The 102,602-nt window shown below is 43.1% G+C and overlaps 1 protein-coding gene across 4 annotated transcripts; it reads left to right on the top strand.

The window, feature by feature from the left end:
* The first annotated feature begins 1,716 nt into the window (after positions 1–1,716).
* Positions 1,717–49,136, top strand: LOC115660392 (OX-2 membrane glycoprotein-like). 4 transcript variants are annotated; one of them, XM_030581784.1, is made up of 9 exons: positions 1,717–1,976; positions 2,547–2,627; positions 7,662–7,810; positions 19,285–19,399; positions 20,559–20,635; positions 21,624–21,950; positions 22,600–22,876; positions 24,915–25,025; positions 25,387–25,749. In XM_030581784.1, the coding sequence occupies exons 5-9, from the start codon at positions 20,578–20,580 to the stop codon at positions 25,466–25,468; spliced, it is 855 nt and encodes a 284-aa protein (XP_030437644.1). In that variant the 5' UTR covers positions 1,717–1,976; positions 2,547–2,627; positions 7,662–7,810; positions 19,285–19,399; positions 20,559–20,577; the 3' UTR covers positions 25,469–25,749. The 4 variants fall into 4 exon arrangements, with proteins under 4 accessions (XP_030437644.1, XP_030437639.1, XP_030437664.1 ...); XM_030581779.1 differs by having other exon boundaries at positions 1,720–1,976; positions 22,600–22,872; XM_030581804.1 differs by lacking the exon at positions 25,387–25,749 and adding an exon at positions 48,095–49,136 and having other exon boundaries at positions 1,727–1,976.
* The last annotated feature ends 53,466 nt before the right edge of the window (positions 49,137–102,602 follow it).

Below are 102,602 nucleotides of genomic sequence, written 5' to 3'. Positions count from 1 at the left end.
TTTCCACTCCATGCAATGGATGAAGTAGGTTTTTGCTCACAAAAGCTTATGCCCAAATAAATTTGTTAGTCTCAAATATTAAGGAAGTTAGTAAAGAGACCTGTTCTAAGGCTGTAACAACCTGGTAGGATGAAGAGTACTCCAGGAATTATGCACTTTTTTTTTTAAAAAGGCCCAGGCCAGGGGTACGTAGACTAGATCAAGAAAGAAAACATGTTTATTTTCTGATTGAGAAGCAAAGATATGTACAGTAACTTCCTCTGATTTCCATCAGGAGCAACTGAAATGTATAAGGGAAGCACTGACCATTACACTGAAAATAAAACTGATCAGCCTTGCGAGAGAAACTTAAGGAGATCAGCAGTCTTCAGGTTTCTTCTCTCCATGACAGCTAGCCAGAAACTGCTCTCATCCTGTCAGCAGGGTAAGGAGGAGTTATTTACTCACATGGAGTGCTTTGAGTGCACCTCTGTTCTCTGCGGAGGTGAATTTACAGTAAAACACAGGGTTCCCTGGCATGGGGGCCCCCCCAACGACAGGGGGGCCCAGGGCTGGGCAGCTGCGGGGGAAGAAGCTTGGTCCTGCTGACTCCTGAGGCTTCTGCTGCAGGCTCCACCCCCACCGATATCCAAGCTCCCCTCTCCCTTGCCTTTTCCCCCAAGCGTGCCGCATTCCTGCCCCTCCCGCTCCTCGCACCGCTGCCCCTGCTGCTGAACAGCTATTTGCTGGCACTTAAGTTGCTCCAGGACGGGGGGAGGAGTGGGGCCACAGCACGCTCAGGGGAGGAGGTGGAGAAGAGGTGAGGGCAGGGCCTTGAGAAAGGGGGTGGATTCGAGGTAGGGTGGAGCAAAGGTGGGGCCCCCACACTCCTCCTACACGTAGCCCCCTGCTGTGAGCCTCTTAGGGCAGGGGGCTGGGGTGGGGCAGGGAGCACCCTCACGATCCCAGCCCATACCCCCTGCCCTGACTCCTGTACCCCCCACACATACTATCTCCCCATCCCCCACGCCCTGACTCCTGCGCACACACTCCACATCCCTACCCTGAGCACCAAAAAAGAGCTCCTGCAATCCCCCTTCCACATTCCCACCCGCACCCTTCGCATGAAATGGGAGCTGCTCCAGGTAAGTGCTCCACATCCCAACCTTCTGCCCCAATCCCGAGCCCCTCCTGCACGCTAAGTCCTGGCCAGACCCCACACCCCAAAGTTTTTTTTTTATAAAGTGCTCTTTTCCAATAATTAGCTAATGGTACAAACAATAATTGGAAAGATCATTAAGTGGTCCGCCAAGACTCTCAGTGATTTTCAAGTAGTCTGTGGAAAAATAAGTTAGACTACAAAAACAATCAAGGTACCTCACTTTATTTTCATTTACTTCCTATTATTTATAGGAGGAGAATGAAAGAAAAAAGAAAGAAAAATGGGGGTAGTGGTAGATGAGAGAACATTCTTTTTCTTGGCTGAGTCTCAAGGAGGGGCCCCCAAAATGAAGCTGAGCACAGGGCCCCACTAACTCTAAATCCGCCACTGGTTCCCCAGGTTGCTAGCACTGCTACTGGCTGGGAAGGCTGGCAGTGGGGTTTCTAATGGGGCACAGGCTCTCAGCTGCCCAGCTGGTGGGGGCATCTGGGACCCTCACTAGACTCGCTCTGTAGACAGCTCTCCCAGCCACGGAGCAGCAGCCCACACTGCTGGAAAACTTACATTTCCCACAGCCTGGAGCCTAGAAGAAGAGGGCGGAGTCTCGGGGAGATCTGTTGATCCAGCTCAGTAGGGACAGCCCTGTCAGCCTCCGGGTTTCTCCTGTGAGACCGCAGAGCAGCAGTTCGTTTTCCTGCGTTCACTCTCGGCTGGCAGAGACTCACGCTGTGGACTTGGTTACGCGACGCCTGGAAGTTCTGTTTCCAAAGCCCTGTTCTTCCCAAGGAGAAGTCGAGGAGGAAAACCGAGGAGCAGTAATCCGATCTCACTGAGGGTAGGGAGGCTGAAATAACAGGCATAGATTCTCCTCGGAGAAGGGCTAATCTGCACCTGGAATCTCCTCAAAGAGCACTAATAATACTATAGTCTGCACATGTCCTTTTGAATCTGTGGCTTGGGTGGAGAGGGGAGGGGAAGCCAGTGACTGATGTGTATGAAAAACATAAGGTTAAAAAGGTGTTTGACAACTGTTTAAAAACAACCTAAGGTAGTCTTAACATCCTGGGTGAAAACCAGTCTAGCTAACAGGATATAGATATGAAATAGAGCAACTCATATGGTTTTAGAGATATAAAGTATCTGTGTAACTTTATTTGTATCAGAGATTAAATGGAAGTATCTGATTCTTGCAGGGTAAGGTCTGGTGAGTTGTTAGCATCCTTCAAATTATTCATTTGAGCAATCTACCTGGCACTCTTAGAACAGCAACCTAGATAGTCCTTTAAAACAGCTCTCTTCGCTCCTGATTTGTTGTAAATGTAACACAGTGTATAAAACAATTATGCACATACAATTATGAGAACAGCATGGTAATACTAGTATATATTTTTTTCTTAATTAACAGAAGGTCAGCTCCTCATCGGATATATTTTGACATTTACTCTACTGAAGTCAAGCGTGTTACATCCACTTATACCAGCTGCAGGTCTGTCCCATTTTTTTTCCCTCGAGGGTTGGTTAGAGATGGTCCATTTGATTGCATCTTATTTAGTTCACAAAGAGAAAATACCAGGGGTACTTAGCCCAAAGGAGAAAGCAATAACAAGAACCAAAGGCTGGATGCTGAAGCCAGACACATTCAAATAAAGCACAGGTTTTAAACCAGGTTTTTAACCACTGGAACAAACTACCAAGGGAAGTGGTGGATATCTTCAAATCAAGACCGGATGGTTTACTAAAAATAAGTTTGAGCCAAACGTAAGTTATTGGTTTCAATAAAGGGGTAACTTGAAGAAATGTTATAGCCTGTGATATACAGGTGGTCATACTAGAACAGGGGTAAGCAACCTATGGCATGCATGCTGAAGACAGCACGCAAGCTAATTTTTTCAGTGGCACTCACACTGCCGGGTCCTGGCCACTGGTCTGGGGGGTGCTGCATTTTAATTTAATTTTAAATGAAGCTTCTTAAACATTTTAAAAACCTTATTTACTTTACATACAACAATAGTTTAGTTATATATTATAGACTTCTAGAAAGAGACCATCTAAAAACATTAAAATGTATTACTGGCATTCAAAACCTTAAATTAGAGTGTATAAATGAAGACTCGGCATACCACTTCTGAAAGGTTGCTTCCCCCTGGACTAGAATGATGTGATGGTCCCTTCTGCCTTAAATGCTTTAAATCTATAATTAATTATTCAAAAAAAGAAAAACAAATAAAAAACCTCACAAAGAACACAACTAGCTGTGTGGTTTTTTAATAGTGATCTTTCAAAGAATAGATTTTATTTTAATTTCAGTTAATGACACACCAATTTCCACGCTTCTGAAAATCGGTGGGATTGAAATCAGTTACAACTGTAATTTGTACATGTTGTGATAATTCTATCTGTCCATCAGAATTTGTTAATAGAAGAGGTAGAGGGATGGGAATAAGCTGTTGTAAGCCAATATATGTATCTGCATCTAGCAAGTATATATTTGTATAATGATCTTTTATTTAATGGTGACCTAAAGGGGGAAGGGAAAAGCATTTGCTACTTTTTGGTGTAAAGAAGACATGGAGAAAGAGAGCGCGAATGAGAGAGTGGATGTGGGATAGGGGAAGCTGAGCTTCTGTTTGCTTTACTTTTTAACTTTGGAAGTATAAGGAATATAGTCTGGCTTTGCTGCAAGACTTGTCAGAGGTCTCAGAATCATTTCAGTGGGAGGTAATCAGTCTAGAACAAATAAGTCTTTTCAGAGAAGTGTTTCTCAGTTCTTCAAGTTAAATGGATGTTTTCAAGAAAAAACAAACAGGAATTTTAAACCTACTGAATGATTTAATAGAAATGTTTATGATCAGATTTCTCCCTCTCTGTACATGTGAAGTCATAATTATGCCAATTTCTCAGTTGCCATAGCATCTTCTAGGAAACAAGACCTGAAGTTTCTAATATAGAAAGCCATACAGCAGGGAAAAAGCCACCCAAACTTGTTTTTGAGAAGAATAGGAAACCACCACCGTCAATTTTATATATCAAACAAGGATAAATCAAATTTTTACACTTTTCAAGTCCTCTATTAAACAAGGACCCAAACTATGTAGAACAGTGGTTTGCTACCTTTTTTCATTTGCAGATCCCCAAAAACTTTTGAATGGATGTGCAGACTCTTTTGGAAATCTTAGACATAGTCTGTAAAGCTCCAGGGGTCCACGGACCACCAGGTTGAAAACCACTGTTCTATGGTAAGGACATTCTTTCACAGACCCATTAGAAACAGTCTGTGGACCTGCCAGGGTCCCTGGACCGACCACAGGTTGAAAACCACTGAAGTAGAGAGATCATAAACTATTAGCAGGAGTCCCAAGGTGGGTCAAAGACAGGACCTGGGACATGGAAGATTTAGAGATTGGAGTACTAGGACCACAGCACCATCCCCCAGCTGCATGGAGCAAGAGCTCTAGGGATGACTTCTTCCCAGGTTGTCCTCTAAAAGCACCCCCACTACCAATTGTTTGGGAGAAACAGAAATTGTGCTTCACTCATCTCAGCTGCCTGCTGACATCAACAAAACCTTTGATTCCTGAGTGAACTGTAGTCATCATCACTAACCCTGTGAATTTCCTCTCTGTATCAAATGGCACATAGTGACTAGTTCCTGTGAAAATACACAAGCTGGAGAAAATGCTAGAAATTTCTTTACCCCTCACTTCCCTACTCCTCTTGCAGAGAAGCAGAGGCCTGTCACAACTGCAACCCCTGCAATCACCATGATTAACATCATTAGTAACATTGCCAGCCACAGAAAAGACAGGGCATGACATTAAAACACAATCTCTAGTACTTTATTCTGTTCACAACTTTATTGGCGTGCCTATGTGACATCATATATCTAAGGCACTTATCTCTGTGGTACAGAAATACTCAGACAATGTGCAGTTCTTCCTCTAGCCTTTACCCTCAACATGGTTGAATGTGCACTCTTTCAAATATCCATCCGTTGATTATGGCTGGATTATGATCCACCAGCTGAATGTGGCTGGTATTTGCTGTTTGGCAAATTCCTTATTCAGTTGTGTCATTGGTGGTAGATTCTAGTTTTACGGTTTTATTCCAAGTGATGGAAAACCTTGGTCTAAGTTCAACCCTGGTATAATTGTTCTTCTCTATAGAGTTACATCAGGGATGAATTTAGCCCATTTGAAGCATAAAGACAGATTGTTCAAATCTGTATCCATCTGACAGCTGTATTTATTTTAAAACTTGTGTTTATTTTATATTGTGAGTTATGGCTAAAAGGCTATATTAATAAACTAGTTACTGATAGATTGTTCATTACTGTGTGTGGCTGTGTGCTACCATTTCCTCTAACCATTCATTTGGGAAATGGAAAGAAGTTCTGTTTTTAAATTGCAGGTTCCTCCCTAAGAACAGAAGTGATAACAGGACACAGGAAATAACTTGCAATTAACTGTTTTCCAGTGCTTTCCTTGAATCTTGCTGAAAGCTCATAACTCTGAGTATTTACTTTCTTCACAGAAATTGTTCTCAGAAACAGTCAGTTTGGCTGATGTTGGTAATCCTTGTTGCACATTAGGAATGTTGAAAAGGCAGGTTGGTTACTCTTGATTTCAGTTTAAATAACTAAAAGACACCTAACCAGGGCTCTAGGCACCATAACATACCATTTCATACAATTAAGTCTCAGCAGCACTAAAATAATTAGTTGCACAAGAAGCCAGCCAGCCTACTAGCCACACACACACAAAACTTCTTTTCTGCCCCTTCATCATTCTAGGAAGCCCTCTTCAAGTCTGGGGAAACAAATATCTTTTGTAGCATGCTTGGAAGGTTACCAAATTTCAATCTATTTTAGACAGAGGGATGAAGCAAGTGCCAGAGTCCTAGCACCCTTACAGAGAATGTCCTGCTAGCTGGCACCTCCATTTTTTAGTGAAGAGAATCCAGTTTGAGTGCCGCTGTGGCATAGGAGCTGACTTCTTTTTTTTTCTCCACTGCCCTGAGGCCCCATCCCCACTCTGCCCCCACCCTCACTCCATCTTTTCCTGTCCCGCTTCTACCCCTCACTTGCTGCTCTCTGCACTCCCTCAAGGTCCTCCCCCAGGCACCAAACAGCTGATTGGCAGCCCCACCAAACAGCTGGTCTGTGGTGCTGGTGCAGTGCTGCTGAACATCTGTGGTTGGTGGGTGCTGAGCACCCACTATTTTTTTTTCCGTAGGTGCTTCAGCCCCAGAGCACCCATGGTGTTGGCACCTATGCCCTGCGAGACAATGGATGTGGCAGTATGATTCAGGGAGCAAGAGGTGATCCTTCAGCTAGTCCAGGTCCAGGCCATTTAGGTCTTTAGTGGTCATAACCAACACCTTAAATTCCACCCAGAAACCAAAAGGCAGCCAGTGCAGATCCCAGAGACCTGGTGACATGTTCACAGTTAAATACCTGCCTTGATAAAAAAGCAGCTACATTCTGCACCAACTTCAACATCTGAATGGTTTTAAGGCGTAGCCCCACAAAGTGCTCAGCACCAGTCTAATCTTGAGGTAACAAAAGCATGGGAAACAGTGGTACAGCCCACATCCATTGGGAAAGGTTGCAACTGCCTAGCCAGATGCAGATGATAAAAATGTGACTAAATTATTACTGTAATATAATCATAACACAGAAGTGGGAAGGGTCTAAAATCACCCCCAAGTTGTGAATCCGACTAGCTAGGGCTGCTTAAAACTGTTATAGCAACAGTGATTTTCACTGGAAAATTTGGATTTTGACTAAATAAAATTGTTTCACAAAAAGTGTTTTCTGTGAAAAACTTCACTTTTTCATCAAAAAAATCTGAACACATAGAAATGTTCCAATTTAAAGTGGCACCACCATGCTTTATGGAAGTGCTTATTTGAGTGCTTTATGCTTCTCTCTTTTCTATTGCCAGGGCTATCATGATGCACCTTGATCAACTATGTTGTACCCTCTCCCTTCACCAAGAGGTAGCAAATAGTGCATCATGGAAAATGTTGTCCAACCACAGAGGCCAGCCCCTAGAAGAGAACAGGAGCATAAGTAACCCAAACTACAATTCCTATAAGGAACTGCAATGCCATTTTTTCAATAGAAATGTTTTCGTTTCAGCTGAAATACTTCTTTTAGTATTTTGCCAGAATGTTGACATTTTTCCCAAGGAGTGATGGGGGGGAAAGCTATTTTCTCACCAGGTCTTCTGGTAACTAATACTAGTTATTCCTAGCAGCTAACTGGGCTGCTATTACCTCCACCATCTCCTCTGATTCCCCTAACCAACCATCCTCACTTCAGTCTTATCTGGGTTGAGCTTCAGCCAGTTCACTCTCATATATACCCCAGTCTCATTTAGATACTGGCTGAAGTGCCGAGTTGCATCATCTGAGTCTGACAAGGTGGAGTCACAGAGCTGGGTGATTTCAGTGTACTGAAAACACTGCACCCCATGCCTTCTTGCCGACCTCCTAAATACCCCCTATACATTTTGAACAGGGAGGATGACGGAATGGCACCATGCGACACCTCGTGCTTGAGGACTCTGAGAAGAGGAATGATTGCCCATGACTATCCATTGTGAACTCTGAGAGAAAGGAACAAAGACACTGAAGAGCAACCCCTTCCACTCCTGCTGGGGTCGCTAGGTAAGTTGTCAACACTTGTGATCAATCAGGCAGCTGATATATCTAATAATACTAGTGTGGACACCTGATCTTCATCCATTGCTAGGAAGAGATCATCCACCAGCACAGTCTCTGTACCAAAGCCAGGTCCACACCAGACTGACAAGACTCAGAGAGATCTAGGACATCTAGATACTGTATGTTGTTTTTCCACAACCTTCTCCACAATCTACCCAAAAAGAGGTAATATGATACCGATAGATGATTAGCAAGATAGTCAATATCAAATTATGACTTCTTGAGCAAAGGTTGCACTTATGTTTCCTTCAAAGCAATCAACACCCTGTCCCCTCTCTCTGAGAGGCATTGACAATCTCCACAAGCAACATATTCAGTGTTTCTCCATTGGTCTTCACCAGCCAGGAAGCACATGGATCTAAAACACAGGTTGTGGGATAAAGCTCTTTCAACATTTCAGTAAATACCTCAGTGTTACTTTCCCCGGTGTTATTTGGACCGGTGATCTGGTAGGTCACTCCAATCCTCGACTCTGGGAGCCAGCTTTACCCTACTCTGCTGTGAGAACCCTCACTCCTGGGCTGTTCACGCAGAGTGTCTGGCATGTAAGCAGCTTGGTTTGTGCAACTGAATGACACTAGCCAATATCTCTGGTGCCAGACACAACCCTAGGAACCTCCATCTTGCAGTGTCCAGTTATGCCCGCTGGATGTTGCAAGCTTATATGAGTTTATCAGTTTAACAAAGAAATTAATATGTACCAGGCTTGTTATCCCAAGGGGAGTCTCTGACACGCTTCAAACCAAACGCACTGCTTCAAGAAGGACAAACAAATTTATTAATTACAAAAGATAGATTTTAAGTGATTATAAGTCAAAGCACTACAAGTCAGATTTGCTTAAACGAAATAAAAGCAAAACGCATTCTAAACTAATCTTAACACTTCCAGTGCCCTTACAAACTTGGATGCTTCTCACCACAGACTGGCTAGTTGCCCTTCAGCCAGGCTCTCCCCTTTGATCAGTGTTTAAGTTTCTTGGTGGTAGTGTCTGTAGATGGAGGTGGAAGAGAGAGGAAGAGCATCGCAAATGTCTCTCCCTTTTATCATGTCCTTTCCTCCCCCTTGGCTTTGCCCCCATCCTTCCAGGTCAGGTGAACATTACCTCATCGTAGTACCTGACTGACCCAGGGAAGGGGAGTGACTCACTCGAGAGTCCAACAGATCCTTTGTTGCTGCCTAGGCCAGTGTTCTTTGTTCCTGTGAGACGGAGCTGGGTTTGTCCCATACATGCCCTGATGAAGTGTGAACTGCCCCTTTGTTCCTGGAGAGTTTTGCCTGGGCTTGTTTTAAGCCACGAGGACACATTTTCAGCCTCATAACTATATGCATGAAATTACAACCTCTAACATTACTATAACAATAATACTCAGTGCATCATGAGACTTCCAAAGACACCTGACATGACAAACTTTGCATTGGATACCACACAATCATATTATAAACATGAATGTGGCGGTGAAGGGTGTTCCCCCGAGATACAGAGTGTCACACTCAGTGAGTATTACCAGCTGAAGATTTGGCAAACAAGACTAGGACCTTGTTCCCTCAAGACCTTGCTTGGTCACCATGGAAACAGAGAGCCCATGTCTAAGTTGATCAATTTTGTCCATACAATAACAAATAGTTTTCTCACAGTAAGAGGAACCGAGTAGCTCCTAGGATGAGACCATTAGGATTTATCAGACACTCAGTCATCCAAGACAAATGTGCTGTCTGAGATTTTGAAGATGCTATGGTGGAGGAAAATACAGAGGATTTTGTTTTCTTTCTCTTCTGAATGTGGCAGATCATCTGTCAACCAAAGATGATCTGTGAGAAACAAGACAGTGAAGAGTGTGCCTAGGAATGGAGAATAAAAATTATTATAGGGTATGTCAATACTCTAATAAGGAGTCCTACAGCCTGAACTCCAGCCCAAGCCCAGACCTCTACACTGCAATTTTATAGCCCCACAACCCTAGCCCTGTGAGTCTGAGTCAGCTGACACAAGCCAGCCACGGGTGTTTTATTGCAGTGTAGACAAACCCTTAATGTTCTACTAAACCATCCAAGCAGTGGTCTGCCTGTGGAATAAAATTCTCATTCAGAGCGTTCTGGAATATTTCTGGCTATATTAATTTCTGAGGGCAGACCATCAAAACAGGTCCTTTGCCCCAAAAGGAAAGATGATCCCCAACCTCAAAGTGCAGGGGGTAATGGTTGATCTGTGAAATGGGTTTACGTGATGTTATCTAGCCTCCAATCCCCAATTTTGGTTTGAACCAAAAACCAGGTTCAAAGTGTGATCAGCTGTCTCAGTTGAACCAATAAATGCCTGATATAGGGCCATGGTCCTCTTTGCACCCAGGAAATCCTAAACTGCCTTAGAAGATTTAAAATCTACATGCAGACTGAAGTTACTGAGAACTAGATCAAATGCCACCATAGTGAGGAATGTTATTACTAAGTGACTTGGCAGTGCAGCAGGAACTAGATGTTAATCAGGAACTATATGTTTTACATAATCTCCTTACAAATGCAACATTGACTATATGCATTAAATGATTTATTAAATAGAATGCATGTGTATGGAGAGTACCCTGATGGGCAGGTATTATTATTAATTATTAACAATAATAAATAGTGGCTTATGAGTTTTTTTGTTAAGCCTTAAGGGCTGATTGGGTTCAAGGAGAGATTTTTTCCAGTGATCAGGTGTCCTGGGAAATAGCTACTTTCTGAGGTACCTTTCTTCTCATTCTCTGTCTATCTGTCGGTCTTTATCTTTTTCCTACTATCTCACTGGAGAGTGTCAAAGTTAGAATCAGGACTCACAATTTGTCAGACCACTCTGTTTTGTTAGCGCAGTGCTCCGCCAATAACACCCAGATAATGTGAGCACCATGCAAGGCACAAACTATCTTATTTATACAGATAAAAGGGCGAGCACTTAACAAGATAACAAAGGAAGCAGAATCTGATAAGTTTACCAGGGCTAGGCATGCATATCTTATTTCCTTACTAACTATTACCGATCCTCTGTTAATGTTTCGCCATTAGCACCCTTGTTTATGCCTAATGTTTCTTTTCCTGGCACCTGTATTTCAACATTTCTTATTTCTGCTTAAAGGTACATACAATATTTCTTTAATCCATTCTTATTTTTACAATTTAATTCATTCTACTTTCACAATTCCTCCTTTTGTTCAAGCTCACGCCATTACCAAAATTTTACTGGTTCCACAAATCAATCATTCTTTATTTCTTCATCAGTGATATTTAAAATCATCATATTAGCATTCTGGTTTGGGGCAGCTATCTGTGTGGCATGTCTTACACCATTTTGGATGCAACAGGAGATTAACTGAAGACATACAAAAATCACTAAGATTCCAAACAGGATAGTTAGGGCTCCGTGAAACAACCAGTTTCCTATGCTAGAGAAATTGAACAGGTTACTTAGCCACTTCCATAAAGAACTTGACTGTACATGGGGAGATATGCGATTTGTTCTAAGTGACTATAGCGATCTATTACCTCATTGGTATTGTCAGGTATAAACACACAACATTGTTTTCCAGTGGGAGCTCAGGTTCCTCCTTTGGCCGCCAGCACTATGTCCAATGCCTGACGGTTTTGGAGGGCCACCTGTCGGATCGCCCTTGTTTCTTTGGCCAGGGCTCTTAAACTTTCTCTGGTTTTATTTGCCATCATTTTAACTACTGATTGTAACCTTAGGAGCCTTTTTGCCTGGTGTATTGCTCCCCCAAGTGGGATAAAGGAACTGCCAATAGCCTCTGCCTAGGTGTCATTACTTTCCATATTGTGTTAAACGGACAAGGTCCTCCAGTGAGGTCAGGGGAATTGAATGGGTAGCCAGGACAGGAACACCAGTTTGAAAGTGGGCTGGGATGTGGCTGCAGACCTAGCATTTAGAAATAATAAGGGTCTGAGCTATTTGCACTTGCTGCTGGATAAAAGAATTGTCATTGTGGACTCCCCAGACCTTAAGACACCAACAGCCGAGGAACAGGCACCACCAGAGGCGCATGTTGGAGGCAGGGCCCTTCTGGTTCTGACAACCTCAACTGAGGGAACTGCAGTCACAGTTTTATGTCCACCAGGCAGCAGGCGCTATGCTCACTACTGCTTCTTCTTGGGCCTTGCTTTATGTAGTCACCTGCTTCCGGCAACCCTTACGAGAGCGTAGATTGTAAGGTATTCCAGGCTGTTCCTCTACGTCTTCTTCTGGAGTCAGAATTGACTCTGCGTGGTCCTGAAGTGATGATTGGTTCACTGGGGGTGGTGCATTCTTACACTGCGAAGCATGTATCCACTCTGAGATGCCAGACAGTTCAACAGCCGTCGGGGTAGTAAGCACTGCCTGGTGATTCTTTGATGTTCTTTAAGTCTCTTTACTACTTCTTCCTTGACTCTGGCTATAACAATGGCCTTCACACCTTATCTTTTCCTGATGCATACATTCCTCATTCACACAAATAGATTGAGAATACAAACAGTAGTATTTTATATCGAGCAAAAAAAAAAGCATTGCAAATTAAACCTTGCTAAGTTTTACAATTGATAACCAAGAAATTTACATTGAGACCCAGACCTTCAATGTTTCTCTAATTTACTTAACATAGACACAATAGAGAATCCTGTCTCTTACTAACTAAATCTTAAAAAGTTAAGAGAGGGCCCAATTTGTAATGCATATGGGAAAACAGAATCTTATAGTCCCAGGGGGTCATTTCTTTCTGCTATTTAAAAAAAGTGGCTAGCAGAATGAAATCAAATTATACTTTAATTCTTATCGGACATTATAAAATCCTGCTCCTACATATCCCCCTTTTGACACTAAGATTATTAATCACCAGTGTCACTTCTTATTTAGTCCACGTAATAGAAAATACTGGGAGGTGATTTGGGCCTGTGTCTTTAGCTTTACATACATTCGTTTTATCCACCAGCACATTTTAAACATTTCAATTAAACATATACAATTTAAAACCAAAAACAATTAGGGGTAGTAACATTAGTATGCCAGTAGTTGTGGGAGACCATCCAGAAAATGTTATACCAATGGTAAGCTGTTATGTTTTTCTGTAGTGGCAATTCTTAACATGTCCCTATTTGCATGTATAATATGAATAGTACAGTTTTCCACATTTTTTTTTTTAGGAACTATGTTACCTTTTTACCTTTTAACAGATGATTGGTAACTGTTTGCCATTCAATGTCAAGATTGATAGAGAACTCAGCTAAATCAGTGCTTACAGTAAGCTGAGACTCTGTTGTTGTTGTTGTTTGTTGTTGTTGTGGCAAATAGTAAATGTGATTATTGGTAAACACAGTACTTACATTACATTTACATTTGTCTTCTGGTGGGTTGCTAACACTTTTTAAACACTTTTCCCCAAGAATTAACACATACACATAGCCTATTATACAGTACTTTGGATTATCTGAAAGACAAAAAGAACATTTTTCTACCCCTTTTGGGGTGGCATTGATGATTGCTTAAAGATTCCATTCTTTTACAAATGGTTTTAATGGGTTCTACTTTGTAAGGGTTATGCAGAAATTATTCCACTGTTTAGTTATTAAATTCATGAGGTGGTGTACCTCAAGTTTTTCCTCTTATATAGCAGACTAAGTTTGTAATGTTTTTCCTGCTGTGTTAAGCTGTAAGTTTATTCACAGGTAATAGCTGAGAAGCATCATTACCATATTACTTTAAAGGATTTTTCCAAAAATCATACACACTACAAGTTGTTACAGGGGTACTTACAAACATTAAAGTTATTTTAATGTTTAATATTAACAGTAACATTAGCATCAAATCTATTAAAGGTATCTTGGTATACCATGCCTTTTATGTAGGCAGTTTGTTTGCTGACCAGGTATGTTCTTTATTTGCAGCTTCTTTTGTGCTGGCAGTTCTCACCTTTCTTTATCAGTTAGGTAATATGCATCAACACAGGCTTGGCTTTTGGATTCAAAGCCATCAGCAGAGCTCAGAGACTCTGTCTTAACACACAGGGATCTGAAAAAGAAAACACAGCCTATTGCGGCTCTTTTTGGAGCCCTAATAGGATTTTAATTCAGCAGCACGTTTCATTTGCATTTTTTTTACCCCTTTCTACAATATACACTGCACATGTCCTAGGGAAAATGCACATTCTTTCTATACTATAACTTTTTAAAAACATTAGCCATATTAATTTTTACATAAGGTGTAACTGTTTCTTTTGTTCTTACAGAGTTTTCATGTACTCCTATCAAAGTGACCGTCTGTTTACACAGAGCCATTTTAAGGCTCAGTGTTTTTAACATTGCTTCTTTTTGTTTTGTGCACCTCACCTCTGCTGTTGCTTCAGAGGGTCACTGTTAATTTCTTATTCTTTCATTACAGCTCTTATCTGCTATTGCTACAAAAAAAACAAACCAACCAAACAAATAGACTCCAGAATCTCTACCTGTTCTCCTGATTTTGACTGCCCTATTGCAGCCATGACTTGGTCTTTATTTAAAAACATTTTATTTTTTGTAAAGAATCAAGTTACCACTTAGGGGTTAAATGCTAAATCCCAAAGCCAAACAGCACTAATTACCTGTGTCTTGCAAAAAGGTCTGTCAGTTTTGCAACTTTGAATTAAAGAGTCAAATAAATTTTTAATGGCATTAAAAACAAAAACAAAATCAATTTATCTTACACCTACAAAACAGGAGTTTTACAAACCAGATGTGCTGGTTTAGAGTCTTAGAACTTTACATATTTTCACAGACAAATAGATACATACACATTTTCTTTTCCTTAACATTTTTTTTACACTGCTTTGTTTTTGCATAGCTGTATATATATATGGATTATTTACAGGCACTCTTCTGGAAATGGGCCCATTTTCCCTTCAGAATGGCTGCAAAGAAAACAAGAATTCTTTGTCTTTAACATGGTCCTTTTTAACATTTTCCACAAAGTTTAACAGCTTAATTCTCTTCAGCCTCTGTAGTGTTAACTTTTCACTCTCTTTTCTTAAATGACTTGTTTATGTCCCAAAATGACACCTTTATCACCTCAGATTTCACCATTTTAAGTATTGTTCCAGGGGTTCATGCCTGCACTTACTGCTTTTCCTATTCCTGACATTATTCCTTTAGGGCTTTCAACCTGTTTTTCAGTTTGTTTATCTGTTGCTTGCCTGCTTGTCTGGGCCCGATCCTGCTTTTTTTTCCAATGAACCGTTTGTGAGTGATATTGTGGTCATTTCACAGTTTTGAAAGAAATGTTCAAGGAAAGGACCAGGAAGGGCGGGGGCTAGTTGAGGAGCCCACCGTCCTTGCCGAATTGGTAGTGGAACACTAAAGAATCAGTTTTTGAGGCAGACAACAAAGGGGAACAGAACAAGGGGCTTTTTGTCCTTTTTACAATGAGATGGGAGTATGAAGGGGGTTGGATCGATCTAGGGTTTGGAGAACGGGGTAAAGGGGAGCGCTCAGTCTGATGGTGGGAGAGGAGGTTTTTAATAAAGCTTTTAACTTATTATTTGAATATTTGAGAGAGGTGAGTTTTGATTTTGTCCACCTATGATTTGCCTCTTGCCACCACTGCATGAAACAGTTAACCTCTCCTTTAGCCAATTTAGTTTTGGGTTGGCTGAGTCCGTCCTTTAAGACGTCCACTCACTCTTTGTTTCAAGATTTTAACAGTGACCACTGAGTTTTGGGATCCCCCTGAGTTAGCCTAGACCATCTTTCCAGAAATTTACGGGAGTCTGGACCCTTTTTACAGGAGTCCGGACCCATCCTAAATACATAAAATGAGCCTGCGTTCATTTAGGGAACGGTCCCGACTTAGACGTCTGGTTACCAATACAGGAGGACTTCACACACCAATCACACAAGAAGGAAATTCGGGTTCGTCAGAGCGATGCCCAGTGCAACACACAAAAGGAGTCCACAGCCTCAATCGCCCTTGCTTTTACACCAGGGGTTTTACCCAAAGTGCGGTGCGGCTGCGATTGTGCAGATTCCACTCACTCAGACCGCGGGGACAGGAACCCCTTGGTCGGCCTATCCCCGGACGGAGACGGCACCCAGACTCAAACACTCCACAAGAGGATGGATAGACCCAGAGACAGGACAGTCCTCAGTCCGGACAAAACACAGAAATAATTACCTGACCAGATTCCTGATGTCAGATCCCGGGATCCCTACCAGAACAGAGTGGGAACCAACAGGTTCGATGGTGTAGACCTCACTGTGGCTGTGCACCTTTCTGCTGTAGTGGAGGACTGCTTGGGCCAAATGCCCAGGTGCCGGCTGCCACGGTCATCCTACAAAAACAGTCAGGAATCACACAGCCCTAGTGAAGACGGTTGCCATCTTGGTGGGACCTCCAAATTGTCAAAGTTAGAATCAGGACTCACAATTTGTCAGACCACTCTGTTTTGTTAGCGCAGCGCTCCACCAATAACACCCAGATAATGTGAGCACCATGCAAGGCACAAACTATCTTATTTATACAGATAAAAGGGCGAGCACTTAACAAGATAACAAAGGAAGCAGAATCTGATAAGTTTACCTGGGCTAGGCATGCATATCTTATTTCCTTACTAACTATTACCGATCCTCTGTTAATGTTTCGCCATTAGCACCCTTGTTTATGCCTAATGTTTCTTTTCCTGGCACCTGTATTTCAACATTTCTTATTTCTGCTTAAAGATACATACAATATTTCTTTAATCCATTCTTATTTTTACAATTTAATTCATTCTACTTTCACAAGGGCACTTCTTATTTTTACTGTTTCTTGTGTTTCCAATGCAAGAATTTTTTTTTTGGAGTAAGGCTCCACTTCTTATCATTCTTGTCACATCTGTTTCCTTCTCTGCTCCTGAAACGCAGACCCTTGCCTTGGGCGAGGAGGTCACTCTCCAGATAAGTGTATTTCTTTATTGTTTCCATGTGTTCCACACCCTATGTTAATTTAATGTCCCTTTGTGAGACAAGGAGGCTGAGAGGGGATAGCTGTCACAGTGACGGTAAATGAATTAGAAGCTGTGCGCACAAGATGAAAGGCCCAGGACACAGCAGTATTTTGTTGGGATTCAGAGATGGAATGTCATATTAAAAAGTCTCCTTTTTATGTTGAATTCCTTTTCTTGGGAGCTTGGTTGTGGCATAGCAGGTCCACATATCAAGAAGAAGGTGAAAAACTTTCACAGTACGTTTGCCGTCTGGAGAAACTACTACATAAGGTACTGGTAAAGAAGGGAATGGTCAGGTGACGACGGAGAAAGTACTGAAGGGTGCTTGTCCTGGCAATCTAATAATCCTGAAGCTGCAGCTTTCGGATTCACTTTGGAATTCCCCCTCCTTCTCCAGACTGGTACAGGATATCAGGGAAGAGGAGGATCGATTGGATGCTCGGGAAGCCGGTCGCATATCTGCAGCTTCTGCAGGGGTGAGCTGGAGCCAGTTTGCACCAGTTGGCATGAACTGGTTGTTAAATTTAGAAGCGGTTTTAGAACCGCTTGTTAACTGGCTTCCCTGCGAGGGAAGCTTTGATGGGCTCCGGCAGGGAAATGTGTAATCCCCCCCCTCGGCCGCCGGGGGGGCGCTGCGCTGCAGAAGCCATGCGTCCTGGCCCTGTTGCTGCTGCTGCTGCTCCTTGGACCTCTGGCCGTGGGGCTCCCACTGCTGCCTGGCATGTTCCCAGCTGCATCCTGTTGCTCAGGCTGCTCCCAGCTGCTCTCCCCATGTGAGTACCTGCCCCCCTGCCCACAGCTGCCCCCTGCCACAGCTCCTGTCTGCAGCCAGCCCCTGTCTGCACCACCTGCCCATAGCCAGCCCCTGTTGCAGCCAGCCTGTAACACACTCCCTGCCTCCAGCTAGCCCTGCCCCAGGCCCCTGTCTGCAGCCAGCCCCATGTCCACTGGTGCCCTGCAGTTTTCAGGGCAGTAACCCTGCACACCTGCTTCAATGAGGGGGGGCAGGGAGCATCTGGGACCCACACATGTGCACACCCTAGGGTGACCAGACAGCAAGTGTGAAAAATCGGGATGAGGGTGAGGGGTAATAGGAGCCTATATAAGAAAAAGACCCAAAAATTGAGACTGTCCCTATAAAATTGGGACATCTGGTCACCCCAGCACACCCCAAGGGAGTGACTGGGACCCACACATGTGAAACAGAGCTCATTTCTAATTCAGGCCCATCTTTTTTAAAAAAAACTTTAGGTAGGGTTAACATACATCTGTATTTTCCCAGAGATGTCAGGCTTTTAGGTTCTTAAATCGCTTAAGTTTAAAATTTAAAAATTCCTCCCGGGAAAATACGGACGTATAGAAACCCTATTGGTACAAAAAATACATATTATGGCACATCCCTTAAATCAGAACTTTTTATAGGGAATCGATTGTTAAGATTTTAGCAGCTCATCACTAAGCTTCTGTATGCACTCTTACCTCTGTGATTCCTAATGATGAAACAGCTGACCTAAAGAAGGGCCTGCCCTGACTAACTGAGCAAGTTACTCCAGCTGAATACTCTAGTGGAAAAACCTGACATGAAAGACTCAACATGCGAGAGTTCCTCCTCCAACTCCATAGGTGGTGCTAATCCTGTGCCAATCCTTTCTACCATGATGGATATAATTGGTCCCCCATCAGAGACTGATTCTGAGGAGTTTACCCTGACTATATATCTAAGTATCATGAATCCTCATATATGTCTGCTGGACCTGTTGTACTGCTACTTGAGCCAGATCAACCTGAAAGTGCAATTAGCACTCCCACTTTAAATCCTGAAGCTCTTCCATTCTTTCCTGTGGGAGAAGTCCTTAGGGAGGGCGTAGATGTATGCAACAATCCCCCTGGGTCTTCAAGTGTAGGGAAAGAGGTTGCTGCAGATGTTGCTCCTTCTACAATGGGTAATTCTCTGGTAGATGCCAAATCTGTTGGACCTTTATTAACACGTCCTATAAAGGGCAAAGAAGGGATGGTACAGTCCTTAAAGAGGTCCCAGCAACAAGTCAGGCCCCCTCAGTGGTTAACATATGATGTGGTTGGAGTCAGCAGTGAGGTGTCCATCCCCACGGTACATCGTGGGGTGGTTGTGCTGAAAGATTTTAAAACATCTTTGGAATCCAAACCCAAATATGTGTCCTCTAAGGATGAGTTCAAGTGTTTTTCATGGAGAGAGAAAGAGAGCTCCAGAGGTCCTAGTTCAATCCCAACAACCAGGGTCTGTCAGCATTACATTAGCTCTAATTTAACTATATTGGATGTATATTATTTATAATTGGTATCTGAGTTAGACCCATGCCACAGGTGGTTATTGTTATTATTACTACTATTTGAAGGGGTTTACTCCTGGAGATGTGTTCAGTGGCCAACCAAGTGGAGGCACTGCCAATTTTAACTTCCTTTAGGAGCAAAGGGACTGCAGCAGAGGGGCGGATAGAGGATTCCCATTTATCCAACATCACCACTGGGATACTCAGGATCTCCTTTAATGTCAACAACATCAGGCACCCAGGCACACAGGTGAGTGTTGCCTGCTCCCGAGTAACCCAGGGAAGAAAGGGGGATTACAATACTATATATGGATGCTTTGCTATAAATGCTGTTGAAAATGTGCATGTGTTTGTATGCCTCTTACTTTCTCCCTGTCTTTGAAGGGGGAAAGCATAAGGAAGACTCATCCATCATGTCTGGTATCTTGTCTCCAGTGTGGCCAATGTCAGGCATAGGGTATAAACCAGAGCTGAATGAACTTTTTTGTGAAAATTTAATGAAAAAATGTGTCCTGGTCATCAACCAGCTCTAGTATAAATACCCCTATAGCTCTTAGATTTTATACATTAAGGTACAAATGTCTTAGAAATATTTGTGACAGAGGCCACTCATCTAATTGTGCTGGACATAGAGGAGACATTTCTTTCTGTACCCAGCATCCACAGCTGGTGGTCAGTTTAGGCTCTGAGCAGCAGAGTGAGTAACTCATGGACAATAATTGTATCCTAGTAGATAAAATTATCATAAGAAAACAACTAAACATGCCAGCAACGTCCTAAATCTCCTGAATCTATTTGTCTCCATCCTTGGTATTTCTATTCATGTTTCTAAGCCTCCAAATGCCAATATTAAAACTGGGCACACCGATTTTCCATGCATACAGGTGCTAGGTGCACAAACATGATTTACATGAGAAAATGCCTATTTTACATGTACAAAAGCTTTTGGGGTGCAACTGGCAGGTAGAATTGAACCAGGGATCTCTGGAGCTTGGTGCATGAGCCTCTCCCGCATGAGCTGTTAGCTAAGGCTGTAGAGCAGACTTATTAATTGCTCTCTCTTTAAGTGGTCTCAGTGTCATTAGATGGAACGGAACATCACACCCAGAAGGTGTGTGGGTTACACATCCTTAGAGGCTGTTTGAAATTCTAGCTCTAAATGTGGAACTTGGAGGGTGGATGGGAGGAAAGAGATTTAACTTGAGGTAACTTTCCCGCTCCTACACCTCAATCACATTTGGTAGTGTAATGGAGCTTTTAGAATGGACTTTCTCTGCAGTTTGCAAATGTGTTCCTGTCACACCCAAAAGCAGTCTTGTGATGGCTCCATAAATGGGAGCATTATCACTGGAAATAGATCTACTGTTAAGCCCATAACTTCATGTATCAAATCTCTCTTGCATCTCCAGGTAAAGGAACAGATCTCCGATGACTTACCAAGGTCTGATTTTGAGTGTGGTCTTTATCATGCTCTGCAGGACAGAAGGTGAGACCAATGAAATTTCCTCTCAGATTTCTACAAGGAGTGTGGGGGCTGGTCTCTGATTCCTGAGTCTCCATCAGTGAAGTGAAGTGACAGCTCACTAGGTCCTCTAAGTCAGAGATTCTTAAACTGGGGGACACGGAATGTATTCTGAGAGCTGGCTGCCTTCAGAGCTGGGCTGCTGTAGGACAGTGGCTGCTGGCTAGGCACCCAGCTCTGAAGGCAGCAACGCCACTGCTAGCAGCACAGCACAGAAGTAAGCATACCATGGTATTACCAACCCAAGATGGAATTGCTCTTCTCCAAAAAAAACAATAGGTGCATCCATCACACCAGTAACAACAGTGTGATGCCAGTAAGCAATATCTCACTTAAAATTTACATTACTATATACTTAAATGGCTCTGTTTGAATCAATGCCTTAATGTTTTTACTATTTAGTGAGAGTTGCATGTTGATTTTTTTTATTGATATGCGTACTTGTGTGGCAGGGGTTGGGCGTAAACTACTACAAACACAAAGAAGGGGGACATGAGCAAATAACTTTGTGAACCACGGCTCTCAGAAACCAGTTAATCTCGGTCTCCCTCTTTCCCTGTGTGCATAGATAATTAAATGGATTCTTTCTCCATCTGACTCTGTGGGAATGACTTTGGGTCTCTCTTGCTCTCCAGTCTTCCTCTAACCTCTTATTAGAAAAAAAAAATCTGTTAGGAGGACCGGAAGCCGTATGTAGATTTAATCAAGTGGAAGTAGATGTATAGAGGGGTCGGTAAGGAGGTGCAGTAAGTGGCTTTCCCTTTTTGATGGTCTAATAAAGATGGAGGCCAAGGACCTCAGCTGGTGTAAATCAACAATGCTCCAGTGAGGTCAATGGAACAGCCTCATTTGACACCTTCTAGTTATCTGGCCCAGAAAGTCAGCAAGAAATTTCTATGCATGAGCAAAGGTGATATTTGTCTACTTCATGTATTGTTTTATATCACTACAGCGGAGCTAGTGACACAGAAAAAAGTGGTGGAGGTGGGTGGCAACGTGACCTTGAGCTGCCTCCTGATGGGATCATATGAAATTCTGCAAGTTACATGGCAGAAGAAAAATACTGGAGTGAATGAAAATTTGGCCACATACAGTTTATCTAAAGGAGTAAATATTGCTGAAACATATCGAGGTCGATTAAATTTCACGCGCCTGTCACTAAATGATACGGCCATTACCCTCTGGAGAGCTAGAATCCAGGATGACGGATGTTACACATGCCTCTTTAATACTTTTCCCGACGGAGCCATCCCACAACACACCTGCTTGACTGTCTATGGTGAGGTTCTCTGTGGGGAAAATCTCTAAAGGGAAGGGGAGGTGTTTTCTATCGGCAGCATTTGCTCGCAACATTCACTGGTCAGTTGCATCAAGGACTCCAGCACTGGGAGCTTCCCCACAGCAGTACCATATCTGTATTAGCTGGAACTGCATTAGAAGAATACCCTGTCTGTCACTGCTAGAGGGACTCAGCAATGTGAGCTGCCTCACTGCAGGCCCATGTTACTGTATGTGGAGACTCTCACTGTGAGCGTCCTTACTTTAATGTCCTCTGAGTGCGGGCTAAAACCCATGAAGGGGGAACTTCCTCCCTGCAGGGTCTTCCCAGTCATGGCTAGGACTCGGGCCGTGTGAGCCTCCTCACTTCACAGCACTATTGGTAGCAGCTAGAACATTGTCAAGTGGCCACATGATTTATCTCTTGGTAGAAACCCTCAGATCTGGGGTCTCAAAATAAGTTAACGCCTCCATGATCCTTTCCTTCAGTATAGGGGAACAAGGGAATAGGGAATGAATCATAGCAAGGGTCTGGGGTGGGGGACTTGTTTGTATTCCTTCCCTATGGGGCTGCCTCAGAATGCAGTGCGGTACATTGGTTTTGATGCTATTCCATTTGGTCAAAAGCACCTTGTGTTTGTGTGTTTCAGAGCAGCTGAGAGGATCTCTCCATTATGTCGTCTCTGAAGGTAACTTGACAGCCACTTGTTCTGCTACTGCCTGGCCTCGTCCTGTGATCTCCTGGATTGTGCCAAAAGTTGAGAGTGAAAAGACTGAAGAGGTGATCACGCACCCCAATGGAACAGTGTCTGTCATCAGCAAACTCTATGTCAACAGTTCTACAAGCCTGGCTGGACAATTGCTGATCTGCAGAGTACAGCACATGGAGAGAGACAGAGATTACAGTGTGAAAGTGAAAGATGGTCAGTGAGTGATATACATGACCAGTGGTAATTTTTTCTTGGCTGCAAGATTTTGTACTACATATCTTCAGCCCCATTTTTGGATGGGGGAAATAACGGGAAACAGACTTCCAAGAAAGAGTTGAGGCAAACGTTTGTGTGGTGGGAAGGGAGAAAGAGAGAGGATCCTACTCTGAGTTCAGCACTGCATTGGGGTTTGGTGCAGGGGACGGTAGTCTTTCACTATGTGCTCTAGAGGCAGGGGGTGGGGAATTAGAGAGCTCTGTATGCTTTCTGGAACAAGGCCCCATGGTTTCTGTGACAAACCCATGCCTCAGGCTGAAAATTCTATATAGAGTTTTTATTGACTTAAATATGAGAATGAATAATTCATTCAGTACAGTATCACTTGTTGTTTATTTTAGTAATGAATTCAGTGAAGTGCTCTCTGCGCCTAAACTTTCAGTGTGACACCAACTTTTTTTTACTGCCAATACAACGATGTAAAAGTTGTCAGTGGAGACTTGTGTTTTGGGTAGCTGGGAGGGAGACATTTGAGGATCAATTTTTATAGGTATTTTTAGATTCATCACTATAGTATTCGAGCACATCACCGTGTTAATTAATTTGTCCTGCCAGCATCCTGGTGAGGTAGAGAAGTATTATTAGCCCAGTTGTTATAGAGCGAAAAAGGAAACATTAAAAAATTAAGGGCTGAATACTCAAAAGGAGTTAGGTTCCTTCCATTGATTAATTTCCGCTGATTTAAATAGAAATTAGGAGCCTGATTCCTTTTGAGCATTCAGTCTTCAGTTACTTGTCCACGGTCACACAAGAAGCCTGTGACAGAAATGGTAATGAAACCCACGTGGCCTGAATTACAGTAGATTTGGTGCCTTGACTGTAAGACAATCCTTCCAATTTTATAGCACCTGGGAAGGTGTGCAAAGCAGTTTGGGACTGTGGATTGAATCCATTAGGCTGTATGATTTTTTTAATGATCTTTTTAGCACAAATGGTTGACAACCAGGACTGGTCAAAATTTTCCACTGAAAATTGGATTTTTAATATTTTTATTGAAAAAATTCAAAATGAAAATTTTAATTTCATCTGGAATTGAACCCTTGGTTTAGGTTTTTGAAAAGAGGTGAAAATTTCAGTTTTGAAAAGAAAACAATGTTAGTTTGATTTTTAATTGTTTTTGTTGAAAAATAAAAAAGGTACTTGAAATCAAACTGTTTTCGCAAAATGTGTCAATTTGGACAAACCTGCAATTTTTCAAAGAAAAACAATTTCAGGTGAAAAAATTCAACCAGCTCTTATTGACGCTATGGACATTTTCGGCTTGATCCAATTCTCATTGAAGTCAGTGAGAGTCTTTCCATTAACTTAGATGAGAATTGGATCAAGCCCTTAAATTGTCGTCATTGGGGATCCGGTGCTAATTCCACCTTGAGATGAAGGAAAGCAGTTTATATGTGTTTGAACTATTGTTTAAGCCTGCTTGCAGGGATCATTACATGCACTCAATTCATATTTTGAAGGTTAATTTAACCTTTGCAACTACAATAGAAATGTTAAATCAGAAGAAATGCATGTTTCTTTTATGAATGAAAACTTGGACTCTGGAATACAGTTTGCGGTATGGGGGACTTGTTGGGTAGGATTCTTCAAAAAATATTGTGGCTTCTGAATACTCAAGGCCCTGCTTATTTATCTACCAATCATCATGACAGACATGGAGAGACAGAGATGGAAACCAGTAGGTTTTCTTTGCTGGGAATGATTCTGGTTACACCTTGTTAGCTTGACAAAATGTTTTCTGATTTCCCAAAGGATCTGGAAACAGAATAGGGGGGAAATAAATGGTGAAGATGGGCACCACAGGTATTTTGACATGTGTGTTGTCAAAGATAAATTTACTCAGCCAATTTCTGCTCTGAACAACTCTAGTGATGACCTAAATAGAACTTGGAAAGAGCCCACCTTCGCCCAGTTCCCCATTTGCCCTCTACACTCTCCCATGTATCTGAAGTTCCTTTGTTTTATTTTATTTCCCACAGGGCGGTGGTTTTCAGTTCCGTGGTTCCTGGCCACAGTGGTCCTACTCATAGTGTTCGTTGTGTTGGTTCTGACTGTGGTGTGCTGGAGAAGGCGCAGGAAAAAGCAAAGCGGTGAGTCACTCTTTCAAGTGGAAGCCAGTAGCTGATTGTGGATTCCATACAGGTGGTATTAAGCACTTGTAAAATGGCAGTTGCATAGGAGAAATTCTGCCTGCTGAGGTGTACGTGGTGGTACCATACGAGACAAGTGCATTTCCAAGTTTATTAGAGATTGCTTCAATTCCTTATAATTTTGGATGCTATTTGTCTGATATTCTTTTGGAAAGGATAATACACTACTGCATATCATTTCAGTTAACTCCAGATTAGCGGAGTTAGGTTAAAGTCACAGCAAAGCATAATGTCTGAATCTCACTTTCAGAGTTATGACTGTGCAGATCAGGTACCCTTCCCGTCTCTATTGGCTTTACAGGGTTTCACACAGGAGTCCAATCGAAGTCTCCTCAGAGAGGATTTTCAGGAAGGAAACAGCTGACTTCTTCACCCATTTATAAACAATGACTCCACTCCCAGACCCCATCAGAAGAAGGGATCTTACCTGATCACAGTGCTCTTTTGCATTTTAAAGAGAAAGCAGTAGGATAGGATGGAAGAGTTACTGAGTGTCTTTGTAGTTGGATTAAGGAGGAACTGGCCTACAAGGCTGCTCCCTAAAGATAATACAGAGAGAAATGGACCATCCCAGTCACCTCATGCATGTGATAACCTGACAAAGGATCGGTAGCAGGTCAACAGACCTTAATTAACTCTAGTCTAGATAAGCAAATAGCACAGAAGAGGCAGGGAGGATGGGGAGGGGAGAGGTAGAACCTGTTAAGGGAGAGAGCTGTGCATGGAGAGAGCATCACACTGAGCTCTAGGAATCATGGGGAGAAATTCTTAGGAGTGTGTTGTAGAAGATGTCAGACTAGTGGATGATAATTATGTTTCTGACTTTAATCTGTTAATGCACTTCCAAACTTCCGCATGCCTTCAAACCAAACACACATGCTGAATATTCAGAGGCTTGTTTTGCACTGATATTTTGACTTACCATCATGAAGAACTTTCTTGGAACTTTTCTATTCTCTGTCCAGAGCCAAGACTCTATAATATTTACTTTTGAGTGATTCTATAATTGCTGCCGGTACATTGGCTGCATAAATCACAACCATCTGGGTGAGTACTTCACTGAGGAGAAAGTTTCCAAAAATGAAACCAGTTGCATTTTAACTACTATCAGATTCCCTAACATAGTCCTTGGCTTCTTTTAACTGATGTAGAGCACTCACAATCTTGTTATGGTCCCATAAAGAATGAAAAATAAACAACCTCCTCTACCCAATTTAAATTGTATCATTCTCTAACTCTCAGCACTTTGCAACAAGATGGACAAGTGGAAGTCTTGGTGAGAGCTGATTCTGGCTCCATTGTTCTGTGCAGGTTTTGTACATTAGCTCTTGTGCAAAGAATTCACAAGCAAAATCTATTTCTGTTTGATAAGTGCAGGCAAGTGCTATGTTGTGGTGGTTATGGGCATTCCCTCCTAAGGTTAAATTTCCTCTACTTCACACTCTAATAAATGAACTTAATCTCTCAAATAAACACAATAATTCTTCAAAGGAAAATTCAATTTTCCTTCTCCCCCTCCGCCAGTAAAACATGGACAGACTTTGCCAGGGGAAACATTTTAAAACACTTCTTTGTAAAACTTTTGTTGAAATTCTCACTTTCTTGGAATCTCGCTGGCTAAAGACCCGTAGTCAACACAACTTCTCATGCCCAGACATTATCACAATATGTCGGAAATAAGACATTTTTCAGATTATACACAGGAATTATTCCACTGTTAGTCATAACCTAATTTAAATCTGCAAAGAAAAGCCAGGAGAACTGACAAGTTTCTGGCTGCTCTGCTCACGTTACTCTCCCACTCCAGACCAGGGCGAGACAGACCATTTCCATCTTCCTTGGGTAACACAGAAGCTTTACCACTTCTAGGTGTTACAGGGAATGGAGGGGGGATGTGATGCTGTGTGTGGCAGACAAGAGGTTAGGGAGATTGTGATGTGGAGAAGGAGGGCCAGAGAGGACCTGTGCTCCGATGAATCCCATGCTCATCAGAGAAGACTTAAACTACTTTTGACATCTCCGACTCAAAGAATATTTCCAACACATCTCTGAACAAAATACTAACCAAGGCCGCCCAGAGGACTCAGGGGGCCTGGGGACTTTGGTGGGGGGCTCCTGCTTCGGCAGTAATTCGGCGGCGGGGGGTCCTTCTGCCCCGGGACCTGCCGCCGAAGTGATGGGTCTTCGGCAGCAATTCGGCGGCAGGGGCCCCCGCCGCAGGTCTTCGGGGCACTTCAGCGGCGGGTCCTGGAGCAGAAGGACCTCCCGTCGCTGAATTACTGCCGAAGCAGGAGCCCCCCACCAAAGTCCCCAGGCCCCCTGAGTCCTCTGGGCGGCCTTGGTTAGTATTTTGTTCAGAGATGTGTTGGAAATATTCTTTGAGTCGGAGATGTCAAAAGTAGTTTAAGTCTTCTCTGATGAGCATGGGATTCATCGGAGCACAGGTCCTCTCTGGCCCTCCTTCTCCACATCACAAGACCCGGAGCGGAAGAAGCTCTGGTGGCCCAGGCCCCGCGAGAGTTTTCCGGGGCCCCCAGAGAAAATGAAGGCCCTCGCTCCAGGACCTCTGAAAAACTCTTGTGGGAGCCCTGCAGGGCTCAAGGTCTGGGGCAAATTGCCCCACTTGCCCTCCCCTCTGGGTGACCCTGATACTAACCCACAGAATCCTTCCTATCAGCACTACAAAAAGAAGGATTCAGTGTGGACTCCTCCTGAAGGTCAAAACGACAGACTGGACTTCTACATAGATTGCTTCCATCAATGTGCATGGGCTGAAATTGTGGAAAACCAGCATCACTTGCCCCATAATCTCAGCCGTGCTGAACACAATGCCATCAACAGCTTCAGGAACAACTCTGACATCATAATCAGAAAGGTCGACAAAGGAGGTGCTGTCATCATCATGAATAAGTTGGAAAATGAACAGGAGGCTGCTAGGCAGCTCTCTTAACTCCACATTCTACAGGCCATTATCCTCTGATCCCACTGAGAATTACCAAAAGAAACTACACCATCTGCTCGAGAAACTCCCTGAAAAAGCACAGGAACAGATCTGTACAGTCACATGCCTAGAACCCCGACCAAGGGTATTCTATTTGCTACCCAAGATCCATAAACCTGGATATCCTGGATGCCCCATCATCCCAGGCATTGGCACCCTAACAGCAGAATTGTCTGGCTATGTGGACTCTCTCCTCAGGCCCTATGCTACGAGCACTCTCAGCTATCTTTGAGACACCACTGACTTCCTGAGGAAACTACAGTCCATCAGTAATCTTCCAGAAAACACCATCCTGGCCACTATGGATGTAAAAGCCCTCTACACCAACATTCCACACAAAGATGGACTACAAGCCATCAGGAACCATATCCCCAATAATGTCATGACAAACCTGGTGGCTGAACTTTGTAACTTTGTCCTCATCCACAACTATTTCACATTTGGGGACAATATATACCTTCAAGTCAGCATCACTGCTATGGGTACCCGCATGTCTCCACAGTATGCCAACATTTTTATGGCTGACTTTAGAACAACACTTCCTTAGCTCTCGTCCCCTAACACTCCTACTCTACTTGCGCTACATTGATGACATCATCATCATCATCTGGACCCATAAAAAAGAAGCCCTTGAAGCATTCCACCATGATTTCAACACTTTCCATCTTACTATCAACCTCAGCCTGGACAAATCCACACAAGCTCTCCATTTCCTGGATACTACTGTGCTAATAAGTGATGGGTCACATAAACACCATCCTATACTGGAAACCTACTGACCACTATACTTACCTACATGTCTCCAGCTTCCATCCAGGACACACCACATGATCCATTGTCTACAGCCAAGGTCTAAGATACAACCACATTTGCTCCAATCCCTCAGACAGAGACAAACATCTACAAGATCTCTATCAAGCATTCTTAAAACTACAGTACCCACCTGCTGAAGTGAAAAAAACAGATTGACAGAGCCAGAAGAGTACCCAAAAGTAACCTGCTACAGGACAGGCCCAACAAAGAAAATAACAGAACACCACTAGCTGTCACCTTCAGCTCCCAACTAAAACCTTTCCAATGATCGTCAAAGATCTACAACCTATCCTGAAAGACGATCCCCCACTCTCGACGAAGTGGGTATTCACCCACGAAAGCTCATGCTCCAAAACGTCTGTTAGTCTGTAAGGTGCCACAGGATTCTTTACTGCTTTTGCAGATCCAGACTAACACGGCTACCCCTCTGATACTAGACTCCAATGAGAAACTGCTGAACTGGAATTAATTTGCAAACTAGATACCATTAACTTGGGCTTGCGTAGAGACTGGGAGTGGCTGGGTCATTACACAAATTGAACCTATTTCCCTGTGTTTAGTATCCTCACACCTTCTTGTCAACTGTCCGAAATGGGCCATCTTGATTATCACTACAAACTTTTTTTCTCCTGCTGATAATAGCTCATCTTAATTAATCAGCCTCTTAGAGTTGGTATGGCAACTTCCACCTTTTCATGTTCTCTGTATGTATATATATCTTCTTACTACATGTTCCATTTTATGCATCTGATGAAGTGGGCTGTAGCCCACAAAAGCTTATGCTCAAATAAATTTGTTAAGTCTCTAAGGTGCCACAAGTACTCCTGTTCTTTTTGTGGATACAGACTAACATGGCTGCTACTCTGAAACCTTACACTAAGGCAGAGCACACAGTTTGTCAGAGCACAGATCCTATTTAGTCCTGCTTTTCTCCCCTTTTCAAGTGTGCAGGAGGGGCAGTGGTTGGCAGGAGAAGAGGTAGGCTCCAGCACTGGGAGACCAGGCCTCCCCACTGAACAGCTGTTTGCAACCCCACTGCCTCACCTAATTTCCCAGGCCTAATACTTAGTAAAGCTGCCTGATTTCATGGTTTCTTTGTTTCCATCCCTTCCTACATACACTTGCTCCTATCAACCCATACCTTATATTTGTGCATTTTTATTAGCTCCTGAATATTTAAAATTACAAAAAGGTATGCATTCCTTATGTTGCCTTAAAATGTAAGAGCCCAGCCCTAGCTTCTAATGTAGCTAATTCTAACAACATCTGAATCAGAGCAAAAGTGTATAATTAATATAAATTAATTTATAAACAAATAGAAGAGAAGATGTAGTTTCTGAAAAGATTTGATGGGCACAAGCTGTAGAATTTGGAAGTTGACTTTTGCCCAGGGAAAAAAAAAGAATCTGCCTGGCAAGGAGAGAGAAATCTCTTCCTCCACACAAACAACACTAAGCAGCCAAAATATTTTTCCTTCTTGAGAAAAGATTTGATGAAACAAACAAGATTATATTTTTTCCAATAAAAATATATCAGAATGAATCTTTACGTCAAAATATCCCAGTTGATAAATTAGTGCAACTCCACTGAAACTAGCCGAGTTGTGTCCTCTTACAACAGTGGTGAAATGGATGGTGAAAAACGCACCCAGAGAGAGGCTGAGAGCAGAATGCAATTGCCTTTGAATAGTCTGAGATTTGGGTATATGGACAACTTGCACTTGTCTCTTGTAGGGGTGCGGGACTCACCCCTGCGGTGCCTCCTGCTGGTTGTCCTCAGGAATTAGCTCACCACCCCCTACTGGCCCATGATCTGCCTGTCTTCTAGCCCCTGTGTCCCTCCCTGGACCCCAGTGCCCCTTTAACTGGGGTGCTGCCCCCTGCTAGTACCCCACCAATCTGGGTATCCCCTCCCTGGGAAACCCCTAACCCACTATCTCCACTTTGCCTCAGTTTTGACTACTGCCCAGTCTCCACCTAGTCCCCGCTCCCTGGGGCAGACTGCAGGGTACACGCCACTCATCACTGGGAAAGAGGGGTTTGGACCTGCTGCCTTTGCCTACCCTTGGCTACCCCTCTATAGACCTAGTACCTGTCCTGGCCTTTATCAAGGCTGCAGCCTGGAGCTCCCCAGCTCCTCTGCCTTTCCCCAGCCCTGCTCCACTCTAGGTACCTTGTCTCTAGCATTTAAGCAGCCAGGCCTTTCTCCCTCTACAGGCAGAGGGAGAGTGTTTGCTCCTGGCTTCCCTGGCCTTCTTATAAAGCCCTGTTCCTCAGTTTGGGGCATAGCCCCAGCTGCAGCCGCTTCCCTCAGTCAGCCAGGGTTTTACCTTGCCCTCTGCAGGGCTTTTCCAACCCCTTCCAGGTTGGAGCGGGTGATCACCCTGCTACACTCTGGAGACACTGCTTGAAATGCAAAGGCCTGCAAGTGAGCTTTGCACATATGGCTTCTGAAATTGTTAGCAGCAGCTGGAGCTTAGTGCTCCTGAGGTGAATATCACTCTCTTCACCTAAATGTTTGCTCAACTCAGTGCAAATTTGGTTTGACAGACCTCCCTTTACACACTCACCATGTTTGCACTGCTGTGTTTGGATCTTGTGTCCTGACAGAAATAACACAGAATATTTTTATGCTACTAGCCCAGAAGAGGCTTGTGTGTGCCAGAAGTTCATTGTTGGAGTTTGAGGTGAAAGAGTGGAAGACAGAGAAGCATAGAGTCCCATACTCCAGCGTTTGTCAGTAACTTAGTCCCAGTAACATTAACCAAAGTACATTTTGATGGTTTCAGATGTACATATTTCCTCCCATTTCTAAAATCTGTCAGCTCATTGTTATGCCAGTATGAGACCCTCCCAGAAGTCTGGAAGGGCCCTTTACCTCAGTTCTTTTAACTTACTCAGTCCAGTCTGGACCAGTCTATTAATTTCCCACTTTTCCTTACATACAAATAATTTTATAGAACACGTTCAGTTGTACTTTTGTTAGTCCGGAAAACTTAGAGTAAAGTCCTCTGCACCGCAGTACTTTGTCTAAAAGTCACTGTAATCATCCTGTACTATTCCTTGCTGTGAGGGAAAAACTGAGGAAACGTGTTTCCCATCCTTTTAATACACATCAGATTCGTTGAAGGCCTCACTGTTTATGTTATGCTGTAAAATACTCTCCAAAACTTGCTCACTCTAATCTCTCTTTTTCACTTTCCAGCATCTGGTTTTCTAATTGTTTTTATCTATTTACTGATAACTGCTGAGAGACTCTGTCTTGTGTATGATTCCCCCCCGCTCCCCCGAGAGTTATTTGGTAGACAATTTTCTTAAATTAATTCCCATTTGAGTTGGAGGGTCAGTCATTTAAGATGGTGTATAAAAAGTCTGCACTGTATTGGTTGCTTTTTGCTTACCCCAAATTGATTAAAATGCAGACATAATCAGAAAAATAGTTAATAACAGCACATTGTCACTCACCAGGCCAGCTGACACTCAGGGGAGTGTCATGAAGTCACATCTACTAACTCAATTGGCGCAAAGCAGTTTGCACTGCCATGAGTCCTGCGGAGCCAATACTGCAGAGACAGCATGAGCAGGATTCTCTTTAGCCTCTTCTATCATCAAGAGACGTGTTAGCTAAGTCCTGATTGCAGAATCTGTATTGCTGCTGACGGTGGGACAGGCAGAAATGACACTGGTAGATTTTTTTGAAATCTCAGGCTGTTTGCAGCATAGGCCATTTGGGAGGGTGGGTGGTGGGGGAATCATTGCTCTGTTTAGTTAATAGAGAAAGTTTGAGCTCGGGTAATGTCAGGAAGAACTATGGAACTACCCACAGTAATCTTTTATGTTCAGACTATACCGGGCCAGTGCAAGGATATTTCACGCCCAAGGCAAAACTTCCACCTTACACCCCCCACTCCAGCCCGGGGAGCCAGGGCTGTCCCTAGCTATTTTGGTGCCCTATGCAGCCCCCGCCCACGGGATGGGGGTGGTGTATGGAGCCCCAGGCCTCCATGGGAGGGCTGTGTGGGGCCCCACCCAAGGCCTCCACAGGAGGGGGGGGCTGGCCCCAGGCCTCCGTGGGGGATGGGAGCTGGCTACTGCCTGTGGGAGTGGAGTGACCCGGCCCCAGCCTGCTCCGCTCCCCTGGCTCCCAGCTGTGCTGCTGGTGAGTGTGTGGGGGTGGTTTCTCCCTCCCCCCCAAGCCTGGGAGCCAGGGGAGGGGAGCAGGCTGGGGCCGGGTCACTCCACTTCCCACAGGAAGTAGCCAGCCCCCGCTTCCCCTGTCCCCCATGGAGGCCTGGGGCCCCAGCCTGCTCTGCTTCCCTGGCTCCCAGGCTTGGAGGGAGGGGGAACCCACCCCTCAGCACTTGCTGACGGCGCGGCTGGGAGCCAGGGGAGTGGAGCAGGCTGGGGTTAAGTTGCTCGTTTACTATGCGGTGAGTGCAGGGTCAGGCCTGGCTGCAGTCTTCAGGGGAGTGGGGCAGGGCTGGAGCAGAGCGAGGGCAGGAAGAGGCGGGGTTGGGGTGGAGCCAGGGTGCCCTCCCTGCAGCAGCTCCCTGCCCCACCTTCCACAGCTCCCAGTCCTGCAGTATCCCCCCCACAGCAGCTCCCCGCCCACGCTCCGTCTGGGCAGCCCCCCCGGCGGCAGCTCCCCACCCCAGCTCACCTCTGCTCCGCCTTCTCCCCTGAGCATGCTGACACCGCTCCACTTCTCCCACCTCCCAGGCTTGCCGTGCCAATCAGCTGTTTGGTGCGGCAAGGCTGGGAGGGGAGGAGAATTATAGCGGGGGTGGCATGTTCAGGGGAGAAGGCAGAGGAGAGGTGAGCTGGGGCGGAGAGTGGTTCCCCTGCACACACACTCTTACTTGCTGCGGGAGGCCCTCCCGGCACCCTACTATCCCCGTTTTTGTTTCACATGGACAAATCATTTCAAATGTTTTTGTGAAAACTGAATTTTCTCTCTACCTACCTATTTACCTTTCTAGGATTGAAACCTGAGCTCCCTAAGTGTCTTTCCATTTGTCCTGGAGGACAAGGTACTGGCTTGGGATGCAGGAGAACCATGTTCAAGTTACTTTGTCTCATTCAGATGAGAATTTTTCATTGTAGTTCACTCTGAACCAGGCAGAGCCGGGACTTAAAGCGAGGTCTACCACATCCCAGGCCAGTGCCCTAGTTCCCAGGCTGCAGAGTGTCAAAGAGGTTGTGTGCATCTCTCTCAAAATGTCTTCCCAGCAAAACTTCATTGAACCAGATGTGTCTCTGCAAAATGTTTCAGCTTCATTGAAACAGCATTGTCGTGAGGCATGCTCTCCACCAGAGCTCCCCCTTGGGTCAGGATGCAGGCATCATTGTAGGGACTCTTCCCACTTTAGTGCTCTGTTTGTCAGGCAACCTGGTTCTGCAGACCGTCTGCACAGGCCACCCTTAAAGTTCAGTCCCCTTTCAGGATATCTAAGTCATGCTGTAAGCTGGCTGATCTCTGCAAAGTCCCTTTACCTAGCTTTGCTTGGGTCCTCAGCGAAGTCCTTCTAAAATCAAACAGAACTTAACATAATCACACTTGTCTTCTGCAGAACAGCAGATCTCAGAACTTATCCTTGGGCCTTTCAGTAGAGCTCAGAACTACAAACAAAAGGAAACACTACAGTAGTATCTTTCATATCTCTCCAGGCTTTCCATCCCTCTTGGGCTCCTCTTCAGCTCCCAGGACTGCCTCCCTCATTCCAGAGGCTCCACACAGGAGTTAGTGCCACTCCTGGGGATCAGCTCTCCAGCCACAACCCAGCTCAACTGCTCCCCTCCCCCTAACTTTGTCTTGTGTTTTGGCGCAGCAGCCTCATCATGTGAGGTTATGGAACAATAAACACAAAAGCAGCCTTGCTGTGTTTCCTTAAGGATATTGGACTGAGTGAAAGGATGTTTTAAAAAAATGGCTAAAAATGAACTTTTAGCCATTTTTTTTAAACATCCTTTCACTCAGTCCAATATCCTTAAGGAAACACAGCAAGGCTGCTTTTGTGTTTATTGTTCCATTTACCTGACATTCTCCCTAGTCTCTTTAGAGAAAAAGATTTGATTCCAAGCCTGTTCTATTATTATAAAGAACCTTTCTTTCCATATGTCATGGTACAATTCCCCACTCTGAACCTTAGCATCCAAAAGATGGGGTACCAGCATGAATTCCTCTAAGCTCAATTACCAGCTTAGAACCTGTAGCGCTGCCACCAACCAGGAATTCCAGTGCCTGGTACACTCTGGTCCCCCCAAAACCTTGCCCGGGGACCCCCAAGACCCAGTCCCTCTGGATCTTAACACAAGGAAAGCAAACCTTTTCCCCCACCGTTACCTCTCCCAGACTTCCCCTCCCTGGGTTACCCTGAAAGATCACTGTGATTCAAACTCCTTGAATCACAAAACAGAGAGGACAATTCACCTTCCTCCCTCCTTCTCTTTCCCCCTCCCAGACTCTTCCTGAGAAAGAAAGTAATCCTGACACAGAGAAAAATTAGCCTCTCTCCCCCTTCCCCCCCACCAATTCCCTGGTGAATCCAGACCCAGTCCCCTGGGGTCTCACCAGAATAAAAAAAAACAATCAGGTTCTTAAACAAGAAAAGCTTTTAATTAAAGAAAGAAAAAACAGTAAAAATTATCTTGGTAAATTTAAAAAAATGGAATAGGTACAGGGTCTTTCAGCTATAGACACTGGGAATACCCTCCCAGCCTAAGTATACAAGTACAAATTAAAATCCTTTCAGCAAAATACCAATTTGAACTCCTTTCAGCCAAATACACATTTGCAAATAAAGAAAACAAACATAAGCCTAACTTGCTTTATCTACCTCGTACTCACTATTCTGGATCTATAAGAAACTGTATCAGGGAGAATGGAGAGAAATCTGGTTGCACATCTGCTCCCTCTGAGCCCCCAGAGTGAACAACAACCAAAACTAATAGCACAGCACAAAAACTTCCCTCCCTCAAGATTTGAAAGTATCCTGTCCTCTGATTGGTCCTCTGGCCAGGTGACAGCCAGGCTTACTGAACTTGTTAACTCTTTACAGTCAAAAACATATAAAATACTTCTGTGCTATTAACTTTTCTTATCTGTTTATGACACTATAGAATATTGTCCACAATGCCATAGAAGATGATCAACAGTTTCACTGGTTTTGCATGCTTTACCTAACCCATCTTTGTCTTTTTAATAAGTTTAATGTATCATTTAAGGCACAAAGACCTGCTAACACTCTAAAAATGACTACTTTGCTGTTTCTATGATTAATGTGGAGTATAGTATTGTCTTTGATTTTTGAGCATACATCATTCTTCATCCTTTTGTTTCCTTAGTCCATAGTTCTTGCCATTCCTTTGCAAGCTCCTTCATGACTGTTCTTGTACATTCTTGTCTACTTAATGGTATCTTAATATCCACCTCCTCATTTTTCGAGCTTGTTTTGCTGCTCTGTCAGCCCTCTCAAATCCAGATATTCCAATATGTGCCAGAATCCATGCAACTGTTACACCAGTACTTCATTGTATTATTTCTGATGTTAGGAACATTATTTCACTTATTATGTCACGTCTGCTTTCCGAAGTCCCTGTTCTGATTGCCATAATGCCTGACAAGGAATAAGATAAAATTAAACCTGCAGCTGGTTGCACATCTCTTATGCAGATTAGTGCCAACATTATTCCCATCAGTTCACCGTCAGAACGGTAACATAATTTGATAACATTTTAGATTTCTGGATTTCAAGACTGGGAACATAGAAGGCTGCTCCCACTCTCTGTTCTGTCATCTTTTGATCCATCTGTATGGATTTGGCAAAGCTGGCCGCATGTTTCATAAATAAATTCAGAAATTTCATTGTCCATAATGTGTGAGGGTTTTTCTTCCCTCAAATTTTTCATACAATTCCAAAACCACTAATGGGGGGAAGGGAGAGATAACTTTCCAGCTGTAATTTGATTTCCCATGACTAAAAATTTTTCTTTTCTACGTATCTCCTGATAGTCTGAGGAAATCAGTGGCGATCCATATAATTTTGTCTACTAAGCTCCCAGCAATTCTCATAAACCTGTTGTGCACTTGTGTTTTCATGGTTCCCTTTTACCTTTGCCCAAAAGCTTAGAGCTAACAGTTCCATCCTTAGATTTACAGGTGCGTCTCCAGTGGGTATCTACAGTGGTGGTGGTCTCATTGCACAACAAGACAATTGCAGAGCTTGGGCCCGGAGCAGTTCCAAGTTTCTAAGAGTTGTTTTTGAGGCTGAACCAAAAGGTTGGCTTTTGTAGTGTAAAACTGATCTTGCTCTATACATCATCATCAGTACCATCTTATCTGCACCCCATTTGTTTCCAGCTACATTTTTAAGTAAGTTCATCCTACTTTTACACTTTTATATATTATCTATGTGACCTTTACAACTTAATTTATTATTAAACTCTCTTCCTAGAAACAAACTTTTGAACTATCTGAATTTTTTCACCATAAAGAAATAAGTTCCAGTCTTCATTAATTTTCTTCCTGGTTAAAGGCATGTCCTTAGTTTTTGCCAGTGAATTTACATCCCCAATCATTTCCCTGAAGTTCCTCTTTTCCTTGGTTACTTTGTCTTATAGGAACTAAGCATAAAACATAGACATCTGCAAAAAGGGAAATACCTATTTCCATCTGCACACTTTCTGGGAGGTCATTTATCATAATGGAAAACACAGTAGAGTTAATAAAATAGTCTCCTGTAGAGTGCCATTTGGAAGCTTGTAGATTTTTTATAAAGCTGTCTCCACTTTGACTTGTATAGTTCTCTCACTTAAAAAGGCCCGTATTCACCCACATTTTTCTCTTTTTATTTCAATGTTGGCTAGTTTATAGGAGGCCTTTTATCCATAGCATGTTATATGCTTTTTCAGTGTCCAAGAAGACTGTTATCCTAAAGTTCTTAGTCCTTATGCTTATTTTTGTCCTTCATTTCTAATCTTACTGTATGGTCAACTGCACATTTTCCTTGACTGAAACCTCTTTGTACCTCAGTTATAATATCATTTTTCTCCAAGTATACCACTCGTCTTACATGTATAATTCCCCCCCCCCCGTGATTTTCCCCACACACGATGTGAGGGCAATAGGCCTTATAAGCCTCAGGTCTCCTATATATCTTGCCTGGTTTCCTAATTGGTATTACCAATGCTTGTTTCCATTCTATTGGCAGCAATTCTTTTTCCATATATTATTATAGAATGCAATAGAATCTTTAGACTCCCTTCTGACAAGTGTTGGAGCATTTCATTACTTCATATTATCTCTACGGGGAGCTTTATTTTCTCCTTTTTCTAATTGCTGCAATACTGCATACTAACATTTTTGTTTAACACATCATCGGTATATTCTCTACAGCCATTTAATTGTTCACAGTTTTCCTCCTTTTTTTTCTTATTGCTTTGATTCATGTCACTGCTGACCTTTTGGAATTCTTTTGCTAAAATGTCTGCCTTTCCTAGGCTGGAGACCTCATTTTCATTGTTTACGATAAGACCAAGTATACATTTACTTTTACTTCAAACCCCATTCATTCACAGAGTTTCTGAAAGCTTTGAATCTTTATTCCATTTCCCACAGAAATTTCTCCAACTTTCTTTTTTTGTCTTTTTGATAATCCTTTCTGCCACCACCATATATCTTCAGTATTCATTATGTCTTCACTATTCATTGTGTGTTTTGCTTGCTTGCATGCCTTATGTCTTTCCTTGATTGATAATTTGCAATCCTCATTCCATCAGGGAACCAGATTTCTAAGTCTAGTCAGGGCCAGCTCCAGGCACCAGCTTAGGAAGCAGGTGTTTGGGGCGGCCACTCCAGAGAGGAGCGGCACAGCCAGCTATTCAGTGGCAATTCAGCGAAGGATCCCTCACTCTCAGTCAGAGCAAAGGACCTCCCACTGAATTGCCGCAGATTGCGATCACAGCTTTTTTTTTTTTTTTGGCTGCTTGGGGCGGCAAAAACCCTGGAGCCAGCCCTGAGTCTAGGGCAGGGGTAATCAATTAATTTTTTTTATCAACATCCAAATTTCTTGGTCCAGAGTCCGGAGAAAATAATATAGAAATAACAACAATGATAAAAAGGAAATTAAAAGATTTCATGATCCATTCAAAAGTGTCTGGTGGTCCGGATTTGGCCTCTAGTCTGCCTATTGACTACCCCAGGTCTAGGGCAATTTGATGTTTTGTAGATGGCCAGATCAGCTGCTGCTGTAATTCCTTTTATTACATTGTTATAGAATTATCCTAGGTTGTCACTTTTAGTGTTGCTACATAAATATTTATCACATTTAATCTAGGAAAGGTCCTGGTCAGCTTTTAGAAAATTCCAGCTAGTACTCTTTGGTGATTTCAACATTTTCTCAGCCTTGGCACTCAATAAGCATAGGGAAGTGATCACTTACCATTATCTTGTCTCTAAATTTCTGAGCTGCATTTACTAGCTATATGATTTGACCTTTTCCATCAGAAAACTGTTCCACTGACAAGTTTTCAGCCAACTTTTGTACTATCCTATCTCTGAGAGTGGTCAATGCTGGATTCTCCAGAGACAAGTGTTAAAAATCCATACTGTAACATGGTGGGGGGAGGGGAGATATCCTCTTGATCCCAGCTGCTGATCAGTTTATGGCCTGAAATGACATGAGACTTTCTAGCCCTTGTAATTTTTATCCTATCTGTGCTACTCACAGAGAGAGAAAAATTGAGCAAGATGTTTCAAATTGTCATAAGTAACATAGCCCGAGGTTTTCCAGCTCTCTCATGCCCCAGATCATTCCTCTTCTAATACCACAAGTGTGTATTTATCAAAAAGTTGAATTCTGTGGTCCCACAGCCAAGGCACTACAATTTGAGAACTGCAGCTTTTGAACGGTATTCAGTGCTCATACATATTCTCTCTCATGTACAGACAAAAATCAAGAGCAAGTTACTGAGACATACAGATGGTCAGAAAACGGAGGGTTTTTTTCAACGGAAAATTTAGAGTTTTCAGTAAAAATTCAAAACTGAAATGTTCTGGCCAAAAAACAAAGTATTTATTTTGCCAACCTCAATCTCAAAGAAATTGTAGTTCAGGTGTTTCATTCTCCCGTTCTCTCCACAGGCTTGGTTCCTGATTGGACTACATTTCCCATTAGGCACCACAGTCTCTCCACTTAGTAACGGGAGGCAGAGCTTCATGCAGTTGCATGGCTCCAATGCATCATGGGAGATGAAGGCCAGTTGGGAAGCCTGGCTCATCCAAGAGAACAGAAGCAGGAGGGAACCAAACTGCAACTCATATAATGCATCACACTGGCATTTCAGAGCTGATTTTTTTTTTCAGATTTTGGACATTCAATTTTTCTACTAAAAAATCCCCAAAATGTTCAGGAGAAAAAAGACACTTTTTTGCAAAAAAATCCATTTAGTTGAAAACACAATTTTCCACCAGCCCTACTGAGATTATTGTATAGCTAGGCTTGGTTCTAAAGTAGCAGGTAGTGATGTGATTACTTTTATTTTGTGTGTCTAGTTAATCATTTAAACCTCACTGAATGGAACACACTGTCTTGATTAACTTCTTACTCATGTAAATGTCTAGTATTTATTTTCAGAATTACTCCTCTGTTGTCTCAATGCTATTTTGCAGCACTGTGATTAAAAGTGGTGAGGATTTAGTGTTGTAGGCAGAAATGGATTGTGAAATCTATGCAGAACTGTCTGATGTGACACTACTGCTGGTACGTAGTAATTGCCCCAACTGGAAGGTTTAGCCTGGGTTTCTGGTTTGAGAATGACCCAGCATGTCTGATCTGACACTGAAAATTCACCTGAAAGGAGAACCCACTGTATTAAGTCAATGTTCAGTTGTAAACTTTTGAAATACAGTGATAATGTTTTATTCGGAGTTATGAATATTTCAGAGTTAGAAACAACATCCATTCCCGAGGTGTTCACAACTCTGAAGTTCTACTGTATTTTCCAAGAATATCCCAGTCAGAATGTCTCATTGCCACTAGAGCCTTACCCTGGAGTCTTGTTTTAGAATTTCTGTTGTTTAGTCTGGTGTGGCTTTCTTGTAAAGGGGAGAGTATTTTGGTTGTGGACAGATGAATATTCTGCAATTCCAGAAATATATTTTGCCACAGTCAGTTGTTTTGGCTCCATGTGGAAAATAATCTTACAAACAACAAAGAAAGCCATGACAACAATCCTCACAGTGACGTATGGTATAATTAAGGGGTAATTTTGAGGTATTTCAGTTAGTTAAATCCCCACCTGCCCTATCCAAGGATAAACATTGCACAGCACAAAAGCAAGAGTATTTATGAACTGTTCTTGGTTTAATAATATACCATGCTGCTCTCTACTTGTACTTAGAGTTATTTTTAAAAAAAGAGTTGTGAATGCAGGATTACGCATGCATCTGCCAGTATCAGCTAGTAGCCCTCTGTTTGTCTGTCTGCATCATAGAAGGAAAGGTTTGCAGCCATTCTTTCAGTGCATTCATTCATAATCTTATCTGGCTTCTCTCCCATGGAATTGTTCCCTCTGTTCCCTCAGTTTTTCATGGTATAACACCTCTGTCCTGCATAGCACTAGCTCTTCATTCCTGTTTTCGTTTTCCTTTCAGCACTGATAGGTACTCCAGAGAACTAGTAGCTGCTGAGGTTATACCTTCAAGGGGAGAGCATTTGAGTAGTGTGAGCTGTGCTGTGGGGCTTCTGGAAAGTGGGAGTGGGAAGGAAAGTAGCAGAAGCAGTGTGGGAGGCAGGAGACAGGGCTGTGTGAAGAATTGAATATTCAGTTTGGGTGCAGGTCCAAAAGCTTCAAAAAATAATTAGCTTCCGGTCAATCTGAAACAAAATGTTTCAATTTTTCAAGGATTTAAAAAAAAAATCTTTTAAATGCTTTGAAAATAAGAGAAATTCTGAAACAGATAAATTGCCAAAATCAACCCAAATTAATGAATTGTTTCAGTCGGTCTAAAAAAAGGTTTTGCATGGAAAAAAAATTCATCCAGCTCTAGCCAGGAGAGCAACAGTAATGTGGAAAATCCAGGTTTGTTGGGGTATCCCAGAGGGTCAGGTGACCAAGGCACATTTTCGCTAGGTGAAGCAACTGGCCTAGGAAAGAAGCGATCTGGCTCTATCTCTTTTCCATAACATGCTGAAGCCCAGGAAGGCCTGCTCTAGATATGGAAATGAGCTAATAAACTGTTAATTAAAGCAAACTGGGTTTTCAGCATATATTATAAGCAGGCATTTAGGGACATAAGGGTCCAATTCTTCTGGGAGTTACACCTCTCTAAGTTTCCTGAGGAAACTACAAGGCATTGGTGACCTTCCAGAAAACACCATCCTAGCCACCATGGATGTAGAGGCTCTCTACACAAACATCCCACACACAGATGGAATACAAGCTGTCAGGAACACTATCCCTGATGATGCCACAGCACAACTGGTTGCTGAGCTCTCTGCCTTTATCCTCACACACAACTATTTCAAATTTGATGACAATATATATCTCCAGATCAGTGGCACCGCTATGGGCACCCGCATGGCCCCACAATTTGCCAACATTTTTATGGCTGACCTGGAACAACGCTTCCTCAGCTCTCATCCACCCACACCCCTTCTCTACCTACGCTACATTGATGACATCTTTATCATCTGGACCCATGGGAAGGAGACGCTGGAAAAATTCCACCACGATTTCAACAGCTTCCACCATCAACCTCAGCCTGGACCAATCTACACGTGAGGTCCACTTCCTAGACACCACGGTGCAAATAAGTGATGGTCACATTAACACCACCCTATACTGAAAACCTACCGACCGCTATGCCTACCTTCATGCCTCCAGCTTCCATCTCGGGCACACCATATGGTCCATTGTCTACAGCCAAGCACTGAGGTACAACCACATCTGCTCTAACCCCTCAGACGGAGACCAACACCTACAAAATCTCCACCAAGCATTCTCAAAACTACAATACCCGCACGAAGAAATAAGGAAATGGATCAACAGAGCCAGACGTGTACCCAGAAGCCTTCTACTGAAAGAGAAACCCAAGAAAGAAACCAACAGGACTCCACTGGCCATCACATACAGCCCCCAGCTAAAACCCCTCCAACGCATAATCAGAGATCTACATCCCATCCTGGACAATGATCCCACACTTTCACAGGCTTTGGGTGGCAGGCCAGTCCTCTCCCACAGGCAACCTGCCAACCTGAAGCATATTCTCAGCAGTAATTGCACACCGCACCATAGTAACTCTAACTCAGGAACCAATTCATGCAACAAACCTCGATGCCAACTCTCCCCACATATCTACACCAGCGACACCATCACAGGACCTAACCAGATCAGCCACACCATCACTGGTTCATTCACCTGCACGTCCACCAATGTAATATACGCCATCATATGCCAGCAATGCCCCTCTGCTATGTACATTGGCCAAACTGGACAGTCTCTATGGAAAAGGGTAAATTGACACAAATCAGATATTAGGAATAGCAATATACAAAAACCTGTAGGAGAACACTTCAACCTCCCTGGCCACACCATAGTAGATCTTAAGGTGGCCATACTGCAGCAAAAAAAAACAAACTTCAGGATCAGACTTCAGAGAGAAACTGCTGAGCTTCAGTTCATCTGCAAATTTGACACCATCAGCTCAGGATTAAACAAAGACTGTGAATGGCTTGCCAACTACAAAACCAGTTTCTCCTCCCTTGGTTTTCACACCTCAACTGCTAGAACAGGGCCTCATCCTCCCTGATTGAACTAAGCTCATTATCTCTAGACTGCTAGTTGCTTGCATATATATACCTGCCCCTGGAAATTTCCACTACATGCATCTGACGAAGTGGGTATTCACCCACGAAAGCTCATGCTCCAAAATGTCTGTTAGTCTATAAGGTGCCACAGAACTCTTTATTTCTTTTACCTCTCTAAATGTAGAGCTCCTCAGTTTCAGTCCGTCGTGGTTCTCCAGATTTATACTTGTGTGACCAAAAACACGTGCAAATGCATTTGTTTCAAGGAGTACCAAGTACAACTAAAACTATTTCTGTTGACTGCATGTGAAGTTGTGTGTATCTAAGTGTTGACACATGAAACATTTCAGATTTTATTTGTTACAGAAAAGAGTCTTTGTTGCACTTCCAGCTACATGGTACTCAATAACCAAGGGAGAAATTCTCCTGTGTGCAAAGGGCCAGTATACAGCCTTCAAAATGAGCCTTGTGTTGGCCCTCTTCACAGGGGGAATTTCACTGTAAGCTATTTAACATAATTGCCCCCACACACCTCATTTGTGTCATTTCACAGTGTAAAATGATTTCTGATAGCTCCTTTCTGCTGTTCATTCAAATCATTTACCATGTTCAAAATCGCTGGCCATTGAAAGCTTTATTTTACTGATATGGAGGCAAAAATTAACATGACCTTAACATATGAACAGTTTCACTGTTACAAATCCCCATTTAATTCCTCACAGAAATTATTTGCACGTGATCTTTGAAATGCTAATGCTGGTTCTGTCGTGTAAGGAGGGTAACCGTGCCATTTCAGTCTCTTTTATCTACATAAATTGTGAAAACTCATTATACAATAGGGTTTGTAGATCAGCTTATTTGAGCTGTCAGATTTTATGTAGTTTCTTATTGAAAGGTAGGTCTCCCTCTGAATAAATTGTGGATGACACACCAGATGTAGTTGTAAGCTGTTCCCACTATAGTTACTTTTGTCAAGTGTCTTTTTGTTGTGTGTATTTCACTGTCGAGATCAAAACCCATGAATTAGACCTCCCCAAACTAATGAGATTTTAAAACATTACATTATTTTTTCCGTCTTTTGATTTTGAACTCCTGCTGCCCATCTCCAGTGTGACAATTACCATTGCTCACTCTCCCGAATGTATTGGGTAAGGTGATTTTGGCCCCTGCTGCAGGATCTCTCACCTCCACATTGGCCTGTCCTCTGCTGATGGAACATAAATCTACACTATGTAGACGTCAAGCATAGTAGTTTATTATATACAGCACTGATGGAGTGTCACCTTGCTTTTTAGGCTCAGAGACACACTGTCAATCAATTGATTACAGTGGATTCTGTGGATTTTCCATGAGCAGGGGAAAGTGATGGCGTAGGTAGTCCCAAACCCCCGGAGAGGTCTAGCAGCAAGACAAGATAGCACAGTAGCCAATAGTCAAAGGTTACAGAATGTCTCCACCCATGGTTTTAGGTTAACAAGTTAACATTTAATTAATACTTTATTAAAATGTATTATTATAAAATATGTATACATGTTGAATTCTGATTTGGGATTCATTGGAATGAAGTGGGCTCCTCTGATTGTCCAACAGGTACATACCTAGGGGTTAAAGCAAAGAAACAGTGAAAGTATATGGCAATAAGGATTGTTTTCAAGTTATTCATTTTAAGGCAGGCATTGGTCCCTGGGAAAGGGAGGTGGGAGGAGGCCATATATTATACTGACATGCTTGAACCTTTCATAAACTTAAGGTTGGCGTGTGGGAAGAACATCTCCCCACGGAAGAAATGAGCACAACAGAAACAGGGCTTCTTTGTTCTGTTTGCAGCTTTGAATAAGACACAGTTATTCCTCCAACATCTGGCAATTTTGCTGATCAGGCTTATTTTAGCAAAAGTAAGATTATCTTTTGTTTGTTCTGCTTTCTCTTAGCTAATCGCTATTTGCTAGGCCTCTGGTCTCGTGACCAAACTCTGGACTTTTGGGGCCTGTAAAAGAGCTGACACAATCCATATACCAGATTGTTATATAAACAGCACATGAATTTTAACCCTTCACCTGCCCAGCAATTAATCCTGTCCCCCAGCCCCTCCAAAAGTTCAGTCTGCACCCAGCCCACATTACCCATCTGTTCAGCCGAGCCTCACTTCTGTCCCACCTGGGTTTCTTGACCCTACTTCTTCCAGATGTAGGCCAACAGCAGAGGGGTTCTCTCTCCCCTTTCCAGAGTGAGGGCTGCAGCTCCAGTGGCTCTTCACCCACCTCTACCTCTTCCCAGGCTGGAGGCGGCAGGGGGAGAGCAAGGAGCAGAGGCACAGTTCTGTCTGTGTTGCTTACAGGAGAGAGGAGGGAGTGGAGCCTTGCTGAGCTGATGGGCTCTTTGCATCCTCTCCCCTCCTGTGAGAATGGTGAGCAGAGGGGAGAGACTCTGCTGGATTATGGCAGGGCAAAATTTTGTAAGGTGCCTGCACGTTGATTTAACCATCTATGTAGCCATCCTTCAGAAATTAAGAATCTGAATATTCTGTCTATATTTTATTTTACTCCATTTTTTTTCATTGTTAGAAAATGTGTTTCTTGTTTATCAGGTAACTTTTTACCCATCATTTCTATCAAGCTGCTTTTGGATGGAAATTGAAGTTGAATTAAAAAATGCACAAATCAGTCAGCATTTAAAAATTGTTTTAATTAGTTAAATAAAACTACTTTAAATGTGTAGATTACATAAGAAAAAAAGTGAAACTAAAAGTGTTTCTGCAGATCTTTTGTGCACAACAGCTTGAAACTACTAACAACTGGAAGTAAGTAAATTACCAGAGTTCACTCTGTTCTAAAGACTGAAAGAATATAAAAACTTAATGCACTACATGGCATGTTGTGCCATATTTATACAGCTGGAATTCAAAAGTTTGTTAAAGATGTCTTGCCCCCTAAATTGATCCTGTCTATAAAACAAAATCTTGGACTTGGTCCCCACAGTATATCAGGAGGACTCATTGGTTCAGCACATAATTAAAAAAAAATTATTTTAGTAGATTCTAGTATGTTTCAGCCTTTTAAGGTGTGGCTTGCCTGTTATGGGCTGGAGGGCCTGGAGTGAGCACACTCTGATTACTGACTGAGCTACAGCTGAGAAATCATGTGATTTCCCCATGAAAAGCTATTGTGGGTGGGGGGATCAGAAAACTGCAGGAAGTGAAAGGGTCTGCAGGAAATGCCTGACATCAGGGGAGTCTGAAGCCTTCTGTGGGAAACCCTGATTGGGTCTTGGCTTGGACTGGGACAGAAGAAGAGCTCTGGTGATAGAACATGCCACAGCTAAGTATAAATTTTTCTGTTGTAGTGATGAATGTCATTTGGGGACTCTGAGGATTGTTGTGAACTGTTTCAATTAAAGCAGACACGATTGGTGGTAACTCAGATAAGTCCATGTGCTGTTCTTAAGGGGCCTCAAAGAGAGGAGAAACAGTGGTGGGGTGCTGTAGAATGACCTCCAGCCAGGAGGGGGCACTCAGGAGGCAGCTGGCCTTGTTACAGGCCTTAACATAGCCTGTCATAAATTCAAATTTAATTTTAAACATATTTGTTTTTCAAAAAGAAAACTCTGATTTAAATTTTAAAAATCTGTTTTTTGTTTTGTTTTGTTTTATTTTTATTCTAATTTTTATTTATGCTCCTGGAGAGCCATCAGTTGGTAACTCCCACTGGTAACTACTCACTACTGACCTGAGGTGGCTTTGATTCACTAATCTATTGTACAAGTGAAATGCTCCATCAAGTTAAACCAGCAACCCCACCATCACCACCGTTATGAATCTCCAGGAAAGGACCGTGTTCCATCGGGACAGCTTGTGCCAAAAGAGAAATAACTGGCACAAAGTATGCTCTAGTCATTAACTTTTGAATAATCTCTTTTGAGCTTCATTCAGAAACAGATTCTCAAGCCACATTCTCTAGTTGGAAAACAAAAAACAAAACAAAGCCTCCAAAACGCTTTCATTTTAAGAATCCTCTTCCTTGGGGGAAATAGTAAACCTAGTATTGAGGGGACTGATGTCAGAAGTATACTGAAGCTCAAACAGAGGAACCTGATAACAAATAAGCAACTGCTGCATAGGGACCTAGCTGCCCAGCATGAGTTGATGTAGTTGTAACTCCTTAAGGTGCTCTGTCTTCCTTTAGTGGCTGAACCTCATAGAGGTTTAAGTATGTACAGCCTTTGAGCTAACAGACCATAGCTCCTGTTGTTAGATCAATAGATCCTGGATTAAAACCCTAAAGATCCTTTAGTTACAGGTGCTGCTGTATTTTAAGCAGTCGGTCAGTCCCCATTTCTTGCTTTCAACAATCAACAAGATTTTCTTCCATTTTCTTTTTTTTTGTTTACTAGAATTTAGAGCATCTTAACTCATCTACTGGATCATTCCTTGGCAAACCTGATTCAGCATTAGGAGCAGTGACCTGGCATGGCCTGAAAGTAACATCAACAAAAGGGAAGTGTGATTCAATTTAGACTCTGTAGCTGAAATACAGGAATTAAAACACTGACACCAGATTCAGACATATCAGGGACAGACCTAATGTCGTCTGTCTCAGTCCCACTGGACAGCAACTATCCACTTGCTTCTTTCCTCCTATCTAGCTGATCAGGTTCTTCTTCAGCAGTGAATGACTGATGGATCTGGATCATCAGTCCATGGAATTCATTCACGAGACTTGTTGTTTCCCTTCCTTACATTCCTCCTCTTGCTGTTCATGGCTCCAGCCACACTTCATTTACCCTGCACTACTGGTGAAAGAGCTATAGAATTTCAAGACAGGCTGTTAACCAGACAAAGCAGTAGTAGCAAAGCTAATGAATGAAAGCTAATCATTTAAGGATTAAAAAAGCCAGAATAAGTTATTTTCAAAGGTTGAAAATGAGGAGTAGAAAGAAGGAGTTAAAATAAAATCCAAAAATAGGACTACTGACATTCCTCATTGCTCCTTTTTCATTCCATTTTCACCCATCATACCTCTTGTGTTTTCTGAAGTAGCAAATTCCAGCTAGTGCCTCAGCTTACTCCCTGCTGAGTTGCCAGAATGTTTGGACTAGCCTCACAATGTCCTCCCTGGGTGTTTACTTGCTATTGGACTAGCTCGCTCTACTTTGCATTTGGTAACTTATTTATACAGAATAACCAAACACTTTTGCACAGGGCAGCAATTATCCTCCACCTAGAGATAACATCCTACTTCTCAATGTTACATCAGATGGCACACTCTGACTTGCCTAATGGCTGTGCTTTCTGTGACTTCAGGAGCATTTATATAAACGTTTGCATAAAATAGATTTACCCATGTGTGATAAATACAGAGGAGAGCTCCCTTTTATGGACACCCAGCCAGCCAGTAGCTATAAAATCCCTCTTAGTAGCTGTCCTCTAATTGCTTTATCTGTAAAGGGTTAAAAAGTCTCACTGCTATGCATAAGTAAAAAGAAGTGAGTGGGCACCTGGCCAAAAGAGCCAATGGAGAGGCTAGAACTTTTTAAAATTGAAAAACGACTCCCCTTTTGTCTGTCTGTTGTTGTTCTCCTGGGGAGAGGCAAACAGAGCAGAGCTATGATGTAAAAAGCTTGGGCCAGGTGTGAAAAAATCATCAGTATCATACTTAGGAACTACTCATTTAAAACCCCAGATATGAAAGTAGATCAGGAAATGTCTGGGAAGATGCAGTTAGGTTTATCCATTTTCTTTCTTTATGGCTTGTGGATTCCTCTGTGCTAACCCCAAGTGCTTTTGTTTTTCCTGTAACCCTTAAACTGGACCTCAAGAAAACTGTTCTTGGTGCTTAATCCTTGTAGTTTCTCTTTTAAATTCTAGCAATAGCCTGAGTTCCCAGATGTATTTTCTTCCCCCCCCCTTTTTTTTTTAAATCTACCTTTTATAAGAACAGAATCGAATTTGTCCTAAGAGATTAGTGCACAGATTGTTTAATTAGCTGGTGGCAACAGCTGATTTCCTTTTTTTTTCTTTCCTCAGCTCTTCCCTGGAGTGGGGGTGTGTGTGTGTGTGTGTGAAAGGGCTTGCCATGGAGGTAACATGGAAGGAATTCCCACAGGAAGGAATTCCCAAGTGCACCTGGGCTCTCAAAGGACTTCTGCACTTGGGTGGTAGCAGCATCTATCAATCCAAGGTCAGAGAAAAGCTGTAACCTTGGGAGTTTAACTCAAGCGTGGAATGGCCAGTATTAATTTTTAGAATCCTTGCGGGCCCCCACCTTCTGCACTGGAAGTGCCAGAGTGGGGAATCAGCCTTGACACCATGTCATGTTCTTATAAAAGGGCAGCACACACACCATCACTACAAGCTGAGATCAAGCATTCATTCCAATACCCTTTTTTTTTCAATTGTCAATTTTTCACACATTCCATATGATCTTAAAGTTTCTAGTGGTGGTCTCAGCCCAATCTTTGTTTCTTCTTAGTTCAAACAGTCACTTTTGTCATTTTTGAGTTGTACAAATGAGAAAAATATACTTCTGCTCATAATTTCTTATCAGAAATTTTGTGCTGGGGCTAACTCACACAGCTGAAGCTAGAAACCATGAATGTGGCTTGTTTTGTAAACCTAGCTGAGTATTAAAAATTTAAGCCACGCTGGAAGAAAAATTGAGTTCATCTAAAGTTATGGCTGTTTAAAATTGACCACCTCATGCAGCATCAACCTTAGGATTTTTCTGACTTCAGTGCATTTTGGGATTTTTTTTTAAGGTTATCCTGGTTCAGCATGTTCCAGACTGGTCACTTTAATTTGGTTAAGGATGGCTGGGTTTAGCAGGGTCTTGGTTAAAGAAAACCAGCACATCCTAAGCTTTTCTCTCTAAAGAGGTCAAGTTAAAGAATAGGCCAAGATCTGGAGAAAGTGAACAGCTCAAAATGTTTGATCTGAAAATTAATTGTGGTGCTTTTTTGTAGTTCTTGCTTTGGGTTTTGTGCATGTGTGTGCATCAAAATTCTTAAGCATGTGCTTAATTTTAAGCATGCAAATAATCCCACTGGACTCACTGGGACTACTTATGTGCTTAAAGGTAAATACATTGCTGCATCCAGACCTATTTTTTGAGACTGATGATTTTCCCATTTTCCATGCTCTGGCCCCAGTCTACCTCTGTTTTTCTTTCTTATCTATTTTTTACAGTTGTTCCCTGACCTATAGCAATAATCACAGGCCAGCGACAGCTCTCACCCATGACAGACATGGCTTCCTGTTCCTATAGAAACAGTAGCTCTTTGTAGTCTATTGAGAGGATGTTAGACAGACAAGGTGGGTGGTAATATCTTTTATTGAACCATCTTCTGTTGGTGAAAGAGACAAACTTTTGAGCTGTTCTTTAAATCCTGAAGATCTTTGTCTATGTGTGAAAGCTTCTCTCTCACCCGACCCACAGAAGTCGGTCCAATAAAAGGTATTACCTCACCCACCTTGTGTCTCTAATATCCTGTCCCAACATGATTATAACAACATAATAGGTATCACTAATGCATCTGCTAGCACTGTGTACACTTTCTAATCTGTTACCCTGCAGCTGGGCTCCTCTGACTCCGTGGCCAGTTCTCATGCATTAGTAGGGGAATTAAGTGGCTGAGCCGACCCTCTGTTTACTGTCACTCCTATGCATGTTTCTCTATGAATGAATATTGCAGCTGCTACTTCTGTTCTGTCATTTCTAAGGCCTGGTCTACACTACGAGTTTATCTCTAATTTAGCAGCATTAAATCGAATTGACCCTGCACCCATCCACACAACGAAGCCCTTTACTTCGATATAAAGGGCTCTTAATATCAATATCTGTACCTCCTTGATGAAGGGAGTAGCGCTGAAATCAACACTGCCATTTCACATTAGGGTTAGTGTGGACGCAATTCAATGGTATTGGCCTCCGGGAGCTATCCCACAGTGCACCATTGTGACCGCTCTGGACAGCAATCTGAACTCGGATGCACTGGTCAGGTAGACAGGAAAAGCCCCGTGAGCTTTTGAATTTTATTTCCTGTTTGCCCAGTGTCATAAACAGATACTTAAGGGCTAATGCCTCTTTTACCTGTAAAGAGTTAAGAAGTTCACCTAGCCTAGCTGACACCCGACCAGAGGAACCAATGGGGGAACAAGATGTTTCAAAAGGAAGGAGGGAAGTTTCCTTTGTTTAGTGAATTTCAGTTTCAGCCGGAGTAAAAAAGATCAAGGAACCAGCCTCTTATCAGAGTAGTAAGCTTTAGAAAGGAATAAATAGGTTTATGTTTATTTTCTTTGTAACTTAAGAACATAAGAACGGCCATACCGGGTCAGACCAAAGGTCCATCTAGCCCAGTATTTGTCTACCGACAGTGGCCAATGCCAGGTGCCCCAGAGGGAGTGAAGCTAACAGGCGATGATCAAGTGATCTCTCTCCTGCCATCCATCTCCATCCTCTGATGAACAGGAGGCTAGGGACACCATTCTTTACCCTTCCTGGCTAATAGCCATTTATGGACTTAACCACCATAAATGTATCCAGTTCCCTTTTAAACATTGTTATAGTCCCAGCCTTCACAACCTCCTCTCAACTTGTCTTGGTACCATTAAGGGAATTATCAAATTTGGGTATTCTTGTGTGTATTAAGATTTTTGCCCAGGGGAACATCCTCTGTGTTTGGAATCTGTTGTCCGTGAGAGTAGCTGGTATGCTAATCTCTCTCAGAGGGTTTTCTTTTACCTTTCTTTTATTTAATTAAAAGCCTTCTTTTTAAATACCTGATTGATTTTTTCCTTGTTTTTAGATCCAAGGGGGTTGGATCTGGATCCACCAGGAGTTGGTGGGAGAAAGGATGGGGGATGGTTAATTTCTCCTTGTTTTAAGATCCAATGGGTTTGGATCTGTGCTCACCAGGAAATTGGTGAAGTCTCTCAAGGCTACCCAGGGACGAAAAGTAGTGCTTGGGGGTGGTGGCAGTGATACCAGATCTAAGCTGGTAATTAAGCTTAGAAGTGTCCATGCAGGTCCCCACATCTGTACCCTAAAGTTCAGCATTGATATCTCAACCCAGAATTCCAATGGGCGGGGGAAACTGCAGGAATTATGGGATAGCTATGGGATAGGTACCCACAATGCAACACTCCGGAAATCGATGCTAGCCTCGGTACATGGACGCACACCACTGAATTAATGTGCTTAGTGTTGCCACGTGCACTCAACTTTATACAGTCTGTTTTCAAAATTCATTTTCTGTAAAATCAGAATAATCCCGTAGTGTAGATATACCCTAAGACATCTAAATCTCCAATGGATATAAGGTTTAAGCCTTGTATCCCATCTAGAGCACTGGTAATACCTTCCTGTGAGGCATTTGGCTATTCTAGTCCATTAGCTTTTGTTCTTGCATCAGTCATGGTCCATGTTATTTAACTTTTTGTAAGAAATGCTGGGTTACAGTTTTATGTAAATGCTGTATGCATAGTTATTAAGGCAACAGGGAACATTTAGCAGCTGAGTTTCTTGAGACTAAAGTAACTATTTCAGATTCAAAGTTCAAATCCATTCGTATGAGGAAAGACAGATCTCTTCAATTTCCTAGAGCTGCAGCTGTTTCAATACCCCAGTGTGATTCAAGCATTTGTATGTGTATTAATGTGTAGTCATCTATGTGTTAGTGCTGACAGTTACTGTTGTGGTAGGGACTTTGTTATTGCTGCTTAATGATTCTCTTATCTGATGCTACCTCTCTTACTAATGTATTGACTCTATTATTCATCATTGTGTTCTAGCTATGCTGAAAAAAGACCAAATAAAGCTATTCTGAAAATTAAAGGCTCTATGCATTTGTTCTCTGAGTAACCTGCACATCACTTGATACCATGATCCCATTTCCTCCATCTGAGCAAAGCAGAATCAACCAAGCAAGTTGGTACCTGACCGAGAGAGACACAAAGCTGCTGCAGGGAGCTGTGTTAATGACTCAGTAGGTGGTACTTTTCCATAAGTTAGAAATGACCCAAAGCCCCAGCATGGTTTTAAGGTGTAGCTCGAGGTGCAGTCTTTTGGATGAATTGTAAAACTATGGTCATTTGTACAGCCATAATGGCTACAGACTTTCATTTAAACAGAGATTAAGTTTAGATTCTGGCACCCGCCACATAAATGTGCTAATACACCAAACTGCTGTGAACTGACCCCCATTCAACTCCTAGGCCTGGTCTACACTATGTGTTTAAACTGATTTTAGCAGCATTAAAACGATTTAACGCTGTACCTGTCCACACTACGAGGGCCTTTATATCGATATAAAGGGCTCTTTAAATCAGTTTCTGTACTCCTTCCCGATGAGAGGAGTAGCGCTAAAATCAGTATTACCATATCGGATTAGGGTTAGTGTGGCCGCAAATCGATGGTATTGGCCTCCAGGCGGTATCCCACAGTGCACCACTGTGACCACTCTGGACAGCAATCTCAGCTCGGATGCAGTGGCCAGGTAAACAGGAAAAGCCCCGCGAAATTTTGATTTTCATTTCCTGTTTGCCCAGCGTGGAGCTCTGATCAGCACGGGTGGCAATGCAGTCCCAAATCCAAAAAGAGCTCCAGCATGGACCGTACGGGAGATACTGGATCTGATCGCTGTATGGGGAAACAAATCTGTTCTATCAGAGCTCTGTTACAGAAGACGAAATGCCAAAGCATTTGAAAAAAAAATCTACAGGCTACACAGTGCTGCATGACAAGCGTAACGGGAAGCCAGAGACTCAAATGGACGCTCATGGAGGGAGGGAGGGGGTACTGAGGACTCCAGCTATCCCACAGTCCCCAGCAGGCTCCAAAAAGTATTTGCATTCTTGGCTGAGCTCCCAATGCCTGTAGCTTCAAACACATTGTCCGGCTTGGTTCAGGGAATAGCTCGTCAATGTACCCCCTGCCCCCTACCACATGAAAGAAAAGGGAAAAAAAATCCTTTCTTGACTTTTTTAATGTCACCCTATGTCTACTGAATGCTGCTGATAGACGCGATGCTGGGGCAGTAAAGACCAGTATCCGCTTCTCTTCCCTCCCCGGTGGCAGATGGTACATGCTTGATAACTGCTGAATACCCCTGGCTGGATTCAGGGGCGCCTGGGTGAAAATAGGAATGATTCCTGGACATTCCCAGTAGATGGGACAGAACAGCTGGTAACCGTCCTCATCATAGCAACTGGGGGCTGAGCTCCATCAGCCCCCTCCCTTTCCTGTGTAAAGAAAAGATTCTGTCCTGCCTGGACTATAACAGCAGCGGCATGCTGGGCTCCTCTCCCCCGCACCGCTTAATGTCCTGCCTGGACTGTCCTAGCACAGGGAAGTTGCCTCCCCCTCATTTTATCTCACTAACAAGTCACTGTTTCTTATTCCTGCATTCTTTATAACTTCATGACACAAATGAGGGGGACACTGCCATGGTATCCCAGGAAGGTTGGGGGAGGAGGGAAGCAATGGGTGGGGTTGTTGCAGGGGCACCCCCTGTGAATGGCATGCAGCTCATCATTTCTGACGGATCTGACACAGAGTAGCTGTGCTCTCTGATACACTGGTTCTCTAGCACGTTTACCCTATATTCTAAGCAGGACTGACTCTTTTTTTAGAAACCATAAAGGAGGAATTGACTCAGGGAATCATTCCCAGTTTTGTTTTTGCGCCCCCGGCCGATCTCAGCCAGAGGCACCCATGATAGCAGCAGACAGCACAGAAGGACAGATAACCATCATCTCATTGCCAAATTACACTGGCAGTAGACAGTACAGAACAACTGGTAACCATCTCTGCTATCATGCAAAAGCAAATGAATGCTGCTGTGTAACGCTGGAGTATCGCCTCTGTCCGCGGCATCCAGTACACATACAGTGACTGTAAAAAAAAAAGCTGAACGGGCTCCATGGTTGCCATGCTATGGCGTCTGCTAGGGCAATCCAGGGAAAAAGGGTGCAAAATGATTGCCATTGCTTTCCCAGAGGAAGGAATGACTGACAAAATTTACCTAGAACCACCCGCGACAATGATTTTTGCCCCATCGGGCACTGGGCTCTCAACCCAGAATTCTAAGGGGCGGGGGAGACTGCGGGAACTATGGGATAGCTACAGAATAGCTACCCACAGTGCAATGCTCCGGAAATCAATGCTAGCCTCGGACCATGGACGCACACCGCCAAATTAATGTGCTTAGTGTGGCCGCATGCACTCGACTTTATACAATCTGTTTTATAAAACCGGTTTATGTAAAATCAGAATTATCCCGTAGTGTAGACGTACCCCTAGTTCAAAAGGATAGAAGGTAGTTTGGGAAGAGGGAAAAATCCAACTCTGAGAAGATGTTTCTTTGATGGTGAAAATTCGAATACGGGGTAGAATACTGTCATTTTTCCATTTAAAAAACTATGTGGACATGGTAGAATTTTGTCCTGGGCCCTATCCGAAAATATTAATGAAAGGGGGAAAATTGTTTCCTTGTCTGAGCCCTGTGCTGACAGAGTATGGAGAGTTAGTAGAGAGGGATGGCTGGTGACTCCTGGAGAATTCTGAGCTTACAGTACCCCAACCCACGTGCTGACCTTTCAAAAAACTCCCACAGCTGTTAATGGCTTTAGCAAAATGTCCCCGTGGTGCTGACAGCTAGTTAGCTCAGGACATGACCTCAAAGAAATGTTAATTCACTGTGTGGGGGTAACAAAGGTACCAAAATAGGTTATCAGACACAAGCCCATTCACTTGTGTTGATAAAAATCAAGAATAGATTGTAATTGTATTTACCTACATTCTGTTAAATGTATATCAGAGTGACCAAATTAACCTGTAGTTGCTAAATCCTTTTTATGTCTTGTAACTCCATATTACTTTTGCGTTATGTATGCAACTATACTCAGTTGTCATTACATCAAAAGGCTGACATTTAGATGAAGTTTGCTAGAAGGGCAATGAGGAGTCTGGTGGCACTTAAAGACAGATTTATTAGGCATAAGCTTTCATGGGTAAAAAAAACCCCACTTCTGTGGGGGTTTTACCCACGGAAGCTTATGCCCAAATAAATCTGTTCGTCTTTAAGGTGCCACTGGACTGCTCATTGTTTTTGTCGATACTGACTAACACAGCTACCCCTCTGATACTCAAAAGGATAATGGCATTGTCTTAGGCCTTGTCTATACTACAGAGTTTTGTCACCATAAATTATGCTAACATACAGCCATCACTTTAATTAAACTGCTGTTGCGTGTCTACACTATGCTTCTTGTATCAGCAGAGCGCATCCACACTAGCAGCTCTTGCATCAACATATAGAGCAGTGCACTGTGGGTAACTATCCCACTTTCCAACTGGCTGCAGAGTGCTTTGGGAAGGGATTGCAATGCCTCATGGGGCAGGTACAGCATCACATAATGCAGGTTTCTCAATCCCATCATTTCATGGGCATCCTACCAGATTGCCAGCTGCTTTTTAATGGAAGTGGTGGGGGGGGTGTAAGGGGAGCAGTGTGTGTGTATGGGGGGAGTGTATATGTGAGAGAGAGTGTGCGTTGGAAGAAAGTGAATGTGCCAACATGCTGTCCCTTTAGAGTTGCCAACCCTCCTGGTTTTGCCAGGAGTCCCCCAATCTCCCAGACGCTACTGAAGCCAACCGAGGAGATTTTAGGTACTTTCCGGGATGCAGCAGGGCTAAAGTAGGTCCTTGTCTGCCCCTGTGCTCCTGCCAGAAGCAACTGCCATGTCCCTGCGGCCCCTGGATGGGTGTGGGTGGGGGTGGCAGTGGTCTCCACATGCTTCCTGCACCCCGAGCACCAATGCCACAGCAACCATTGATAGGGAACTGTGGCCAATGGAAGCTGCAGGGGTGAGCCCTTCAGGCAAGGACACTGTGCAGGGCCCCCTGCACCCCCTTCAAGGCCACAAGGATGTGCTGGCCGCTTCTGGGAGCAGCTCACAGAGCCCCCTGGCTCCGCTTACCTCGGCTGTCTCCCAGTGGGCAGCACAGCATGGCTAAGGCAGTCTCCACCCCCGCAACTCCCACTGGCCGCAGTTCCTAGCCAATGGAAGCTGTGGAGTCGGCGTTCGAGTCTCCCTGGCTGCCCAAGTGCCTAGGGGCTGCAAAGACCCGAAGGCCGCTTCTGGGAGTGGCGCAGGACCAGGGCAGGCAGGCAGCCTGCCTTAGCCTGCTGTACCGCCGACTGGGAGCCACCCAAGGTAAGCACTACCCGGACAGAGCCCGCACCCCAAACTCTCTGTCCCATCCCTGAGCTCCCTCCTGCACCCAAACTCCCTTCCAGAACCTGCACCTCCTCCTGAACCCCTGTCCCAGGCTCAACCCTGAGTCCCCTCCTGGAGTGTGCATCCCACACCCCCTCCCATACCCGAACCCCTTGCCGCATCTCAGTGACAGTGAGTGAGGGTGGGGGAAAGTGAGCGAAGGAGGGAAGGGGGGTGGAGTAAGTGGAGGCCTTGTGGAAGTGACAGGGCCTCGGAGAAGAGGCAGAGCAAGAGTGTTTGGGTTTGTGTGATTAGACAGTTGGCAACCCTATGTCTCTTTAAGTTCAGACAGGAGACTGAATCAACCAATCGTGGGGGAGGGAAACACCCTCCTCACCGGCCATCAGCCCTGGCCTCCCTCGCTGGCTCTGTACTGCACAGCAAAGTCTCTTCCCCCATCTCCCAGCAGCAACCTGCCCAACCTGCTTGCGGCTCTGTTCCTAGTGCCGGAGAGAGCAGGAGTTCACACTAATGATTCTGTGATTCCTTCCGAGTTCCCCCAAAGCCTCCCCTCAGAGCAGACCAAGATGATCCTTGTAGTCCAGGTAGCAGTGCATTTGCTGCTGTCATGCTCAGCAGGGCAGTAGCTAGGTGAACTCTGCACCCTGAGGAATTGCCATAGTTCATGGGGGCTTGAAAGGAGAGGAGTGCATGCCTGTGTAGCTGGGTGCAGGGCAGCAGAGTTCAAAATAGTGAGCAGGGCAGAACAGTGAGTAGAGGCCAGTTATGGTGATGCAACAAATGCAGTGTTTACACTGATGCTTTGTTGCTCTAATTTTTCCACAAAAAAGCTCCATGCCTCTTGTCGAGGTGGTTTTATTTTGTCGGCAAAACCAGGACAGTTTTGTCACCAGAGTAGCATGGTAGTGTATACACCTCCACTGTTTTGTCAACAAAAGGTGCCTTTTGCCACCAAAACTGCTTAAGGTCTAAGTTGATCTGAAACTTGTTAACTTATAATGTAAACTACCTGCAGACCAGTGGTTCTCAGCCTATTTACCATTGTGGGCCACAATGGTAAATACCTGTATGGCCCTGAGGATGTCACACTGGGCCATGAGAACCACTGCTGTAGACCATCATATTAGGTTGAAGGGCAGTTACTAAATGCATTATCTTTGAATGGCCTGGCAACCAGAGTGAAGTCTTAAATCTTTTGAAGGAAACGTGGTTGACTTCAAAGCAAGGGTCATTGGTTAACAATGGGACATTCACAGACTTGGTCACCTATTATTCATCAGAGGGACACATAAACTGTGACTGTTTTTTTCTGTCTGGACACTTATCAGCTTGTTCTTTATGTGAAAGAGCTATAAAATTGGACTTTGGGCACAATCCTGCCACCTCTTATTTGCTGAACTCTAAACAGGGGAAGTTTGACCCATTGTACTGAGATCCCCCAAAATACCATTTTGCGACACTGAAAAATTCTAAGAGACTTATGGAGAATTGGAGACGTTATAGCTCTGCTAACAACTGGACTCATGTATTCTGATTCAACAGTATGGTATTTTATCTCCTTTGACCTTTTAACAACTAATTCCTTCTCTTAGCTAATAAATTTTAGTTTTAGATAATAAAGAAACTGGCTACCAGCATTGTATTTGGGGAGATCTGGAGCATATTTCGACCTGAGGTAAGTGACTAGTCCTTTGGGACTGGAAGAACCTAATGTGTGGTGAATTTTGGTTTTAATAACCTTTTATCATAAAGTTCAGTCACATTGGCTGGTTTGGCTGGATGGTAATAAGAGGCTGGAATGCCAAGGGGACTGTCTATATTCCAGGGAAAAACTAGTATAGTATAGAGGTACATTTTTATTGCTGGTTTGATGAAATCTAATGATAGCGTATACCACCAGTTTGGAGTAAGTGCCCTATTTTCTGTCCTGAGTTTGGCGTTCTCAGTTGAAAGCCACTACAGGCACTCTGAGAGTCCCATTAGGCTGTATGGAAAAGCTAAAATCCTCTTCCCCACATGAATAAGCTGAAGTAATTTATTACTTTGAGGCCTATGAGGTTTCACTTATGTGCTCAAATGAATGTAGTAGACTGGCACAACATCTTCCTTGTGTGCAATAATACTTGCAACCTCAATGGATGACAGGAGTGGTCCTGGAACACTGGCAGAGGGCTAATGTAGTGCCCATCTTTCAAAAGGGGAAAAAGGAGGAGTCCTGGAACTATAGATCAGTCAGCCGGACTTTAATACCTGGGAAGTTACTAGATCAATGTAGAAAACATTCAATTTGTGAATACCTGGCTGATGAGGAAGTAATCACTAGCAGCCAGCATGGATTTACCAAGAACAAATCATATTGCCAAACCAGCTTGATTTCCTTCTTTGGCAGGGTAACTGGTTTTGTGGATGGGGGAATGCAGTTGACATAATATACCTGGACTTCAACAAGGCTTTTGATACAGTCCCACATGACATACTGATAAGTAAGCTAGAGAAATGTGGGCTTGGTGGAACTACCATCAAGAGGATGCATAATTGGTTAAACAATCACAAACAAGGAGTAACTATCAATGGAATGATTTCAGATTGGTGGAAGGTCTCATGTGAAGTTCCACAGGGATCTGCTCTGGGTCCGGTGTTATTCAACATCTTTATTAATGACCTGGATGTAGGAGTAGAGAGTATACTGGTCAAATTTGCAGATGACACAACACTAGTGGGGGTTACCAACACTTTGGAGGATAGAACTAAAATTCAGTGGGATCTTGATAAATTGGAGAACTTGATTATAGCAACAAAATGAAATTCAGCAAAGACAAATGTAAGGTGCTACACTTAGGGAATAAAACCCCAATGCACAAATACACAATGGGGGATAACTGCCGTGGCAGCAGCACTGTGGAGGAGGATCTGGGAGTAGTGGTGGATCACAACCACAACTTGAGTCAGCAATGTGATGCTGTTGCAAAAAAAGCAAACGGAATTTTAGGTTGCATTAACAGAGGCATAACATGTAAGTCACAGGAGGTGATAGAACTGCTCTATTCGGTGTTGGTTAGACCTCAGCTGGAGTATGGTGTCCAATTTTGGTCACCATGTATAGAAAGGATGTAAAAAAACTGGAAAGGATCCAGAGGCGAATGACAAAGATGATCAAAGGAATGGAATGCAAGCCATACAAGCAAGGCTGAAGGACCAGAGTATGTTTAGTTTGGAAAATAAGATATTAAAGAAGGACATGATAGTGGTCTTCAAAGACTGGAATGTCTGTCATAAAAAAGATGGAGAAAAGTTATTCTCTCTTGCCACAGCAGGGAGGAACAAGAGGAAATGGGTTCAAACTTCAGCATAGCAGATCCAGATTAAATCTCAGGAAAAACTTGCTAACTGTAAGAATAGTAGGATAATGGAACAGACACCTAGGGAAGTTGTGGAAGGTCCTTCACTAGAGGATGGAGCCATCTGTCTTGGCAGGGTGTTAGATGAGATGACTCTACTGGTCCCTTTTAGTCCTGTGACTCATATTTTTTCTTTCCGTTGTCTTCTGTTATTACAGGAGATTTTTTAGTTTTCTTCTCTAGTTTAGAAGAGCAGAGGGTGATAAGGATTAAAGTTGAAGTGTATATGACAGAGCTGCGTAAGGCTCAGATTCAGAACAACATCTATCGTATGATGAGTTGCACTGGCAGAGGAGGGTAGAAATGAAACAGCAAGAGGTACTGCTGCTTGATAACTGAATAGCAAGCACAAGTGACCTGTGGGAAGTTTGCTTCACCACCCTTCCTTTCCTTATACTTTACAAGAACATATCCAGTCAGAGCATTCCCATCACCCATCTGCTTCCCCAGTCTCCTTTAAGACACTGCTCCACCCCTCCTTTGTGGGTGACAATATGTTTACTGCTCAGAAGCATTAGCTCAGTCTGTTCCTTGTCTGTTTTCCCCTCAGTGACTTATTTTAATTACAGTAAATGTACTGTTCAGAGGCATTGGTGTCTGCCCACAATATTTCCCCTCTCAGTTCTTCAGTCTTTATGACTGACACCAATTCAGGGTTGCTTTTACTCTGAGGTTTGAGAATTCACTTCCGTTTCAGTGGCACAATAAAGGCAGGAAGATGAGGTCAAGGCTGGAGATAACAATTTCCTTTTCCACATATGCCACTGGTGATTAAAGAAGGTTGTCAGAGAAACTTCAGCAGGCAAGGGCAAAGCTAAATTTGCAGGGAAAAAAAACAACCATATCACCAGCTCAAAACAAAGACCCATTTTTCTTTTTGTAAATGTGATGCTTTCATGTTGTCATACCCTCTCATGAGGCATAAATCAGCATCTCTTTCAGCTTCAGAGAAAAAACAAGCATGGGCCGTTTCTATCCCTCCTCTCGGCCCCTGCATAACCGCACAATACCGTTTCCATCAGCTCCCAAATGGTCTTTTCCCCATCTCGTTGACTTTCTCTGCTCTCCTGTCCTCACTTGCCCTTATCTGGACATTCCATGTTACTGCCATTTGCTCCTCTGACTGACCCACCCTCTTTACCTACCCACTGAAATCGAGTCAGGGTTTGAATGGGACACAGCAGCTTCACTACACAATAAGAGGAAGACAAGTAAGTGAGGAGTTAACTTTAAAAACTACAACAGGATGTGTATTTTTAAAGACAGGCAGAATTTAATTACCCAAGTTGGCGTTTAGCCAGGACAGCAGGGTTAGCATAGCTATTCTTGTCAAAAACAAGCAGGATCTTTACTGACCGGGAGCGGTCAGTTGCTTAGTTTTACAGTTTAGCAGAAAAATAGTCCACTGCTGATGTAACCACATCAGTCTCCAAAAGGCCATTGGGAGCTTCTAATGACAAAAGACAGAGAGGTGAATCACAGTTTCTCCCAAGTAGCCACCAGCATTCACTTCCTGTAGGCAGATTAGCACTTTCTGTGTTCACACCGCGAACCACATGCCAGTTCATGCTCAGGAGAAGGTCATTTTGGCATGGGTCAAGTACACTTTCCAAAGTCCTAACCTAATGACCTATGGCTGGAAACCATCCCCAATCCCCTGTATATGTGAATCCCTGCTTAACGGCATCTCTACAGTCAAATTTCTAATCAAACCACAGTCACTGTTTTTCTGTGGGGGGAACAGGGAGATCTAGTTCTATATTTATTTTTTTGAAGGACCCTCTGAAGCTTCACCAGGACAAGTCCATAGTGATGCGGGCCTTCAATTATAGCTGCAGGATAATATTTACACTAGCTTAGGAGATGGCCTGAATATTGTTTTATGTCTTAATAAATGTAAAACTGCATGAGTGCTGTCCTGCAAGGGCTGTCTCAGCTCATGCAAATCACCTGAGCTTCATTGACTTCAGCAGTGTTCCAATTATACCATACAAGGATTTGGCCCCAAATATATATCTCACTATGTTTAACGTGGACTAGCTATTGTCTTCTTGTGGGCTGGAATTTCTTGTCTCTCTTGGCTGAAAGCTCAGTAGATTAGTTTAGGAAATGTAAATGAAGATTTTTTTTTTTGGTTATGCCTAACTGATACATTTGCACAAATTCTGGGTCTGGATATTGTTAGTTCTCTCTTTATCGTTTTAAAGTGAGGCAACGGATACTGACAAGAGATGTAGATTTCTTAAAGCTGACCTAACCCTGACTCCTCAGATTTTCCTCCTCTACTTAAGGTGATGGTAGAGAGAGGCAAATTTTACTGTCTTGGTTTCCTTTGTTTGCTCGCATACTAGTCGATAAAATGCACAGTTGTTACAACCATTTTGGACATAAAAGTTCACTTAGGGCATAGCAGATTTTTTGTTGTATGACCACTCCCCTTGAGCCATTGTTTATATGTGCTAAACTGCATGAGGTCTGAAATTTTCATCTCTTCCTCCAGTGCCAGAATATTTGGTTGAGATTTGCAACGCTGTCTAGGAGATTTAGCTGTATATCTTCCATTGAAATTAGTGCAAGATGTGTCAAATCCCCTAGATACCTTTGCAAATGTTAACGTTTAAAACAGCTCATCAGATAAATAGAATGACAGGTACAGAATCAGGTAAGAAGGAAAGGTTAGTCTTACTAGGAGGCATGGTTCCTGGCTTTCAGCAAAGGGCTGCTGCAGCTGTAGCACTGCTTTCAAAGGCTTTGTGAAGGCTATTTATCTTTGGATGATCTCATAGGGAGGAGGACAGCCATTAGACAAAAACAGGATTGTTGATCTTGCCTGTTTCCAGAAAGCTGATATTCAGCGATTAGATAACATATGGTGGAAAGTCTCACTGATGCACTGCCAGTAGACAGGGTTGCTAATTGTCCATAAATAGATACAAAATTCTTTATTTTAAAAAATGAGGAAAACCAGGTTATCCATCTTGTCACAGAGGCAGTCACTGTAGGTCACAAAAAAAGTTAAACATTCATGTCATAGGAGGCACCATCTATTGGCTGTCTGTAGCTTTAAGATAGCTGAAACTGGGTGTCATAAACAGATAGTCAAGGGTTAATAGAACAGAAGTACTTCATGTCTCTTTTTTCTGTAAAGGGTTAAGTTCAGTGAGCCTAGCTGTTACCTGACCAGAGGACCAATCAGGGGACAGGATACTTTCAAATCTTGAGGGAGGGAAGTTTTTGTGTGTGCTGTTAGGTATTGGTTGTTGTTCACTCTGGGGGCTCAGAGGGACCAGACGTGCAACCAGGTTTCTCTCCAATCTCTCCGATACAGGCTCTTATAAGTTCAGAATAGTAAGTACTAGGTAGATAAAGAGAGTTAGGCTTATGTTTATTTTCTTTATTTGCAAATGTGTATTTGGCTGGAAGGAGTTCAAATTTGTATTTTGCTGAAAGGATTTTAATTTGTACTTGTATACTTAGGCTGGGAGGGTATTCCCAGTGTCTATAGCTGAAAGACCCTGTAACATATTCCATCTTAAATTTACAAAGATAATTTTTACTGTTTTTTCTTTCTTTAATTAAAAGCTTTTCTTGTTTAAGAACCTGATTTTTTTTTTTATTCTGGTGAGACCCCAGGGGATGGGGTCTGGATTCACCAGGGAATTGGTGGGGAGAAAGGAGGAAAGGGGGAGAGAAAGGTTAATTTCTCTCTGTGTTAGGATTACTTTCTCTCTCAGGGAGAGTCTGGGAGGGGGAGAGAGAAGGAAGGAGGAAGGTGAATTTTCCTCTCTGTTTTCAGATTCATGGAGTTTGAATCACAGTGATCTTCCAGGGTAACCCAGGGAGGGGAAGCCTGGGAGAGGCAACAGTGAGGGAAAGGTTTACTTTCCTTGTGTTAAGATCCAGAGGGACTGGGTCTTGGGGGTCCCCGGGCAAGGTTTTGGGGGGACCAGAGTGTACCAGGCACTGGAATTCCTGGTTGGTGGCAGCGCTACAGGTTCTAAGCTGGTAATTGAGCTTAGAGGAATTCATGCTGGTACCCCATCTTTTGGACGCTAAGGTTCAGAGTGGGGAATTATACCATGACACTGGGCATATAGCTAAACCACCTAGCTTTCTCCCATTTACTGAATTGGAAAAAGAAAAACTAGATTGTTTGGATTGTTTTGTGATCTGCCTGTTATATCATTTGACATAAAATCACTAATATCAGACCCAATTATGATATAAAACCACCTAAAACTGTTCTGTAATGTTTTATTTTACCTTTTATTTTGTGGTCAAAGGGTTACCAGTTAATAAGTGGGTGTCTTTAAAAACACACACACACAAATCTTGACATATTTTGGTTCCAACTTGGCAACTCTGTAAGTTAACTGAAGTGAAGAGATTAAATTAAGCGTAGGAACAACCCAGCCTGAAACTACATGGTGGCTTGAGTTCACAAATTTTTAACCTGTCACTGAAATCATTGATGGTTTTCTCTGAAAATAAGCGATTCTTTAAAAAAAACAAAACAAAACAAAACTTTGTCTAGCTAAACAGAAGACTGTCCTGTGTTCTGACAATAGAACAAAAAAGGTCAGAAGCTAAACTGACACAGACGTGTTCACAGTGTGCACACTGTATTCTTATTCATTAGAAGGTTTCTCCCTCTCTCTGTCCCTACCTCTCCCCTCCCCCACACTCTTTCTGTACTTGTTTTCCTCAAGAAAAGAGGAGAGAAATAGCAAGGACGGGGAAGGAAACTTTATGGGAATTAGAAATGCAGAGAAGGAGAGGCAGAATCCAAGGGCCAGAGTGAAAGAAAATACAGCTTCATAAACAGGAGCAGAAAATAGAAGGGAACTAGACATGCCTATATGTCTATGGAGATGGGCCTACAGGACTGAGTCATCCATTATATTGAAGGCTATACTGAGATCAAGGAACTCTTTCTCCTTCCTCATTTTCAACAGCAGAAAGAAGAGGTAAAACAACAAGGAGTCCTTGTGGCACCTTAGAGACTAACAAATTTATTTAATACTCAAATAAATGTATTAGTCTATGAGGTGCCACAAGGATTCCTTGTTGGTTTTGCTGATACAGACTAACATGACTACCACTCTGAAACCCATCAGAAAGAACAGGATATCTGTTCTATGGACAACACGCAATGCAGATTGAAGATAGTCTAAAATCCCGTAGTAACACTTCTACTGTAGAACACTAGCATTTTTAATAAAGATGGAACAAATCCCGCCTCTATGTATAACTGGTAAAACAGGTTACAGAGCACTTTGGAATCTGTGGACTGAAGGGGTCATATAAATGCCTGTCAGTTTTAAAGAGACAAGGTGGGTGGAGTAAAAATTTTTATTGGACCAAGTTTTGTTGGTGAGAGAGACAAACTTTGGAGCTCACATGGCGCTCTTCTTCAATTCATTAACATGTATTATTACAGGTCTGTGAAAGATACTGTTTCTTTTCACAACCCTGAGCCAGGCTAGCTCTTGTACCCTGAGAGAACAGCTAGTATTTCTCATAGGTGCTATGGGTCCTTTCTTACCAATATTCTGAAAGGGGTTTTATATGAAAATGTAAATAAAATCTCTAGCTCACAAAAGATATAGCATCACTTTGTCTAGAACTGAGCCTGAGCTAGCTCCGTGATCTGAACACCCCTGAACTTTGAAGAAGTTTACATCAAGACCCAGATTCTGTGGCTTAGGCAGATGTGTGTGTGAATATAAAATAAGCCAGTGAGAAGCAAGCACTGTATCCAAGTATGGTAGGGGTTGAGGGGAGAAATGTGTGCAATGTTTATGGGAGCTAATACTGACCTAACTGAAGTGTTCTAGGTTCTCTTCTTGGCATATGGATAAGAGCTCCATGCTGCTCTTCCAGGTGACCCAGGGACTGTGCCAGTGGTGCATATAAAGAAGGCATATAATGTTTGTCCACTTTGTGGTGTGGCTATTTTGCAAACCTGAGAATAGTACAGTACTTTCTTGCTGCTTTTTCAAGCTTCTATCATTGATTTTGTTGCTCTCATAAGGATGCCTGCTGTCTCTTGATTCCCGCCAGAAATGGAAATGCTGAAATACCATGACAGAAGTGCTCAGTTTGTTTGTTTGTTGTTCCAGCCTGACTGGAAGCAGTAATATTGCATGTTGTGAAATTTCTAGCCTAATTTTGCAGACTCTGGCAGGTTCAGATCAGCATCTGGATGCTTAACTTCCAAAAAAGTTTCTGGCTGCTGAATACCTAAACTCAACCTCTTGAGAATCACCCACCACTGGTTATCATGTTATGGGGATTGTTTCCATATAATTCTCACATGGTTAATATAGTTGCATCTATTATGCAAAAATGTCTCTTTTTCTGTATTATACAGCAATGGAATTAACATGCAACCCATAGCATGTTGGCTGGTTGCAATATAAACACAAACAATAAATTATTTCAGTATATCAAAAGAAGAAAACCTGTGAGAGAATCAGTTTGTTGGTGAGACTATTAAAGCAAATAAAGGAGCAATAAAGGAAAATAAGGTTATTGCAGAGATGCTGAATGATATCTTTGTATCGCTCTTAGATTACCTATTCCTTTTTGGGTGATACAGATTAAGATACTGTTAGAGACTGAGAGTACATTAGACAAACACCTGTCAGGGATGGTCTAGATAATTTTTAGTCCTGCCTTGAGTGCAAGAGACTGGCTTAGAAAACTTTTTGAGGTCCCTTCCAGTCCTACACCTCTGTGCTTCTGTGTCAAAAGATGCTAGAAGAAAGTGACACATTAAAGAGCAATATATTACTTCAGCCAGATGATGTACATCCAAGAATTCTGAAAGAATTCAAGACAGAAATAGGTGAGTTACTGACAAAAATATGCATTTTTATCAGTAAAATCAATTACTGCACGAGAGAATGGCAGAAGTTGTTCCTATCTTTACTAAATGAGTTCGTGGTGATCTTCCTGGGTATTACTGACAAGTAAATTTTAATTTCATACCAGGTAATGTGGTAGAAATGATAATTAAATAGAACTAGATGAACAGGAACCGATAGGGATAAAGAAAAATCATACTTCTCTAACCTATTAGAATTCTTTAAACATCTCAGTAGAACAGAGAAAAAAAAGAACATGGCTGACAACCAATGTGGCTTTTCAAAAAGCTGTTGACAAGTCCCCTACAAGGGACTATTAAAGAAATTTGGTAACAATAGGATAAGAGAGTGCAGGAGTGGATCAAAAACTGGCTAAGAAATAGGAAAATTAAGAGTAGGAATGAGTGGTACATTTTCAGCCTGGCAAAAGGCTATCAATGGGTACACTAATGTTCTGTACTACAACCAGTGTGGTTTTGCACCTTTGTTGATTATCTGAATATTATCTTGATGAACTCCATCATATCACCATTTTTTTAACTAACACACAAACTATTTCTCATCTGCACGTCCCATTTATTATATATATATATATAAACATGCTGACATCTAACTGACAGACCACATCAAGATCTACATGTACAACACTGGCACAGCATTGTCTTCCAGGAACAAAGGAACTGGCATCACTGCCATAAAAAGTCTCCTTACTCCCCACCACTACCCCATCTCTCAGTAGCACATCCCAGATGTAGTATGGATTTCAGCCTGCAGATGGTAAAAATCCAAAGGTACTGCCACTCCCCTAATTACAGAGGGAGAGGGGGCTCCGACTAAGAAGAGGGAGACAAGTTGCGAAGGATGTACTTGTACAGAATGATGAGATGGCGAGCAAACTCCCTCAACTTGGCCAGATATCCTGGAAGGGTGGATAACATGGAGACCTTGCTTCACCTCTCTCTTTGGCATGCATATATAGAATCTTATGTTTAGTGTAGTGGACAAGCAAAGAATAGCCTCCATAACCATTGCCAACAAACACAACTTAGTGGAACATTTCCAATTGTGTTCAAGTCAGGAATCCTGTTTTCCTTCTGTTCCTTAACCCTGAAGGAAGTACTCCAATCAACCACTGCCCTTTTAGTCATACCTCAATAAAGCCTATGAGAAAGTCTATGCTGTTCTCTCTCCACGCTCTAGTTCATTCCTTCCCAAATTATCACACAGGAAGAGGTCAGACACTAGAGTACAGTCTCAGCTGCTCCCGGTGAGCTATTCTTTTTTTTTTTGACCATGTGATCCAGACAACTAGGTTCAAGACAATGGTGGAAATACTCCATGCTGTGTGTTTTAGAGCACCGCTGTGAGCTGGTTTCCTTTATGGTGTGATTTAATTTCCTGAAGACAGGTCTTTGTGGGGAGGGGGTTTGGAGTGTGCTCATACTAGGCATAGAGTTGTTCTCCTTATTATGTGGCCCATTACCTCTCAGGTCAGGGTGTGTGTGAGGATCACCAAGAAGGAACAATAACATCAGGTTGGGATTTTAGATCAGAAAACATGATTAGTGAAAAAACAGGACACTTTTGCTGGTGAGAGTGAGGGGAGAGTGTATTGAACGGTGCTGGGTAAGGGCAGGGAGATGAGCATAGAAGGATTTTGATAGATGTGGGGAAGGGGGAAAAAGAGTCCCCACTCCTTCTTTATATTTCTGTGCTTCTATCTCTTTTTCCTTTATCTCACTTTATTTTTTGTTCATATCTTTAATTCCCCCAGATTTTAGTCTTCTCCGTGTATCTTCTTATCGCCTTGGCTTCCCATTCTTATCTCCCTGTTCACTCTCCCCACGCATAGTCGCTCTTTTCTCTCATATTCTGTCTGTCCTTTGTCTCTCCACTTCCCTCAGCCCCTGTATCCCACCACAATTCAGTGCTCACAGATGCTAGCCCAGGTTGGGTTTACCAGCTTACTGCATATATAATGGCAATGCAACAGAGCTGCCATGGGACTCGTCACCATTCACAGAAATGTATGGGATCTGACTTCCATGTGGATGTATTTATCTATGGGAACACTTGCTAGGAGTGGGGAGAATGCCCACAGGGGAGTCATCATACAGGTCATGGTCAGCAGAGGACAAACCTGGTGCAAAGAGATGGACCTTGAAGTGCATATGTGTTTAGGTGGCCAACAGATCCTTCAGGTGAGGTTTACATAAATTAGGTAAAAATATTGATTTTTTTTGAAACCAGAAGGGACGTGTACAGAAAGCAGTGAAAGCATTTTTCAGGGAGCCGTGCCCTAAACATGATCAAAAGATGGCTACAAAGGAAATTGTTGAAGAATGCGCCATCAGTGACATTTCACTAGTAAGTCTTATCTGAGTGACTCATATTCTGTCGCCAAGAAAAACAGGGTAACTCTTACTAGATAACAACTGTGGAAAGAGTAATTAAAAGAACCGGGGAAATTCTTTTTTGTTATAAAATATACAAATGAGTTTTCAGCTTAATAGCTGTTTTTTTCCTGCTGAGACAGCTCCATTTTTCCAGTGTGTTTTTGATATGATATGATATATGTAGACACATATATCTTTTCCTAGTAGAGAGAGAGATCCAACTGATGTGAGATTAGTAGAGGAAAGTTCTGTGAGAAAATTCACTTTCAGTATGATCTAATCAAAAACATTTCATGTATTTTCTCTCTTTAAAAAAAAAAGCCATGTTAGAAAAAGATCCGTTAATTCTCATAAAGATGCGGTAGTAGTGATATGTTTCCTGAGGACAGAGTATCAACTACCAAATTCTCCTCTCAGTTACAACAGTACAACTCTATTGAAGTCAATGGTATTGATAGAGGATTTGTCCTGTAGTTTGTGTGACAGGTTTTACCACCCATCTTGGTCCTACTGGGTTCCGGGGAGGTGGACAGGCACAAGCTGGCCCATAGCTAAAGGACCCTCCCCCAGTCTATGATTATGAGGGACAACAGAAATATAACAAAGGCAGGTGTGATGGTCAAAGGGTCAAAACAAGGGAACCTGAAGGGGACACTGAGCAGAGAATCCTGGACAGCACCCACTGATCTTGGTCTTGAACAGTGGTCCCATAGCTGGAGGCAAGACCAAAACACCTTTAATTCTATCAGGCCTGGAATCAGGTGAGGTTAAGTAGCTTGGGGAAAATGCAGCTGGGACTCATTTTCTTCTGAGGCCCAGGTGACATGCATAAAAGGAGAAAGAGGAAGGAAGTGGCTAGTTCTTGGGGAAAGATTAGAATCAAAGGAAGACAGGTCTTTGTCACCACATTGTGCTTGGACCATAAAGCATGCTGGTTTTTATCATGGGATCTATTTGCCCATAAAAGGGAAAACTTTGGTTTGGACTTCTATATCTTGCAAGGAGGACAACTAGGTGCCTTATTTAGGATTGGATTCATTGTACCATTGGAGGGAGAGAGAAAGAAAGTGAGCATGTCCTGTGATAGTTTGTAAGATATTTCAGGATGTGCCTGGATGGAAAGGAGCTGTGAAAACCTAAGAGATTGCTTAAGCAAACAGCCCCACTAGAAATAAATTAGCTGTTGCACTACTCATCTAGAATAAACAAGCAATGGTGAGTTTGTGGAATCCTACATGTGAAATCCTTGTTTAATAAAGTAATGCAGACTTTCATTTTTTTAAAGAAAAAAAATGAAACAAATCCCATCTTCAGCCTCCACTCCCTGCTTTTGGGGCAGAGGCTATGAGTACTGTTCTGAGGGTCCCTCTGGCTGGAGTCTTCAGAGCAGTAGCAACGGAGAGGCATTTGCGGTCATAAAAATCTACTTCAAAAGAGAGACTGAAAAGCCTGAGCTTTTCCTTTGGGGTGAATGCCTCCTCTTCCTCAGCTTCCTTTCTGCCATTTTAGGGAAGATATATTCATATAAATCTTCCATAATATAAAACTGATCTGCTTTATGAGAAACAGGGGGTCTTAGTAAATCCATAGCCTATTGCCACACTGGACAGGAACCAGCTTTCTATTCTTACTCTGTTTTTTTTTATTATAACTTCTACAGTTGTGCTGTTTATGCCTGTGGCACTTGGGGTACCGTTGACTGTGATGCCACGAACTGTCCTTAGGGTCTGAGAAATCCTACACACCCTACTGCCTCCCCTCCCCACCCCCCGCCTACAGCTGACCTTCATGTGTTCTGTAAAAAATGAAACTTTTAACCCCCTTTTAACTTTTAGGCACCCCTAGAATGCTGGTGCCCCTAAGCACGTGCCTATGTGCTTAACTGGAAATCCAGCCCTTTTTAAGGCAGATGTTTTCTCATATCCCTTAAGTCCTACTCCTTCCCTCCTACACACACACACACCACTTCTCTGTGGAGCTAGCTCTGGGAGCCAAAGCATCTTCTGAGTGGGGAGTACTCTAAACAGCATGGTGCTATGGTGCCACAAGTTCAGAAGGGAAGCAAGTGGCATGGGGCTATTCAGAGTGCTGGCTACTTCTAATGAACTATATTGTAGAGAGAGGTAAATGTCTTCACTAGATTGTGTCTTCTCACTCCCAAGAACTGCCACCTTGCCCCCCCCCACCCCCCATATGATAGCTGTTAGCCTATTTAATTTTAACCTTGCTTATGCTATTGTATTTTATTTCCAGAGGAGCCCCTGTGATTTCCTGTTGCTGCTTTATTTTCACAGAACCTTACAGAAGTCCTTGTGGTTTACTCAAGGTACAGTAATTTTTCTCGCTATACTTCATTGAACTTTGTCAGCAGGAGCTCATCAGCCTGTTCTCATAGCCAGGATCCAGATCTCTCAAATCTAGTGAATTTTGCAGGACATTACACACATTAGCTGACTCAGGCTTGTGGGCTCCTAACCCCCAATGTTCTACTGATGTTTAACAAATAGCTGTGTAACCCACAAGCAAAGTGTGTGTATCATCCCCCTCTCATGCCCAGTGTCCAGAGAAGATAAATTAATCCTTAGCTCAAGTGTACAGGCCTGTGTTTAAGGTCTATGACCTTGTTGATGACCCATGTTGGGGTGGGGCTTATGGCTGCACATGATAGAACTAGTTTATTTAATTCACACAGTAAGAAAATATAATTGAAAATAGGTTTTATAGCTAAATATAATCTGTAAATAGAGGGGCATACAGAACCCTCACAGATGTTCCACGTCTCATTTTCACACATTTCAAGTGCTTGTGTCACACACTGACGGGTTCAGTGGTTGACAGAGGAATGCTTTGCTCAGGGGAATATTTTAATTTGGCTGTAATGGGGTGGGTTACGGTTCAGGTTTGACCTGGATTGGAAGGTGCTGTAATTTAATTTTGATCCTGAATGGCAAAAACCCCTGAGATACATTCAGGTGAATAGGTTTTAATTGTTTTAGCTGAAATCTTGATGGAACAGCTGTTTGAGATCTCTGTCAGATGTGTTGTCACCAAAAAATCGATACAGTTACAACCAAAACTGTAGTGGGAAGGCTTGCATACAGATTCTGAAGGTTAAACATCCCACAAAGTTCAAAAGGGTTTGACTCTGTGGTCCTTCTTTGGCTCCTTTCCATTTAGTACCCAGGCAAAAATTATTGCACTCAATTTTTCTTTACTGTATGTTATGTTTTGCTGCTCAAACTGAAAGTTGTTTAAATGTTTTTTTTCTACATGTGGATTCTCTCTAACTGTAACAAAGTACCAAAAATAGTGATTAATTTTGACACTAAGAATAGAAGTCATGGGGCCTGTTACAAAGAATTTATTTTAAAAAGTAACCCTTCAAAGATTTGAACTAAGTAACTTTTTCCCATAAAACAGGCTTCTCATCCAATGCGTTAGGCAAGATTTGGCTAGCAGTCATGGGAATCTGCAGAGATTATTTTAGAGTAAAAACATATTAAAAATTACAAGGGGAAAAATTGTTTATCAGGGTACAGAGGTCAAATGAAGCATGTTTCCACATTCAGATAAGTATGCATGAATGCAAAATCATAAGCAAAAAAGATGTATCTATTGTGTGTCTTGCTCAATTAAAGTGATAACAAAGAATAAGAATTTTCCTACTTGTTCACTATAAATCTCTCCATAAATAGGACACTTACTGTATTAAAATACCTTGCATATGATGTTAGCATAAGGTCTTTATGAAAAGAGTAAAATTCCGGTTCTCATATGGTCATGTTGATAGCCAAGATCTTAGATTCAGTTCGGTACCATGCAGATTACTATTTTATTTGTCTAACAGTAGCACCTAGGTGCTGTACAAGCACATAGGAAGAGAAAATCCTTGCCCTGAAGAACTTACAACCTCAGTAGACCAAACCAACAAAAGGTGGGAGAAAGGAGGTATTAGAGTATTCTTTATATTATGACTTTCTTAAATATTGTAGTAACACAAATGCATTTCACAGCACTTTGGTACACAGTTTTTAACAGCCCTCTAGCCTTTGTACTATTTCTTCTCTATGCATTCCAGGATCCAACTTTCTTATAGCTTAAGGATTAAAGGTAATACTTTCAAAAGCAACTGAGGTGCTTTTGAAAATAGGACTTAGGATCCCATGTCACTGAGATGCTTTTGAAATTTTTACCCAAAATATCTAAACTGTAGTGCCTAAATTTAGGCATCCAAATCTGTTTTTAGGCATCTAAATTTAGGCCTTGGTTTTCAGTTACAGAGAATTTTGAGTTCCCATTGACTTCAGTGGAATTTGCAGATGCTAAGTACCTTTGACAATCAGGCCACCTTCATGTAGGTGTCTAAATACAGATTCAGGACCCTAAATTTAGACATCCAGGTCTTGAGACTTCTGGGCTGGCATATTTAACAAACCATATAACAGGGAGTTGGAGACCTTATATCTGAAGGTAGCAAAAAGTCCTGTGGCACCTTAGGCTAGCTTCTTGCTTGCATATATACCTGCCCCTGGAAATTTCCACTACATGCATCCGACGAAGTGGGTATTCACCCACAAAAGCTCATGCTCCAATATGTCTGTTAGTCTATAAGGTGCCACAGGACTCTTTGCTGCTTTTACAGATCCAGACTAACACGGCTACCCCTCTGATACTGTCTGAAGGTAGTGTTTATAACAGATAATGTAAACACAAAATTATTTAGATTCAGTGCAGAGAAGATTGTGAAGAACTTCAGAGGGACTCACATGAATGGACAATATGATAGATGAAGTTCAATGTTGATAAATGTCAAATAATGCAGATTGGAAGAAAAAATTTAAACTACTCGTACATATTGCAGTGTACTACATTAACTGTATCAACTCAATAAAGACCTCTGGTCAATGTGCAACTGAAGTAAAAAACAAACAAACAAACAAAAAAACCCCAAGGTGTTAGGAGATGCAAGGAATGGGAATCAATGGTATTGCCTCATGTGCAGCACTGGTCACCCCATCTCAAAAAGGACATTGCAGAATTGAAGGGAATTGAAAATAATTAGAGGTATGAAAAGACTCTGATATGAAGAGAGATTGAAAAGATTGGGATTGTTCACCGAAGAGGGGGCATGATAAAAAATATATAAATTAATAAATGGTCTAACGAAGGTAAATAGTAGATTCTATTATCTGTGTATTATTAGCCAAGGGATGTTACATGAAAATAAAGTGTGATAAATTCAAAACTGATCGAGAGAGACTTTTTCAGACAACACATAATTTGACTGTGGAACACATTGCAACATGATAATATTGAGACCAAGAATGCAGTAAGACTGAAAGAGGAATATGACATTTATATAGATAATGACAATAGCCAGAGCTGTTATAGTGCATGCTAACAAATAATTGTGGAATGGAGAAAAAACTTCATGCTTCAGGGCAGGGCCGGCTCTACAGTTTTCTTCACCCCAAGCAGCGCACCGAATTGCCGCCCCAGGCGGCGGGGGCAGTCCGTGTGCCCTTAGGGCAGCAGGCGCATTTCCGCGGCAGCTGCAATTCAGCGGCAGCTTCTATGTTTAGCTGAAGCCACCGCAGACAGCTAAACATAGAAGCTGCTGCCGAATTGCCGCCACCGCGGAAACGCTTGTGCCGTCCTAAGGGCACACGGACTGCCCCCACCGCCTGGGGTGGCAATTCGGCGCGCTGCCTGGGGGCAAAACAACAGGGGCTGCCACCCCTTGCAGAATGCCGTCCCAAGCACCAGCTTGGAATGCTGGTGCCTGGAGCCAGCCCTGCTTCAGGGTTAAAACCAATCTCTATTGTAGTTTAGGATGAGACCTTCATGGTGTCAGATTATCCCATGTCTGCCTACTGTAGTGTTCCTCTGAATCACCTGATCCTGTATGGAGTCTATGCTTCATTTTGAGTGTGGTGCTTTTCTCTGTGCTCTTGCCATAAGATCAAGAGCATCAAGAACATGTGATGGCTGCAGAGAGAGAAAACAGAAGGAGGTATTAAAAAATAAATCAATGATTTGTTTAGCATGTATCACACACACAAAAACTACATTAGAAGAACATTATTAAGATTGCAAAGTTAAGCACTCTGAAGTTAGGAAATGGCAGAATTAAGCATGCCTGTGCAATCTTAATTTGGCTTCCTTGTGCCAATAGAGGAAAATGGGAGATGGGGGGGGCACCCATAGCATTGCAAGCAAATATAGATAAATGTTGAACCAACCCAAACTGTTGTGTATCAACATTTCCAAATCAACATTTTTTTTTAATTCTCCATCCTGCAAAAAATGTCAATAGTTCAGCTTTTCATCCCAATTTGAGATGGAAAACAAATGTTAAAATAGGACTTTATTGTGGAATAGAAATTTTTGGACCATCTGTGTTCCCAAACTTTAATCCTTGGTCCTCGGGGAGCAGGCTTATTCACATGGTGCTAAACTGTATTAAAAGATTAAATGCTTTCCATGTAAGCAGTTGCTGTAATTACCACGAGGATGTTACATGATTATGAATGAGAGGGAAGGACTTTGGGTCAGTCAAGGCATCCTCAATCCTAAAGGCATTAAAATGTGCTGCATGCTATGAGCAAGTATGAAAACCACTGCCTTGATACCATGAGAGGCCATCGTTTCACACTGAATGAGAAGCAAAAGCCTGCCTTTGTGAGTCAACACCACTATTTCTTGCATCCTCTGGTTTTGTAGGTGAACGTCTTCCATCCAGCCAAGACTGACTACTAAACATGGGAAATCTGATGCTAGAAATGGTGGTGCTGACTCATAAAGGCATGCCAGCTGGAAAACTGGCACACACAAAAATCACCACAGGAAGGAAGAAATCGGAGAGCCAAACAACTTGAGAATGAGGCACCTCAAAGACTAGGCTAAGAAAAGGCTTTCATTGCAATAGCTGTCATTTCGATGAGTTCTGATTCAAGCTTTCCCCATCCTATCTGGTTTCTTCTTTCCTTCAGGGTTTCTGGGTTTACAGACCATAGACTCTTAACCAAGTTCCCTAGCTGATGTAAATTAGCATCACTCCTTTTGTCTTCAGTGGAGCTGCACCAATTTATGCCAGCTCAGCCAATCTCGCTCTCTTGGTTTAAATGGATCATGCTGCTGAGGATCCATGGAAAAAGAAGGCTAGGTGGGCTTAGAAAAACATTTTTAAATAAGCAGGCCTAATCTAATTCACCTAATGGCAGAATTAACATTCCCTCTGAATGTCCCTGTTCATTCCCTCTGAAGCACCTGGTGTTGGCCACTGTAAGAAGACAGAATATTGGGCAAGATGACCTTTTGGCTTGACCCAGTCTGGCTGTTCTCTAGACCTCAGTTTTCCCATATGTAAAATGGGGAGAATGATACTGACCACCTTTATAAAGCACTTTGCGGTCTCTTGATGAAAAGTGCTCTATAAGAGCTAAGTAGTATTATTCCCTCACAGGGGTTCTTCCACTGTGTCTTTCTTTAATTAGGAGAGGCATGTAGAGCTGGGAAGAAGACTCTTATTTACCATACTCCTTACACTCACTTTTATTCCTTACACTAATTGGGGCAAATTCTGCCAGAGATTCTCATGTGCAACCCCAATTACTGTGATAGGCTTGTACTGACTGTAAATCATGGCAGAGTTTGGCCCTTAGGGTGTAAACTCCCTCGTGACCCAGTCAGGAGGTAACTTTTTCTTTCTTATGATCAGAATTAAGTTGATTGGAGCCCTAGCAGGCTGAAGAGAAACATCAGCTGCTGCTTTCAGACAGAGAGCAAGTGCCAGCAATTCCCTGGAGTGTTCTGTGATTATTTTTTTGTGGGGGGGGGGAACTTACTTTTTTAAAACTGACAACAAATATGATTTTATTTTGGCTTTTTGACTCCCCAGCTCCAATTCCTTGGCCCCCGTAAGTCTGGCAGCTTTTACAGCAGGTTGTTATCTCAAATATTGGGGAAGTAGAAAGAGAAATGTTTGGAAAGTCCCTTTTTAAAGGATGTACTGTTATGTACTGTTATGGTTTTATTTAATTACTTATATTTTGTTTTAATCTTTCTGACTGTCAGAGATAAGGCTGCAATTTAACGTCTTTCTGCAACTGTGCTTCCTTGCAAGCTCTGACCTGCTGTGCAAGCTATTGTATCAGACAATTACCAGTGTTGTGTTACCAAGGAATTTCCCATGTCTAGTCAGGTTGCACAATCTCTCCTTAAAATGTTCTGGGGGTGGGGGCTAAGGGCTGGAGTCAAGAAATATTGTTTTGCATGATGCATCTTAAATTTTGCCCTGATCCTCCCCCTTCCTCCACTCTTGCTGCCTCTTTGAAAATAAAGACCATGTTATTCATACATCATAATTGCCTGTCCCTTCACCCCTACAATAACCCTCTCCTTTGTAAATCACAAGAGGGAATGTCTCTGACTTCTTAAGAGGGATTTATAATACAAGTTTTTCCATTCCCTTGTTAGACTACCATGGGTAGTGTTACTGTAAACCAATTAACTGCAGAGCATCTGCGAACTGATGGCCACAAACTAGAATGGCTTAACCAGTTAGAGAGGTCTTCCACTCTGAGTCTGGACTCACTGGACCAAATTCAGACCTGGGTAAAGCAGGTGCAGGTCAACAAACGTCAGCATTGCATCACTCTCTGATGCCTGCCTGAATTTAGCCAGGGGTATGTGCGCCTGACATATTACTATAGCTGGACTGGGACTTTGGTGGTCCCTAAAAAGCCGGCATACTAGTTGAGGCAAAAGCATGCTTCTCCTTGGTTAAACCACTAGTAACCTTGCTATGAACCATCTGAGCACTGGAAGTCTGGATGTCATAGGAATAGGGCAGGATTTCTTATTGGCAAGGCTCCACTTAAGTTAGTTATAATGGTCCGACCATTTCATTTTCTCCTTCCACTTAAAAAAAAAGACTCACTCTTTCCTGCCTCCTTTTTCCTCTTCCCTTTCTTCTACTTACTCTTACTTTCCATGCTTTCCCATGGGAGGCTATTCTATGCTCTGCTGAAGAGAACTTTTCTGTTCCTGCTCCCACTATGGAGTGAGACAAGGAGGCAAGAATACTGCAGCCTCAGGAACAGGAAGGGTGCTGCAGCCTCTGCCACTTCCTAGGGTAGAGGCAGGTCTGCACCAGGACTCAAGCTATTTGAAGAAAGCTTTTCCTAGAGATTTGTAAAGGAAAGGCTTTCACTTAGTAAATCAGATGGGGCACTGAGGCCATAGAGGGCAGTGAGAGCTGTGGAAATTGCAGTAGTAATATGGAAAATGGGAGAGTGGGTCATAACTGAGTGTTTGAAGGGGCAAGAGTGATCCTAGAAAAAGGAGATGCTGGAATGTCATGTGGGGACAATAAGCTTGAGGCGTCCAGATTGCAGCTGTTAGGGTATTGTTCCCCAGGCCTTCAGGGAGAAAAATATTGATCCCAGGGAGAATGAAGATGGAGGTGTAGATCTTTCAGGAATGAGATAGTAGAAGACTTGGATGTGCCTATGAGATATCAGCTATAGCCAAGGGCTGCAGCAGATGGTTTGGGATCAAGAGAACCCCACCATTTTCTCACCATCTCTAAGATTTTTAGAGTACTACACAAACAGATAGAATACAATTCTAGAACTAGAAGGAGAATGAAACACCATAAAAAGAACATCAAGGCTCAAAAACATGTAGAGAAGTGATTTACACTTTTATTAAAAGGTTGACCAGATTGAACAAAGACAGATGCTCAAGGAGGGACACATTGGGAAAAGGGGCTGAGAAACCCAGCAGCTAGAGCATAGCTTACTCTCAGGGAAAGGCTCCTGGTCTACACTACACTTTTAAACTGATTTTAGCAGTGCTAAATCGATTTAACTGTGCACCTGTCCACACTACAAGGCACTTTAAATTGATATAAAGGGCTCTTTAAATCGGTTTCTGTACTCCTCCCCAACGAGAGGAGTAGCGCTAAAATCAGTATTACCATGTCAGATTAGGGTTAGTGTGGCTGCAAATCGACAGTATTGGCCTCCGGGCGGTATCCCACAGTGCACCACTGTGACCGCTCTGGACAGCAATCTCAACTCGGATGCAGTGGCCAGGTAAACAGGAAAAGCTCCATGAACTTTTGAATTTCATTTCCTGTTTGTCCAGTGTGGAGCTCTGATCAGCGCGGGTGGCAATGCAGTCCCAAATCCAAAAAGAGCTCCAGCATGGACCGTACAGGAGATACTGGATCTGATCACTGTTTGGGGAGACAAATCTGTTCTATCAGAGCTCTGTTACAGAAGATGAAATGCCAAAGCATTTGAAAAAAATCTACAGGCTACACAGTGCTGTGTGACAAGTGTAACAGAAAGCCAAAGAATCAAATGGACGCTTATGGAGGGAGGGAGGGGGTACTGAGGACTCCAGCTATCCCACAGTCCACAGCAGTCTCCGAAAACTATTTGCATTCTTGGCTGAACTCCCAGTGCCTGTAGGTTCAGATACATTGTCCAGCGTGGTTCAGGGTATAGTTCGTCAATTTACTCCCTCCCCCCACCAGGTGAAAGAAAAGGGAAAGAAATCGTTTCTTGACTTTTTTCAATGTCACCCTATGTCTACTGAATGCTGCTGGTAGACGCGATGCTGCAGCAGTGAAGAGCAGTATCCGCTCTTCTCCCCTTCCTGGTGGCAGATGGTACAATATGACTGCTATCTGTTGTCACTATTAGCCCGTGAGTGCTCCTGGCTGGCCTCAGGTGAGGCTGGCCGGGGGCGCCTGGGTAAAAATAGGAATGATTCCTGGTCATTCCCAGTAGATGGGACAGAACAGCTGGTAACAGTCCTCATCATAGCAACTGGGGGCTGAGCCCCATCAGCCCCCTCCCTTTCCTCTGTAAAGAAAAGATTCTGTACTGCCTGGACTATCATAGCAGCGGGATGCTGGGCTCCTCTCCTCCACACCGCTTGATGTCCTGCCTGGACTGTCATAGCAGCAGGAGGCTGCCTCCCTGTCATTTTATCTCACTAACAAGTCGCTGTTTCTTATTCCTGCATTCTTTATAACTTCATGACACAAATGGGGGGGACACTGCCACGGTAGCCCAGGAAGGTTGGGGAGGAGGGAAGCAACAGGTGGGGTTGTTGCAGGGGCACCCGCCGTGAATGGCATGTAGCTTATCATTTCTGAGGGATCTGACGTGGAGCAGCTGTGCTCTCTGATACACTGGTTCTCTAGTACATTTGCCCCATATTCTAGGCAGGACTGACTCTATTTTTAGATACTGTAAAGGAAGGATTGACTCAGGGAGTCATTCCCATTTTTGCCTTTGCGCCCCCGGCCGACCTCAGCCCACGGCACCCATGATAGTAGCAGACACTACAGAATGACAGATAACCGTCATCTTAGTGCCAATTTACAATGGCAGCAGACGGTACAGAATGACTGATAACCATCTCTGCTATTATGCAAAAGCAAACGAATGCTGCTGTGTAGCGCTGCAGTAATGCCTCTGTCAGCAGCATCCAGTACACATACTGTGACAGTAAAAAAAAGGCTGAACAGGCTCCATGGTTGTCGTGCTATGGCGTCTGCCAGGGCAATCCAGGGAAAAAGGGCGCAAAATGATTGTCTGCCATTGTTTTCCCGGAGGAAGGAATGAGTGATGACATTTACCCAGAATCACCCGCAACAATGATTTTTGCCCCATCAGGCACTGGGATCTCAACCCAGAATTCCAAGGGGCGGGGGGAGACTGCGGGAACTATGGGATAGCTAAGGAATAGCTACCCACAGTGCAACGCTCCAGAAATCGATGCTAGCCTCAGACCATGGATGCACACTGCCGAATTAATCTGCTTAGTGTGGCTGCATGCACTCGACTTTATACAATCTGTTTTACAAAACCGGTTTACGTAAAATCGGACTAATCCCGTAGTGTAGACGTACCCTTAGAGTTGGTCTCAGGTATCACCAGGGCACCCATTATTATACGTTCACTTTAGTGGTAGTTTGTAAAATGCAATAAATATGAGGGTTAAACAATCTGGACTTTTTACTGGTATTATTAAGAATGTTATTGCTGTATCCATGTTATGTCTTTGCCTTCTTTAGTTATGCCCATATGCAAGGGATTGAGTTCTGGATGGTTGACTTTTTTTTTTAAGAATTTGATATTCTCCCGCTTCTGCCCTTAGGTTAAAAATAAATTAAACAAAACAGAAACTTGGAGGAAAGAGACATCAGTGCTGAAATACTTGGCTTTGTTTCTGACAAGTTATTCTGGATCAGAGAAGTCTGAATCCTGATAGGAGAAAGACACACAGTTCTACTTATCTCATAAGAAAATCTACAGATAAAACTGTCCAAGTTTAGAAAGGAATCAAAAATAAAGTGTCCACAGAGGATGAGGAGGAGAGGCACAGACAGCAAAGAGACAAAGTAGTCAATAGACTTTCCCTAGCAGGTGACTTATTGAGAGGATCTTTGGGACAGAATTTGCATTTTCTTTCAAATCACAAACATTTGCTTTTAAAAAGTCTTCATGTGTTTTTCATTGGAAACTTGAACATGTTGGGATGGAGTAGCTAGGAATTGTGAATGGTCTTTCATCTTCACAGTTCTTTTTTAATCTCAAGATGATTAATGACAAGTTACTTTGAAATAGCTGATATTTGTATAGGCTAGTCTGGACACTCTCTAAGGACTTGTTAACATATGGAGCTATTTAGGAATAGCTGTTGAGGAACAGATATTCCTGAATAATTCCAAATGTGAACACACTTATTCTAGAATAGGAGTGCCTGGTTCCTGTTTAGTTCATTGGTTCAAGTTGAACAGGATGAGGCATTCCTATTCCAGCATAAAAGTGTTCAAACTTGGAATTATTCAAGCATAACTATTATACTTTAAATGTATACATCTGTTTCATGTACTGCATGCTGGGTAATAACATGCAAGGACTCCATGCTTGTAGTGGCGGCGTTAGGCACCTATAACCCAAACAATTGCAGGGGGCTCTAAGGCAGCAAAAGAGTCCCCTGAAAGCCAGATCAGGCCCCTGAGGGTCTTCCTTTTGCCCACTGTATGTCCACTGTTCCATCTCCTCCCTGCTAGGGGGTCCGCTGTGAGGACTGCCCCTCTCCCCAGCTCAGGCTTCTGATGGCTCTGGCACCTGCCTGGTCCTAGCTTCAGCATTCCCAGGCTGAAGCACCTTTAAGTGCCACTCCCCAGCCCTACCCACCAGCTTGGTGGATGCTCTGCAGCCAGAAAGCACAAGAATTGGAGCTCCCACTGCATGGTTGTAAAATTCAATTGGCTCTTTATTAACAGAACTATTTACAGAGATTCTGCAACTTTATTAAGCCCTGTGCACACCATCTGGCTTCCTGATGCTTTCTCCTTACTCTTCCCTCTTGCAACCTGTGCTTCTCCCTCCAGGTTCCATGCAGGTTGCTACAGTACTAAACCTGAATCCTAATAAACTTTTCAAGTGTAGACTAGTTCTAAGGCTGCCCCTTAACTGCCCCAAAAAAGGGTATGTTTATAGCAACATAACTCATGCATATGGGCAATCTCGCTGTAAAATCTTAGTGAATATAAGTCACTGTAGTCACCTTCATGGTGTAGCTAGGCAAGCTCAACCATGGATAGGGGTTATAGCATCAACTTCACCTAGCTACAGCAGTAAAAAATTACCCATTCCTCATCTGCACTAGGGTTATACAGTAAGATAACTAACCTGAAATAGTTATGTGCATGCATAGGGGAAAAAAACCACGATTTTTGGCAGGGAATAGCCTAAATGCTTTTGCAGGGCTACAGCTATCTGCAGTTTACCCTAGCTGATAAACTACCACCATTTCACGAGTGTCCAGACTAGCCTTTACAAAAACATTAATTACCTCAAGTTAACTGACAATCAGTTAACTGAAAGTAAAATCTTGAGTATAGAAATAATGTGTTTTGAATGTGGCCATATCAGTAGACAGTAGTGACTGAAAGCTGTCATCGTCTGAGAGCTATTGAATGACCTAACCAAAATATATCCATTACCTCAGGTTGGTAATTGGTTCTTAGGGATGCAGGGTCCACAGTGTAACATGCTCTCAGCAGCGAGGGCAAGGATAGAACATGCTGTAGAATGGAGCTTTGAAGGGAGTCCCCCTAGGTGAGGAATGAGGCATGTGAGGAGGGGAGCAGTGTAAGGGGATTCCCAAAGCTTCTGCCTATGCTGTATCTCTTCCTTGGCTAAAACAAAGGCTATTCAGTCTGCTAGGCTGGCACCTTCCACCAACCCTAAAATCACTTCAAAATTCAGAAGATGAGAGAAGATTTCTAAACCGAACGCACTTGGCAGAATTAACCAAGTGTGCTATGTGTGGGGATTCCTGTGTAAACCAATAAAACCCCAAGTGAAAATTGCAGGCTTTAAAAATGTCTGCAACATTTGAAAACTGCTTGTTAAAAGGATCCAAATAACCTGGATTCTTACACATTTGCTTCTCTCTGGAGCACGTCTCTCTGGAAACACAGCCCTGAAGGACAAAGCAATGAGGGAGGTGAGCGAGTGTGACTTTTCATATAACTGAAGGAAAGCAGTTCTTTAAGCACCATTTTAAAATAAAATAGACTGTTGAATAATTGCAGTTAACTCATGCGGTTAACTCAAAAATTAATTGTGATTAAAAAATTAATCCCTACTTTAATCGCACTGTTAAACAGAATACCAATTGAAATGTATTAAATATTTTTGGATGTTTTTCTACATTTTCAAATATATTGATTTCAGCTACAACGCACAATACAAAGTGTACAGTGCCCATTTTATATTTTTCATTGCAAATGTTTGCACTATAAAAATGATAAAAGAAATAGTATTTTTCAATTCACCTCATACAAGTACTGTACTGATTCTCTTTATCATGAAAGTGCAACTTACAAATGTAGATTTTTTTTCTTACATAACTGCAATCTAAAACAAAATGAAACAAATGTATCAGAGGGGTAGCCGTGTTAGTCTGGATCTGTAAAAGCAGCAAAGAGTCCTGTGGCACTTTATAGACTAACAGACATTTTGGAGCATGAGCTTTCGTGGGTGAATACCCACTTTGTCAGATGTATGTGATGGAAATTTTCAGGGGCAGGTATATATTTGCAAGCAAGAAGCAGGCTAGCGATAACAAGGTTAGTTCAATCAGGGAGGATGAGGCCCTCTTCTAGCAGCTGAGGTGTGAAAACCAAGGGAGGAGAAACTGGTTTTATAGTTGGCAGGTCATTCACAGTCTTTGTTTAATCCTGAGCTGATGGTGTCAAATTTGCAGATGAACTGAAGCTCAGCAGTTTCTCTTTGAAGTCTGGTCCTGAAGTTTTTTTGCTGCAGCATGGCCACCTTAAGATCTGCTATGGTGTGGCCAGGGAGGTTGAAGTGTTCTCCTACAGGTTTTTGTATATTGCCATTCCTAATATCTGATTTGTGTCCATTTATCCTTTTCCTTAGAGACTGTCCAGTTTGGCCGATGTACATAGCAGAGGGGCATTGGTCACCAATGCATTGTAGTTTCCTCAGGAAATCAGTGGTGTCATGGAGATAGCTGGGAGTGCTGGTGGCATAGGGTCTGAGTAGGGTCTGAGGGTCTGAGGCTGGCCAACTTCCACAAGCCAGTCTCAGGCAAAGGAAGGGTTTATACCTATGACCTGTAACAAAAAACAGTAACAACCAAGGAATAATATGATAATTGGCATACAGAAGAAAGATGGGGCTTTGAGAAAAGGCTAAAGCAATCACTCTCTGGAAGGTAAAAGGAAACCAGGCTGGGTCCTAAGAACTCCTTGGCTATCTAAAATAATACAAATTGGATCTTTTCTATCATCTCAGGCATTGGCACTCTCACTGAAGGACTGTCTGGAGATGTGGACTCTTTGCTCAGACCGTATGCCACCAGCACTCCCAGCTATCTCCGTGACACCACTGATTTCTTGAGAAAACTACAATGCATTGGTGACCTTCCAGAAAACACCATCCTAACCACCATGGATGTAGAGGCTCTCTACACAAACATCCCACACACAGATGGAATACAAGCTGTCTGGAACAGTATCCATGATGATCCACAGCACAACTGGTTGCTGAGCTCTGTGCCTTTATCTTCACACACAACTATTTCAAATTTGATGACAAAATATACCTCCAGATCCGTGGCACTACTATGGGCACCAGCATGGCCCCACAATATGCCAACATTTTTATGGTTGACTTGGAACAATGCTTCCTCAGCTCTCGTCCACTCACGCCCCTTCTCTACCTATGCTACATTGATGACATCTTCATCATCTGGACCCATGGGAAGGAGACTTGGAAAAATTCCACCACAATGTCAACAGCTTCCACCCCACCATCAACCTCAGCCTAGACCAATCTACATGGGAGGTCCATTTCCTAGACACCACAGTGCAAATAAGTGATGGTCACATTAATACCACCCTATACCGAAAATCTACTGACCGCTATGCCTACCTTCATGCCTCCAGCTTCCATCCCGGGCACACAAGATGATCTATTGTCTACAGCCAAGCACTGAGGTACAACCGCATCTGCTCTAACCCCTCAGACAGAGACCAACACCTACAAAATCTCCACCAAGCATTCTCAAAAATACAATACCCGCATGAGGAAATAAGGAAACGGATCAACAGAGCTAGATGTGTACCCAGAAGCCTCCTACTGAAAGAGAAACCCAAGAAAGAAACCAACAGGACTCCACTGGCCATTACATACAGTCCTCAGCTAAAACCCCTCCAACGCATCATCAGGGATCTACATCCCATCCTGGACAATGATCCCACACTTTCACAGGCCTTGGGTGGCAGGCCAGTCCTCACCCACAGACAACCTGCCAACCTGAAGCATATTCTCACCAGTCATTTCACACCACACCATAGTAACTCTAACTGAGGAACCAATCCATGCAACAAACCTCGATGCCAACTCTGCCCACATATCTATACCAGTGACACCATCACAGGACCTAACCAGATCAGCCATACCATCATTGGTTCATTCACCTGCACGTCCACCAATGTAATGTACGCCATCATATGCCAACAATGTCCCTCTGCTACGTACATCGGCCAAACTGGACAGTCTCTAAGGAAAAGGATAAATGGACAAAAATCAGATATTAGGAATAGCAATATACAAAAACCTGTAGGAGAACACTTCAACCTCCCTGGCCACACCATAGCAAATATTAAGGTGGCCATGCTGCAGCAAAAAAACTTCAGGACCAGACTTCAAAGAGAAACTGCTGAGCTTCAGTTCATCTGTAAATTTGACCCCATCAGCTCAGGATTAAACAAAGACTGTGAATGGCTTGCCAACTATAAAACCAGTTTCTCCTCCCTTGGTTTTTACACCTCAGCTGCTAGAAGAGGGCCTCATCCTCCCTGATTGAACTAACCTCATTATCTCTAGCCTGCTTCTTGCTTGCAAATATATATCTGCCCCGGAAAATTTCCACTACATGCATCCGACGAAGTGGGTATTCACCCACGAAAGCTCACACTCCAAAAAGTCTGTTAGTCTATAAGGTGCCACAGGACTCTTTGCTGCTAAAACAAATGTAAATCTTTAGAGCCTACAAGTCCACTCAGTCCTACTTCTCATTTAGCCAACTGCTAAGACAAGCAAGTTTGTTTATATATATGGGAGATAATGCTGCCTGCTTCTTATTTACAATGTCATCTGAAACTCAGAGCAGGTGTTCGCATGGCACTGTTGTAGCTGGCATTTCAAGGTATTTATGTGTCAGATATGCTAAATATTCGTATGCCCCTTCATGCTTCAGCCACCATTCCAGAGGTCATGCTTCCATGCTGATGATGCTCGTTAAAAAAAACAAGTTAGTTAAATTTGTGACTGAACTCCTTGGGGGAGAATTATGTATCCCCTGCTCTGTTCTACCCACATTCTGACATATATTTTATGTTATAGCAGTCTTGGATGATGACTAAGGCCTGGTCTACACTACTCGTTTAAACCAATTTTAGCAGCGTTAAACTGATTTAACCCTGCACCCATCCACACAACGAGGCCCTTTATATCGATATAAAGGGCTCTTTAAACCGGTTTCTGTACTCCTCCCCGGCGAGAGGAGTAGCGCTGAAATCGGTATTGCCATGTCGGATTAGAGTTAGTGTGGCCGCAAATCGACGGTATTGGCCTCCAGGCGGTATCCCACAGTGCACCATTGTGACCGCTCTGGAAAGCCATCTGAACTCGGATGCACTGGCCAAGTAGACAGGAAAAGCCCCGCGAACTTTTGAATTTCATTCTCTATTTGGCCAGCGTGGAGAGCTCACCAGCACAGGTGACCACGCAGAGCTCATCAGCACAGGTAACAATGCAGTCCCCTGAGAATCGAAAAAGAGCTCCAGCATGGACCGCACGGAAGGTATTGGATCTGATCTCTATATGAGGAGAGGATTCCATGCTAACAGAACTCCGTTGCAAAAGATGAAATGAAAAAACATTTGAAAAAATTTCCAAGGCCATGATGCAAAGAGGCCACACCAGGGACAAAGTACAGTGCCTTGTGACAATTAAGGAGCTCAGTCAAGCCTACCAGAAAGTTAAGAAGCTCAGACAAGCCTACCAGAAAACCAAAGAAGCAAACGGAAGGTCCGGGGCAGGGCCGAAAACATGCCACTTCCACGCTGAGCTGCATGCAATTTTAGGGGGCTGCGCCACCACTACCCCACCCCTGTCCGTGGATTCCGAGGTGGGAGTGGTAATCTCAGCCATGGCTGAGGATTCTACGAATGGGGAAGATGAGGAGGAAGAAGAGGAGGACGAGCTTGCAGAGAGCACACAGCACTCCGTTAGCCCCAACAGCCAGGAGCTTTTTCTCACCCAAATGGAATTACCCTCCAAGGCCTCCCAAACCACTAGCCCAGACAGTGAAGCCATGGAAAGGACCTCTGGTGAGTGCACCTTTGTAAATATAAAACATGGTTTAAAAGCAAGTGTTTTTTAATGATTAATTTGCCCTGAGGACTTTGGATGCATTCGCGGCCAATACAGTTATTGGAAAAGTCTGTTCACATGTCTTGGGATGGAGCGGAAATCCTCCAGGGACATCTCCATGAAGCTCTCCTGGAGGTACTCCAAAAGCCTTTGCGGAAGGTTTCTGGGAAGGGCAGCCTTACTCCATCCTCCATGGTAGGACACTTGACCACGCCATGCAAGTAGCAAGTAATCTGGTATTATTGCATGACAAAGCCTAGCTGTGTATGGTCCCAGTGATTGCTGGCATTCAAGCAACATCCGTTCTTTATCTCCCTGTGTTATCCTCAGGAGAGTGATATCATTCATGGTAATCTGGTTGAAATTCAGGAATTTAACTAAGGGGACAGACATGGCCATTCCTACTGGGCTGTTTGCCTGTTGCTTAAAAGAAATCCTTCCTTGCAGGTAGCCAAGCAGGGGGAGGGAGTGGGGATTGGTGCTGAGCTTTTTCACTTTTGACTAGCAGGGATCTTCCATGATACCAGCCACACGGTGGGGGGAGGGGTAAAGCGATCATCCCAGAGAATTGGATGGCGGGTGGTTTCTGCTGCTGCATGTTAACAGGAAAGAAGCAGCACTGAACGGGATTTGCTTGGTATTTGGGAAAGGAGGGCACTCTGTATATGAAGGCTGCAGAAGCCAAAATACAATGCCTTACCATGGATGCATGCAAGCTGAATTCTGATGCCCGGACCTGCATCTGTGAGATTTGTAACACCAGAGCTGCAGGCACTCAATATTAAGATGCAAAATGTGACCTTGTAGTGAAATCACATGTGCTATGTAAGGTGAATAGTGTTGTTTACCGTGAAAGAGTATAAGCATTGTTCTGCAAAATGTATCTTTTTAAATACTTCTCTCCCTTTTTTCCCTCCCTCATGCAGCTGCAAATTTTTCAAGCCTCCCTACTCTGTCTCAAAGGCTATCTCAGATAAGGCGGCGGAAAAAAAAATGCGAGACGAAATATTCTCGGAAATCATGGAAGTGACCCGCAATGAAAGAGCTCATCTGAATGAGTGGAAGGACGTGGTATCAAATTACAGGAAAGATGCCTGTGAACGTGAGGACAGAAGGGACCAACGTGAGGAGAGGAGGGACACTTGAAATGAGAGGTGGCTGCAGGAAGATCAGAGATGTAGGCAGGAAGATCAGCGGTGGTGGGATGCAACTCTGGGGCTGCTGCGTGATCAAACTGACATCCTCTGACGTCTGGTGGAGCATCAGGAACAGAAGCAAGATCACAGAGTGCCGCTGCAGCCCCTGTGTAACCACCCTCACCCCTGATCATATTCCATATCTTCCTCACCCAGACGTGTAAGAATGCGTTGGGGAAGGCTTCGTGCACCCGCCCACTCCACCCCTGTGGACAGCCCAACCAAAAGGTTGTCATTACTCTGAAATTTTTTTAGTGGTCTTTTCCTTCCCTCCTATCCTCCTCCCAAACCACACCTGGGCTATCTTGTCAGTTCTCTCCCTCTTTTTATAATGAATTAATAAAGAATACATGATTTTTAAACGATAGTGACTTTATTTCCTTAGAAAGCAAGTTGGAATCGAAGTGGGAAGGTGGGTTGCTTACAGGGAATGAGTCAATCAAGGGGGGGGGGTCATCAAGGGAAAACAAACACAGCAGTCAGACCGTACCCTGACCCTTGATGAAACTCATTTTCAAAGCTTCTCTGATGCGCACCACTTCCTGGTGTGCTCTTCTAATTGCCCTTGGGTCTGGCTGCGCATAATCAGCAGCCAGGTGATTTGTCTCAGCCTCCCACCCTGCCATAAAGATCTCCCCCTTACTCTCACAGAGATTGTGGACCACACAGCAAGCAGCAATAACAATGGGGACATTGATGTGGCTGAGGTCAGAGCGAGTCAGTAATGTGCACCAGCGCGCCTTTAAATGGCAAATGCACATTCTACCACCATTCTGCACTTGCTCAGCCTGTAGTCGAACAACTCCTGACTACTGTCCAGGCTGCCTGTGTATGGCTTCGTGAGCCATGGCATCAAGGGGTAGGCTGGGTCCCCCAGGATAACTACAGGCATTTCAACATCCCCAACTGTTATTTTCTGGTCTGGGAAGTAATTCCCTTGCTGGAGCCATTTAAACAGAGTAGTGTTCCTGAAGACGCAAGTGTCATGAACCCTTCCCGGCCATCCCACGTGGATGTTGGTGAAACGTCCCTTGTGATCCACCAGTGCTTGCAGCGCCATTGAAAAGTACGTCTTGCAGTTTATGTACTGGGTGCCCTGGTGCTCCGGTGCCAAGATAGGGAAATGGGTTCCATCTATCGCCCCCCCACAGTTAGGGAATCCTAATTGCAGCAAAGCCATCCACTATAACCTGCACATTTCTCAGAGTCACTACCTTTCGTAGCAGCAGCTTAATGATTGCTTTGGCTACTTGCATCATAGCAGCCCCCACAGTAGATTTGCTCACTCCAAATTGATTCCTGACTGACTGGTAGTGGTCTGGCGTTGCAAGCTTCCAGAGGGCTATTGCCACTCGCTTCTCAACTGTGAGGGCTGCTCTCATCTTGGTATTCTGGTGTTTCAGGGCAGGGGAAAGCAAGTCACAAATTTCCATGAAAGTGCCCTTACGCATGTGAAAGTTTCGCAGCCACTGGGAATCGTCCCAAACCTGCAAAACTATGCGGTCTCACCAGTCTGCTTGTTTCCCGGGCCCAAAATCGGCGTTCAATGGCTAGAACCTGCCCCATTACCAGCAGGATCTCCAAAGCACAGGGGCCCGCAGTTTGAGAGAATTCTGTGTCCTCGTCCTCATCACTCTCATTGCCGCTCTGCTGTAGCCGCCTCCTCCTCGCCTGGCTTTGCAGGTTCCGGTTCAGCATAGACTGCACGAGAATGCACGGGGTGTTTACAACACCACGATTGCGGTCTTGAGCTGAGCAGGGTCCATGCTTGCTGTGCTATGGCGTTTCCACAGTTCACCCAGGAAGAAAGGCGCAAAATGGTTGTCTGCTGCTTTCAAGGTGGGAGGGGTGAGGCTGTACTCAGAACCACCCGCGACAATGTTTTTTGCCCCATCAGGCACTGGGATCTCAACCCAGAATTCCAAGGGGTGGGGGAGACTTTGGGAACTATGGGATAGTTATGGGATAGCTACCCACAGTGCAACGCTCCGGAAATCGACACTACTGTCGGTACAAGGACGCGCACTGCCGAATTAATGTGTTTAGTGTGGCCGTGTGCACTCGACTTTATACAATCTGTTTTAAAAAAATGGTTTCTGTAAAATCGGAATAATCCCATAGTGTAGACATACCCTTAGCACATGTTCTTCATTTTAAGAACTCTTTCACTGCAGATTTCACAAAACACAAAGAAGTTACCAATGTGAAATTTCTAAAGATACAGCATTTGACCCAAGGTTTAAGAATCTGAAGTGCCGTCCAAAATCTGAGAGGAATGAGGTGTGGAGCATGCTTTCAGAAGTCTAAAAAGACCAACGCTCCAATTCAGAAATGGCAGAACCCAAACCACCAAAAAAGAAAATCAACCATCTGCTGGTGTCATCTGACTCAGATGATGAAAATGAACATGTGACTGGTCTGCACTGCTTTGGACTGTTATCGAGCAGAACCCATCATCAGCATGGATGCATGTCATCTGGAATGATGGTTGAAGTATGAAGGGATATATGAATCTTTAGCGCATTTGGCACGTAAATATCTTGCGATGCTGGCTACAACAATGCCATGTGAACGCCTGTTCTGACTTTCAGGTGACATTGTAAACAGGAAGTGGGCAACATTATCTCCTGCAAATGTGAATACACTTGTTTGTCTGAGCGATTGGCTGAACAAGAAGTAGGACTGAGTGGACATATAGGCTCTAAAGTTTTACATTGTTTTGTTTTTCAATGCAGCTATTTTTGTACATAATTATACATTTGTAAGTTCAACATTCATGATAAAGAGATTGCACTACAGTACTTGTAATGTGGGAATTGAAAAATACTATTTCTTTTGTTTTTACAGTGCAAATATTTGTAATAAGAAATAAATATAAAGTGAGCACTGTTCACTTTGTATTCTTTGTTGTCACTGAAATCAATATATTTGAAAATGTAGAAAACATCCACAAAAATTTATCTAGTATTCTATTATTGTTTAACAGTGTGATTAATCATGTGATTAATTGCAAATACTTTTTTTAATCGCTTGACAGCCCTAAAAAAAAAAAGATTCCTAGTATCTGAGCTCTTATTTGTTCCCCTCCCTCCCGCCGCAACTCAGAAACAGTCAACTCCTTGTAACTGGAACACATACTAAAGGGGCTTCCAGCTGATCACGTGGCCAAATGCAGCACATCCTTTTCTTTTTCTAAAGAACTGCTGAAAAACGTCTATGTTTCTCAGAAAGGAAACCATTTGTCAGTTGCATTTTGCATCTGTGCACTCAAAGGCATTGCCCTACAGTGCAATAACATATTCATAGGTTAAATGTTTTTTAAAATAACAGTAGTAAAAAATCTTATCACAGAAAGGGGAACTTGTTTTCAGTAAATAAGCCTTAGGGGTCATTATGACTTGGATTTAATTTTAGATCCTACTGCTGCAAACAGGTCCAGGCAGGTGCCCCACTATGCCTTTGCAGAGTCTCACTGAATTCACCAAACCTCTGTTCAGGTGTAAGGGTCTGACTGTGAATTCCTCTGCTGGAGCAGGGCCCTTAGGCCATGGCTACACTAGAGAGGTGCAGCGCTGGTGAGGGGGTTACAGCGCTGCAACTTAGGATGTGGCCACACTTGCAAAGCACGGCCAGCGCTGCAACTCCCTGGTTGCAGCGCTGGCTGTACACCCGGTCGAGCCTCGGGTGTAGCAATTCCAGCGCTGATGATTCAGCGCTGGTCAGCAAATGTGGACCCCACCAGTGCTTTTATTGACCTCCAGGGTATAAGGAGGTATCCCAGAATTCCTATCCACAACAAACCGGAAGAAAGGGAGAGCTCGGAGTTCAGCCAAACTGCTTATTTAAAAAACAAACACTGCTCCTGTTTGCTGAGCGAGCGGAGGCAGGCAGGGGAATTACTCTGGAATGTTCACAGCTGTTTGCTTGAAGAGAGAAACAGCACGCTCACATGGCAGAGGGGGAGGGGGAAGTCCATGTTGAGCAGATGCTTATCTGGTCTGATGGCTATTTAGGAGTGCATAATTTGCATTTAGTGAATGAGAGAGGGGTGGGGGAAGGGGTCAGAACTTTTAAAATGATTGAAGGTAGGCACTGTGTGTCTTCCAGTCCTTAGAACTTGCAAGGCAGGGAGCTGAGAACAGTGTCAGCTCCAAAAATCTGTCTCCCCCACGCTCCCTGTCACATTCCACCCCATCCCCCTCTTTTGAAAAGCACATTGCAGCCACTTGAATGCTGGGATAGCTGCCCACAATGCACCACTCCCAACAGCGCTGCAAATGCTGCAAATGTGGCCACACTGCAGCGCTGGTAGCTGTCAGTGTGGCCACACTGCAGCGCTGGCCCTACACAGCTGTACGAACACAGCTGTAACTACCAGCGCTGCAGAACTGTAAGTATAGCCATGGCCTTAGTGTAGAAACTAGAGCTTGTCCCTGAGCTCTGAATGTATGCTCTTTCCTGCCACCTGGTGGGTGCAGCAGAAAAGCAAACCTTTCACTTATTCTAGAGCTGGGCAAAACCCACTACACAAAACATGTAATTTCTGTTGCATGCCTCAGTCATATTTAAAGGCTGTGGTCAGGTGAGAAAATAATATTCCCTTGCTTATCATTACCTGAGGTCTGCTATATGTGATGCCCCCCCTTACTGGCTCTTGTCTTAAAGTACTGAAGCTGGTACTTTTCTCCCCACTTAACCCCTTCTAGCGTTGCTTTAGCTTTTTTCTCAGGAATGCCCCAAGTGATTGTCCTCTAGTAACTACCACCAGTACCACTGGACTTAAATAAAGCAAGAGTTATATGACATAGGAAACAGAATTCAACAAGAATTAAATATGCTATGAAAAAAACTGGTTAGGATAAATGCTGCAACTTACTGTTTCTTAACTGAGTAAGGTTAGAACTCCTACACCTGAATGTCTGCTTGCCTCTCTGCTGTCACCCAAGCTGCTAGGCTTATCAGACAATGATTCATGGCTCCACTTGTAGCATCTTCAGCTCGGTCAGTCTCCAGGCAACTTATTTTGGCTTTGTCTATACTGGAGAAATATTGGAAATGTTACACATCATTGTTTGCCCCTCACACTGTGGGGACCATTCCTAAATGAATAAAATGGCTTGAGAGCCCACTGCTAGACACTTACTCAAAAGTGCTGAGCTTGAGGAAAATGAAATAAAAGAGCCTGGTCTACAATTCTGGCACTCCTTACCTTAGCCATGATGGACACTGAATTAGCTGTGCTTTGTAATCAAACCTGAGAATGTGACTTTTCTGAATAAGTTTAATGTGAACCAAAGTGACCAGCAATAGCAGCAGGTAATTAGAGGGGACAGTACATGCGTGGCAATGGGAACTCCCCAAACTGCCTGTCAAAAGATACCAGTGTCTGGAGCAAAATGACAAGTGATATCTAACACTGAGAGAAATGGGGTATAAAACCTTAGTTAAGCAACTACTTAAATGATTACCTGTAGCACATTTCTTAGGGTTCTTTTAACTTTGATGACTTAACTAAAGAAATGGACTGAGGAGCTGAATTTAGTTTTATTAAATATCCTTAACAGCAGCAACTAATCTGAAAGCCCCCAGAAAAGCATTGGAGTATGATTTGACTAACATAAATTAGAAAACTGGACAATTTAGCCATTCAGGTTTTCAGAATCAAATCACGTAACCACAATAGAAAATAACACTTGTGCTCAGTTTCTATCTTGGGAAGGTGATTTTGTTTAGAGTTTTGACTGAGTCCCTCAGAACAGGGCCTCACTTGTGCCAATTAGTTATCTCTTCCAGCCTTGCTAAATATCCATCCAGTCGTGCTCTCTCACCATTCAATCAGGGAATGAGACATCAGATTTGGAGTTCTTGTGGCTGGGACTGGAATTTTCCAGTCCCTTTGTGTAACACATCTTGTCACACCAGTTTGTGTTAGGCAAGTTAGGCCCAACCATCTTGAGACATACCTTTAACACAGGCTGCTTTGCTGTGGTTAGCAAATTACCTCTGCACGTCACTGTGCCTGAGACCCTTTGCGGTGCATCTCTTGGCCATCCTTACAGCTGTGCCTGCTCAAGTTGCTTGCTGCTGAAATGTCCGATTTAAAGTTCATATAATTTACAGCAAGCCCCTCCATATTCTTTGGTTCTCTTTAAACTTCTTTTTAATGGTCCATTGTAGAATGCAAAGTCACTTCAAGCACTGTTGTTCTCTAGCAGACCCAGGCAGCTGTTTAAACCTTCCATTTCTATTCCCCTGGCTTTAACAATAATGGTGGGACCTTAGTATGTATAGCTGAGCTTGGTCTCTGACTTATTAACCGAACAGTTACATTTCTTTTTATTCCACTCATTGGTCAAGTGTCCTTATAAACACAGTACTTGGTTTCAGTTCCTTCTATTTACTGCCTCTTTCAACACAGCACATTATCCTTACTTCTTCATTTAACCTGAAATAAATCAATATGAATGCACCCTCTTTCTTTTCTAACAGGATTGTCCACGAGATAAATCTTGTTGTTATAGTTTACAATATTTTGCGCAAAGCTATATCCTTTATAGCTGACCTCCCTTTATGCACATTTTATTTAAAATATTAGATTCAATCGGTTTCCCAGTTTTACTACTATATGGGGTACATCACATAATATCCATGCTTGATATCAATTTAAAATATTTTTTAAAAAATTAAGTCATTCACAGAAAGGGAAAAAGCAGAAGTCTCTTTAGCTGTACAAGAAGCACACTCTTGTAAAAGTCTGTAGTAACTGAGTTTTTCTCAGACTGTTGAAGAAATCTAACCGTCAGACACTGGGTTTTTATTCTCTTAGCCCTCTGTTCTATCTATCCAAAAAGCCTTGATACTTGGGCAGTTTTTAAATAGTAATAACTCCTCATTTGGGGGCCTTAGTCTCTACATTGTGCTGATGCAGCACATAATGAGTAATCTGACTTGCACAGGGTCTTTCTGTTTAGAGTGGAGATGTTGCTGTAATATCCACTAGCTGTCAACCTAACTGCCTCTAACTAAAATAACAGGAAAGTCTATTGCTATCCAATACATAGATGGGAAGTGGTATGCAGTGACTGGAAATGGGGTTTGCTGGCTGGCAGCAAGTTGTTCTGATTGGTTAGATGCTGTCCTCCCTGTTGCCTCTCATTCTCTGCAGGGATGCTTAGGCAGGATAACATCCCATATGAGTCCTCTTGTGAAGATGATGAGTTCCTCTTTCTCTAGTGGTCTCAGCAGAAAACAGGGCCTGTTCCCCTCTGATCATGCCTTCAACCAGTTCAGTGGGTAGCTTTAGCAGTTGTGGGGAGAAAGGGTAAGTGAGCACTTGTCTGCAATGATAAGTGCACTTGAGGTATATTATTCAGCCACTAGATGCCTGTGTGTTGTATAGAGTAAATATGCCTTCTAGTATATCAAGGAAATTAAGCTGAAACCCAACCTGCATGGCGGCTTGTCTGTCCGTGTAGCTCAAAGTCCCACTTGTTGACACAGTAGCCTGACAGTAGCTATGCATTTGAGTTGGGCTATCATGTTTCATAGGGTCAGATTTGCAAGGTTCAGAGGCTACAGTGAAAGTAGGCAAGTTTCCAGTAGTGCTGGGATCATTTGTTTCCACTTGGCGGTGTCCATGGAGTTTCTGAGTTTGTTCAAACACAGTATTAGCGCAACTCAGAAACAAGAGCTGCTGCATGATCTGAACTCAGGTTTGGGGTTTGCAGGAATTCCTGAAAACTGAAATGCACAGTTCTGCAGCACTCCATCACACACCAAGGAATTAAATTACACCAGTAATTTGTGTCTGTACATCCCCTGCAGTAAGGCAACGGACTGATATACTTACAGCTTGTTCCTGAACTGATAGAGTGTTTAAACATCTCATTGTATGGCAATAGGGGATTTTGGGGGGTGGTATCAGTTCCTCTTTTCTTTCCACAGTCTTTACAGCAGGTGTTACCAGCTGAGTCAGGTCCAAGGCTGATGCATATGGTGCTTGAATAAATGTATCCAGTTCAGGAACAGATTTTCAAGCTGTGAACATCTGTTTTATAGAACAACTGCTCTTTTGATATGATGCCCTTAACACCTTGTAATGCCGCAGTAAATGGGTTTTTTATTGCACAGATGGGCCAAACCAAAACACCTGCAAACTACATATATTTGGCTTTACAGTTGACATGTACAGCTTTTAAGAAGGCACTGCAGTCTAGTGATTAACACACAGAAATGGGAGCCAGAAGACCAGAGTTCTATGCCTGCCATGTACTTGCTCTTAAAGAAGGTCTGTGCTTCAGGTTCCTCATCTGTAACATTGGGGTAATGATATATTTTATAATGTCTATATTTATATTATTATTTATTAATTAAAAAAATTTAGTGTATTGGGGAAAATTTCAGTGAATTTTGTGCTATTGAAAGGTGGAGTACTGATAGCCCTGGTGACAGGAATACTCTTCCAGAATGAAGACCCAGCAGAAATACCCATCTGAGAGAGAGTACTAAATCAAGCCCCTCATCCCCCATAAACAAATAACACAAGTATGGTGTGTGTGAGGGTGGGAATTAGAAAGACCAAGGCACAAAATGAGATCAAACTAGCTAGAGACATAAAGTGTAACAAGAAAACATTCTACAAATACATTAGAAGCCAGAGGAAGACCAAGGACAGGCCTGTTACTCAATGCAGGAAGGGAAATAATAACAGAAAATGTGGAAATGGCAGAGATGCTTAATGATTTATGTGTTTTACTTTTCACCAAGAAGGTTGGTGGTGATTGGACGTCTAATGTGGTGAATGTCAATGAAAATGAGGTAGGATCAGAGGCTAAAAGAGGAAAAGAACAAGTTAAAAATTACTTAAACAAGTTAGATGTCTTCAAGTCACCGAGGCCTGGCGAAATACATCCTAGAATACTCAAGGAGCTGACTGAGGAGATATCTGAGTCATTAGCGATTATCTTTAAAAAGTCGTGGAAGATAGGAGAGATTCCAGAGGACTGGAAAAGGGCAAATATAGTACCCATCTATATAAAGGGAAATAAGGACAACCTCAGGAATTACAGACGAGTCAGCTTAACTTTTGTACCCAAAAAGATAATGGAGCAAATAATTAAGCAATCGATTTGCAAACATCTAGAAGATAATAATGTGATAAGTAACAGTGAGCATGGATTTGTCAAGAACAAATCATGTCAAACCAACCCAATAGCTTTATGATTCTATGATTCTATGACTGGGTAACAAACCTTGTGGATGGGGAAAGTGGTAGATGTGGTATATCTTGACTTTAATAAAGTTTTTGATAATGTCTTGCATGACCTTCTCATAAACAAACTAGGGAAATGCAACCTAGATGGAACTACTATAAGGTGGGTGCAAAACTGGTTGGAAAACACTGAGAGTAGTTATCAGTGGTTCACAGTCATGCTGGAAGGGTATAATGAGTAGGGTCCCACAGGGATCAATTCTGGGTCTGGTTCTGTTCTATATCTTCATCAATGATGTATATAACGGCATAGAGAGTACTTACAAAGTTTCAAGTATCAGAGGGGTAGCCGTGTTAGTCTGGATCTGTAAAAGCAGCAAAGAGTCCTGTGGCACTTTCTAGACTAACAGACGTATTGGAGCATGAGCTTTCATTGGTTTCATGACATGCAACTGATGAAGTGGGTATTCACTCACGAAAGCTCATGCTCCAATATGTCTGTTAGTCTAGAAGGTGCCACAGGACTCTTTGGTATCATCCACAAACTTTATAAGCAGCAATCTGGAAGGGGTTGCAAGTGCTTTGGAGAATAGGATTAAAATTCAAAATGATCTGGACAAACTTGAGAAATGATCTGAAGCAAATGGGATGAAATTCAACAAGGACAAATGCAAAGTGCTCCATTTAGGAAGGAGCAATCTGTTGCACACATACAAAATAGGAAATGACTGCCTAGGAAGGAGTACTGCGAAAAGGAATCTGAGGGTCATTGTGGACCATAAGCTAAATAAGAGCCAACAGTGTAACACTGATGCAAGAACATCATTCTGGGATGTATTAGCAGGAGTGTTGTAAGCAAGACCTGAGGAGTAACTCTTCCACTCTACTCTGCACTGATTAGGCCTCAACTGGAGTATTGTGTTCAGTTCTGGGTACCACATTTCAGGAAAGATGTGGACAAATTGGAGAAAGTCCAGAGAAGAGCAACAAAAATGATTAAAGGTCTAGAAAACATGACCTAGGAGGGAAGATTGAAAAAATTGGGTTTGTTTAATCTGGAAAAGAGAAGACTGAGAGGGGACATGATAACAGTTTAAAAGTACATAGAAGGTTGTTACACAAGGAGGAGGGAGAAGAATTGTTCTTAACCTCTGAGGATAGGACAAGGAACAATGGACTTAAATTGTAGCAAAGAAGGATTAGGTTGGACATTGGGAAAAACTTCCTAACAGTCAGGGTGGTTAAGCACTGGAATAAATTGCCTAGGGATGTTGTGGAATCTCCATCATTGGAGATTTTTAAGAGCAGGTTGGACAAACACCTGTCAGGGATGGTCTAGATCAGATGAGGGCAAACTACGGTGCTGTCCTGCCTGGCCTTTGAGCTCCCAGCTGGGGACCCTACTTCCCAGTCCCTCCCCCACTGTCACCCCTCCTCTGCAGCTACGGCACTGCGTGGGCCAAGCTCTAGCCCGCCGCTCCTACTGGGCAGCATGGGATGTGCAGCTGGCTCTGGCTGGGTGTTGCAGCTGTGAGCTCCTGCTGCTGGTAAGGGGGCAGGCACCAGGGGGGTTGGGTAAGGGAGCGAGGAGTCCTGGGGGGCAGTCAGGGAGGAGGGGGTGGTTGCATGGGGGGGAGGTTCTGGCAGGATGGTCAAGGGATGGGGAGCAGGGAGGGTTGGGAGCTGGAGTCCTGGAGGGGCTTGTCAGGGGCTGGAGATGTGGATAGGGGTTGGAAGGTCAGTCAGGGGACAGGGAGCAGGGGGCGCTGGATAAGGGGGTGGGATTCCAGGAGGCAGTTAGAAGCGGGGGGGTCCTGGGACTGGGTGGTCGGACACAAGGAGCAGAGGGTGATTGGATAGGGGGTGTGAGTCCTGGAGAGGGGGCTGTCCGGGGACAGGGGTGTGGACAGTGGTCGTGGCAGTCTGGGGACAGAGATGGGGGGGTGGATGGGGGTGGTCCGGGGACAAGGAGCAGGGGCTAGATGACCTCTTGAGGTCCCTTCTCAGCCTATAATTTTAATAATTTAAATTTTCTCTCTCACTCTCTCTTCATCAGGTCATCCAGATTTGTGGTATTCTGCATTCTAGCAGAGGCTTCTCTCAATAGCTGCTGCTCCTCACAATGTGGTATTAAAAAGAGCAGCAGGTGGTTGTCAGTGTCTTGCCAGCCAGGCTCCTGGTGTCACTGGGTTTGTGGGGTTGAGGGCGTGGAGTGTGGTTCTCCACTCTCAATCTCTCTCTCATAAATGGGGGAGCTGCAGTATTTTAACATTTGTGACTCAGCTTTCCTTTATGCTCAGATTTAAAAGATAGAGCTGTGCGGAGAGAGTGGAAACCATGCTGTTGGGTGAGAGACTGGGGGGCCGAGGGGAGAGGTGGAAACCATTCTGCTCAGCCTTCATTCTACCATGTGCCAGTGGCTTTCTAAAATTAAACCTCCCATCTGTCAACTGTTTCCTTCCCCCATTTGCAGCCTCACAGCTCTCCCTCTTGTCATGGTCTCTAATGTTGATAAAAGGTTAATGGTTAAAATGGGAAGCTGTGGGCATAGCCAACCTTGCAGAGAAGTGTGATGAGCTAGAGGTGA

The sequence above is a fragment of the Gopherus evgoodei genome, chromosome 1 (assembly GCF_007399415.2).
Source record: "Gopherus evgoodei ecotype Sinaloan lineage chromosome 1, rGopEvg1_v1.p, whole genome shotgun sequence".
NCBI lineage: Eukaryota > Metazoa > Chordata > Testudines > Testudinidae > Gopherus > Gopherus evgoodei.
This window is presented reverse-complemented; position numbering and strand designations above follow the sequence as displayed.

What these genes read in the sequence shown, in the direction of transcription:
- LOC115660392 (XM_030581779.1), top strand. Translation starts at nt 20,578, where the DNA reads ATGACTTACCAAGGTCTGATTTTGAGTGTGGTCTTTATCATGCTCTGC. An exon ending in CATGCTCTGCAGGACAGAAG is followed by an intron (nt 20,636 to 21,623) that starts GTGAGACCAATG and finishes ATATCACTACAG; the next exon opens with CGGAGCTAGTGACACAGAAA. An exon ending in CAGTGTGAAAGTGAAAGATG is followed by an intron (nt 22,873 to 24,914) that starts GTCAGTGAGTGA and finishes TATTTCCCACAG; the next exon opens with GGCGGTGGTTTTCAGTTCCG.